This window comes from Canis lupus, chromosome 15 (assembly GCF_003254725.2).
Source record: "Canis lupus dingo isolate Sandy chromosome 15, ASM325472v2, whole genome shotgun sequence".
Lineage (NCBI taxonomy): Eukaryota > Metazoa > Chordata > Mammalia > Carnivora > Canidae > Canis > Canis lupus.
Genome location: NC_064257.1, coordinates 53,220,192 through 53,349,460, shown reverse-complemented (window position 1 = coordinate 53,349,460; position 129,269 = coordinate 53,220,192). Strand labels below are relative to the sequence as shown.

The 129,269-nt window shown below is 38.3% G+C and overlaps 3 protein-coding genes across 10 annotated transcripts; 2 read left to right on the top strand and 1 right to left on the bottom strand.

Moving 5' to 3' along the window:
• Window positions 1–29,657: 29,657 nt before the first annotated feature.
• On the bottom strand, window positions 29,658–91,774 carry GUCY1A1 (guanylate cyclase 1 soluble subunit alpha 1). 8 transcript variants are annotated; one of them, XM_025438815.3, is made up of 10 exons: window positions 90,823–91,129; window positions 67,211–67,440; window positions 58,833–59,200; window positions 55,265–55,326; window positions 51,748–51,806; window positions 49,554–50,263; window positions 47,696–48,181; window positions 43,863–44,006; window positions 40,312–40,466; window positions 29,658–31,489 (listed from the first exon to the last, which is right to left on the bottom strand). In XM_025438815.3, exons 3-10 carry the CDS (start codon window positions 59,085–59,087, stop codon window positions 31,288–31,290), a joined length of 2,073 nt encoding a protein of 690 aa, XP_025294600.1. In that variant the 5' UTR covers window positions 59,088–59,200; window positions 67,211–67,440; window positions 90,823–91,129; the 3' UTR covers window positions 29,658–31,287. The 8 variants fall into 8 exon arrangements, with proteins under 8 accessions (XP_025294600.1, XP_025294601.1, XP_025294603.1 ...); XM_025438816.3 differs by having other exon boundaries at window positions 67,211–67,424; XM_025438818.3 differs by lacking the exon at window positions 90,823–91,129 and adding an exon at window positions 89,383–89,500 and having other exon boundaries at window positions 67,211–67,424.
• Window positions 84,184–93,258, top strand: LOC125752546 (basic proline-rich protein-like). Its single transcript, XM_049094254.1, has 5 exons — window positions 84,184–84,230; window positions 88,628–88,755; window positions 88,974–91,092; window positions 92,107–92,150; window positions 93,194–93,258. The coding sequence occupies exons 1-5, from the start codon at window positions 84,184–84,186 to the stop codon at window positions 93,256–93,258; spliced, it is 2,403 nt and encodes an 800-aa protein (XP_048950211.1).
• Window positions 93,259–102,440: 9,182 nt separating this feature from the next.
• LOC112654731 (ragulator complex protein LAMTOR3-like) lies at window positions 102,441–104,104 on the top strand. Its single transcript, XM_035699282.2, has one exon. It carries the CDS (start codon window positions 103,256–103,258, stop codon window positions 103,532–103,534), a length of 279 nt encoding a protein of 92 aa, XP_035555175.1. The 5' UTR covers window positions 102,441–103,255; the 3' UTR covers window positions 103,535–104,104.
• The last annotated feature ends 25,165 nt before the right edge of the window (window positions 104,105–129,269 follow it).

Genomic DNA, 129,269 nt, shown 5'->3' with positions numbered 1-129,269 from the left:
TAACCCTCCTGCGGGAGGGAGACCGCAGCTGTCGCGGCCCTAACCCAATGCGCTGCGGCCGGGGCGCTGGCTGCAGGGGGAGCCGGAGCTGCGAGGAGTGTGCGCGCGTGTGTGCGCGCGTGTGCATGTGCGTGTGTGTGCATATGTGCGCGCGCGTGTTGCAACCGGACAAGTCCTAAAAAGGCGCACGCCCTCGTGGCCCGCATCCTCCTGCTCCTCCTCGTCGCCTTCCTCCGTGGCTTGACCCCTCAACAGCTCCGGGAACCTGCAAGCTTGACACTTAGGCCCCGCACTTCGGGACTGCGCGAGGGAGGCCCCTGAATCGGTGGCTACCGAGCCTCCTGCCCACCCCGACTGTCCCCGTCGCTGCACTTCCCTGCGAGGTCCACCTGGAGCCTGCTCGCCTGACCTCGCCCCATAGCCGCGAGCCGTGACTCCAGGGGGGCTTGCACCTGTCCAGAAGGGACGCGGGTCCCCCCTTCCCCGAGGTAACAGCCGAACTGGGAGGCAGCCAGCTCAAAATGAGCAACCTTTTAACTAACCTGCCTCCCAGCCTGCATCCTCCGGGCACTTCCGTTAGTGCTCTGAGCCCCACCACCTGGAGAAGGTGAGGGGAACTGGAACTTTCTGTGGATTAAAACTCTGCCCTGAGGGACATGATTGACGAAGGTTAGGTCAAAAGTGAGGAAGGAAAAGCAAGTATTGCTTCTAAGTCTCAAGTGGGCTGAGAAGCCCGGATTCTCTTCTATAATATGAATAGTTTACTGGGACAACAATTGGAAGAGAAAATATCAAAGCCAGAAAACTGTACTGAGGTCTATGCTGAGGCCTAATTGTTAAAGAAATAATGGTCTAGAAAATAAAACAACACATAACTTCTAAAAACACTAATTCTGGCAATGACAAAATGATCGAATAAATTAGATCCGTACAAAGGAACGCTTTATACAATGTATGAAAGGCTAAACCATTATATAGTATTAACTATTAATTTTTAACCATTAAAATAGCCTGTTGCTCTATGCAGCTCTGTAAAGATAGATACATAACGGTACAGAAAAATTTGTTATTAAATAAGCAAATGGCACATGAATGTAATTATCCTTGATTTTTTAATGTTTTTTTTTAATGGTTTTTAATGGTTTCATAGGATAAAATGTTATTTGGATGCTGACAAGACACACACACATTGCTGTAAGCATGACCTTTGGGGAGATGCACAGGAAGTCTCGATATGCCTATTGTCTCTAATTTGAACCGGTGGCTGGAGAGACCGAGACTTTTACATTTTGATTTATGACCTTCCATACCTTTCGATATTTTTCTATGAGGATGTGATAATTCTCTGACTTGTTAAAAAGAACGTTTATTATATCTCAACCTATCTTCTTTTGACCAGCAGTAGATACTTGCGGTGCCTCAGTCTAGGGTGCACTACCTTGGACTTTTCCTAGGAAAAGATAAGGAGAGGAAACAGCTCTCTGATGATGAAAAATGAGAAAAGTTTACCTGGAGAGAGATATGAGAGGAAGTGGAGGATGAGCGACCCTGTCAAATTCTGTTCTCTCTCTCTCTCCAAAATTCAAAATGCCCCCATCATTGCTCTTTCTGTCTGGTAACTTTGTGCACTGGTTCCCCTTCCGTCCAACACTTCTATTTGCGGTTGTAAGTATATTTTATTGTTCTGTTTTCTAATTGTCCCCTATTCACTCGGAGTCCAAAAGATGACCTCTTCACTCCATCTTTGCCAGCTTTTGTTTGGCCCAGAAGATGCTACTACAAAGGATACAGATGTTTAAGGAGACAGTGGGTGCCCACCAGCCAGGGAGGATCCCAAAAGGGGGTCACTCTGTTTCTGCAACCCCCTACCCATTGTTGCTACTGCTGTTCCTTGACCAAGTCGCATAGGAACACAGTCACAAGGAGTCTATGCAGGATTCTTAGCAGCACTGTATTACCCTGGTAGCTACCAGGGGCAGGCCAGCTCCAGATGACCCCCCATTTTAAAGTGGTGTTCTTTTAAATTTTTATTTTATTCATTTTTTTCAGTAAACTCCACCCCCAACATGAGCTCAAACTCACAACCCTGAGATTAAGAGTCTCATGCTTTTGAAAAAATTAATTAATTAATTTAAAAAAAAAAAAAGAGTCTCATGCTTTGCTGACTGAGCCAGCCCGGTGCCCCTGGTATGCAGGCTTTTTCGAGCCTAAGGCAGTTGAGACCCTACAAGCTCAAGAGAAATTTTCCCCTTCCCTTAACTACATAGAAGAATCTAAACTGAGAGTCTTTTTTTCAGAATAAGGGTCACCAACAGAGATAAATTGTATCTGAGTGACCCATCTGTATGGCAGGACAGACACATAGTTATGAAATATCTGCCCTTCTTCTTGTCCTGCGAATTGCATTTCTTCTGTTAAAAAACAAACTTAAACCAAGTAAATTCGAAGATCTAATTGACTTTATTAAATAATTCATGAATCAAGCAGCACCCAATCTAATAAGCAGAGAGGCTGTCCGAGAAATGTTCAAAATGGAAGGTTTTTATAGAAAAACGGTGGGGCGGGGGGGAGGGCAAGAAGGTTATCATTAGCGAAAGAACCAATTGTTCCAGGTGAGGGTGGTTTCTGGGGGTTTGGGGGGAGGGAACCAAGATGTCTCGTGTCTATCACCTCATCTTTCTTTGGGAGAGAGAGAGGACCCAGGTGACATCTTCAGTGGTACAGATGGAAAAATTCTACATTTCTGGAATATACTATAGCTGCAATTACATTATGTTTTGAGCACCAGTTTGGGGACTCCAGGTAAGTAACACCATTTGGGGCCTGTGCCCATCTTTTAAGACTTTCCTCTGAAGTCTCAGACCCCTACGCCCTTCTCCTTGGCTCAGGATGCCACATGTACCTCATTTTGCCTGATAGTCTTTGTAATTTCTCTGTCGGTGTGGATTGCCTGTACATACACAATCGAATTGTATTATCTCCTGTTAATCTGTCAATCCAGGTAGAAGAACATTTGAAGGAGACAGGAATTCTTGCTCTGGGACAGGTGGCATGATGGGAAGGATACTTGGGCTCACCAGACACTGCTTGCCCTGGACCATAGGCTGCAGCTGAGAGGTCCTGGGAAATCTGACGGTCAGCTGGCAGAGGGTGAGATTTCTTACCAAGTCAGCCTCCCAGAATCCATCTGCAGAGTCCGGGGGAGCAAGAGTGGTGAGGATCCTTTTTGTCTCTTCCTACATTTAGATTAGCAGGAGGACATATGGGTGGAAGTCCCTCCCTGGGCTTAGCAACTCTTTGGTTACTGATCCCTTTCCGCCCAGAGATCATCTTTGTTTTCTTTTGTCTGAGTCTTTCATGTTGTTTGTCAAAAAGACTGGAATATGCATGTGAGGTAAAGGCTGTTGCCAATGGACACCATGGAAGCCAAGGCTGCAGAATCGGTGGGCAGGATCGAGCTGTTAGAGCAAGTGCCACTGAACTCAGAGATTCCCATGATAGGATATGTTGGTCACAGATGGGTTCCATGGACACTAGGCCATCTACCACCTTCAAGAAAACTTCCATGCCATCAGTTACGCTTTAAAACAGTCCCCAGCCCCATGGCACATCTCTTCTAGATATTAGTGTGGCTCCAAGAGACCCAGGTCTTAGATCAAGCTGTTAATGTGCATATTCCAGATATGAGTTTTTCTTTCATCCTGTTCTATGTCCTAAGAATTTGGTTTTTTGACCAGTGAGAATATTCTCTTTGGTCTCCACCATTCCAAGGGTGCCCTTACCAGGGTGCACTTTGATGGCCTGTTGAATGGATTGGGGTTTTGAGTCTCTGTCCTGCCTTGCCAGCTTTTCGGGAAGTTTTTCGTGAGAGATACAAACCCAAAGGAACCTTTGTCATCTCAACCTTCACTGTTTGTTTGTCCTGGAAAGTTTCACCTCAGTAGCTCCAGCCTGATGTCACAGATTAATGGGCCTGTGACTGGAGACGTCTCATGTTTCCACCGGAGACCAGAGACACACACCAGCCTTACTACCTATGCAATGAAAGCCTTTGCTTTCTTGGACTAATTTCAAAAGTAAACTTTTGGATCGTGGGGGTTTCATCATGTAGGTCCTCTCTGGGCACTTCTTGTGGCTTTTGTTAAAAGACTAAAAAGTTTATTGGTTTCAGTTGCTATTACTAGATCTTACTTATAAACGGTCACATAGCAGATCCTTTAAATCGGTTACATTAATATATATATGTATTTACATACAGCCAGCAGAAGGTGAGATTTCTTACCACGTCAGCCTCCTGGAATCTGCGGAGTCCAATGAAGCAAGAGTGTATGTGTATATATACATATATATGTACATGTATAAAATATATATTTTATGTATAAAATATATATGTATAATATACATATGTATATGTATAAAATACATACATATATATTTATATAAATAAAATTATAATATTTTATTAAAATAGTATTAAATTATCAATTAATATTATATTAAATTAAAATATTAAATTATGGGATCCCTGGGTGGCACAGCGGTTTGGCGCCTGCCTTTGGCCCAGGGCGCGATCCTGGAGACCCGGGATCGAATCCCACGTCGGGCTCCCGGTGCATGGAGCCTGCTTCTCCCTCTGCCTATGTCTCTGCCTCTCTCTCTCTCTCTCTCTGTGACTATCATAAATAAATAAAAATTTAAAAAAATTTTAAAAATATTAAATTAATAATTCAAATATTATTAAATTATTAATTAATGTTAGGTTATAATATTTTATTAAATATTATAAAATATTTTATTTATATGAAATATATAAGTATTTTTATATATGAAATACTTATATATAAATTTTATATATTATATATAATATTACATATTTTATATATATAAAAAAAGAACTCTCAATTGTCTTATTAGTAGCCTTTAAGGACTCCCTTGACAAAATAAAAAGCAGAAATTAGACTTAAGACAAAAATAAATGTCCACATCCAATGCAAAACCCCCTTCTTAAAATCCAGCCTCATTTCCCTACAAGGTTTACAGAGATCACTCAGGCCTAATCGCTAGGTACAAAGTATACATGTTGCTCATGTAAATACCGAAAGCCAGGAATGACTTTAACAAAAGCACCCAGGTTGGCAATAGGGCTTGCTTTGTGGTGACCTGCCAGGGCTCTTGTAATCAGGCTCTGCCAATTTCAGACGTTATTAGTACGCAATATCCTTTACAGGTGTTTCCTAGACCCCTACTACAAAAGAACTGGTGTCCCCTGGACAGCAGCAGATCTTTTAAATTATAAAGGCCTTTTACCTCTACTTTCAAAAGATTCTACCAAATTTAGAAAGACTATCTGGCTATATTCATAACCTTCCTTCACAGAGGATAGAAGGCCAAAATTTTTCATAGGCCCTCTACAAATGATCAGTGAAAGGCCAATATTCAGGAGCTGATGGAAACCAAGGTTGAATAGTGTACCCAGGGAAAAAAAGGCTTTTGTTAAAATGCATTACACAGACTTTACAAAGACGTAGATCTTTTGGTTCCTCTCTTATTTAAAAATTATCCCTGATATAAAGAAAATAATTTAGTTAAAAAGGCTAGCCTGTCCTTTGATATTTAGGCTGTAATCCAGTTATTTGGGATAGAAACAACTGTTTCTGTCTTACAAATTTCTGCAAAACCTGAAATGCAACTCTAGAGGCAAATTAAGATCATATATCACTAAACCTCACCTATCCCTATCAAAATGTTTGTAGATATTATAAAAGATCAGGATATTGGTACAAAGTTGTTCTGTACTTAAAAGGTAAACAAGGTAAATTTTAAATAGCAATTACCTTGAAAACTCTAGGAAAAAATTTTATTACATTCTTTCTCTGTCCCTTTAAATGACAAATCTTACTATATCTTTGAAATGTAAACATAGCCCACAGTTGCCTGACTCTGAAGAAAGAAAAAAAAAAAAGACAAACTACGGAGTCTAGCACCTCTAATAATGGGCAGATATGTTTCAAATATCCACCTTGCAAAAATCTTGGATAGTCACCCTGTGCCTTTGTGATACGAATTCTCTACTCCCACATTCTCTAGGAACTAAGAGGCATTCTTTGAAATGCAAACTTAAGGGAGAAATTTTTCATCAGGAAAAAAAAATATTTGAAAATTGAGGCTATAACATCCTCTCCACAAGTATTAGTAAAAACAAAAGCTGTAAGGTTTTGTTTGCTTCCTGTTATTTCTAAAATGTATGTCCATGTATATTGTAAACTAAACGTGAGATATTTTTTTCTACCTCCAGAAGGTGTTGCTAAAATTAATTGAAAAAGGGCTCTATTTAATGGATTTGAAAGCAAAATCTTGTAAGGATTGGTATTCCAAAATTCAGAAAGATAAGAGTAACCCAGATGTTTTCAGGTTCACATGATCTGAGAAAGCATTGGTATTAAAGCTAATTTAACATTGTTGGTTTAATTAAGATATATGTGTCTGTCTTTAGCATTATCAGCATTAAACATAAAACTTTTATTTTTTTAAAAGATTTATCCATTTATTTATGATAGACCCAGAGAGAGAGAGAGAGTGGCAGAGACACAGGAGGAGGGAGAAGCAGGCTCCATGCTGGGAGCCCAATGTGGGACTCGATCCCACAACTCCAGGATCGTGCCCTGGGCCAAAGGCAGGTGCTAAACCGCTGAGCCACCCGGGGATCCCTAAACATAAAACTTTTATTCTGCTTGTGTTGACTGGAAGTCAAATATGTCCATGATATTCCTATTGCAAATTTTGTTAGGAAGAAAAGCTTAGAATGGTTGACTGTGTGTAGGGCCTCATGAAGTCTTATTGGTAGTCTAAATATAATTGTTAAGAACAAACTAAATAGATGTAAATAAATGAAAAGATGGGTAAGCTTTGACCAGTGAGAAATAGTTTCCAAAATATTTGGTAATCTAAAACTTTAAAGTTCTGATAAGTTAAATGATGAGTCAAGTTAAATTTATTGAATATCTAGGTCATTTCCAAATAAGATAAAATAATGATGCATTAAGTACTAAACCTGCATTTATCTAATTTTGTCTTATTACAGGAAAACTAAAGTTAAATTTGGATCTTTTCATAAGCAGGCTTTATGCTTTATTGACAGATTGTACTGTGAAAAGTTTCTAAAAATTTTGAAATATATTAATAGATTTGCCAGGCTAAAGAACTCTGTGTAACAGCTCACAGTTGCTCACTACTTAACTCTCACAAGAAATTGAGGTTTCTAAGTATTGCAAAACCTATTCAATGTAATGAAGACTACTGGAAATAATAAGGGAAACAACTTTCTATGCAAGGAAAGTATGATTTGTGATTTCAGTAAGAGAAAGTATGAAGAATAAGAGCATGGTTTTGTTTGGAGAAAAGAAAGTGGTTTTGTCTCAAAGTGAAGCTGGTTATTTGGGCAGGGAGGAGTGAGGACAAAGTCTGAATGTAAACGGGTTGCAGGTTTGTAGAAAGGGAATCTTTTTTTTTAATTTTTTAATTTAAATTCAATTAATTAACATGTAATGTAGTATTGGTTTCAGAGGTAGAGGTCAGTGATTCATCAGTCTTCTTAATACCCAGTGCTCAGTACATCAAGTGCCCTCCTTACTGCCCATCTACTCTGTTACCTCTTCCCCCCACCTACTTGCTCTCCAGTAACCCTCACTTTGTTTCCTATGGTTAAGAGTCTCATCCTTCGTGTCCCTCTGTGATTTCGTCTTGTTTTGGTTTTTTCAAGAGGGAATCTCTAGAGAGGAGTTACATGTGTGGTCAATGCTTGCTAAGATTAAGATAAATTTAAGTAAGCAAATGAGTTTTAATATCAAAAGTACACTAGTGCAGGGGCACCTGGGTGACACAGTCATTTAAGCATCTCACTCTTGGTTTTGGCCCAGTCATGATCTCAGGGTGCAAGCTCAAGCCTCACATTGGGCTCCGCCTTCAGCCCTGCGTCTGCTTGGGTTTCTCTCTCCCTCTCCCTCTGCCCCCACCTCTGTAATATAAATAAATACATTGCTTAAAAAAAAAAAAAAAGGGCATTAGTGCAAAATATTTGTATTTTCTTTGTTAAAAGGACAAACATTTCTTGAATATCGGCTTGCCCTTAATAAAAAAAATAAAAGTTTTTCTTTACCTTTTAAGTTATCTACCTACCTTAAAAAAAAATCCATGTTTTGCCGAAATAATTTGCTGTGTTTATTATATATAATTTATTATTTGTATGCCCTTGATTACATACAAAAACTGTGTTAATATTAAAAGAGCTAAAAAATTTAAAAATTAAAAAAATTAAAAAATAAATAAATAAAAGAGCTAAATTTTGCTCACAATTATGTAACCTTCTGTATTTGCCTTTGATATCTTTTATTGTCACTTTGATTAAATGTATAATTCAATATTGTTTTATAATGTTTCATGTTCATATCTAATCAAATATTCAATCCTTTTGATATTTTTTGACATACTTGCCAAAATGAAATTCTAAAATGAAGACTTTAGATCACAATCTAACCGAAATTTTCCAGTGGGCCCCTGGAAACATTTCCAAACAATGGAAGGCCCTGGGCTGAACCAGTGGGCCCCTGGAAACATTTCCAAACAATGGAAGGCCCCGGGCTGAAGGTGGTGCTAAACCACTGAGCCGCCTGGGCTGCCCTTAGATTCTATTTCTAGAGATATGTAATTAAAATAAGTGTTTTGGGACTCCTGGGTAGCTCAGCAGTTGAGTACCTGCCCCTGGCATGATCCTGGAGACCCAGGATCGAGTCCCACATCAGGCTCCCTGCCTGTAGCCTGCTTCTCCCTCTGCCTACGTCTCTGTCTCTCTCTCTCTCTGTGTCTCTCATGAATAAATAAATAAAATCTTTTTAAAAAATAAAATAAAATAAGTGTTCTAAAAATTGTGTAAAACTCCTAGAAAGCAGGGGCGCCCGGGTGGTTCAGTTGGTTAAACGTGTCCTCCGGCTGAGGTCATGAGTTCAGGGTCCTGGGATGGAGCTTCATACCTGGCTCCCTACTGGAATCTACTTCTCCCTCACCCTCTCCCCCTCTCTCTTCCACTAGTTCTCTTGCCTGCTCTCTCTCTCTCAAAGGAATAAATAAAATCCTTAAAAAAAAAAAAAAAAAAAAAAAAACCTAGAAAGCTGATGATAATAACCAGGTATGTTATTATCTTGAAATGATATGTGTGTGTCACAAAATAATCAGATTTTCTTATCAATTGCATTGTAATGAACTCGAATCAGCTCTTTAAGGATAGCTATTTTTAAGTCTTTTCTCATTTATGGACAGTTAAACTGTTACTCAGATGTTCTTATTAAAAGCTTCCTATGGACCTGTTTCATCTTCAGTGAGACTCATGGGAAGAACTCTGAGTACACGTTTCTGATAGCCTTAAGATCATAAAATTGAACTAGGTTACATTTCTCATTTTACTAGAAAAACTGAATTCAAGCGGAATAAGAATTATTATCATGGGACTTGAATAAACTAAGGAAGATAATTATAAATTTTATAACTTTTTGTTTGTAACATTGTTGACTTTTCAAAAATGCTTTAGTTTTCTTGATTTAAGAAAACTTTTTGTCTTAAGCAAACTGACAGTGATTTGCTAAAATATACTTTTGTGAACAAATTGAAACATTTATGTTGCTTCCTATCTGCCCCCTCCAGAACTCAAAAACTGTTAATATTCTTAAAATTTTAACAGCAAAATATTTATTTGCATAAGTTCAATAGGAATCTGTATCTCTTAGGATACAACTGAACGCATTAGTTTTGCTACCAAAGCTTGGACTGGAATGTGATATTTGAGAGAGTGATTAGTATAATCAGATACGATCAGATTTAGCTTTATGGAACCAATAAAGCCCTTCAGAAATATCAGCCTGGTCTTTTCGAGTTCCCAGAGCCTTGCAAGTGAGTAAGAAGGTCAGTTCCTGGCAAGTGTAAGAAACAATACTTTGAGGACCTTGAGAAGAAAAGAATTCACCCAAATCCACAGGTATTGCAGACATAGTCTGATGGCAAGTATTTGGCTTGGCTTCTGGCCTCAACAGGCTGTTAAGAGTTCAATCTAGAGGATCCTAATGAAAAGTTCCAGTAAAGAAGTTTTTAAAGAATCTATATGGTTCTTGCAGGACTTATGGAAATAGGCCAAGTTTTGTTTTTGTTTTTTTTTTTTTGAAACTAGACTTATCTTGCCAATTAGTGTTAATTTGGCTATCTTTGATAGAAATGAGAGTGATTATAGAGCAAAAATTTGTTTCAGTAGCCCATTTTTGTAGATATTAGATTTTGATACTATTCATTATAAACTGAACTAACTCCTGATTTATTCTAGTGTCCTCCAATACCTGGCTACACCTCTCTAAACTAATATTTGATTTCCCCCCCTCTTTTTGACTTGAAATCATTTGAGAGCTAAAACTACCCTTTTTCCTAAAGCTCTGCAAACTGAGTATAAACAACTAAATGTAAATTTCAGAGAAATTGCTACCATAATACATGTATAGACAATCTTTGTGTCTGTTGCTCTGTGGGCCATGCAACAAGATCCCCAAAGATATTTAAACTACAAATTGGGATAATTGGTCAGATTGCCACTCCCTGCCCTTACTCTATCTGAAGATGCTTGGAGCCTGACATCTAGAAATCTTGACTGGCTACCTTTGAGAACTCAGAAACTGGTTTGTAATTTGATCTAATCATTAACTGTTGTTTTCCTTTCTTTCCACTGAAATACCTCTCATTTAATATCTGACTATTTGAACCACAGGCCTAACTTTGAGAACACAACTGCATCACTGCCTCCTGAAATGAACTTACCTGAACTGACCTATTGTCAGGAATAAAGGACTAGTTCAAGGACATGAAACAGTATACCAGGTCATCTTTCCTAAAGTTTCAGAAGAGGGAACCATAGGGGCCAAGGCAGGCTGCCTCCAGATGAGCCACTTGGCAAGCAGACTATTCGAGCTGAAGGCAATTGAGACTCTAGAGATACCTGAGAAATTTTTACCCTTTCCTTAACTACATAGAAGAATCTAAATTGGGGATTTTTTTTCCCAGATTAAGGGTTAATAGCAGACATAAATGTTATCTGTGTGATACATCTGTATGCCAGGGCAAACGTCTAATTATGAAACATCTGCTCTTCTTGTTACCCTGTCAATCACATTCCTTTCCTTTCAAGTTCCAGACCAATACCCCCCTCTCCTTAGTTCAGGATGACAAATATGCCTCATTTTCCCCACTATATTTGGGATTCCTATGTCTGTGTAGATTCCCTATATGTAAGCTATTAAATTTGATCATCTCCTGTTAATCTGTCTCATGTCAATTTGACTCTTGGTCCAGCTAGAAGGATTCTGGAAGGGGACAGGAATTCTTGCTTCATGATACCCTCCTCTCTGTATACCCCATGCTGAGAAGAAGAATTAGTACTGTAAGAATAGGAGGAGCTTAAGGAATCTCTTAGCCAGCCCTTAAGACAACACTATTTGAAGCTTAGTTCAATTCGTAAAAGATGAATAAATAAAAAGGCAATATATGGCCTTCAGAAATATCAGCTAACATGACTTTCATTTTCAGCTAATAACAATAAATTAGTCACATAAGTTAAATATTAAATGTATTGTAACTGTTGTTTTCAAGGCTTTTCCAGAGATACAAAAATAATAAACCTTAGGTTAGTGGCAAAAAGGAACACATTTTTGGAGGGTGTTTTCGGGTCTGTGCATGTGTTTTTCAAGGTTTTGATGTTTTGCCAGTTTTTTCTACCATGGAATCGGGGCTTCTATTTTTGGATCATTTCGTGGAGCAACATGTTCCTTAATTTCAACAATTCTGATTTGATTTATATTTGTATCCTCCTTAACCTGCGTGGTTCAGAGCCCAATTAATATTTCTTTGTGGAGCCTTTGGTACTTGAGCTATATATGTCTATTCCAAAACAGTTCACAATTCTTAAACACCTCTAGATATTACATTAAAGTGTTGATCTTTTCTAGTCTATGTTCAGTTACATGACTGAGTATTACTGATACAGAAGGAAATAGGAGAGAATGAACCGCTGATTCATTTGTTTGAATACTTCTCTTTTTATCTTTATTGAAAAAAATCAACAAAGAACAGAGTCAGCTCTGAGGACAACATGGTGTAGTAGTTAACTAGATTCTTTAGTCAGACTGCCCCCTCCCCGTGATTTAGTAGTGGTATTAACATTGGACAAGTCACTTTAGTTCTTTAAATACAGTTTCATCACTTATAAAATGGGAAAAATAGTAGGTCAATACACTCCAGTGTTGAGAAGATTAAAAATAGTACCTACTTCACAAGTTTATTGTGAATAGCAAATTGTTAATACAAATGTGATGCTTAAAACAAGAGTGGCAACCATTATGCACTGAGAAACTATCAGCAAATATTATTTTTGAGGTTGTTGCTGTTATTGCTGTTTTTGCAATCAACCATTAACGTGTCTAAACCCCTTAAGCCCCCCTATGGAAATGTAGGCTTAACGAGCCCTGGAGTTAACTGGCATCACCTGGCAATGAATGCATAGCAAAAAGAGCTGAAACATGGCAATTAGAAGATCTAGATCAGCCTTGTCAGTTACTACTTGGCAAGTTAACCTGAGCCCTAATTTCTCCGTTTTACAATGGTGATAATATTGCTTGGCCCACTTTCCTAAACTAGGGTACTAGGAGAATCAAATGCGACATGTTTGAAGGCTTCTCATAAACCTTAAAGAGCAACACTGCTCTGCTACTGATTATATGGCATTAGTAATTGAATAAACCAAAGACTCACGTAAGAAGAACTGAGTGACAAGTGACAACTAGACAATCCCTTGTCTGTGTAGGGGCCAAGGGAGGCTGCCTCTAGATGGGCCACCTGGATGTAAATCTTGTTTTGAGTTAAAAGCAAATAAAACCCAGCAGATTCAGAAAAAAACTTTTTAGCTTCACCCCACATACCCCCCACCAACTGCCTGCAGGTACCAGGAGGAGAACTATTAACAGAGATTTCTTGTTTAAATAAACTACTTATCTGTATCATAGTAGGCAAACTATTTGTTTTGTCTTCCAAACATCTCCTTTCACCTTTCTCCTAATGATCTTTCTCCTCTGTATCCTCAGATTCCTACCCCTTTCCTTAGCTCTTATAAGCCTCATGTTGCCTCACAGTCTTGGAATTTCATGTCTATGTGGATTCCCTATGTGTATGAAATTCAGTTTGATTTTCTCCTGTTAATCTGTCTCATGTCAATTTGATTCTTGTCTAGCTAGAAGGATCTTGAGGGCATAGGAAATTCTTTCTTCCCAACAGTTGTGTCTGTTGACATTCATATTGACATTCTTTTCTTTTTTGTTGAAAATGAAATGGAAATATAACTAAAAGATACAATAATGTTATGCATTTTCTAACAAATACAACATGAATAAAAATAATGAAAAGGAAGTAGATTGTCCATTGATCCACTTATGTGCAGCATGAACTTTTTTTTCTAAATGGGAACTTTATCAGTATCATACGAAGCTAAAATAGCCCATGACAGCACTGGGTGTTATACTATATGTTGGGAAATCAAACTCCAATAAAAAATATACAAAAAGAAAATTAGCCCATGACATTATGATAAAATATTACTCATTTCCATTGACATTTATAGTAAAACAGTTTCATTGAATGTAATCATGAATACGTTCACAAAACAGAAGTATTTAATAAAATGTCATTTAGAATGCATTTTGAAGGATCTTTATGGTTTCTGGTGTACCTATATGATGGCTCCCTGCATGACAAAGAACATCAAACTGGAATACAGAAACAAAAAGTTCTAAACTGGTTTAACGAGATTCATAAAGCTGGTAATGATGTTTCACTTGAGAAGCATCTATACCCTATTGAAAAATTAGAGTGTGAAACAACATTTGCTCTACTAGAATGATTTTAAAGCTGTTTAGTTAAAAAAAAAAAAATCTTGCCTCTAAATAACCTTTGCAGTTTACCAAGTACTTTCACACATATTTTGCCCTTGTCCATGAAGGAGATGGTTTTGATCATTTTAGATGTTGGGACCAAGGCACAGAGGAGTAAGGGACTCGTACAATGATAAAGACCATGGCTCTACTCATTGACCCCATGGTAGATCGTTAGACTCCAAACCTATAGCTCTTTCCTTATGACATCATTCTTTTCCCTTAGCTATCTGGAGAAATCAACAGTTTGTGTTTGTTTATTATAATGCTTGATAGAGTAAAGAGAAATCAAAAGACAAACTATCTGCAATGAGCTATGTAAATTAGAGGGAATTGACATAAACCTCACTTTTCTTATCTTTAAAACAAAGATATTACAGATAGTAACTTTTATATCTTCTATAGCATTTTGGCAAGAATCAAATGAATAGATACATATGAATGCTTTTTATATATAGTACAACTTAATGCACACTGGATTTGCTATTCTTATTATATGATTTTCTGTCTGAATTATGTGAATTATGAATATTCTTGTGAGAAAATACCACAAAGAAGATATGAGAATGGGCTACATAGGACTACTGGCCTTTAGCCCTACTAAGGTAAGCTACTGAACTGTCTAAACCTAGCCCTACTAAGGTAAGCTACTGAACTGTCTAAACCTGTGAAGTAAGGCAATTGTGGAGATGAAATATGATAATGTATGTAAAGGAAATACTACAGCGCTTGACACACAGTAAATACCCACCAAATGTGAATTTACAATTCATTTAAGAAATGTATTCATTAAAATGTAAATAGTCCATTTTAACATGAGGTAAGATAACACTTGAATCTTAAATGACATTATATAGAGACTAGAAGCCAGGATTTCCTGATCCCTGCCTCTATCACTCCAGCCCTACAGACGGAAGCCAAAGTCAGCAGAATAAAGCAGTCTAGAGTCATTCCATTTTGTTATCCTAAGGGAATGAAAATCAAACCACCCAGGGCTCTGTGTTTAAATTTTATCTGCCGAAATAATGTATATTCACTTAACTGAACCCTTTCTTCCTTCCTTCCTTCCTTCCTTCCTTCCTTCCTTCCTTCCTTCCTTCCTTCCTCCTTCCTTCCTTCCTCTCTCCCTTCCTCCCTCTCTCCTTCTCTCTCTTTCTTTTCTTTTCTTTTTTTCTTTTCTTTTCTTCTTTTCTTTTTTTCTTTTCTTTTCTTTTTTCTTTTCTTTCTTTCTTCTTTCTTTCTTTCTTTCTTTCTTTCTTTCTTTCTTTCTTTCTTTCTTCTTTCTTTCTTTCTTTCTTCATCGTTTTCATTTTCAACTCTGCCAAAAGTCTCACACACACACAAAAATAGACCACTAATAAATACCTATCATTTCCAAGACCACTCAGACCTACTTTCTTGGCCTGCTATGGAAATCTGTGGTTTCTCCAGAGTAACTTGGGTAAAGGTGATTTTAGTGAAGTCAAGAGTTGTCTCATATGAAAAGACATGGTACCATAGAGAGAACTGTGAACTGAAAAGGGAGTCCTGAGCTGTAATGTGGCCCTTCCCACATATGTAATATTTGATATGTGTAGTGGGCAGAATCATACCCTCCCCTTCCCACCCTTTCCCTCTCCATAAAATGTCCATGTCCTAATCCCCAAAACCTGTGAATATGTTACCCTATATGACAAAAGGGACTTTGTACACATAATTAAGGATCTTGATATGTGGAGAGTATCTTGGATTCTCTGAATGAACCTAATATAGTCATAAAGGTTCTTATAAGAGAGACAAAAGTATCAAAGTCAGAGAAGATGTGGTGATAGAGGCAGAGGTGAGAGTGATTTGAAGAAGTTGCCATGAGCCAAGGAATGCAGGTGGCCTCTAGATACTGGAATAGACAAGAAAATGGGTTTTCTTTAGAACCACTAGAAGGAATGCTGCCTTGCTGACACCTTGACTTTAGGACTTCTGACCTACAGAACTGCTAGGTAACAACCTTTTGTTTTAAGCCACTAAATTTTTGGTCATTTGTTATAGCAGCAATAAGATACTAATATAGTTTTCTCAGTATCTTTTCTGAACCAAATTCTGAGATCTCTTGAAGACTTTGTTAAGGACCGAATATTTATGTCTCTAAAATCCATATGTGGAAGCCTTTTCTAATTCTTAATGTGACAGTATTAGGGCTCTTGATAGGTGATTAAGTTTAGAGGAGGTCATAAGGGTGAGGGTCCTAAAAGGGGATTAATGTCCTTATAAAAAGAGGAAGTGGCCAGCCATGTGAGGACACAACAAGGAAACAATCATCTGCTAGTCAAGAAGAGGGCCCTTTTCAGGAACTCAGTATGTCAGCAACTTAAGCTTAGACTTCCTAGCCTCTAGAGCTGTGAGAATTAAGCGTCTGATATTGAAGTCACCAGTTTATGGTATTTGTTACAATAGCTCAAGCTGACTAAGGCAGACCTATAAGTTATATTTTTTTCTTTCTTTTTAAATTTTTATTTAAATTCCAGCTAGTTAACATATGGTGTAATATTGGTTTCAGGGGTAGAATTTAGTGATTTATCATTTCTATACAACACCCAGTGGTCATCATAACAAGAGCCCTCCTTAATACCATCCCCCATCTAACCCATCCCCCACTCATCTCCCTCCATCAACTCTCAGTTTGTTCTCTGTTGTTAAGAGTCTCATAGGAGTTTGTTTCCCTCTATCTTTTTTTATAAGTTATATTTCTATGCTAATCCTTCAGAGGTGTCAGTAATTGTAGTAAATTTCCCACTTTATTCTATGCATATCCTATTACTATGTGTATCAATCTCTTATCTTGTTGGCTATGTTGTGTTTCACCGAGAAAAGGACCATACTGATGTAGCTTATATATAATATAGGACCTGGGTGCCCCTCCCATGGTTAGCTGCAGTCTTCTTAGAAGGAACAATATTTCCCCAGAAATAATTGACACAGGAATTGTTGGCTTGTCCATCAAAGTTCTGCACTGCAAGCAAAAGAAACTAGCTGTGGCTGACTTAAACACAAGAGGAAACATATGACCCCTGAGAAATTCACAGAATCACAAAGAAGACTGGAAAAAGTGTGGGAAAAACATAAATTACATGGAATTCTATTCATTTCCTGCATGAAAAGTGATCCAAAAGATATTGATTTGAGTGTACATATGACATAAGTAGGTAGATTTTGGGAAGTTTCCTTTTTACAAGATAGATAGCATTATTTAATAGTTTTGGACTTGGGGAACTAAAATTTATCTTTGCTCTTTGTGCTGGTAGGTGCCTTACAGAATCTACAGTTTCTTTCCCCACCAGTCTTCTCAGAGCCAGAAACCTTCCTTCCACCATTACCAAAATATGTGGTCTGTTTCCCAACACTAGTTAATTTTTCTATTTTTTAACTTGTATTTGAATATCAGGAATATATAGAGGGAGATAGTTCATCCTGAGAGTTGAGAATGGGATTTGAGAAAAAACCAGCAGTGAAACTAGAAGGCTGGGAAAGGAAAAAGGGGAGCAACATATGAAACTAATTATCTTGAGGGTAGGGAGAAATTCTGGAGGAGAAGATGAGTCACATTTCAGGGATGAGTATGTGCATAAAAATCAAAAGATTATTTATCATGGATTACACTAAAGATACTGATTATGCATTTAAGAATAAATGCACTGAAACCCCTGTAAACCAATTGACTGGCTTTTCTTGGTCTAATTCTACCATTTTATCTTCTGGTTCATGGCATCCTTATTACTCCTTGGCACAGATTCTTAGTAACTGTCATTTAGTCTTGGTCCCAGATGTAACCCGATGGTGTATCATCTGGCATTTTAGAGTCTCTCATCATATCCCTAACCTTGAGACTTGGAGAGCTAGGAACAAGCAAGGTAGAAGGAATCCAAAGAAGCTGCATGTTCCTTGCCTCTAGGAATATCATTATGGTCCAGGAAATAGGGGAACTGTGGATTGAAATGCTTACCAAGAAATCCACATGGAATCCAACGATTCTAAAGCAAATGGTCCACATTTAGAGACCCGCTGTCTGGATCCCAGGTAAAGCCTGATGTGTGGCACTTTTGGTCTCCTCCAACTTGGTATCAGGGTTGAAAAATGAATGACACCCAAGGTGCAGGGAACACCTCCAAAAAAACTACAAGAGATTCTTATGCGGGTTGTGTCAGTTGCAAGAAGGTTCTGTACAGACTATTTCCAGCTCTGGTAGTGATGAGCTCCCGTTAGCAGTTGTTCTGCAAGATTCCTGCTCTTAGGGTAAAACTTGTCCTGAAAAAAAAAAAAATTGCCCTCAGTGTGCAATTTGTTGGGTGGGAGGGAACCAGCATGCAAGGACTGATTGGCCAGAGCATCTGATTAAAGGAGACTGAGCCCGTCCCGAATCCCTTCATAGCCCAAACAGTAGCCAAAGTGTAGTGACACCCACTATTTACATAAACAGTCTGTGAGGAAGAGACATTTCCTTGCATTTGCCAGATTATAACAAGACCCGTTATTTGGCTTTCTTTTTAGAGGTGTCCTACCTCCCTCACTTGGGAACCACCCAAGTATATAATAGGGAGGGTTTTTTGTTTGTTTGTTTGTTTGCTCTTCACTCGAATGTGTTTCATCTTTCCCTAGGGATAAAGGGTTCTGGGCCCTGGTCCAGTGGGATCAGCAGATGATGGACAAAATCCAGAGAGCATCATCAACGATTGTCCTGTTCTGGGAGAGGGAAGAGAGGACATCACAGTCTTCCCTTGGAGGCTTAGATGCACTGCCACATTAAGGTTCTACCTTCATTATCACCTACTCTCAGTCCTGCATTGCTCCCAGACCTGAAGTTGGGTATGATTTGTCCAAAAACATTCACTTTCCTGACTATGTGGAACTGCCAGATGACGTGTGGCGCAAAGTACAGAACACTGCCTGGTACTGAGTACATCCTCAATAAATCCTTGTGCCAGGAACTGTGCCCATCACCAAGTGATCAATTTCTTCCCCTTCCTTGCAGTGAGGCTGGCCAGGTCACTTAGCTTAAACTCACACTGTGAGCAGAAGGGGCATGTGTTACCCCCAAGCCTGAACATAACAACTCGCCACACAAACATTCCCATTTCCTTTTCCCATTTGCCCAATGGGTAGCTATGCTCAGGGTATAGCTGAAGATTAGAGGGTCCGTTTGGATCCTGGATGACTAGTGAAGCATCACCCCCCATTATGTAAGAGATAACGGGTTCATGTGGGCTACTAACCTTCTGGGTTTTATTTGTGGGTTAGCCTACCTTAAATAACACAGGACTAGCTGAGGGCTTGCAGACTGGATTGCTCACCCTTGTAATATTTCTGCCTCCTGTACCACATACAGCCTTTACAGGACAGGAAGCTGAGGAAATTCTTTCCCCTATACTCTGTCCATCCTAAAGGGTGTGGGCCTATGCCTTGCCCTTTGTTAAGAATCCAGACTCCAGTTAATAAGACTACTTCTTCTGTAAACGGGAAGCAAAGGTGTAATCTGGGACTTTATCTGGTCTCAAAATCATCAGGCAAGTTTGACATGAGTCATAATATTCAAGTTATTGACACAACAACTCTCTGGGGACTGAACCCAAAAATATGTCTGTACTACTGGACCAGCTCCAGAGTGCAAACTCACCACCCTGTGCCACCTACAATTTGAATAAATACACACAGCTCTCTCCTATCAGAACTGTGAGAGAGCAGCACTAATGTAAATCTCACGTTATAGAAACTGTATTTGTGACAAGTACATAGTTCTGAAGACCATAAATCAAATAGCGTTTAAATGTATCAAGGGTAGCTATTTAATGAAATCCTAATATGAGTTATGAGTTATAAAGGAAAGACTCTTTTGACACGATGAATATTCCATTTTATCATCATTTTCATAAAGCAGGTTTGCTCTTCTAGTAAAATATGCAAGAGCCATAATCTCTAAAGCCCACTGGATTGGATAAGTCATATAAAGTGATGAGACCGTTTGGGTACATTTAAGACAAAAGGTGATATTGGGGACTGCAGTGAGCTAGATATTTTTCCAGCCCAAATGAGGCAGCTTCCACTCAGGGACAGCCTTTCATCGAAAGGATAAATTGTGAGCCAATAATGTTAACTACACTGAAATTCCTTAGTGAGATCTATGATCTAGATTTCTATGGAGAATCATCTAATTTTTAAATTTTGGCACTCTGTCCTAACCTTTTCCTACTTGCGAGCTAACCAGTTAGCCTGAGGCAGTTCCAAGGTTACTGGCAGAAAACATCAGACTCCTGGGACAGTGACTAAGGACTGTATTACTCACAGCAAAGCAATAGCCAGTTTCTAGAGTCCCAGTTCCCACAGGATGATGCAAAATGGGCCAGGAGGCACCTGGGTTATATTATAACATAGGAACCTTGACCTTAGGGAACCCTGAGTCTTTTATCCTGGACTGTAGGCATGCCTCCCTTTGTTCCAGAGGGAGATACTATCTGTAGCTTACAAGGGAGTTAGCTATACAAACATCCTTGAAAAAGGTAGTCAGAGCCTCTGGTCATAAAACATGCATAAATATGAAGGGCCCATGGAAAATTATCTCCCAACATTATTCATTCCTAGTTTCTATGCCATCTTGGCTTTCGGTGAATTTTGTAAGTATAGCACTCTGATTTTTTTTTTTTTTGATTGAAAGAACTGAGTCCAAATATGTTCAATTTGGCTCATATAACATTTAATTATAGCTAGTATCAACAATACCGTGCAGCAGAATGAGGCCACGCTGAAGTACTGACCTCAATCTTGCCCTGGAATCTTAGACCCAAACAGCTGAAAAAGCCCCATTAACCACCAGGTCTAATTTAGAAGGCCGGGTGGCTTTCTCCTTAAGTTTCTTGTTCATGTTAGAGATTGCATAGACTCCACCTTGACCTACAGGAGGAAAGGCTAGGACAATTTTATCATCATCCATAATCCTCAGCTTACTGGTCTGGGTGTGAAGCCTTCGAGGGCCTACGTGGCAACTTTGACTTCAGCTAAAGCTGGGGGAAATTTTATTGCACCATTCTACCCTTATGACTTGCATCACAGGGACAACTGCTTGCAGCATATGCGTGAATAGTCAGTCCTTTATCCCTCCAGGAAGTTTCCCTGAGTAATCAAGAGTGGTCCTACTCTGGGGAGACCTCTGTAGTCCTCTGCAGGTGCCAACTCTTGGCATTGCATTGAACGTTTGAAAGTGTCATATTCCTTCCTTATTACTCCATACCCCTACCCCTACAGTACAATTCACTGTGCTTTCAGAATTAATGCATGAGGAAGACAGTCCCAAGTCACATGTGGTGGCCCTGGAAAGAAGATAGTGGTGTTTACCATTCTCGAGATCTCTCAAGTGGAACCTACTTTAGTCAGGGGGTGCAGGTTGATAATGCCTCCTCTGTTGCTTCCCAGAAAGCTAGTAGACAGTGGGGTTCCCAGTTCAGTTTGAATACATAAGTCTAGTCTTTGTTAATGGAAGCACTGAGTGCAGTTGGCCCAACCTGTCCCATGGATCCATGCCGCCAGCCAGTGGTATTCATTCGATCCACTAAATAACTGAGCAGCAGCTACAGGAATGGAGTGGAAAAGATGGTTTATGTAGGATATACATGTGCTGGAGCCATCCCCTGCTGTGTCTGATAGATTCAGTAAGGTTAAGGGGATGGTAATTAATTCATGTTTAGAGTTGTCTCATAGGAAATGGCAAGCCATTAGTCAGCACAATTTAAGGCATTTAAAACAACTTGGAACCAAATGAAAGCATTTTCTTTTATGAGAAAGGATCCAGGGATGGCTCTGGATGATAAAGATCATTAATATTCCTCCCTCTGCCACATTTCCTGGGGGTCAATGTGTTCACTCACCAGGGGCCAGGGTTATAGCTTCTCCTTCACCATCATGAATCTGGGTCCTATTTTAGTAGCTATAACTTCACCTTTTAAAAATCTTCCCCTAATTTCACCCGGACCATTCATTTGGAAAGGCTAGATGGTGAATGACAAGGGCGTTTTTATTTTATTTTCATTTTTTAAAATATTTTATTTATTTATTCATGTGAGAGACACAGAGAGAGAGAGTGAAAGAGGGTGGCATAGACACAGGCAGAGGGAGAAGCAGGCTCCATGCAGGGAGCCTGACGTGGGACTTGATCCTGGGTTTCCAGGATCAGGCCCTGGGCTGAAGGTGGTGCTAAACTGCTCTGCCACCTGGGCTGCCCCAACAAGGGCATTTTAAAATAAAATTTAGAGAAATTGATTGAGTTCCCCCCTCTCTGGCCTAAGCGAGAACTCAGTAAAAATTATGCTTAATCAAGAAGTCATCCTATGATTTAGAACTATGCTAACCCAACAGGGGAATCCAAGTGGCTAAACCCAAATTAAGTCTGAATTTCTAGGTCCCATGGTGTCTGGGCTGCCAACCCAGAGGCTGGATAGCCATGCTGGCCTCGAATTTCTTTTAGGAACAGAAAGAAAATCATGCCCAAGAAAAGCCAGAGCAAAGTCTTGAATTTTTAAATAAGGTCTATTTAGCAGCTCCTTGTACCTTTCTTTCTGTTCATTACCCAAGAAGCAGCCTAGAAGAGATGATTCTTTCCTTTAGCCTACTGCATTCAGTAATCAAGCTTCCTTATTAAGGTGTGTAAATCAAGGGGAGGTGACGAGAGTAGAGTCAAAAAAGTTTTAGGCAATTTTTGAGAAATTCGTTCTAGTGATCAATAATACAAGTACCAGAGGGTGGTAGGAAGCATGGAGTTGAATAATTTGAGTATCAGCACATTGTTGAGTAGCTCTGGCAATAAAAAGTACACCATTGTTAGACTATAAATGTTCCAAGAATGTCAAAACAATACAGAGCTTATTTTCAAGGGCTGTAATAATATAACTGCAGCAAGCTGATCCAGCTGGAATGCTGCACTGTGATCCAAAAAAGGTGTCGACATTGGTGATGCACCACTGATAGCTTCAAGAAGGGGTCAAAGGGCTGACGCATATTGTTGTGCCTGACCTATGATGGTGAACGCGTTGCTATGTTCACTACAGTGGTGGATCCAGGGTAGGGATGGGAGAAATCTGAATGGTGCAGTTTCAGTTAGTCTCTGGGTTCTATTCCATATCTTTAGAGAACAGGTCCTTATCACAGGCAATTACATGAATGATTCAGCAATTATAATTTGTTTTGACTGTTCATGGCCCCAGGGAGGGGTATCTTTAGTCTGCTGATACGTAGCAGTCCAAAGAGCTAGGACGTTAGCAACTATCCAAGAATAAGTAAAAAATATACTAGGGCACCAGTGGGTTTTAGTTTAGCTGAACCATCAGTGAACCAGGCCCAGACATATAGGAAACCTCTGTGAATCAAGGGATCCATTGAACCAGTAGCTTTGCTGTGTGGCAGCCGAATAGCTCCCCCCACAGTGACAGCTGCCACTTTTCCATGTGAGGCTGAGATGGCGCTGGGGTCAGGCCAGCTGCGTGCTTGATCATCCTGTTTGTACTTACCAGGGGAAGCTTGTGAGCTATTCCCACCTCGTTAATGATTGAGTCTGAGTCAACCTACTCTGAAGTGGAATATCAGGCTGGACACTCTCAAGATCCTGAGGGCTAAGGCTTCCGGTTTTGACAAGAGCCTAGTGGCAAACTAATAGGGGCTTGATAGTAAGAGTCATTTAGTAGCTCTTCTGGGGAGGCGACAAGTCTAAACCTCAAGGAGGGCTTCTGAGGAAGGCCTGTAATCACCAGAACTATCAGAGGAGAGCCTTGTAGCTCCGAGATGTGGTTAAAGTTGCGGGGCACCCAAGTTACTAACATTTACCTACATGCTGCTCTTACTGATGGGGAATTCTTCTGGAATTTAGGAAACAAAGACTTCCCGGCTGCTGCCATCCTTTCTTAACAAAGCATGGTGCATCTAGCATGCTCATTCCCCAAGTGAACTAGCTGAAATTTTAATAATTCACCTGGTTTATGCTCATTGGGCATGCAGATTTTCTTCCTTTGCTCTGAATATAAATGTACCTCCCAGTAACCATTGTCTAAAGAGGACTGGAAACATCTTTTAAGCCAGGACTGATCTTTGCCTCAGTTATGATAATGAGGTAGACTAGAGGCTGGCCCCCTGGCTGGGGAGGAAGTCTTCTCACTTGGAGGACTACAACCAACAACCAAGCCACAGTTTAGGCAACTGGTTTTGAACCTCCTTTCTGATGCTTGACATGCAAATTCCTCCCAAATTCTTCCTCACTAGCAGGCAACAAAATGGAGGAGCATGTATAATCCTGCGGACCATGTATAATCCTCCATATGATCTGGTCACCATACTTGTCACCGGTTCCCATAGACTCTTCCCTCAAAACCTGTTCATCAGCCCGCAGCATCTTTATACTCCCTCTTCCAGGAAACCATCTCTCTGTCAGCATCTCATCCTCATTGCTAAAACTGTCAAAAACTATGAGGAGTGAGCTTTTAGTTCAATTGCAAATTAACAATTTTAACTGCCATAGTTTCATGGAGGCTGGCAGCAGGTTCCTGGGTCAGAGATTAAAGACTTCATTTCTCACAACTATGAAAGCAGACAGAGAGCCTCAGCTGTAATTTGCACTGGTTCCCTGGGCCCCAATTCCACAGGACACTGTGAAGAGAACCAAGCGACCCTGCACACACAATGGGTTGCATTATAGGAAAGAAGCCCTGAGCTTAGGAACACAAATTTTTTTATAATGGTCACTAAATATGCCTGCCCTTTTGCTCAAGGGAGACATCATCTTGATTTTCAAAGGCGGTTTCCTAGACAAACATCCTGAAAAGATAATGTAGACCAAAGGCAATCTGTGCTTGTTTCCCTACCAAATAAAAGGCAGTGATGGAAAGTTGTTTTTCAGCAGAATGTAGCTGAGACAAATTGCCCCCCAGAGCTTGTGCCACTAACCATTACACTTGGATAGCCAGAGTACAGTTTTATTCTTCAGTTTATTTTTTTTTTATTTGATTTTATAGTTATTTGAAAAACTTGGATAGGAGTCTTGTTGAAAATAGGAACTTTACATATCTAAGGAAATTCATTTTGGTTATGTTAGTGCCATATTTGACAGTAACTTTTTGAAAAGGGATAATAGTTGTTGGTCCTGTTTTTCCACACTGTTGTGTTGGAAGTTTCTTACATCTGTAGCAACAAGACCTACATCAGAACAAATGTGTTTGCATGGCTTGGAACAACATTGCTTTTATGTGACTTGACAGTTCACTTTTCTTTTTAAACCGCACTCATTTTAAATTTTAAAAAGTTTTTTTTTTTTATTTAACACTTTCATTACAATAGTTACGTGGCAGCAATATCTAACAAGCTTTTGAGATACAGGATAACTTTTTGAAAGACTTTGCAACTCGGCCAAAAGCAGAACTCAAAATAAATGTGTTATTTAAAAAGACTGTGAAAGTAATAATAAAAGGAGTGTTGTTAGTATCAAGAAGGTTTTCAATGCCAGGTCCAACGGGGGTTCTATTTTACATAGAAGAAAAATGAAAAGTAGTACTTAAATTAGAAAAAAAAAATGTATGTTTACAAAAACTGGAGGAAAATAGGTTGATATGCTGAAAAGAAAATTTTAGTTGCCTATATGTGAAGCTTCATGAATCATTCCACAGATAGAACGAAATAAACTAATTCTCTTTATTCCTCAAAAATCAAAAGTGGTTTCACCTAAAGCAAAAGTCACCAATTTCTCCTAGTTATACATTTATTTCAAATATTATTTACATATTTTCCTCTCTTGATAAAAAGCTCTTAAGTTTGAGGGTTATGTTACCTTCCTGGGGTGTTCTAGGAGTAGAATGCTGGGAACCTCCAAACCTCTGGAGATCAGATAAGTCTTAGGGTACAGGTCATACGCACATTTTAGGAAGGGTGATGGTCTGTGTCTCTCCTCTTTTTCATAGTGTATGTGACTCGGTGAAAATGAAGACCCACTAGGCTATTGCAGCAGTTTCCACTGGGGCTAAGTAAAACAAAACAAAACAAAACAAAACAAAACAAAACAAAACAAAACAAACAAACAAAAAAAAACCCCTAGAATTTTAAATTGTATTCATGCTCATTTAAAAAATAAAATAAGCTTTACCACTATATCATAGTATATCAGATTGGGGACAGCATATTACATTTTTAAATCATAAATCTTAGTAATATTACATTTATGCTTATGTGTTTATAATATATTGTCAATGTACTAAAATATTTTGCTAGTAGTGTGCAGGAATCCAAAGATTGACGAGCATTGCTTTAGATGAGTGAATATCAGGTTGTCATAAGATTTTGCAAGGCATCTTTAATTAACATGTGGGAGGAGGTGAAAGAACAGCACATTCTCAAATACTAATATATTTTTATTCACTTCAACTTTCCAAGACAATTTATTTGGGGAAGAAGGCAGCCTACTGTGACTGAACGCTGCCGAGATGCTGCATATCCCTGCTCCACTGGGCAGCAGTACTCCTGAGGGCATAGAATTCCATGACCACTATCACTATAGCTTTCCAGAAGGCTTCAATTTTACCCCTCTTATTCCCACTGTGTAATACCTTGGATTGTCCAACTTCTGTAGCAACATTTTTTTGTTTCGCTTTGTTTTAATTTTCTCTGAGCCTGCCTCAGAGTTCTCTCCTCAATACAAATGGCTTTGGCAACATTTCAGACTAAACAACCATCTTAGCAGATACCTCACTTAAGGTTTGGACACTATGCATAGTCACTTTTTTCTGCCAAGCACATTTCATCACAATCTGTAAGGTTTATTTGCAATGTAATATTTTGACATTAAATACTAAAAAAATTGAAAGGAAGCACAACCTTATCCAAAATCTTTTACCAGAATATCTGAGAAATCCAAATCTGCCATTTAAATTTTGTCCTGATTTCTGTCCCAGTGTTTAAATCTAAAATATTAACATTTTCCTGAAATAAAGTTCATTATGATGGAGAGGAGTGTGTACTGATATTGATAAAAGAAGCCTGGCTTTCAGAATATCACTTTTTTTCTTTTTGTTTAGTTTATTTCTATTTTTTTAAAATGGGAATCTATGCATTTATGAAGCCTCTGCTATTTTTTTAAAAAATGTTTTATTTATTTATCTATTTATTTATTTTTGCAGATACCATTTGAATAGAAGAAGTGGGCATAGGTAGAGGAATAATGGCTTTGGATGAAAAAGTATGTCGATTTTGTGAGCCAGTTAAAACAGATGCAGGTACGAAAGATTAAGAGCAAAGCTGCTTCAACAGGAAATATATAGATGGCAACAAAATGTAAAACGTTTGAAGTGACTGAAAGTAAGAACACCAAATGAGTGCACATCATCAACCTACTAACAGAAGCACTTAAAAGGAAGCTGCACTTTGTCTAGAATCTGGAAGCAAACGTGCTAACAGCAGAAGGAAACTGAGTGCAACAAAAACTATGAAGGACTAATTACTTCCATAAGCTTAGGCTTTTCAGGACAGGAGTGATTCTTCCTCTGCTCGCGAGAGAACACAAAGATGTCCCAGGCTTTGAGAAGAATCCTAACCACAAAGGTACATTTTAAAACTATAAACTTTGATTAAAGTACATTTTGGTGTTCTCTGCTTAGTAAAGCAGGCAGTCCTTGCTTTTAGCTTGTATTTAGACAAGGAGGTTGCACTTCTCTATGGTCTCTGCAGCACTGAGTTCTTGCTTTGTAGAGGATGGCAAGTCCTTCAACACAGGAATTGTTAACACCCCGGCCTAGCTCTTTCCAGGATCTGCCCTCCCATCTCTCTCACCCATCATATTCCCAATCCTTCCACCCTTCAAATCTGCCTTCATTTAACTTTCCAGGGACAACCATCTAAAGAGTGCACTGACGTGCACAATCAGGCAAAATGTACTTTAAGTTTTATTGTTCCTTAAAGGTTAATGATCTATCCAGCCATCCCGATGAGTGTGTGTGAGAGATTCCTTTTCACTCTTTAATAATGATTTATCCAGGAAAAAAAAAATCCATGCACTTGAAACTACTATAAGAATTCATTAACCCATTCTTTTTGGGACCATTGACTGTCGTTTTAACAGGGACTTGCAAGTTGCTTAAGAGCATTATATAGCCCTAGACTTCATTGGGGCTTTGCATGAAAAGCTCCAGTTGGGCATTTTCCAGCCGGGGAATCTCAGGGAGCCATGTCTATCTCCCAGACACTATGTGGAGTAGACTCTCCCCTTTGTTCACTTCTTTCACTTGCTAGACCCACCACAGAACACCCTGTTCCATCCTATGACTGCTTCTAACATAACCAAAGGACATGCTTGGAAGGGTCTGTCTTGGCATGATTGGCAATATGAGCGAGAAGTCATTTGGCAGAGAGGTTGGTGAAATGTTAAAGCAGTTTTTCTTTCCTTCTGACCAAAGGATCTGAAGGACTAATGACATTTAGAGTAATATGAAATTCCAGTACCAGACGTGCCATCTTTATGTTCACACCTGTGTGTTCATACTCAGGGAATAGCATGAATCATTTTCTTTTGAGATATAAAAGGAACAAGAAGCCACAGATGGAAACAATAAGACTAGAACAAGGGCAGCCCAGGTGGCTCAGCGGTTTAGTGCCGCCTTCAGCCTAGGGTGTGATCCTGGGGTCCCAGGATTGAGTCCCGCATCGGGCTCCCTGCACGGGGCCTGCTTCTCCCTCTGCCTGTGTCTCTGACTCTCTCTCTGTGTGTCTCTCATGAATAAATTAAATAAAATCTTAAAAAAAAAAAAAAAAAGACTATAACAAAAAGAACAGTTCCTGGAATTCGGAGACACAGGCTGATTGGGAAGCACTCTTGGGACCCACATTACTTCTTAGAATAGTTAAACTGGCAACAATATTCAAAACTCTCAGCCCCCAAACCTGTCATAGACCCTCTGTCCATTCTACCCACCATCCTTAATTCTACTCCTAACTTCAGAGCTGCTAGTTTGATCCTTTACTTTTCTTGAAATCTTACCCTTTAGGGTTTCTGTCCCTGGCTACTATCAGTGGTCTGGATTTAAAAATGTCTCCATAATTGCTACCCGGCATCATGGATAAGAGAAAAAAAGTGCTCCTTAATTGTTTTTAGGATCCATGCTGTGAATTTTGAATATATTCTATCATGGAAATGTATGTTCATCTTACTTAAGATCCATAAAGTATTCCATAATTAGTGACCCTTTGTAGGCTGGCCCAGGGCATCTATCACAGAAAATTTAATTTCTTTGTGAAATTACATTTTTGGTAACTTATTATTTAAATAAATTGTCAAACTTATGGAATAGTTATAAGAAAAGTACAAGGAATTCCTGTAGACCTTTTACTCACATTGTTTACATTTTCTTCCATTGGGTGTGTGTGTGTATACAGAGAAAATATTCTTTGAATTTTATTTTATTTATTTATTTTTTAATATATTTTTTTATTGGAGTTCAAGTTGCCAACATTTAATTAACTTACAAACTTGGAACACAAATTCGTACCCAGTTGGGGTCTGTTTAAAAATTTGATAAACACATTTCATTTTATGCTTTCCAATTTCCTTTAATTCGTTTCATTTTTGTTGTAATAAGGGCTCAGTTCTAGAAAGAAATATGTGTAGAAGTCTTTATTTTTCTTTAAAATGCTTTTATTAACTTCATATAATTGTGAGACTATAATTCTATTTTCCCAAGGCCTATAATACTTTTCGATAATAGGATTGGTATTTAACAAGATTCAGTCAGTGCTTCAAGATGTTGGGATATCATTTAGTAAATAAATTGTCGTTGTACCTGTTGTAGTAAATTTTGGATACTAGAGGTCAATCAGTAATGACTTTTCATTCCTGAGATCACCAGGCTAGAGTGTCTATGGCTCTGCTAATACTGATTTAAAAATTATAATGTTCATCTTTCTCCTGCCTTGAAATTGAACTCTTTTTAAAATCAGATCCTTATCCCAAACCAAACTCTGTATGTTATTTAGGTCTTCAGAGAGCTTAGACTAATATCATTAAAAATAAAAGTTCCAGCTCCAGAAAAATGTTTAAGAATTTCCATAATGAAATCACAGCATCGTTTTCTTCACTGATATTAACATTCTTTTTTAAAAAGATCATTGAGATAATTCAACTAGAATAAAAAAAATTCACAGATGTGTACTTAATTAGACAAAAAACTTGATGATTCTTAGGACATATATACACACCAAAGTGTCCAACACAAATATTTAAAAATAAGCTACTAGCAAAAAGAACAAATCTCATTTCCCACTTCTGAACTTAGATTTTCTCATTGGAACTTTGTACAGCTCAGCAAGGCAATGCAGGGTGTCTGCTGAAATAGATCCAAATTTCTGTATGTTTGCGTGTGTTTTAATGTCTTATTTCTGTGCTTTACGGTATATCCCCTGGACTCTTACTTTACTCTCATGTTGCTTCTAATTAAATTAGAATGATGTTATTGCATTTTAATACAGGCTATAAGTCTCTTTTATCCCAAATGTTATGATACAGAAGCAAATGAATATGAATTAAATTGCTAATATGAATTAAAATAGCCTTTAAAAGTGCAGAATAGAAAAATGTCAAAGAAAAGGCAGCATTTATTGATATGACACATCATGTTATGGCAGATATTTTTATAAAACAATCTTGATATTTATAGAAGAACTATTTTATATTCATATTGCATCTAACCCATAATTGCTCATTTTCTTAAAAAAAAGGAAAAGTGCAACAGAAAAAAAATACTCAACCTATTTCATTACATATGCCACCAGTTAAATGAAGAAATGTAATAAAATGCAGAGCTGAAAGATGCAAAGAGCTTATGGTATCAAAGACTATCATTTCTATTTGGAAATTTTTTAAGGCAACACAATCACAAATACACTTTGACAACCATAGCATTCCACCAGGACACAAGACTGCAGGTTACTCCATCAGGTTGCACAGGTCAGGTCACTACAATTACCTGATATATGTACAATGTGTTGAATTTCGAGTACAGGTAACAAGTGATAGTTACAGTAAGAGAAATATCCCCCTAATTTGACTTTTCTTTCCTTTTTTTTCCTCTGAAGGTTTGAAGTGAATACATTTTTGTCATGTTAAGTGGAAGAAAAGTAGATCGTGACTTAGTTCCTGAAATTTTAATACTATTCTTAGTCATTTCAATCTTAAAGTGCTTTCAGAGATTCCACACATGCTCATAGGAGTCAAAACCCAAAGACTAATAATCAGATACATATTTTGTTAATCTATTCCTGAGGCTTTGCCTAAAAAATTGGCATTGCCATCTTCAACATCTTTCTTCTGGAACCACGGTTTTGAATTTGTTGCTGGTTCATAAGCTTCCAGAAAATGACAGATTCCAGGAATTTCACTGGGGAAGTTTGGTGGAAGTTCCTCCCTTGAACGAGGGGTAAACACAAAGCCAGGGCAGTCTTTGAGTAATCTGAAATGATTAAAATCAAAACATTAATATTAAAATCTAATAGTGATATAACTGTCTACACAAGATAAAACAACCCAACTAAATGAATATTCCGGAGAGTACAGATCTTCCTTGACCTATGATGGGGTTACATCTTAATATGTTGAAAATATCATAAATTGAACATACTGTAAGTTGAAAATGCATTCAATACACCTAACCTACAGAACGTTGGCCTAGCGTGCCCTAATGTGCTCAGAACAATTACAGTAGCCTGCAGTTGGCAAAATCCTGTAGCCTACACATTTTTATTATAACACATTTATAATAAAATATTTAATATTTCATGTGATTTCTTCAATGTTTTATTGAAAGTGAAAGAATGGTTGTATGGGTACAGAATGGTTGTGAATGTATCAGTTGTTTAGCCCCTAACTGGGAATAGGAATGTCATGTGGCATAACACTAGCCAGGGAAAAGATCAATATTCGAAGAAAGATCAAAATTCAAACTATGGTTTCTACCAAATGCATATAGTTTTTGCACCATTTTAAAGTTGAAAAATCATTAAGTTGAACCATCAAAAGCTGGAGACCATCTGTAATAAACCAACCATTTTCAGGGTGATTGACAGAAAGATCCTAATTATTTTAATAAGCATCTTCACAGAAGAACAATGAAAAATCAATTCACAATAACAAAAAAACTCTACCAAATAATGTATTTCACTCATATTAGGAAAAGTAATCATAGATATAATCAATAACTCATATAACAGTAAATTCACAGTAGTGGGAAAAATGGAAAATAATCTAAAAGTCTAATTATAGCAAAAAAAAAACCCAAACCCATGAATAAACATAGTGAGTGTTATAGAATAAGGCTTCCTATGTTGAAAAAGAAGACATTGTCCATTTATTGATTCATTTATTTTGTAAATATTTTGAAAAAGTAATCAAGGGCAAGAAGTTGTGAAAGAAAAGTTCTATATAAGATAGATATAGATATAGAAATAAATAATTAATAATGAGAATAACATTTGAATCTCTCAATAGAATTTTTATGAATTCCAAGTAGGTAAGAGTAAAAGAAGATTTAATTGTACAAATTGACACTTTTCTTACTATCTGGTATTGGAAATATTTCTTCTAAATTTATCTGTTTACCATATTTTACTATTTGCTACTAACTACTTGTCCATTATGGTAAACTCATTTTTTTGTGCTTGTTTATTTTTTATTTTTAAAAAAGTTTTTGTTTATATCCCAGCTAGTTAACATACAGTGTTATATTAGGTTCAGGATAATATGGTGATTCAACACTTCCATATAACATCTGGGGCCCTCCTTAATCCCCATCACCTGTTTCACCCATCCTCCACCCACCTCCCCTCTGGTGACCATCAGTGTGTCCTCTGTGATTAAGGGTCTATGTCTTGGTTTGACTGTCTCTCTATTTTTTCTCCCCTTTGCTTGTTTGTTTTGTATCTTAAATTCCACATATGAGTTAAATTCATTTTAAATTCCAATCCTACTGATGAAGTTACTGGCTCCTCTTTCTATTTGCTTCCCTAGCTTTCTGTCAAATGCATACTTAATAAGCATCTTTCTAACTTATTATTCAGGCACATGCATTCAAAATGGAAAATGTTGACAGTTCTGGGCCCTAAACCAAGTTCCACAGAAAACCACTTATTGTATCTGCCCAACCAGATCATGGCCACCTACTCATCAGTTTGTGATATCATGTCTAAATGTAATAGACTGATGGTGTCACATTAGATTTGGTACCATGACATCCTTCTATGTACTCAAGAAACCAACTGAATAGAAATCTAGGTCTCAAAAATGGGAGGCCTTCAGTAGAAAAGAACAGGTGAGCATTCAATGAGCTAATTTTTAAAAACTCATCAATAAATATGTAATCTGCAAAATAATTTATGAAATAATGCTTTAGTCATGATCCGTAAATATTTGGAGCCTCTTATTTACAAAGCATACCATTTGTTAATATATAATGAAAAGTTACAGAATGCCATAGTATTAAAAGTATAAACTTCAAAGTCTGGTAGATCTAGGTTGGAATAGCAGCAAGGATGTCAGTTTTCTAGCCTTTAAGATGGAGTCATAACAGTTCAGGTCCCTTAGGACACTTGTAAAGATTAAATAAATAGATTAAACATGACTGGTTAAGCATCAATTAGCTATTAGTTAACACTCAGCGTATCGGTAACATTTAGGGAGCAGAAGCCTTCATCTACTATTGGTGGGATATAAGTTGGTAAGACCAATTTGGACATCTGATTGATGCTTAGGTAAAGCTGAACTGGATATAGCCTATGATCTGGGAATACCATTTGTAGGTATATTATAGAGATACATGCTTATTCATACTCTAGAATACATATTATATGACATGCACATATAGTGACATGCTAGACCTGGCTTTTGACTGGCTTATGAGAGCCAAACATTCAGAAATTTTATGAGCCAATTAAAACCATCTGTAGCCTGAAACCGACTGTGGTGGGAAGACATACACCATTGAAACTGGTAGATGCTAAAAATCAAAGATTCTCCACCTTACTCCCAATGTTGGTTTATCAGCACACCGCTGCGTTAGGAATAGTTTTTTTTTTTTTTTTTTTAAGGATTTTATTTATTCATGAGAGACATAGAGAGAGAGAGGTGGGGGGGAGAGACACAGGCAGAGGGAGAAGCAGGCTCCATGCAGGGAACCCAACGTGGGACTTGATCCTGGGACTCCAGGATCATGCCCTGGGCCTAAGGTAGATGCTTAACTGCTGAACCACACAGGCATCCCAGGAATAGTTTAAATAAATGAACTGGGTTTACATTTCATAAAAAAAAAAAAAATCTGAAAAACAATATTCAGCAGATTTAAGGCAAATCATGAAAGGACAGGAGCAGGTTGAATGAGAATCTATTTTTCTCTGGTTTTGTTTTACTACCTGGAGGAACCTAAATGAGAGTTACACTCTTGGCCTCTTTCTGCCCACTTTCTTTCCCGGTAAAACGAAGCAGCAAATCTTATTGGTGAGTTTGGGAGAAGCTGCTGGGCGTGCTTTTCTCTTCTCAGTGCCTTTCTGCCTCTCTCTTTGGGAGCCTGCCTGTCTGCAGGAAATGTATGTTGTCAGCTGCCCCCACAAACCCTATAGGGCACAGAGTCCAGCATGTCAGACAACGGGGTGGGAGGACTAGAATATTTTATTTTTGTGTTTTAAAATAGGGATCTGAAACAAAAATGACAAAATGCTGACATTTATTAAATACTAGTATTGGCCGTATGGATGTCATGTTTTCTTTTATGTTCTTTAATCATTTAAATTAATTTATAAAAAATTAATTTATAAAATGCATTTGTAAAATGCATAAAAATAATAAAGGTTTGATAAATGGCAACACATAAAATGATAGGTAATTAAGGTCTTTTTTCTGTTCACATCAACCCAACATTTCCTATTTAAATACGGTATTTACAATCATAACCTTATATTTAAATTTATATAAAATAATCAGTACCTAGAAGTGGCCTTAAAGGATACCATTTGATTTTATTAAGGGGTTTACTCAGGATGACACATCCAGAAAGCTCTATGTTTAGGACTGTACGGCATGCTTTCTGAATACAAATTCTATGCTTTTTAAAGAAACTTACAGATAAACACAATTAGAGTGTCATGGAGTTAGAAATGTTCATGATATCATCTTTAAGGAAAGATCAGAATGCTTTTTTAAAGATTTATTTACTTAATTTGAGAGAGAGAGAGAAAGAGAGAGAGCACGAGCAGAGGGGAGGGGCAGAGGGAGAAGAGAATCTTAAGCAGGATCTGTGCTGAGCAAGGAGCCCAACTCCGGGCTCAATCTCATGACCCTGAGATCACCACCTGGAGAGCATAACCTGAACCGAAAGCAAGAGTCAGACACTTATGCACCACCCAGGTGCTCCCAAAAGATCAGAATCTTTAAGGAAAACAGGTTGCAAAAATAAAACCATTTAGATGAGAGGCTGAAGGAGATAAGACCCAAGAAAAGCAGCAATAGTCTCAGGCAGATGTCCACACATGGTGGGGTTTTTCTTTACTGTCCCTCGACCAGACAGCTTTCTCCCCAGATTGCTGCAACAACTTTCCTATTTTCTGTCATCTTTCTCCTATTCTCTTTCTTCTCTTTGTCCTTCCCCTTATAAAATTCAAGTCCTTCTTCTCTGTTATTATTAGATTCTCAGATCTCTCTTGCAACCAGGGGTTCCTGGGTCTACTTCCCCACCCACTCTGCATAGAATCCATTTTTATCTCCCACCTGCCATTTTTGTCTTTAATGATCCCTGAATCACCACATAAACTTGACTTATTAATCCACTGACCTGAAACTTGGACAATATTTAGTCTTGTCTCAGCTTTCTGCAATTCAGTACGATCAAACAAGAATGAAGAAAATTGTCCCCCAAAATAAAACTCCTCATGACATTGAGAATAAAGGAATGTATAACTGTCATGACATAGAAGCATTCTAAATTACTGATTAAAATTGGAAGTGAAAGGTAAGATCTGAAGTTAAGGATTTTTTTGTGCATGTTGGGTATGTATTCTGTGCCCTAAATTTACAACTATTTCATAAATATATCAAGGAAGCTACAATTGATGTTATTTTACTTTTTGAGAAATGTCACCCCAGAATTCAATGTATTAGCAATAAAATTCTTCAAGGAAATAATTCAGTTTTATATTGGTACAAGGTCTAATGGAGTCTATTGTTTGTCCCAAACTTTGATAGAGCTGAAATTATGTCTTTATTTTACAACCCAATTATTAAATTTCACAAAGCATGGATTTTTGATTGAAATTTAAATTATCTATTCTACTTTAAATTTCCCTATCCTTTGGAAAAAAATAGTTTTTTAAAAGAAAGCATTTTAAAATGTGGTTAAATGTATTTCATATTAAGTGCTTATTTCTTACCTAAATAAAGTATTTTAACTACCACTTGCCCTTTAGATAAGACATAAATATTTCCTATATGAAAGTAAGAGGTAAGTAAATTGAAAAAGGAAAAAAATAAACCATACCATATTTGTCTACAAAAGATTGAAATAAATTTAGCCAGAGCACTGATCTTCAACATCGATCAATGAGCATATAGAAGTATTATAATCACAAATTATCTTTTTGATAATTGGTGGTGACACCATATTGCATGGTGTAAAATCCTGTATGTGTATGTCTCATAGCATTGCCAATATGGCAACTCTAAGGATTTAAGCTATGAGCCTTCTCCTGTTGCTGAAAATCTGTATTAAAGATTTCCTCTGCTGGAAGACTTGGACCATATTTAGTCTCGTCTCAGCTTTCTGCAATTCTGCACGATTGAGATCATCAATTACATGTTGAGAGTAAAATGAGTAGCTGTTATCAATGTCTTCTATTAAGATTCAAGACAACCAGGCTTTGAGATGTGAAACAAAGGAAGATTTTTTTTTTAAGATTTTATTTATTTATTCATGAGAGATACGGAGAGAGAAGCAGAGACACAGGCAGAGGGAGAAGCAGGCTCCATACAGGAGAGCCTGATGTGGGACTCGATCCTGATCCTGAGACTTCCAGGATCATGCCCTGGGCTGAAGGCGGTGCTTTAGGGTTAGCCACCCAGGCTGCCCCAAAGGAAGATTTTGAAAGAGTTTTGTGTTATACTGGTTAAAAACAAAATAGAAGAAACAGAAAATGCACTTTTTCAATGAAAAGTTTTGGTGTTAAGGATAGACATACACCCAAGGATTCCTGAAAGTGCCCATGCGTATACATTGAACACTTAACAAGAACCACTCTTCTGTTATCACAGGATCATTACTCAAATCCTCCAGAGAAGAGAGTCATATCCTCTAAGGATGTGAGTTCTTATCCCTCCCTGGTGCATCTACGAAGACTCTAGGTCTATTAAGAGTCACCGAGGACTTTTCCAATTCTCATGCTATCGTGACTCATTTTTATATCAAAGAGTGGACTGTCAATCAATAAATACTTATAGCTTTTTACTGTGTTCTGGGCACTGATCTGGGAACTGAGGATATAAAATGTATACCACAGGAGGCTGACACTCTACAAGGGGAGGCAGGCAATAAACACTTAAAGAAAACACCATTTCAGATACAGGTACAAGCTAAGAAGATGAAAAAATAAAATAATGTGAGCTGTGAGAGGTGGCAGTTGTTGTTCCTCTAGCTATGGGGGCTAACGGTGTCTCTTTGAAGAGGTGACCTTGACTTAAGGTGTAATGATGAGAAAGAGGAAGACGTAGGATGATCCAGGAAAGAAGTGGAAAGCAGAAGGGCCAATATCCTTGATCCAAGAATGGGTTTAGCAAGTCAAATGAAAAAAAGTAAGTCCAAGGTGGCAGAGTGTCAGTGAGTGAAGGAGAAAGTAGAAGAAAATATAGTGACACAGGCTGGCAGGACATGGATCAAAGAGGACATTTTAGTCTGTGGTAACGTATTTAAATTTTGTTCTGGCTGTATTGGGAAGCCATTGGAGGGGTTTTAATGTAGGAGTGATGAGATCAGATTCATACTTTATTTTTTTAATTTTTATTTATTTATGATAGTCACAGAGAGAGAGAGAGAGACAGAGAGACAGAGACAGAGACAGAGACACAGGCAGAAGGAGAAGCAGGCCCATGCACCGGGAGCCCGACGTGGGACTCGATCCCGGGTCTCCAGGATCACGCCCTGGGCCAAAGGCAGGGGCCAAACCGCTGCGCCACCCAGGGATCCCCACTACTTTATTTTTTTAAAGACTTTATTTATTTACTTGAGACACAGAGAGAGAGAGAGAAAAAAAAAAAAAAAGCAGGGGAAGTGACAGGCAGAGAGGAGAAGCAGGTTCTCCGTTGAGCAGGGAGCCTGATGGGTTTCATCCCAGGACCCTCGGATCATGACCTGAGCTGAAGGCGGATGCTAAACCACCTGAGCCATCAGAAGCCCCGGATTCATAATTTAGAGAGACAATCTGGCTACAGTGTGGTGGATGGACTGTGGGGAGGAGGTGCGCAAGACAGCAAGCAGAAGGGTGAGGGTGATCCTGGGTTGGCTCAGGTGGGACAGAGGTAGGAGGCTTGCCTTGGGGTGTAACACTGAAGGAAGTAAAAAAAGATGTATTCGGGATATAATTTGTAGGTGGATGTGGTAAGCTGTGAAGGGAGAAAGAGGCAATGATCATTCTGAGGTTTATAGTCTAAGTCACTCCGTAGACGGTGGTGCCATTTCAAGGAGATTGATGAACTTAGGTTTGGGGGGAGTGGATTTCCTCAAGCTGCGGTATGTGGGAAATCACTTGTTCTAAGACGATCACGTTAATTTTAATTTGACAATTAGTCATCTGAGTAAAAATACAGAATAGGATACATGGGTCGTTAGCTCAGAGGAGAATTGTGGGATGGGCTAGAGATTAAAAAAGAAAGTGAGTTCAGACTCAGAAGACCATAGGGACAGAGCTCTGGGGACTTGGAAAGTTTGATAGGGAAAGAGTAAAAACACAAGAACTAAGAAGGTGAAGCCCTGGGGTAATGAGAAAAGCAGGTTAGGGGGGTGTCACAAATGTCTAAGGAATAAAATGCTCCAAGGAGGGTGTGCTCAAGCTACTGAGGTGCCATCGAAATGTTGAGGAAGATGAGAAAACTGACCCATGAGTTTAGCAAGAGACACCGATGACCCTAATAAGAACCATTTTGGTGGACTGCAAAGGACACATGTCGATCGGTGTGAGTCAAATGGCCAATTGGAGGTTAAAGAAAAAGAAAAAAAAAAAAAAAAAGGTAGAGACGGTCAGCATAAGCAACTCCTGCAAGGAGTTTTGCTGGAAAAAGGAACAGAAACACGGGGGGTAGCTGAGATACACTTGGCAACAAGGACGATCCTATTTTAAGAGGTTTGATAGTAAAAGATATGTCTGTATTTTGATGGGAGTAATCGTTTCACTAGAGAAATTAATCGTAGAGAGCAAGCAAGTATTTTCAGGAGACAAGTTTTTGAGAAAGCAAGAAGCAGCAGCCCTCCGAGCAAACCTGGAGGGATCGCCTGGAAGGGGAGCGGGGCATCTAGGGCTTTGCCCCGGAATAAGTGCCTAAGACAAGGGCCCTGGGGTGGCTAGGCTGATGGGATCTGCCCCCGGAAGGTGGTGTAGTGCTTATCTGGTTGCATTTTTTTTATTCTTCTTCTGTGAAACATGAAGTGAGGTTATCAATTTAGACTCAGGGCTGGAAAGGAGAGGTTGTGGAGCTTCAAGGGGAAAGAAGATGCTATAAAACACTGGTCTCGGAGAATAGGAAAGATAACCTGCTGGGGATAGTTAGCTTGGTAAGTGAGCTACCCCACATATCTGGAAAACCTTTTGTTATTCAAGAGTTTCCATTATAATTGGATTCTTAAAATGAGATCCAATATATTCCTGTCTGGCATCTGAGGTAAGGGCATCCTGGGGACCGGGCCCTGTAGCCCGTGGGGACCGTACCAAGTCCGGGTGACTAGTGCCTGGACTGTACTGCTGTCAGAAGAGCCATCGAAGCAGGAGAGCATTATAGGTGCTTTGACAAGAATCAGCGTGGGGGAAGACAGGACATGTCAGGGATCACGCCGGGGCCCCATGTGTCCCTGGAGAGCTGTTCTTATGAAGCAGAGTCATGTTTAAAAAGGCGAGGGTCATGAAGTTCTTGCTTTCTTCTTGGTAGGGTTATCTAAGCCAGAGACTGTTAGGGAGGAAAAATCCATGGGAGAAAATGCCAACTACAGATAAACAAGAGTAATAGATTTCAGGCATGCAATGCAAACCGTACCTGTACGTCGTTGGGCTGACGTTAATCTTCCGTGGTATGCTGCAGGACTCGAATTTGTTGGCCAAGGTGACATTGTTTCCAAAAAGACAGTAGCGAGGCATTTTAACGCCAACGACTCCAGCAAACACTGACCCGGAATGCAGTCCAATCCTCATCTGGAAGCCAAAGGTGACACAAGGTCCCCGTCAGGGATAAAACGCTTCCCGCTCAGCAGGACTATACAGACGCCCTTTAAATGATTTTACCCTTTGTTCCCCTCTTCTGCAAAACCTCCTGCCAACCTCCCTTCACTCGCATCCGGCTGAAAATTCCTAATACAAGGTCAGTCCCCCCTCAGCTCCTCTCCACTCTGCATGCACTTGGGTCTGGAAAACAGAGCATCTTTGTTTCAGCCCCCTTCGGGGCACCCCCTTCCGGGCACACCTCGCACGGTCACCAGGGGGACACGACAAAGGGTGGATGGCTGTGGACGTGGACCTGCTCTGTCCATCAAGTCAGACAGACAGACGGAAATTCCTGGCCCCCAGGTGGGGTTTCCCAATGCACTGTCAGGCAGGGGCGAGAGAAGCCAGTTCTTAGAATATACAGAATAAAAAGATCTACGGCAAACACTTTGTCACTGCTCAATGACTAACGTGAAAGGAGAAAGGAATTGTAAGGTTTAAGCGGACGGTGACAGAGGAAGCAGAGATGGAGCTGCTTGGAGCTACATCGTGATGACTTTTGTCATTACGTAATACACTTTTTTTTTTTAATTTGTAAAGATTTTATTTATTTATTCACGAGAGACACACACAGAAAGAGAGGCAGAGACACAGGCAGAGGGAGAAGCAGGCTCCTGCAGGGAGCCTGATGTGGGACTCGATCCCGGGACCCCAGGATTACGTCCTGGGCGGAAGGCAGGTGCTCAACCGCTGGGCCACCCAGGGATCCCCATAATATACTTTTGTTAAACACTCCTGGATGTATGGAAAAACCAGAGCTGGGCCACATCTAGATATAATGTGCGGCCTCTGATATGCTGGGGTGAAAGTTTAGGAATTCTGAAGATTCAAAAAAAAAAAGGGAATTCTGAAGATTGTCAGTGATTTGGAGAACAATTAAAACAATATTTTGAACAGGCATCTTCTATAAGGTCTGAATTCTTGATGTTCTTATGGGATGCCCAAATTCTTAAATTGCCGCTACAATACAGTAAGTTAAAGTGGGGATATTTTATATGACGATCGGACATCGCATGCATTCTTTTCATGTCCTCTGTTCAGTGGACCATTAAAAAAAAAAAGTTTCATTAGATATATGCATTTTAAACAAAGGCCAAGTACTCAACGATTTAATGTTATTCACAATTCAGAAGACTCTAGTTTTGCCTAGTTTTACAACTAATTTTAAATATTTGCTAACAACGTTCTGGAATCATTTGCTTGTAAGATGTGAAATCATGAATTCTGCACAAACAAAAACACACGAGTAAGAATCAGGAGCCCTGCATTCCCAACCAAACTCTACTAACAATGGACAGTCTGACTTTCTGTGAGTCTCTTTATGTCCCGCTCGTTCTTTCTTCATCTATAAAACACAGGATTGGATTAGTTTTAGAGTCCTTTCTTTGTCACAATTTCATTTTCTTTTTTGTCACAATTTCATTTTAATCAGCAAAGCTTAGGTACCTGTTACATCTGGTATTTTCTTCTTTAGGACAATACAGTTTTGCCCATGTACCAACCAATCAGTATGAACAAAAAGCTATCTTCTGTGTCTAAATATGAAACACAGTTTTAGCACATAATTTACATCAGAAAGTTTCTGCTCCTTTTGAGCCCTCTTCTGGTTAAACCAGGTTCTCTCTCTGTACTTAGTTATTTTAGCTTTGTCCATGATAAACTTATCATAAAACTTTTCTCTATTTCATAATCAATCATCAGTTAATCACTCAATCCAAACAGCCCAGACAATGAAAATGCCCCTTGGTTCCTCCCATGCTGCTCTCCCTCCCTCCGTCCCCTTCTCCGGTTCTGAATTTCACTCTCAACAGCCACAGCTTTCTTTCCGGGGAATTTTTCAAATTCACATGCAAATTCACAAATTTCATTTCCAATTCACAAGACAATGATCCAAAGTTTAAGATGCACAATGCGTCCTGAGTGGAAACCTGCTGGGGGAGTCTTCCCTTTGGGGACCCCGTTTGACGCAGCACATGTCTCGTCAGGGACATCTTGGGAAGAGGAAGGAGAGTAACAGGAATCTGATTTCAAATTCACTTTGCACTTACTCTCCCTGCCACATTCGGCCCTCTGGTTTCTATCAATACTCCACCTGCAGCTTTCTAAGCCGAAGTGGGTAGATGTCAGTAAGGAAATCAGCAGTGGTAGATGATTTATACATATGGCATGTTGGAAAAACACGTAGAGTTTGGGGAGGGGGGGAAATAGTTTTTATTCTTTCACTCTGATTTCATTCCATCGGGTAGCAGGGTAAGGAGGAAAAGACTGGGCTCAACATATGGCTTCCATTACGAAGAGAGCCAAGCCTACACTTCTGAGTAGTATAGTTTTGTATTTTACATTTTTTTTTCTTTTTTCTATGATTTTAGAGCATGCCATATAGGATTCTCTGGGACTTCAAAGTCCCATTTCTGAAAATCATCAATAGAGGACTGTCCTATAAAAATGAAGCAGCAGATTCACTATGTGTAGGACGAGTCACGGTGATCTTCTTGTATTCTAGTAAACTAATGCCTGGCATGGTAATTTTATCTTCTCGGCTGCAGTAAGACATTATTCTGAGATAATCTAGAAATGTTAGAGTGTTATGTGCTTTGGAAAATACTGGGTTGGATTAGCAGTCAATTTTCATTATAGTGTCATGACATCCACTGCAGAGGTTGGAAAACTAAAAATTACATTTTCCAAACTCGCTTGCATTTTCCAGATGCATTCTGGTTTGGTGAATCAGATACACTCGCAAGCGATCTGGAAGCCGGGATTTTTGCCGGGACCGCACTTCTGCTGCTTCCAAGTGCAAGCACAACTGTGGAAGCCTTTGGGTGTCCTATGGCATGCTTAGCAGAGGGCCTAGTTTCCAGTCCCTGATTTTGTGAGGGTCACGATGCAGGATTTCCACGAACCTGATTCAAATTATAAGAAGTGCCAATAACAGAGGCAGCAGGTTTCTGAACACAGACGTTTGCCGACTGCAGCTGGGGTGATAGAATTCCAGAACCAGCTTCTTGATCTTGGAAAAAGCAATGGCTCTCAAGAGCTTTGGGAGCCCCCCCCTTTTTTTAATTGGAGTTCAATTTGCCAACATTTAGCATAACACCCAGTGGAGCCCTTCTTTGAAGGTTTCACTTATAGATGGCTTCTTTTGTCCTCTCAGCGATTCTGTAAGCCACTGGATACTCTATCAAAAATTTCTCCCAGCCTCAGTAACTTACAGATTTTGCTCTCCACAACTAAACCCCAACTGATGCTCTATTCTTTGGATAACTAATTAATAAGCATTTACTCTCTTCCCATGACATTTGCTGGACAATACACGGTCTGCCTCACCTTGATAGGTTCTCCATGGGGAGACATGACTTCATCAGAGAGCTCCATCATCTTGAGGGCCATCAGTGCTATCTGGGCGGCATGGGTGTCACTTTCTTTGTGCAATCCCCCAGCCACACAATACGCATCACCAATGGTCTCCACCTACACATAACAGATATTTTCCATATTACAAATACAAGTTCGGAAAAAATATAGTACAACATCATATAGCAGAAGTCTCAGTGTTTGGGCCCTGTGGCAAATCAGAGTCAATCAGATACTCTCAGAAATGGCAAAAGTCATAAGGTTTGGGAGCCTTGCATCAGGCACCTGCTCTGGAGGGCAGTGTGGTTCTGTGAGCACAACATCAGGGAGTGGCTTCTACTCCCAGACTTGCTGCTGACTCAACACATCATTTTACCTTTTTTTTTTTCCCTTCTCCCATCATCTAAATGGCTCTGTAGAGGCAAATGATGTAATGCAAATGATATTTTGTGTTTATAACAAATTGCTTAAAGCTTTTGGAATCACCTGCCGATGTTATATCCTCTTAGCATACAGTGTTTTTTTTTTAAGATTTTATTTATTTATTAATGAAAGAGACAGAGAAAGAGAGGGGCAGAGACACAGGCAGAGGAAGAAGCAGGCTCCATGCAGGGAGCCTGACGTGGGACTCGATCCCGGGTCTCCAGGATCACACCCTGGGCTGAAGGCAGGTGCTAAACTGCTGAGCCACCTGGGCTGCCCGCATACAGTGTTTTGAACAGTCACTGGTCAATCAATGTCATACGAATTTACTAAGAATGTGTGATACAAAACTAAGACATAGTTTTTCAAAAGGATTTGAGGATTCTCAGAGGAACTATAAGTGGGTCTACATGAATATCAATAATAAAGGACACAAATGAAGATGTCAAACAATGGTCCTATTGGAAGGCTATTGAAAATCAAGCTGTTCTATAAATTCCAAGTGTACATCATTGTCATTACTGTTGTTGTAACAGAGGATTTTTATCCGTCTGTGATGCTGATGACAAAGCTACTGGTTAATTTAAATCCACAAATCATCCACCAAATAGTAACCACTGCATTTCTTTTCTCCACTAAATATTTACTATAACTTATTAAATCATATCACTCCTTTTGCCCAAACCTTCTAGTCTGGAGGGATGGAGATGAAAAAGGAAAAAAGAAAGGCAGACAAACCTTCAGTGATTCTCCATTTCCCTCAGAATAAATTTTGAAACTCTTACAATGCCCCTAGAATTCTGACCTTTCTGCTAATCTCAGATTTTATTTCTTCATCCTCTCTCTTGCTCACCTTGTCCCAGTGCCACTGGCCTCCTGTTATCCCTCAAACATACGAAATGTATGTAGCATGTTCCCACTTTGCTATTCCTTTGCCTGGAACAGTCTCCTACAGACAGCCACTTGGTATGTCCCTCCTTTCCTAAAACATCACCACATGAGAAATGCCTGCCGCAACTGTCCTCTATAAATAGCAATCACTCCTTATCTTCTGCACTTCTCCTGTTTAGCTCTATCCGGAATATCACACTAACTGGAATACTATATACTTGCTCATTTGTTCATTTTCCCTCTTTCCCCCAGTAAAATGTTAGCCATCTCAGTTTGTCTGTTTTATTAACTCCTAAATTACAAGTGCCCAATATATTTGCTAAGGAGTGAACCAGGCAGCAGTGCCTCTCTATAAGACTTTCCCCAGCGATATACGAAGTACCTAAAATAATGGCTAACATGTCTCAGGTACCCAATAAGTGTTACTGAATCAGAAGTGATGCCTCACTCCTACTTGGTGTTAGATGACTATTCTCTATGCTGTCATAGCACCTCGTGGGCATGTGTTCAGAATCGAGCATTCACCATGTCATATGGAAATCTGGCATTGGTCGGCCCGCCCTTCTCTCCCCCGACATGAGATCTTTTCACTCATGCTGGCCAATCCTGGATGACAGTAAATATCTGCTAAAACAATCAAAAAACGAGTACTGAATGAATTGAAAAATGAACCAAAGACTAAAGACAACAAGAAAATGAAGTTAAATAAAGTCCTGGTACAAACAGGTCCTGGGGAAAACAAAAAAGCTAGACTGTTTCTTGGAAGCCACCACACTCACAGGCGAGCTTATGATTTCACAATCCATATATCTTACATTTATCTCATGGTTAAGAAGCTTCTTGATTTGTCTCCAGGTATTTTCATGCAAAATCAGAAGGGAAGGGAAGGATGGAAATACAGACAGAGCAGATGATTCACTAGCTAGCTTGGGTTGTGGTTGGATTAACCACGGAACTCTCTGGCTACTAACCACGTGGTAAACAGCACGGATTCTGAATACTTGATTGGAAAAACTGAATTGTTTTAGTTTCAACAAGTTGAAATTTGTAGAATAGGGCTACTGCCCCTGTTAGCAGTGACAGCAGCAGCAGCAGCAAAGGAGAGCGAGCCTTTCTTCGTACAATTCTGAGAGGAGACAGTGTCAAGATAGAAACTATCTACTAATAAATATAATAAATTCCAGAAGAGGCCATCAAGCTTAACCTAAATGAAGCCAATTATTTTATCAGTAAGTATACATGGACCTCTTTTTTTTTTTCCCAAGGGAATTATGACTCTGTCTGGAATTTCCTGCTGGAAATTTTTTAAAGGAAGGTTTTATTTCTAGAATCTAGATTGGAACAAAGCAGAAGCTTATGTATTCCCATACAAAATATTTGTTTCCTCCTCAATAAGGTATTTATTTCATGTTGAGTGAAACTTTAAAATGCCAGATTGCACATGGCAAACTAAAAGGTGATTCAAGCCACATAAATGAGAAGGGTGCTCTATTCTTAATGCCAATGGCTAAAATAATGCAAAAGACTTTAAGTTAGTAAAAAAAAAAAAAAAAAAAAAATGTTTTAATTCTAGGAACACAGAACACAAAACCACCTCATTGTTCTCTCATGGCTAATAAAATTCCATTAAAATAAGGCTAGTACATGTTAGGGATAATTACTGTGCCTCCTCATGCCTGGAATGATGCTTGGTACATGGGAGGCACTCAATAAATCCTGCGGTATCTTGAATAACAGATATTATTTGCCATAATCTTTGGAACAGTCATGTTCATGAAGCTTATGGGACATAATGTATGTTATTCGTGCATATAAACTCTGTAGGTGGATATTACTTTCTCTGTTTTAGAAATGAGAAAGGCTACTTCACTTTCTCAGCTTCCAAAGCCAAGCAGAGAACAAGATTTGAAGACAGGTCTCTCTTTGCACAGATGTCTCTGTCCTTGGCCTTTCTTCAATACTGCCTTAAGTCAGTGTTTTTTTTTTCCTCTTAATCAGCATGCAAAGTATCTCGTTACCTCTGTACTGAGTTAACCTATTTGAAGACAGTTTGTATAACACCATGTTTCTTCTGTACTTTTACTTTTACAAAGGATAACTTTACCCCACGCAGGTCATACTTAAAATTATCTCATGATTAATAATTCAACTCGGTTGCCACAGCCAAGGGTCCTGTTCACTGACTTTTAAATTGAACCAGTTCATGGGTCCTACACCCTATCCTCCACTCAGGCTAGCATCCCCGCATTATAGGCTTATTCTTTGAGAAGACAATGGGGCAGTCCTCTCATAGAATGATTATCTCTCTTTCTGAGCAGATTCAGAGCTATTTCTGGCTAGAGAACACCCACATGATTAATGCACAATGCCTGCTCCCAGGATGCGGCTTGCAGAGAAAGCCTTTCATCGGCATTGTAACTCGGGTCCTAGTGATGATGCTTTTTCCCAGCAACTCTTGCCTGTAAAATGGGCCTTGCCCTCCTCTCCCCTACCTTGTAGACATCCAGCTCCCCACACTGCTGGTCAAAGCGAGTGTAGAGTGCATTGAGCATGGTGATGACCTGCAGCGGCGAGCACTGCGAGCAGATGGCAGTGAACCCCACGATGTCTGAGAAAAGCATGGTGACATTACTGAACTTCTTGGCTTGCACAACCTGCCCTTGCCACAGCTGCTGGGCAACCTCGGAGGGAAATATGGAGCACAGGAGATCCACCGTCTTCTTCTTCTCCTCTTCCAGGGCTTGGTGGGCTTGCTCAAGGGTGGCCTTCAGCTTGCCCAGCCTCTTCTTCAGGCCATCTTGTGCTCTGGCCTGTTCCCCTATCAAGACTACATCCCTCAGTGCATTGTGAATCGGGATATCTGAGAGGTAGAGCCCTCGTCCTGTAAAATCTTCTAATCTGTCCACACAGGGTGACCCCAAGAACAAGATTGCACTGGATTCAACAATGTAGATCATTTGGCCTTTGAGGTCCATGACCTGTGAAGCAAAGGCAAATCAACTGTAAGTTTCCGATACCTTTTTGAGACAAACAGAAAGGCAGACAGTGACAATCCCTTTGTATTTAAATTCTATTTTTTTCTTACTTGCTGAAAAGGAAGAGGACGCTTTCTTGTGGTTTGAATTCCTTGTGCGTTCTAAGATGCACGTGGACGTTTGAAGAGCGGATAGATAGGAGTAACTCTACATAGAGATCAGGATTTTCAGTAAACAATGCAAAAAATCCTTGCTTCAAGGCTTTCTCACTAAGGGGAACGCTGACGCTTCTGCTATTGTATTCTTTCAATAGTAGCAGGCAGTGTAAAGGATCGTGCCAAGGATGCCTCAAGAGACGTGAGGCGGTAGGTGATCATCCTGCTTTACTGAACGAGTGTGAGCAAATATGTGTACGTGTGTTCCCTGCAGCAAAGAGTAGAAATCAACCCAAATGTCCTTCAACAGGGGACTGGCGAAATAGAGGACAACCAAACATTAGGATTCTATGCAGTCATTGTAAAAGGGAAATCAACCTACACCTCATGACATGCAAGAATGCCCAAAACGTGTTGTTTAGTGAAAAAAAGGGAGTTGCAAGTAGCATTTTGTTTTGTTTCACACAGAAAAATGTATCTCACTGTTTTTTTATTTTTTTGGCTGTAATGAACATCTTTCCATAGTACCTATTTTGAACCTTTAGCTCCACTGCTTTTATGATAAAAAGTGGCAAAACTGTTTTCATTGTGGGAACAACCTGCAAATCTCCTGGAATCATGCATGTTCCAAAGTTATATGCATCATAAGCTTCAACGTTAGCTTTGCTCATACCATCAACTATGATTTTGCAAACTCTTTCCTTGGACTAAAAGATTACCCAGATTCTCTACCATGAGGACAACCCCACTCCCCAACATTCTCTAACAGTTAACAAAGTTACTGATTTTCCATGTCTACTAAATATATTGATTTAAAAATCCATCTAGTGGTCTCCTATAAGAAACAAGTAGTTTTTGTATGTTTGTTGCAAGATAATGCCTCTTGTTACTCCCAACTGCCAGCTATTTGATGATGACTGAAAACATATTTTTATATAAATATTTACCTAATTCCATTTATAAAAATGCTCTGAAAGAATTTTAAAAGGTAGATCGCACTCAGTAAATATTTGGGAAGTAATGAATCAAGTAAGCAAGCAAATGAATGCAGAAAGGATTTTGCTTTAAATTGATTTTTGCCTTAAAATGGTGTCAGACTTGTTTTAAACATGTTTTATCAAAATGTCTCAAGAGATGCATGTATTTTTACCTTTTCATTTCTAGTCCTTAACCAAGAAATGATTTATTTCCTGTTCAAAGTGCCATGACATTTTCCTTACCCTGGAAGATTTCTTCACAGAGTTGTCCCATCTCCTCACTCGGACAACAAACTGCATGTTCAGCATAGTCATGATTCCACTAAACGTCTGGTTGATCTTCGGAGTCAGAACTTCAAAGTACTCTTCAAAATGAGGCTTTCCTTGAAAGTCTCTCCTGTTCATCAGCCTTCGAATGCCATTGCCAAACTGCAGAATGGTCATGTCTTTGTCAAACATGAAATGAAAAGGAAAAGTCTTACAGAAGAGGGAAGCCGGAATCACCAGCGAGGACTGGGGTTTGCCTGGGGACAGGGATGGTTTGGTGCTTTTGACATGAAGGGAGTACAACAAATAGGGTTGATTGACGAACTCGCTGCAATCATTTCGGAAGCAGGGGGGCAGTAGTGACACTTCCACTTCGGTTTCGTACAATATGTGAGCAGCTGCCTTAATGATGCCCGGAAGAATCAGGGACGTGATTCTCTTAGGGAAAAAATAGTAAACATTTAAGAAATCATGATCTTTATCCAGGCACAGAATGGAAGCATCTTCAAACCGGCCTCTCTTTTCTGCTTCTTGGCAGTGGCTGCTCTGTTTCAAAAGGGTGCTGAAGCTATTTAAAAAATCTTTGAGGGTTCCTCCAACCGCACCCAAGATGTGTTCATCTTCCTCATAACATATTTTAAAAAGTTCTTCACCGAGAGATTCTTTGACGATTTCCACTGGAACTCCTGAAAGCAAATAATACATTTTCCACATTATCAAATACATCGTCCTGGAGGGCTGTACTGTTACTACTATTTTTAACACTGAGTTGATGATTTAGTTCCCTTTACGTCTGGTAACAAGAGTTCCAACTACAACAGACCATCTACGTTCAAATTATCTACACAGACTAGTTTCTACAATTCTTGTAACTCCAAATAAAAATTCCCAATCACTTAATCACGAAAGAATGATACATTAAGCATAGCACACAATTTTTAATCTTCCTTAGGAGATTCTTCTTACAAAAGAACAATCAGTATTACAGAATCAAGTTAATTTCAGAAAAAAGCTCTCCCATCATTCTGCTAATGACAAACCAGTACATCTTGATAAAGGAGTACTGTCTCACTTGGAGGTCCTCCATCAGTAGGAATATCAGACAAGAATTTATTTATTTATTATTTATTTATTTATTATTTATTTATTTATTTATATTTTTTTTAGGAATGAATTTAAAGTCACTGGTTATGAAACTCCATTTTGTCATTTTCTCTAGAGTTGATGTAAAGTGATTTATAATTTTTTTAAAGCAACACAGCATTCTTGTTGTTTAATGTTACCTAAATGAATATTTGTTTGGAATATATTTACTTCCTGTAACTTCTCCTGCCCTAATCTCCTTTATTCTTTAAATTCTGTGTATCATCTCTTTTTTCCTCATCTGTAATTTGGAAAAACAATAGTGCCCTTTTCATAGCACTGTGGTGATGTGTAGAGACTATATTTAGAACAGTGCCTGGCTCCAAGGAAAGGCTCAGCATGTCAGCCATCGCCATCATCATCATCATCAAATTCTTAATATTGTGTACTTTTAGAAAGATTTAACCCATTGGGCCATGTCCTCCAACATTGAAAAGGATAGTACGACAAAGTTACCCATCCACTTGCCTCTCTCAAATTATTATTTTTTTCTCAAATTATTAATATGAGAACACTGTTAGTCCTTTTTCCCAGGATTGTTTCCAATCTTTAAAAAAATTCTTTATTTTACATTGTTAAATAAAATTTTTCATGCATAAATGAGGAATAATTAGTTATGTTCAAGACCAAAGCATGTAAATGTCTATGAGTCAGCTTCCCATGCGGCCTTATCTATGTGTCAGCAAATAAACATTATAAAGAAGAGGAAATGTTTTCGGTCAAACAAAAATACACAGCAATGAAAAGAATTATTCTTTATGTTAACACAATACATAATGCTGAATACTTCACACTGGAAGTCACCAAAAAATAAATATGAATATTTTAGGAGAAAAGATTAGTTCTACTGAAAATATTAGTTCTATTAGTTCTGCTATTTTCTATTAGTAGAAAATATTTACTGTTCTATTAGTAGAAAATTAATTTTTACTTTTCTATTAGTAGAAAGTATTAGTTTACAGGTAAAATATTAGTTCTGTAAATATAATTACTCCCTAATTAGATATTCTTAAAACAATTCTATTACCTGCTGCAATTGCTTGGTCTGTAATTATTTTTTCCAAGTCTTCTCTTTCCAAAGATTTCCTGAAAACATGTCAACATCTTAAATTATAAACTGACAAATGAATGCTACAACTTCAGATCAGAACATATAGACATGATGACAAAATAATTTGACCTACCTTTTCTGTGGAGGCAAACCTTGATTTATCAAGTTTAGAGGAGAGGAACAAGGACACATGCAACCCAAAACAATGTTGGAAAACCTCAAATCATACCTGATTTGGAGTGTTTCATCATTTTTTGAAGCATATTTACCTTTTCAGTTAACTTTTCCTAGGCTAGTAATATAGAGGTTTACACTGGCAGAGAACCAGAAGTATGAAATGGCCAACTAGGGGGATGGGAAGAAATCTGCCCCGGATTTTTCTGATAACACAATCAAGAAGAAAATTTTACATACTGATGGATTTCACGTTTTAAGTTTCACTATCTTCTTTCCTAAAGCAAATATGTAGTATATCTTGCTTCTGAGTTTAAGGCTCTATATATTTAACTCTCAGGCACTATTACATTGAACTATGTTTATAAAAATTAGTAACTAAAGAAATCTATTCTTTATTCAATCACACTGCATTGGTTTTTACAGAACAGAAGTTGATAATATAATAGCATACATTTTGATTAATGAAAAGTCTTAGTAATTTCGACTGGATGACTCATTTATTGATTTACATTTACCTAATTGTTTTTTGATGGTTTCGGATAGTGACGACTTCTTATGACCAAACTGGCCAAATCACTAATCCACGTGAAAAGACACCTAAGCTTCTATTTGTAGGTCAGTTTGTCATTAGATAAACCAATTTTACAAACAGGCAAAAATCTAAATTTTAAACAAATTTCAGTAAAACACAATATATATAGAAAAGTTTCAAAGTAAGTATTTTTAAGAAGGAAAACTGCTCAGTCCACTATTTTATCACATAAAGGCATGCTGCTTATAATTGTACAAAGTGCTAGGTAGAAATACTTTCTTATCTAAATTGGTTGAGGATCACTACATAATTTTATATCTAGTTTGAATCTAGATGAATCTAGATATCCCCATACCTCTTGTAATATATTACTTTATATGAATCATCTTCAGATTTGCTTATTTTTTAAGCAATTTCTGTTTTTTCTTTTTTTTTCCTAAAGAATGAGAGAATTTCTGCTCAGAGAACCCAGTTCTGCCAATTTTTTGCACCCATGATATGAGATGTGAACAAAACTTAGTCCCAACAGCACATAATACTACTACTGTCAACTGCTGTTGTACATACTGTTATGTATAAGGGTGTAAATATATTTATTATGTTTGTAAAATTCATCCTGTACAATTGCAGATCAAGGTTGCTCTTCTGTGATATACAAGATATTATGTTTTAAAGACCTTCTTGGAATACAATTAGAGAGTTTAGTATTTTGATGTACTAAGACCCATTTTAAGTTTAATATTTTACCTTTGCAAAAACTTTAATTAAAGATGTTATTTTAAAAAGAAAAAATAACAAACAGCACATAAAACAATTAAAAATAAGTCTCCTATCTTTATCTTTTTTTTTTAAAAGGACTAAGCTTGCATATATGCCAGCAAATGTGTGTGTGCTTGTACACACACACATCAGCCATGCACAAATATGATGATATGATCCAAAGATCCCAGGAAAAGAAACAAAGCAAAAGCTCTCTGAGAAGCCAACCCAGAGAGATATCACAATGGCTGCATTAAAATTCATTCACTTAAAAGGTGGGGAGCAAGGGGCTCCAGTCTTCAGTTAAGGACAGTTTATTGTTTTAATACATGGATTTTTTGCTTCTCAAATATAAGATAATAAACAGTCCAAAAAAAAAAAAGAGTTATGGTCAGTGGTTGGTAAGCTGAGAGCAGTAGAAATGGCAGCTGACCTTCCAAAATGAGATGGGGAAAAAAGGAAACAAAAAATTATATCCAAGAAACTAAAAAAGCAAAGCAGAGGGAAGCCATTTAGCATATCAGCAGGCAGTCATGAGAAGAAGGTTTGTCATCTTATTTCAACAACTGAATAATTATCATTAAGACAATTTAAAAGTATGATCAGCTCTTTAAGAAATCAAGGAAGTGGTAAAAAAAGTTTTAGATTTCCAAATAAAATGATTTTTATTTTTTTTATTTTTTTAGTTTGAGGTATTTTTAAAGAGATACCCCACTGGGAATACATCCTAACTGAACCCGTGCAACTAGTTTAGGAACATTTCAGAACACAAAGCCCTGAGAATAAATTTGGAGCCAACTGGCTGCCAAGGACTTGAGCAGACAGACACAGTAGCATAGCTAGGGTGACTTGTGGCTATCTTATCAGCTTCGCTGAGAATTAAGGTCAGAGGCATTCTGGAATGCTTTCTGTATCACTCATGTAAATAAAGCTTCTGTCAGACGCATAGATTCACACTTTCTCCTTCTGGACCCCTGCTGATCCCTTCTTGGCTTGCGGGCTGCCTGGAGTCTGGGACCAGTTAGTCAACTGGGAAAATTAAGGACAGATAATCAGCTCATGAGAAATAGACTGATGAATGGATTTATAAAATATTCCCGCAATGGTACTGGTTTGCAAAGCTACAATGTTCATTTCTGCAAATTTGAACACAAGTATTTATCCTATTATTTACACATGAAATAATCCTTGCAACTTCAAGGAATCAAAACCAAGGCCAATCACATTATCTGCCAGCAGTAAATGTGCCAAGATATATTTGAAAAACTATATAAAGCAGATTTTTAAACAAAAACTTCTATATTAACCCTTTACAAAAAGCTTTCTTTAAAAAATGTTCAAAAGACAGGGTGCAAGAACAAAAGTCTAACTGGAACTGATACTCAGCTAGTGCCCACAAATATAACCAAACTGGTTATGAAAATACGGAAACACTTCCCTTGGGATTGATAAACAGCTGTTGCCTCAAGGTTCCTGAGTCAACCCCTTCCTTTTAGCCACCCCCCAACTTTGATTCTTCAATTTCCTCCCGATGCAGCAACTGGAAGTTTAAGCTGTGGGAGGCGGGGGTGGGGGTGGGCACTGGGACCCTGCTCCACCTTTAGGAAGTATCCTGTAGGCAAGGAGCCTGTGCCTATCATCTGGGGTCCCTGCCTTACCTGTTAAGTATTGACAGTACCTCTTAGTTGGAAAGACTAGGCCTGATGGCTTGTTAAAAAGCAGCAGTACACGGCGACATGGTTAAAATCATGGGCTCCAAGAAACCCAGGCTTGAAACTCAGTTGTGCCTTTGCATAAACAGCTGTCAAATCCTAAATATTTTACATGAACCTGGGCTTAGTGATGTATTCAATGTGAAAAATAAATGCACCTACTTTCAGATTAGTAGCAGTTAAAGCACTCAGTCCAGTTCTCACATACCACAGTGATTCGAAACGTGTCGATGCAGACACTAAGTGGTGGCTATTTGCAGGGGTGTCAGTAAGTGTAATGGGAGGTTCACACAACTAAAGTGGTTCAATTTACCTGCTTTCTTTTATTTTGTGTTTTGCCAATGTTCTCTGAAGTGCAAGGTTCAGCCGCTCCAACTAAAAAATGAAAAGAAATGTTTTAAGCATTCCCTTAAATCATAATTCATTTGAAGATACATATTTTTAAGATTTGTCCTGAAAGTTTCTATCGAGCAGAAACATGATTACTTTAATAGTGAGCGTGGTGAATTTATGCTTCGGAAACGGAGACTGATTTTCTAGACGTTTCTCCAATCTGGGAAGAAACAATGAGCTTTGGCTAATTTGAGTTTGGATGTGGGCTGTGGCTCACAGGCTTTTTGCCCTTTGTGGGTGGTCTCGCTGACAGCCACAAAACAAGCTGAGTTGAGGTCCAAATAGAAGACTCCAGTTTGGTAGTGCCAGGTCTTCCACGAAGGAATGGTGGGCACCACTTCCTCTGGGTCAGGAAATCCTCTTGGATGTGTTGCCAATACTTCAGTGTGAGCGGGGCTCAAGCCAAGCAAATTCCTGTTCTCACACCCAGCCCCCCACTGACTTTCTCAACTACAAATGCGGATTTATGTTTCATATTTCATTTACATGTCCTGGCCTAGAAAAGTCTGGAGCTATCTGTCTTTCCCTTTTCCCTAATCCCTTAAATCCAAGCTTTCACCAATGTCCGTTGATCACTGATTTCAAACAAATCTTGCATTTACCTTAACTTGTACTAATTTCCTTTCTTTAAACCAATTGTTTTCATCAAATACTTACACTTTTACTCTCTTCTATTGATTTCTGAGTATTTCATGAGTTTTTCCACATTCTAAGTTATTTGTATGTAATCCTTGATGCTTCAGAAATACTTGATTATCTATTAATCTCTCTTAATCGCGTGTTTTCTCTAGTTGGTAAGTGGGATGTAGAGCGTTGGTTAGCAGTGCTGCCAATGTTTTGCATTCCATATAAAAACCATATGTATCTATACGTGTATTTATGTAATTGTTGATTCTTTCTGTAGTTTGTCCAGAGGAAAGTGAAGAATTTTCTGGTTATGCTCCAAGTTGGGAAATTCCTTTTTCCCTAACAACTATTTATATCCCTCTTACAGTTTCCACTGGTCAAGTGAGGCAGCAGAGTTAAGCAAAATAGAACAAGCTTCTGTTTTAATAAAATGAGTTATGGGAAGGACTTTCAGTTTTAAAGTGCATATAGAGCTCAGGGGGAAAAATCTAGAATTTATTGAAAAAAAAAACAGAAATGAAAAGTTTGCATCGGATGAGCAATAACATAACACCTTTTCAGGCCCTTCTATTCTGCTACTCTGGAATGACAGCTCCCTATTCTAAATCTGCTAAGGATATTTACCCCCTCCTCTGCCAGAAAAAACCCAAACAAACCCAAAACACCACGATTGCATAGTTAAATTTAATTATCTAAAACAAGAACTATAATGTTGTCAAATGCTGTTTTGAGCCTCTCCTTTAGGTTGCTGATAGGATTAAAACTAAACAGTAGGCTAAGCATTAAATCTGTCTACATAAAAAAGAATCAATTAAAAAAAAGCTGTATTTGATCAAAGACACGCTGATGTTTGGACAGTTGATGAAATAATCTACACTGAATACCATACAGTCCAAAAACATCTGGTAGTGGGACATTTACTGTCATGAGGCAAATGGCCTCAGTTGTCAGAGTTCTACCTTTTATCCCTAGAGGTCCTATAGCTTTGCCTTCCCTGCTACGTGACGCTGTAGTCAAATTTTGATGGTTATTCCTGTGAGTTCACAAACAACACAGATTATTCTAAATAAAGAACCAGAGAAAAGGTAAAATGTCATTTAGAGTTGGTATTCAGAGTGTTTTAAAAAGAGATTCCAACATGTGTCTGACTTCAATGGCAGGAATTCAAAATTTATCAAACAAAATAATGAAGCCAACATGGTAATGACAGGACCCAGGGAAAATATGGAAGCTCTCCAGCCTTCCCATCCTCACCATCTGTTCATCTCTGTGCATCTCACTCTGTTCTTGGAAATGAGTCTCAACCACTTCCCAGACGATGATGCCAACCAACTCCCTGAGAAGGATGACATCGCTCATCCTAGCCAAAGCTGGCTGTCTAGTAACTTGGGTGGGGTGAGAATAAGGAAATATTTCCATTTCAAAGACCATTAACCAAAGTACTATTGTGCTAATACTGTATTTGAAGTAAGTTCCTCCAACTTTCTGCTGATTCTAATTTCTCCATCTTCAAGATTCAATGCTAGTCTCTTCTTTCTCAGTCGTTCTAGTCATTCTGTTGACAGCAGTACTTGTTCTTCCCTTTGAAAGTTGTGCGACTGTAAAAGTCAAGTCGTTTAACAAGTTGTCCCAGGTCCTTCCTGGGAATGAAACAAGATGACCTCTGAAGTTCCTTTAAGTTTCAAAACTCAGTAGCCTGTGGTTCTTCAGCGCTCCACCCAAAGCAGAGGGGTGGTATTGGGTTAACAGAAAATTTTCAGTGATTATAGCTGGAGTCGGATTAGATCAATGTGCTATCTCCCAGATTAAGTGAGTTCATATAAAACTGTGAACACTGCCAGAGGGTGGAAGACATCATGAAGACTTTTCAGTTGCTCTTCTCTTTAGCCCTGCAGGAGGAGAGGAACTCTCCACATATCCCTGCATTCCTAAGATATGTGACCTCATTAGGGACGTGTCTGTCTCCAGGGATGTCTTATAGGTGGATTAACAGAAGGTGCTCCAGATTTTGAAGTGGCACGAGGCTAGGCAGTTCACAGAGCTGTATCAAGAAGTGCCCAAGCTAGGGGCACCTCGGTGGCTAAGTGGTTGAGTGTCTGCCTTTGGCTTAGGTCGTGATCCCGGGGTCCTGGGATCGAGTCTGACATTAGGCTCCCAGCAGGGAGCCTGCTTCTTCCTCTGCCTAAGTCTCTGCCTCTCTCTGTCTCTCATGAATAAATAAATAAAATCTTTAAAAAAAAAATGAAGAAGAAGAAGTGTCCGGAGCTAATTTGCAAGCACTGGGCCATGACCTTGACTCAAGGAAGCAGGTCAAGCCTGGCTTGTGCAGAGACTTCAGACACAGAGCTGGAGGTGGAACCGGAGATTTTCCCACCTCCACAAATGGGCAGGGAACATATAACGCTCTTTGGAATTAGAAGAAAATGGATAGAAAAGAAGTCATTCTTCAAGGAATTTAATTTTAAGATAATAGCTAACAACTACCTAAGGCACTTAAGGGATGGCAAGGGCCATGGATTATTTCAGACCATGCTCATTAAAACTCTAGGGAGTAGGTACTGTTATTACTACCATTTTACAATAAGGAAGTGAGGATAAGAGGGGCTAAGCAGTTGCTCAAAGTCATAAAGTTCATCAGAGTGCAGGACCCTTTAAAAGAATTCAAGATCTTAAACGTTTTAAGATTAAACATAATTTAAGAACATGATCATTTTCAAGGAGTGTGTTTATATGTTTCCAGGAAACAGTCTACATCTATTATAGCCTTGAAAGTGAGAAAGCACGCGTTTACATTTTCCTTTAAAAATACTCGTTTACAATTTTCAAAATATCAGTAAAATCTCAAAAGGGCAAGCACTCACCTCAGGAAAGATCAGTTTGCAAATACTCTCTGCTAAAGTGTGAAGATAGACTCGGCTCCTACTGGTCTTTCTTTGAGGAAGACTTCTTTGTACATTCTTCTCAGGGACATCCTGACAGATGGGCAGAGTTGCTTTGCCACTTTCTGAGGTTCCCGCTACCTCTTCTCCTGGCTCTTTGGGAACCTGCCCAGGTGCCAGTAAGGACAAAGGGCACTCCCCTGTGATCTTGAGATCCTTCAGCTTCGTGCAGAACATGGTGTTAGTGGCCTCTCGCCCTGCTGTGGATCACCTCCGGGAAAGCTGTTCTTCTTATGCGGAGTGACAAATGGAAGCCACTAGCAGATCAAGAATACGGGTGACTGGAGTGTCTATGGGTAGTAGGAAGTCAGAACAGAAAGAGAAGTGATTTTGTATACTTACGAAAACAGAAAAAGACAGGTGTCAAAAGGCAAAGACCTCATATTCATATATCATTTCCAAGTAGACAGAAAATTCTGGTGGACATGTCAGTTACAGAATGGATGAAATATTTGGTAAAGATCTTTAATGTGTGTATATTAGTAAAATACTTGGTTTTAGTATTTTTCAAATGGAACAGAGCTGCATTCCACATGTCCCTACCACAAACTACTGATTTCCATTTTTATAGCCCACTTGGTCTACTTTGATTCCAAAAGAGTGAAACTTTATGGTTTTATGATAAAAGCCAAGTATTAGGGCAGCCCAGGTGGTGCAGCGGTTTAGTGCCGCCTGCTGCCCAGGGCGTGATCCTGGAAACCCGGGATCGAGTCCCACGTCGGGCTCCCTGCATGGAGCCTGCTTCTCCCTCTGCCTGTGTCTCTGCCTCTCTCTTTCTGTGTCTCTATGAATAAATAAAATAAAAAAAATCTTTAAAAAAAATAAAAGCCAAGTATAAATCTATGTCTTAGTGCTAGTCTTACTACATTCTCATTATGCTCCTCTTTCCAAAAAATCAGGATAGCAGAAACCAGTGTCTCCCAATATGGAAAAAAAAAATATATTTAGTGCTACTCAAGTATATGTTTATGGATCTAAAATGCTGAATTTTAGATGAAAAAAAAGATTAATTGAAATGTTAATTCAAAAAGAAGATGCTTGTTTCTATAAATAGCAAAGGAATTTTGAAATATCATCAAAATGAAAAACAAATAATATTTTTTTCAAAGAACTGATCCCTAAGATCATGCCATTGGATTTGCAGGGGTCTCTGGATCTGAGTCTAGATGACACTGGAGTACACCAAGAAAGTCTCTCTCCCAGAGGCCCGCTGAAAACATATGTGCGGCTATTCCAGCATGTTTCCCTTGTAATTTTGTTTGTATTGATGTTGTGACTGTGAATCTCCACACACAATCCACAACCAAATAACTAGTTATCTGTCACTGAAACCGTCTGGTTAGTAATGCAGCTTGTCAGCCATACTAATGGTCTTGATTAACTGGGTTCACCAACTGCTTCCATTCTTTGAAACACACAGACACACACACACACACACACACACACACACACAGAGTGAAAAGGAGTGCAAAAAGAGCCCAAGCTTACTTACTTCCTATGATGCAAGGTGCTGGGGAGTCTGTGTTTACAGTTAAGCCTCACACAAACCATATGACACATTATTGTTATTCTCACGGCGCCAGAGGCTCAACAGTTGAGGTTATTTTCTTTCATTTGACATGCCAGAAAGTGACAGCTAGGCTTCAAATCTAGGTCCATGTCACACCAGGGCCAATGTATTTTCTATGAACCTAAACTCCTAGACCAGTTTCTACGTAATCAGGCTTAGGTCATAAACTAGGATTCATTTAAAGATATGGTTTACATATTTATATTAAAAAACAAACAATAACATAATTCTCCTGCTCACAGGCTGGTAGCAGCTGAATCATCCAGGATAAAGCCTTATACTTCAGTCTTTAGAACTGGAGATCAATTATTCCTTTTCTTTTCTGTGTGCCTCAATACTCTTAATATGTTCTTAATGTGTGTAAGTAACAGCTTGTAATTTGTCGCAGATAAGTTCTCTAATAAGTTTAGGACAATGGACAATTCATTTGCTGAACTGGGACAAATAAGGAAGCTACATTTGTCATCTGATGGCCCTTGGGTGTGTCGTAGGTTATTAGGTATGGGGGAAAGATTATGGATGCTGACAGGCCAATAGAAGCTGCCAGTACTCTCTGTGAAAGCCCTACCCCAAATCTGTGATCATATGTAATTTATGAATCTGCAAGAAGATACAAGGAAGAGCCTATCTATTCACGAACAGAAAACACTTTCTGCCAGAATAGAATAGGGAGCTCTCTCAGCAGGCTACTGAGTGACCCAAAGTAATCTGGTGATAGAGAAAATGGTTACTTGGAGTCTGAAAGACCTAAAAATCCAAGGTACTCAACCACCTTTAAGATTCAATTCTGGGGTGGGGGGGATCCCTGGTTGGCTCAGGGGTTGAGCGCCTGCCTTCAGCCCAGGGCGTGATCCTGGAGTCCCGGGATCAAGTCCCGCGTTGGGCTCCCTGCATGGAGCCTGCTTCCCCCTCTGCCTGTGTCTCTGCCTCTCTCTCTCTCTCTCTCTGTGTCTCTCATGAATAAATATTTAAAAAGAAAAAAGATTCAATTCTGAGAAAATATATGTTTCTCATTCTTTACTACATTCGAATGTAGCTATTACTATGCACTAACTCCCGTCCTCATACATGCTTTAGATCAGTGGACAGTGGGCCTTTCTGTAAAGGGCCAGAGAGAGATAATTTCAGTTTTGTGGGTTTCTATCAATGACTTAACGCCTGCCATTTCAGCATGAAAGCAACCACAGCTGATATACGAAGGAATGGTATGGATGTGTTCCAATACAACTGAATTTGCAAAAACAGGCTGTGGACTTGGCCCTCAGATGGGTCCTATCCATTTGGATCCAGCCATAGCTTGCTGACCTCTGGTTATAGAAAGCTGAGCAGGTTAACTGAAGCATTTTAAGCCAAATATAATTCTGCCTATAGGACCGGAGCTACTTCCTCATCTCCTCTACCCACCCCACCCTCAAAATATAGCAGCCTTTGTGCATCTGTTTTGTTCAACTTGAAAGTAAAAAAAAAAAAGACAGCATAGTAGATAATATTAAATAACCATAAAAATTATAATACCATTATTGTACATAATTTTTAGGAAGAAAAGCTATATTAACTGAATGCCATGATTTCAATTATATCAAGATACGACCTTAATAACTAGAAGAAGAAAGTATTCCAAAAAAAGGAAAGCAAAAAAATAAATTAGAAGATTCTAGATTGGATCCGATGAAGGTATAGAACTGCTCCCTGAAATAAATTATTCTGGTACATATTAGAATTTTAGTTTGGGACTTAGGAGTTTGACAAAATACAGTTTATGATAACGTCTCCCATTAACTTTAGGCTTTTCATTAATGTTGGATTTCAACCCTTGTCCCTAAACCCAATACTTTGATTCCCTGCCTCCTATGCAATCTCAGAAGGATAAAACGGACCAGTCAACCTTGAAATTCTCTCTTCTCTGGGTTGCACAGCACTGTAATTTCCAGAAAATGTGTCTAACACTGTTTTTTACTAAGTAAAAACAGCAACAGGAAACAACTTGTACTTAGTTTAAGATCAGTTAAGTGTTTAATCTCATTAAATCACATATATATAAACAAGCTAATTAGCATTCTTCATCTGCTCAACCGATGAAATTACATTACGAAACAGATGTACTCAACGCTGATACCTTGGAAACCTGTTTGCCTTGTGTCTGCCTGCTAGGAATACAGAAAATGTTCTTCAACTAAACCAGTGATGATTTTTAGGTGTAACCTTAGCAGTGACTCTGGAAATGGTTTGGTCAGTGGCTGAACACAGTAGATAGCCGGTTGTAGAAATGAGAGTAACACAGTAAAGGAAAAACAAATTAATTAAAGTAATGAACTTGGTGACAAGGCCTTGGCAAGCAGTGGGATATATGTTCTCAGAAACTCAGAGAGGTATTTGCCATCTTCAAGGTTGATGATTAAACAGCTTCCAGATACACTGAATGCCCTCTCCCTTTTAGTAGTAAGTGATTAACTCCGTTATGGTGGGAATAATGACCCAGCTTTTGGCCTCATATTAATAACCAGGATGCATGATTGTTCAGGTAAAGAGGCTATCCATCATTTAAACTCTAGAGTTACACACAAAAATCTTGTTTCCTACTTATAAAAAGACCAGAGAGAGGGATGCCTGGGTGGCTCAGTGGTTGAGCGTCTGCCTTTGACCCAGGCCCTGATCCTGGAGTCCTGGGATCAAGTCCCACATCAGGCTCCCTGCAGGGAGCCTGCTTCTCCCTCTGCCTGTGTCTCTGCCTCTCTCTCTGTGTCTCTCATGAATAAATAAATAAAATCTTTTTAAAAAAAATTAAAAGACTAGAGAGAAAATAACCCATAAGGACTCTGCCACAGAAAGCCTCTTTTACAACAGCAAGTCTTAAAGAGCAGATTTCAAATTAGAAATTGGGGTGTGTGGGAGGAGCCTAAGAACGAAGTCTCCATAGTAAAAGCAAACAGTTACATCCACTGTCCAATATTGGGCCTAGGACCTAGCCCTGCCAAAATCTGTGGTTAAAGAGATATATGTGTTTTAAGATCAAATTCCAAAGTCTAAATTTTTAAGAGTAGCTGAAAGGAGAAGAGAATTTGGAAACACAAAATGCCTTAGTGAGGACAAAGTTTGCATACAGTAGCACAAACTCATCACCATTTTCATAAACTGGTGTCAAGCTTAATTTTCAGGCAGACCAGAAATCTAAAGCTTTTATTCTTCAAAAATTGAAAAAAAATCAAATAAAACTCCATAAACCAGCCTTTTACGGTGTGTTTCTTTTCCTTTTGCAGTGGGAAATATTTATAGAACTTTCCTCTGTGATATATCAGGAAAGCAGGACAAAGTACTAGAAAAACTGGTATGAATGTCCAAGTCACTCCAGTACTAAGTTAAAAAATAAAAGCAAGCAAATATCAGATTCTTTTATCTCCTCATGCTTCCCTAGCTTTAGCATTATCTCTGCTAGGTATGGGGGATGATTATGGATGCGGACAGGCCAGTAGAACCTGCCACTACTCTCTGTTACTTATAGTCCTACCCCAAATCTGTGATATGTAATTTATGAATCATACATCTTGAAAGATCAAGCCTTGGGTGCTGTGTTCATTTCCTTAAGAAATATTTATTCCTAAGTCTACAACTCCCTGGCTTTTGCTTCCACTGTGTTACTGACACTTTCCTTGCTCAATTCAGTGACAATTTCTGAAAAGTTAAAGCTCATGAACCTTTTGGGTTTTAACATACTTGATGAATTCACCATGCCATTTGCATTTTCTTTTTCATAATCTCCACTGCCACTGATTCTTTGATACTTCTACTGCATTTACTCCTCATTCTGCTCAATAGGTATTTGTGGATGGTCTACTTTGTGTTAGGCATTCTTTTAGATGCAGAATAAAGGACATTGCCTGGCCTCTTGGAGTTTACATCTGGCAGGGGAACTATTTCAGACACTTCAGTGCTATATGTGATGCATGCTACAGAAAGGGGAAGTGCACAGCAAGTGCTCTGAGTGTGCAAACCAGGGATCCAGACCCTGTCCCAGGAGGAAGAGACATCTGAGCTGAGATGTGACCCTGAACTGGGTCAAGAAAGTTCCAAACGGAACAGCATTGCTTGGAGGCCAAGACAGATCTGGTCATGTTCTAGGAACCAAGATAATTCCAGCATGGCTAGAGCATGGGGTCAGGGAGAGCAAGGTGGTAGGGAAGGGAGCTGAGACAGGCAGAGGCCAGGATTGTGGAGGGCTCTCCAAACCTTGTTAAACAAAGAAAACTATTCTAAGAGCAACCACCTAAAAGACTAAGAAGGAAGAATGTGAATAGATTGGATTGTATTTTTAAAAGATTATTTGGAGTGGAGAATGAGGAATGTGTCAGAGTTGGACAGGAGGCTGATCTGGGTTGGACTAAAATAATGACCTTAGGATGAAAAAGTGGATCAATTCCAGAAGTATTTCAGCTAGAGAATCTATAGCCCTTGGCTACTGACTGGATATGAGGGCTGAAGGAGAGCAAGGACATATTCCTCCAACTGTACTTCTCGATACCATAGCCAAGAAAGGAGTCCAGGGCCCGTGGAGAGCAACCAAGAGTCCATAATCCATTTCCCATGACTTTGGTTATTCAATCATAACTGAGCCCAGATTTTGGGTTTTCACTATTACATAACACCTTGTGGGAGTCAGAGTGCTCCAACTTTCCTGCTAAAATCTCCTTTTGGAAAGTAATTTCTCCTTCAAAAGCCCAGACGTGGGAAAGCGGACTCCAGTTTATGTTACAAAACAGAGCATTCACCTTCCAACACTGCATGTGCATGTACGCATAAGGTGTCTCCAGTGATCTGTGAGAGTGAAGGCTACTTACCTTGAATTTTTGTTACCGGAGAGCCCATACTGTCAACCTTTCCGAAACAAAGAAGTGAGCTCTAAGGGCAACAGCAACCTCAGTTGTGTGACCAAAATACTAGAAATTCCCCCTCACCTGATGTCAACTGCCTCACCAAAGCTACAGTAGCCATGCAACTTATGTTTTATAATAATTATAATAATAGTTATATCTAGTACTGATAATTATAATTTAATAAACTGTATTCTCTCTCTTTACAATTTATTTATTTGAGAGAGAGAGAGAGAGTGTGTGTGTGTATATGTGAGGGTGGGTCAGAGAGAGAGAGAAGTATACTCTACTGAGCATGGAGTCCCACATGGGGCTTGATTCCAGGACCCCGAGATTACAACCTGAGCCAAAATCAACAGTCGACACTCAATTGACTGAGCCACCCAGGTGCCCCAAATTGTATTACTGCTTTATTAAAAATAAGGTGGGTGTGACTCACAATCTGTTTTCACTGGAATTGGGAGCAATTCTCTAATATCTGTAAAGTAACACCAGAGTTTAGTATAGTCTGTAGTAGGGAGATTTTAACTCTAACAATTAGCATTATGTGATTCTCAATTTTTATATCCAAATGTTTACATCCAAATGTTTTATACCTAAAGAGCAAAACCTTTGGGAGGATAAATCCTAAATCTCTATGTTCAGGACTTTCTAGTGTGATTATCACTGAAATTTGAATACATGCACTTAGTATGTCTTCAGGTTAAATACCATTACCACTTACGGTAGGTCATGTAGGTCATGTGGAAATCAGATAAATATTTCAATATTTTGTCCCTGAAATACATAAAACAATTTCCTGCAGCTATTTCTGTAATTCCCATCATTGTTCTATGACTAAAATAGCTCCTTAGAGACTTAGTCATTTAAAAATATATTTACTGAAAATATAACAATTATTATGGAAGAAGCTAAATGAGAAATGGAGTTCCCTTTTACATCATAAAAATTCTTTTTGTTTCTATCAATTTTCATATAAATACTGTGTATTTCTGTGATGTGAACTGGCTCTTACGTAGTCCTAAAGAGGGCATAATGTCCGTATAAAGTAGCAGCCATGCTGGATTTCCAACCACCTCGTGGTCTTCCTCCTACCTCAGTCTGACCACTGTCCCATCTTGGAAGTACTTATTAGACCTTTCCTCTATTTTTCCCCTTGTCTCCATAACTCAGCAGGCTCAGCACTTTCTTATAATTTATTCAGCTTTCCCCCTAATATCAGACCTATCATTAATTGCAGTATTCCTTAGAATGCAATCAGTCTTTTTACCTAAATTTGTATAATTTTTATGATTGTTGTTGCTTTTGTTGGTGCTCATAGGGTTTACTGGTTTCACTCTAACACATTTTCTTCCCACAAGCCCTTTTATTTTTAGTGCAGTTTTGCAGCATATGAGGTTTTTCAGGAACACATATATCGTATTATTCTAGAAATGCCTGTATGCTCAACAATGTTTGATTTAACTTTGCAAGGAAGATGAAAAGCTAAGTTAATTACCTAGAAAAAAACACTCAATAAGTTCACATTCTTGAAGAGTCTACAGATTCCATTATGATATGATACAGGTAGTATAGCCTGATGAAACTTTTAAAATGAAAACAGGTCCATGAGGATTAAACAATTGGGCTGATTGACAAATTTAATTTAAGTGGCACAATAAAATTACTGACCATCCAACATCTAGACTTCTCCATTTTCTCTCTCTCTTTTTTCTTTAGTTTTGGCCAGTCAGGAAGACCTGGAAACACATCTTTGATTTCACATTCATGCATACATACACATACACACTTAACTTCCCCTCTTGTCTCTTGTGCAATGATGACTTTTTTTAAGTGTCTGAGATTATATATTAATATCCATATACCTGAAGATGATGATCATGAGAGAGACTTCATGATTGGAGAGGTAAGTTCACACAGATGTCAGTGCCATGCACAGTTGTGCCCTAAAGTGGTAGACTGAGTGTAGAAGCGACTGAGTTCAGGCTCTAGGACCAGGTGGTCTGTGTCTGCTTCTTGCCTCTACCATGGACCAGTTCTGTGACCTTAAGTTCTGAACTTCACCGCCACATTCTCCATCTGGAAAATAGGGATGCTGACAGCAACTATCTCATAAATGTGTTGTGAAAGTAAACAAATTTATGAAAGTAAACAAATTGACAAATGCAAAGCACTTACAAAAGTACCTGGCGCCCAAGATGTAATGATTAATGTTGACTATCACAATTCCTACTTGGCAGGAGCACAATGCTACACAAGTTTGTTAATGTCACTGAGTTCCTGTTATCTCAACTGTGAAATGGTAAAATGGTGATGGAACAGGGATGTATGAAGGATTAGAGAAAAATCTATGCAAAGGTATTGTGCAAGAGAATCATGCTCAATGAAGTCACAAAATCAAAGATTGACAAATTTATTCCATTTCCTCCGAAAGATCCACTAACATTTTATACCTATGACACCTTTCCTATTAGCGCTCAAAACCAGTTTAAGGGAACTTGTAATTCTCAATTTTTATACCTAAAGATTGATATACTCTCCAAATTTGGAAAACATTCTCTACCTGAAGAACATTAATGCATACCAAGAAAATAGTATCTTTGTCCAAAATTAGTGTTTATTTTATTGAATTACAAAATAATAGAGTTTACAGCATGGCCCAGAAGAGTAATATTCTAATATGGTTTTATTTTATATAATTCCACTAGCTAATAAGTTGCATGCCAAATTTCTTTAATAAAATATTAGAATAAAAATTGGACTGTGCTAGATTTTAAACCCGTTTTTCCACTCATGAAACCAAACCTGTGATATAAATCAAGCAAATCTTACATCGCTGAAGTACATACTATATTCTACAAACCCACATTATTCCCAATGCGGAAAACGTTTTAAACAAAATAAACCTGTAATGACCAAACTGACATAGAAATTCTGCGGTATTTGATTTTCTTTTCCTAGAATGCTAGGTTGACAAATGATTAGTATTGTTATACAAACAATCTTGCCTCCAATCACTGCTTTCATAAACTAACTATCTCAATATTGATTCAAGGCTAACTCTTTTATGTGCTTACCTTCTCAATGTGTACTTATTTTGTAGAAAGGTTTAAGAGATGGGTAGGATGTTAATTTTAGGGTATTTGTGAAATCAAGTGAAGTCAGCCAGAGTCTTATTAAAATAGGAGATACCATGGTTTCTAAGAAGAGTAAAATGGATTCTGGTTTAGATTGTCACACCTGTGGAGAACTTGAATTAACATTTTAATAATGAGGAGATATCAAAGTGGCCTCATCTTTTAATTTTAAGATTTTATTTATTTACTCATGAGAGACACAGAGAGAGGCAGAGGAATAGACAGAGGGAGAAGCAGGCTCCCCGTGGGGAGCCTGACGTGGGACTCGATCCCAGGACCCCAGGATCACAACCTGAGCTGAAAGCAGACACTCAACCACTGAGCCACCCAGGCCTCCCGACCATTAGTGATTAACTAACTCAACCTTCAAACTCTCTCCTCTCTCTAGAGGTCAGGCTGGGACACAGAATTCTAATCCTCTCCTCATGTGGTTGGTTCCCCTGGCAACCAGGCCCCATCCCAAAGCTACCCAGGAGCCTTATCACTTTGGAGATTCCTTAGGTTTTAGCAGTTGTGTGCCAGGAAACAACAGGCAGACGCCAAATATATATTTCTTATTCTGTCACAGTATGGCTGTGTTCCAATGAAACTTTATTTATGGACACTGAAATTTGAATCTCATAGAGTGTACATGTATTGTGAAGTTTTCTTCTTTGGATTTAGTCAACCATTTATTAAGATAAAGACCATTCTTAGCTCTAGGACAGAACAAGAACAGGCATCAGGTTGGATTTCACCACCGTTCGTCAACCCCTGTTTTAAAAGGTCCTAAGACGGGCACCTGGGTGGCTCAGTCAGTTGAGCATCTGACTCTTGATTTCAGCTCAGGTCATGATCTCAGGGTTATGAGACTGAGCCCCCATCAGGCTCCGAGTGGCATGGAGCCTGCTTAAAGTTTTCTCTGTCCACCCTGCCCCGACCCACTCATGCACACTCTCTTTCTCTGAAGAAAGCAGAGTGGGGAGGGTTCCTGAGAGTCCATTGTTTTCCTGAGTGGTAGTTTAGCTTTATCTGACCTTCCCATTCCTGGCCCAGTCTAGGCATCTCCTTCACTGCCTGCACCTCTACTATTGGTATATTTGTTTCTGTTCTCTTTTTTGATCTTTGTTGACAGACAGTATTTACAAGTCTTAAGTTTTCATGGCTTTAAAGTTTGGAGCCCATTTTCTCAACATCTTGAGAAAAGTTTCAAGGGCTGGGTTAGAAGACTCATGAAGGTCACTATTGTGTCTTCTTCCAGAATCTTCTTTCAAATATGACACGTTAAAGCCCAGATAATTCTATTTTCCTCTACCACCGGGTGAGTTTTGTTCCAGTCAGATCACCCTTTCCTTCCCATCAAAGTTGAGGCCACTTCAGGGCACCTGGGTGGCTCAGTGGTTGAGTGTCTATCTACCTTCAGCTCAGGTCGTGATCTAGGTTCGCATCAGGCTTCCCACAGAGAGCCTGCTTCTCCTTCTGCCTATGTTTCTGCCTCTCTCTCAGTGTCTCCCATGAATAAATAAATAAAATCTTTTAAATAATTCACTAATGGTCAACGATTTCATCAAGCATGCCTACCTAATGAAGCCTCCATAAAAAATCCTAACCAAAGGGGTTTTGGCGAGCTTTTGGTATGGTGAACACATGGAGGTGCTAGATGGGTAACACACCTGGGGAAGGCAAGTGAAGGTTGTATTTTGAAAAAGACCTTCCTCTTCTACAATTCACCCTGAGATCCCCCCCTGGACACTCTAGGAATGATGTTTCTCTGAGAGTTCCTGGGGATATGATGGGCAGTCAGGGGCCTTCTTGAGTTTTCAGTTCAACAGCAGAGCTTTTCTGACTCGTGAGACAGAAAATGACCTTTTGTCACCAACAGTGGGATCCAGATCCCCGATGGTCATGCTGGAACTGGGCCAGCAAAAGAAACACAGCAGAGTCCAGCACAAATTCCATTCCTTCTGAACTTTTACATAATGATTAAATTAAAAGAAATCATTACCAGAAGTAAATTTTGGCTTCTGAACACGTCCTTTGCAGGTATATATTTGGATACGCACAAAGCTACATGTTGAGAAAGGCTGAGTTCATTCCCATTAAATTCCAAACCACAACCATATTATTTTAATGCCTTTTTATATCTAATTGATTCAAAATGGGAAAAGTTAAAAGAAACTTTCCTGATCGTACTAAACTCCAGGCAATTTTTCTTCTCCATTTCAGTATCTCTTACATGAAAGTGAACATAAAGATGGCATTTACATAATAGAGGCTTAGAACTAGAAAAGATGTTAGAGACCATGTATTGTAACCCTTCCTGCTTACAGATAACAGAACAGAGGTCAGATTTCAATGACTTGGCCCAAATCTCAAAGTTATTAAGGTGTAGAGGTCAGTTGGGAACTCAGACAGATGGACTACAAGCCCAGAATTTACTCCACTATCCAGCTGACCTTTGAAAAACATGAATTCGAACTGCACTGGTCCACTTACACACTGATTCCCCCCCCCCCCAATAAATACAGTACAGTATTGTCCATATATTTTCCTTATGATTTCCTTAATAAGATTTTCTTTTCTGTAACTTATGCTATTGTAAAAATGCGCTATATAATACATATGCCGCACAGAATATATGTTAATTGGCTTGATGCTATTGGTAAGGCTTCCAGTCAACAGTAGGCTACGAGTACCTAAGTTTAAGGTCAAAAATCATGTGGATTTTCAACTGTGCAGGGGTCAGTGTCCCTAGCCCCACATTGTTCAAGTATCAACTATACTTTTATCGCCCCCTCAAGTGAAATGCAGAAAAGCTCCCCTTTTGTGAATCCCCAGGAATTGCAAGGACTGCTTTGTGAAAAATTTAACACTTAGTAATATTAGTTTTCAATTTTTTAAATTTATTTTTAACAGTAATTTTAATTCAAATTCCACCCTTAATAATTTGAGAGTTAAAAATACTTCAGCTCAGTCCAATCAGGAGTTTGCATTTCATCTATACATCATATTATTATTAATAATATTAGTTGATTAATATTAATACGTATCATAAGATTGCTTTGGCTGTCTTAGTTTCTACAATATCTCCCCAGACTCTTTTTCATGATTTTCTTATCACCATTTGAAGTTTGTCAGGAAGCTATCTTAAGTCCTTTTTCAATTCTCTAAAAATATTTTCTGAATAACCTTACTTATGATCCAATCTTTGCCACTTAATTGAAAGTAGGTATGGGGGCACCTGGGTGGCTCAGTGGGTTGAGCATCCGACTTTTGTTTTCAGCTCAGGTCCTAATCTCAGGGTTGTGATATCGAGCCCCACATCAGCTCCTCACTCAGCACAGAGCCTGCTTGAGGCTCCCTCCTCCCCCCACTGCTTTCTTGCTCTCTAAAATAAATAAATAAATAAATAAATAAAATCTTAAAAAAAGTCAGTATCTTTCCAGACTTAATCTAACCAGCCAATGTAGATCACAATATATTCAACTTTGGACTTCCAATGAGTTATTTTATGCTGTAATTAAATGACAGAGTAACTGAGTAGGAGTCATCTTTATAAACATGGAAGGAGTTAGATAGCTTAAATCTTTATTATCAAATTCACTCATTTTTTTTTCTTTTTATTTTCACTGGATCCTGTGTATGCACAGACACAAATACATATATACATATATTATATGTATATTATGTATATATTATATACATATAAATGGCTTACAACTTGAGAAAATGTTTCAAAAAGTTTTCCTATATGTTTGCCTTTTCTATTTCATTATTCTGTATTTACCATCTGATTTATTTTTATTACTTTTCTTTTTTTATTTATTGTTTACCTTTTTTGAAAGGGAGAAGTCTTGTTATAGATGGAAATTTATGAAGTTTACTGAATTGCGAGAAAGAACCCAATAATGCTTAGGTAATTACCTATGCTCTTTTCTACTTCTCTGTTAAATTAGCTAAACAAAAAAATATACATGTTTCCTGTAGTTCATTGCTTTATCAGAAGCACTGAGTACAAAACATCATATATTATTTGGTATTCAATAAATACGAACTAATGTCAATAAAACATACTAATATAGGGCCATTCTTATAAATAACATAAAAGACAAAACTCAGGCAAAAAAAAAGTATAAAATAGAAGTAAAATGAAGTCTATAAAATTTATTGCTTCTTGAAAACAAGTTTTATAATGAAGTATTAATAAATCAACATAATTCAATCAATACTAAGTTTCTGAATAAAGATAAAATTTTCTTTAATTTTCTTCAAAGTCTAGTATGGGTGATATATTTTTTCTTAAATGGCTAATAGAAAGTGGAGAACAGGTAGAGATAGAAAATTAATGATGTTTATAAGAAACATTGCTTTTAGGCAGTGGCAGCACAAAGATAATCAGGGAAAGCTTCTTGGAATGCATGGAATTGGATCTTGCATTTGAAAATGACTAGGGTTTGGCCATAAAGTCATTAGCAAAAACTCCTGCCAGAGAAGGAGAGCAGTTAGTGAACATGAGGACTGAAGGAAGTTGTGGGAAGGAGCAGGAAAGCATGGGTGCTAGAGATATTATAAAATTAAAGTTGGCATCACATGGCAAATGACTAGATCTGAGGAACAAGATGACATTGAGGTTTTTTGTCTGGAAAGATAATGGTGCCATTAATAGAAAGAGGTAACAGAAGTCAGCTTGAGAGAAGGGATGTTGAATTTAATTTTATACACATGGATCTTGAACTGTTAGCCAAGAGTCTAGGTAGAGATGTACTTGAAAATTGGAATTTTTAATTAAGGATAAGAGACATGAGTGTGTGGTCCTCACACTGAAGAAGCTCTGAAAATTGACTTTAATTCAAACTGTTTCATGGCAAAGGGCCGCAAGTGAAGAGAGAAAATAGCCAAAATCATTACTCTGGGTGAATATTCATATTTAAGGGTTAGAGAAGGATTTTTAATGACTCAAATGGAGAAGCAGCAATCAGAAAACTATAATGAGAATGGAAACAGAAGAGGACACATGTTCAAAAAGAAGTGTATTTTACAAGTCTGTAGAGGGTAAGGGGGTCTATTAGTCAGCTCAATCTGACATAACAAAATACCATAGACTGGGTAGCTTAGACTATAAACATCCATTTTTTTTCACAGTTGTAGAAGCTGAAAGTCCAAGAGCAGGTGCCAGCATGGTTGGGTTTGGTAAAAGCTCTCTTCCTGGTTTCTAGATGGCTACTTTCTCACCATATCCTAACATGGTGTAAAGAGAAAGAGACAGCGGAAGTTCTCTGCTGTCTCTTCTTTTAAGGGCACTAATAGCATCATGAGGGTCTCACCTTTATGACCTCATCTATACCCAATTATATCCCAAGGGCCCTCACCTCCGAATATGTTGGGGATGTTTAGAGCTTCAACATGTGAATTTTGGTGGGGACACAACTCAGTCCATAGGAGGAGGGCTGAGAAAATATCATCTGACTTTTAGATTAAAAAGACATTTATTGGAGCACCTGGGTGGCTCAGTGGTTGAGTGTCTGCCTTCAGCTCAGGTCATGATCTTGGAGTCCTAGGATAGAGTTCCACATCAGGCTCCCTGTAGAGGAGCCTGCTTTTCCTTCTGCCTATGTGTGTGTCTCTCTGTGTGTCTCTCATGAATAAATAAATAAATTTTTAAAAAAAATGTATAACTTTAATGAGACACATTTCAATAAAAATAGTAGAGCAAAAGTGAAAAATAAGGAACTATGGTGAGAAAATACTACAATGTGATTGATTATGGATTACATTGAGAAACAGCAAGTTTGAAAAAAGGATTTTGAGAATGAGAAATCTCTTGTTCTTTCTTTATTTACAGTGGTAGTTTTCTGTAAATAGAAATGCTTAGCCACATCTATATCAAGTTAGCTTAAAGTAAAAGTACAGAGTCTTCACTTCTAATTAGGTGGTAGAAAATCACAAGAGACTCCTACTCCAGCCGCAATAATGAGAACTAGCTAAATAAACTACATAATTAAGTTTAAAAAAAACCTATCAGGGGGTGTTTATAAAAAAAACACAGTTCAAGTCACACCCAAAATTAAAGACTTAACACTTCCTACTATGGTCAGAAACAAAGCAAAGATGCCTTTCCTCAACACATCTAATCAATGGTACTGAAGTTATCCTAGTCATTGCGATAAGAAAGAGAAATAAAACACATATTAGAATAAGAAATGAGACCATGCCTATGTGTTGTATGTATACATAATTGTTCATGTAGAAATTCCCAAGGGATCTACCAAATAAGCATATTGCAAGTCTAGTTCCAGACAATGGCAATAAAGCAAAATTGCAACAAAGTGAGTCAAGTGAATTTTTTGGCTTCCCAGTGCACATAAAAGTTATGTTTACACCATTACTATAATCTATTAAGTGTACGATAGCATTATGTCCAAAAATATGTACATACCTTAATGAAAAGTACTTTATTTTTCAAAAAGATTTATTTATTTATTTTAAAGGAAGGGGGAGGGCAAGGATGAGAAGGGGCAGAAGGAGAGGGAGAAAGAGAATCCCGAACAGACTCCCTGCTGAGTGCAGAGCCAGATCCAGCGCCCCATCCCACCACCATGAGGGTCATGGCCTGAGGCGAAATCAAAGGTGCCCCTGAAAAGTACTTTTTTTTTTTTTTTTTTGAAAAGTACTTTTTGCTAAAAAATGCTAACCATCATCTGAGCTTTCAGTGACTTAAAATCACTAATCACAGATCACCATAACAAATTTAATAATGAAAAACTTGAAATATGGTGATCATTACCAAAATGTGACACAGAGACACAAAGTGAGCAAATGCTGTTGGAAAAATGACACTGGGAGACTTGCTGGATTCAGAGTTGTGACAAACTTTCAATTTGTAAAAACACAGTATCTGTGAAGCACAATAAAATGAATGGTGCCAGTAACAACTAGAAGTGAATTAAGCAAGGTTGCAGATACAACCATGGACGTATGTATGTATGCCAATCTACAAAAATCTATTGTAATTTCTGTACTAATAGTAAACTCCTGGGAAATAATATTTTTAAAAATCCATATATAATAACATCAATAAATATGAAATACTTAGGAATAAATCTAACCAAGGGTTTGTAAGACCTCTGTACTGAAAACTACAAACACTGGTAAGATAAAATAAGGAAGGCCAAAGAAATGCAGAGGTATATCATACTTAATACTGTTAATGTACCAATTTTTTCCTAAATAATCTATAGATTCAAAGCAATTCTAATTAAAATCCCAGCTGTCACGTTAGTAGATATTGATAAAATGATACTAAGATTTAGGGGAAGAGAGAATATCAATACTAAAGAGGAAAAACAACACCAAAAGATTTATACACCTTATTTTAAAAGTTATTGCAAAGATAAAGTAATCGAAAGAGTTTGATATTGGTCTGAAAGGAGTAACACAGGGATCAATGGACTAGCGAGTCCCAAAACAGATCCAGAGTTGTGTGTTCAATTATACAAACAACATTATCAAGGTAATTCAGTGAGGAAAAAAAAAGTTTTTTCAATACATGATGTTGGAACCACTGGATATGCATATGGAAAAAAAATGAACATTGATCCATATCTCACCACTATATACAAAAGTTAATTCTATATGGATCACAGCCATAAATGTAGATGTTAAAATGATAATACTTGTAGAAGAAAACAGGAGAAAATCCTTATGATCTTGTATGAAGCAAAGATGTTTAAATAGAAAAAACAAATCATGAAACATCAAAGAAAATGACAAATTAGACTTCATTAAAATTCCAAATCTTTTACTCTTCAAAAGATGCCATTAAATAAACAGAAAGATAAGTCACACACTGGGAGAAAACATTTGCCACACATATATCAGCAAAAGTAATTAAATCCAGAATATATGATGTTTTACTGCTAAATAAGAAAGCAAACAATTTAATTAAAAAATGGGCAAGAGATCTGAACAGATGCTTCACTAAAAAAGATATATAAATACTCCATTAATAGCTCTTCCTATAGTCAATAATATTAATTATGAGGCAAAAACCCACTGGAAAGTCTAAGATTTAAGTTTGACAGCGCCAAGACTTAGCAATAATGTGGGATAACTGGAATTTTTTATATGCAGCTGGTGGGAATCCAAAAAGGAACAAGCACTTTGTAAAACAGTTTGGTCATTTCTTAAAATGTTAAACATGCCTTTTCATACCACCCAGTGATTCCAATTCTAAGTATTTACCCAAAAAGAAAGGTAAACATGTATTCAAATAAAGACTTGAATGCAAATGTTCACAGCAGGGTTTTTTTCATAATAGTCAACACCTGGAAACAATTCAAATGTCTCTGATCATGTGAACAAATAAAAAAAGATGTTGCAGAGCCACACATGTAAAGGACTATCACTCAGCTGATACATGCAACAAGGAAGATAAATCTCAAACCGTGTGAATGAGACTCCACATACAGGATTACATTACTTCCACATAAAATCTAGATATTGCAAATAAATCTGTAAGTAGAGAAAGAAAGCAGATCATGATTGTCTGGGGGACAAAGGAAGAGGGAGGAATTGATCAGCAAAAGACACAAGAAAACTTTTAAGGGGTGATGGGAATCTTTTTTACGTTGGTTATGGTGGTGGTGGTTTCACAGGTATATACATGTGTCAAATCATATCCAGCTGTGTATTTTATATATGTGAGATTTATTGTACATAAGTTGCACACTGTCTAAGTTGTTCTTAAAAACAAAACAAAACTAAGTGGATAACTCAAAGAAACTTAAATAGATTCCAAAAGGAAAAAAAAAAACAGACCTTAGGAGAGATGAGTCATGGCTCTTTTCATCCCAGATGAAGTGGTGGAAGGTTAGAGTCTCCCCCAGGTAGGTATTAAGAAAACTGGGTAAATCTTTATCAAGCTTTTAACTGCTGCAAGATAGATTAGAATCCAGAGATGCCTCACAATTTATATTGACTCAGTCTTCCACACTTGCAGCTTAGTATGTATGTGTGGTTGTGTAAACAGAGAGTATCCATTGAGAAATGGAAAGCAAAGAAAATGCAACAATTGGAAATCCTAAAAATGAAAAACACAGTGCCACCAATAAAGAATTCCATTTAGTTGACCTAACATCAGAGGAAAGGATCGATGAACTTCAAGTCAGGTTAATAGAAATAACTCCAAGAGAATCACAAAGAGAATAAACAGCAAAGATGTAGAAGGGCACCTTAAATCTATAGAACAATTTGAAAGGTCTAACATAACATGTACTTAGAGTCCCAGAAAGGAAAATAAGAGAGAGAGGATACAAGAAGAAGAAATATTTGAAATGTCTGGGAATAGTCCATATTTGACAGTAGCATTAACTCACAGATCCATGAAGTTCAGCAAATCCTCATGTATGATAAACCCAAAGAAAATCACACCTAAGCATTTTGTTACCAAATTTCTGGAATTCAAAGATAAAAAGAAAAAGAATAGCCAGGGAGTCATGGAAACTAGCAAATAATGAAATTAAAAAAAAAATTAAGGACCGAAGAAACAAATAAATGTTTCCCTTAAGTTATATATCCAACAAAATATTCTTCAAGAGTTAGTACATATGAAGAAAAGAGGTGCCTACCCATAACAATCATAACAACTTTAGACTGGTGGAAAATTTAAAGATATTTTGTTTTAATTTAACTGAATTTCTATCATAATTCTTTCAATGACATTAATTATCTCCTGTTTCATGCATTCTATTTGGAAGTTCACAGGTCTTTGAAACCTAACCCCTGAGTTTAAGTTGACTAATGTGTAAGCAAGCAAGTATGATATGGATGTATGCAAAATCACTTGCGAACCACAAGAAAAACTTTTATATGGCCAGGAAAGGTGCTAAGACATAGTATTTAAGAGGATGGATGTTGCCTAGCTACGAACACTGGGTCCACCACTGAATGAAGATATGATTCTAAGGCAAAGAACTTTAATGGTCTTGACTCCATTTCCTCATCTATACATTAAGTGATAGACTAGATCATTTCTCAAGGGGCTCAAGAAAGCTTTAATTTTAATTGTTTTAACAATGCCTGGAATATAATATGTGCTTAATAAATGCTGACTCCTAGTTTCTGAAATCAGATATAAAGTCATTCTAGCACCTGTATGCTACATCGCTCATGGCTTGGTTGAACTAAAAGCAGTAATACTCAAAGTGTCATCTGCAATTTCTGGGGGATGCCCCGGGGCTCTTTAAAGGATATGTAACTTCACAATTTTCATAACGCTACTGAGCTACGGTGTGCCCTTTCCATTCCCAGTCTCTCAAAGGTATAGACACGACACCTAACAATGTCATCATTTTATCAGCTAATGGGATGTGTGCTTGCATAGAACTTCCTAAGGTCGGAGATTTGTGTAAAAACATATGCATGTTCAGGGATTAATCCAGTTCAGAACTTCTGAGCTTTTCCCAGAAATCATTGGTTTTACTTGCTAGCATCTCTGTAACCCCATCATTGTTCAATAAATCATAATTTTGAAATTCCCCAGTTCTTCTTACACCTCTATGTAAATACAAAAAGCAACTACACTTTGCTGTTTTATTTTGCAGTTGTATTAGTGTATGTTTTCTAAATTGTAAATTTTTACCTAAGCTGCTATTTTAGTAAATTCTAAAATATTTATTCCAATTTAAAGAAAAATTTATTTGTATTTTTCATATATTTAAGGATGTATTCTTGGCTTGAAAAGATGAGACTGGAAGACTTTCTCAGCCTACAGCTGGACCATCTACATCTGCCGTGGTGAACTCGACAGCTTCCCAATACTTGCAAATCTTTCCAGATGAGATTTATGGTGATGATAAATTGTAAAGTGTGTCAATGCTTGTTAGACCCGGCAAAGCTCAGTGAACCAGTATTTTCTAAAGACCATGATGTCACAAAATCATGCATTAATAAAGGTTCCATCCATTCATTGAATATAGATTGTAATGGTTTCACGTCCCATATTGCAAGTAACCTTTAAGCTATGATCATGTTCCAAATTTGCAAATTGTTGTATCAACAAAATTTACCATTATTTGAAAACACTATTAAATCACTCCTCCCTTTTCAACTGCATATCAGAGTAAGGCTCGAATATTTTTCATATATTTCTACTAAAACAACCTGAATATGTTAAATGTTAAAAAAAAAAAATATTAATTTTGAGGCACCTGGGTGGCTCAGTTGGTTAAGTTCCTGACTCTTGCTTTCCACTCAGGTCATGATCTGCAGGAATGGATCCCTGTGTTGGTCTCACACTCAAGGAAGAACCTGCTTAAGATTCTCTCTCTCCCTATCCCTCTGCCCCTTCCCTCACTTGCATTCTTCCCCTCTCTCTAAAATAAATAAAATCTTTAAAAGAAAGATAAAAATATCACTTTTTATTTCAAACAATTACATAATGATTGTGGGTTCTTTTACCAAATGCATGGGTAGTACTATAAATAATATGCTTTAGGTTTGTATCTCACAAATCATTTGGGTAGTGCCACTTTGCTCTTCCACAGCATTTACCTTAATGTCACACTAATTCTGTATCCACCAATGTATCCTTGTCTCTGATACTGGGCAAGACTATGTATTTCCTTTTCAGAGTCTGTATACTGCTCTAGACCCCGTCACAACATGCTTTTTCCAGGACCTTTCTTTATAATTACTCTACCTAACCTTGCCTTAAAATCTTCCCCCTTTCTTCTATCTGAATTCCTCAATTTATCCATTTAACCAGTCATTCATTCATTCATTTGTTCATACATCCTAGAGATATTTATTAATCACCTATTACCACTTTCTAAGAGATGAGGATTCAGGAACCTAAAACCCAAAAGAAATGAAAACAAACCAGCACTAGACCCTTAGGGAATGCTTCATGTAGGGAATGGGGTATGGACAGACTCGAAGCACAAAAATTCAGTTAAAGTGTGGTTTCTTACACATCTGATGGGAACACAGGAAATCTGCATCCAAACCTGACATGGTACATTGGCAAAAGCTTCCTCAAAAACAGACTTTAAGCTGCATCTTCTCGAATAAGTAAGAAATCACAAGGCATAGAAAACAAGAAAGGTATTCCAAGGAGCAGAAAAATATGTGCAAAAGACAATGATAGAAACAAAAAAAGAGCCTGGTGATCCATTACAGTAAAGACTATACAGTAAAGACAATATGTCCACAACACAGGAATCCACGTAGGAGCATGATCAAGACCTTGAACTGCAGAGGTAGACAGTAAGGCCAGCAGAACACCCGCTTGAAATTACCAACATTGCATGATCTCTACACCACTTACACTGGTTTTTAGCACATGGCATGCAGCACATTCTTGTATTCATACAATGTCCAGTGATTATTTATCAAGGACAGTCAATGTAAAGAAACATAGCCAAACACCATTTTACAGCGTGTAAAATAGACTATGACAACATACAGCTACCAATTTCCACTACCTACTGAAACAGTTCCAACACGAAGATAAAAATAATTAAGCCAGTGTTACTCTGGTTTGATTTAGATAGATCATCAAGGCCACAACAGGCTGGTGAGGAAAATGTTCTAACCACCCCCAGTGAAGATAGGGAACAAAAGTATGAAGAAACAACTTTTTTTCAGGCCTTCTTTACTGTGTTTAACCTTCTTCTTCCTGTGTGAGCACCACTGTGTCACCCAACGTACCCTACTTACCCTACTTGTATCTACCTTTCCCATTTATGGCCCACACACTAGGTCTTTCAGTTTTCTTTTTCTCTTAACTTTTAAAAGTCTGCAGTCCAGGAAACCATGCTCTTGCCTGAAGGTAGAAGTCAATATAATCAATGTGACTTTTGCTACTGGGCGAACAAGATTATCCTACTCTTCTCAGTTAAACAGTTATTCCAGGGCCCCCTAGAGATAAAATCCAAAGGACTGCATCAATCCCCAGGATAGGACCAGTGGGGGGAAAAATAAACTTTTGTGGTAGATGGCCTATGATACCTTTCATATATAACCTTCTTGCCCTTGGCTAAGCCATCAGATGAGTTGCAAGTCTAAATCGGAATAAATTCGTATAGCTTCAAAGGGTGGCAAAGAAAGAAAAAATGAAGAAAGATAGCAAATTCACTTAGGCTAATTTGCTAGCTACCCAAGGAACAGATTCTCTCAAGAAATATCAGCTCTCCTATATACCACTGCTGATTTTTTTTTTTTAAGTTTAAGACAGCACAACAAGAGCTTAAGAATTACTCGAAGCCAGTCCCTACAGAAGAGAACCAAAGATAGATGCATGGCGGATTAAATTGTTATTTGGGGTAGAGATGGACAAAGAGGAATGTTAATTACAATCAGTGACTGTGAATATTTTAAAACATTTAAAAAAAGGAATTTTACCCGAAGAATCTTCACTGGGAAAGGGGCCTGTTGCTAATCACATTTACAAATGAATGCTAATCCACTGTAAGAATATCTTGTTTTAAATACTGACACATCAAGTATTGACAATGTTAATGTGTTTATCCAAACCTCTTCCATGTTACAGTTGTCATCCTCTACATACTCCACTCTTTGTGCTTTTTTTTTTTTTTAAGATTTTATTCATGAGCGACACACACACACAGAGAGAGAGAGAGAGAGAGAGGGGCAGAGACACAGGCAGAGGGAGAAGCAGGCTCCATGCAGGGACCCCGATGTGGGACTTGATCCCCGGGTCTCCAGGGTCACGCCCTGGGCCAAAGGCAGGCGCTAAACCACTGAGCCACCCAGGGATCCCCTCTTTGTGCTATCTTGATTAAACTGTATGCTCACAAATATACGACATAAAAGTTTATATGATACCAATGGAACATTGAAATCACTTGCCCCATGTGTTATTAACTTAATTATATAAACCATGGAACATTTAAATACTTACAAAAGAGAGTATCTGAAATTGCAAAATGACTGAAACTTGAGAACAGTTAGCAGCTAATAACCTCAATATCCTACATATAAAATTAGGCTAGTAAAATAACAAAACTTCTCTAATAAAACACACAGCATTAAAGTTACAGGAGCTTCTCAAGCTCACAGAGGGAAGCACCTGATCCACGGTAAGGAGCCAAATCACTCCCTCATTAAATTTAGAAATGCGTATCAAGTTTTGAATAGTTTGAATTGATTTACGAAGGTCTAAGTAAAAGTCACGCATGTGCCGTATCTTGTCCCCAAACTCAAACATCAAGATGGTTCTTCATTACCTAATAAAGCCAAAACTCAGCCTGGCATCCCAGTCCTTTGTAATCCAATCTCACTTTACCTTAAATCTTTTTATAAATATGCCCCATTATAGCCTCATCACTCCAAGCAGGCCCGTATCATAGCACACATTTTTACTGAGTGCTTGGGATCCATGGGACACTTCTATTAGGTGTCAGTGAATGGAATGAGCACTGGACAGATATGGTACCTCCTGCCACCAAACAGGAGTGTAATGAATGCTGAAAACAGACAATTGAGCAAGCAATGATACGGTAATATAAGAATATGACGGGGAAGCACAGGGCATTGAATGGAATCATAACAAAGCACTCAACACAGACTGGGAAGGCCAGAAGTTTCTGAAAAGGAGAGCCTAGTTTGAGATTTAAATGTTGAGGAGTTATTGGTCTCTCAAAAATTGAGCAAATGGAAAAGAAATGTAGAAATGGAGGGAGAGGTCATAGTATTTTCCACAAAGGAATACTTCAAGGTTGTGCTTGAGAAGACCTGGTGTCACTCCTTCTCCCTCCACAGCCCAGTTCCACATGGGCATGCAAACACATGGACCCACACACGCACCCCCCACGCTTACCCCACTCAGCCGCTTCCTGCTCTGTGCCTTTCCTATCTTCTGCCCAGAACACTCTTCCCACTCTTCTCTATATTTAAATCCTACAGGTCCTGCAAAGTCCCACATCAGTCCTCTTTTAAAATCTCAACGAAGAGTCAGGTCTTCCCCAGAGAGCCTTCAGGATGTCCATCCTGCAAAACTCTCTCCTTTAGGTTCTTCAGCCCTTACTAGAAAGGCACCACTCATGTTAAGCTCATTGTTAAGTGCTGATGTGTGTAATGCTGAGACTATTTCTGGGCTCTGTTATCTCTACACGCAGACTGTAAATTCCCTCGAGTCAGGGACTGTGTCATAAACTTTGCTTGTATGTCACTCGGCGACAAGCATAATCCATAATAAAGCATAATCCATAATAAAGCTTACTGGGAGAAGTACAAAAAGTTGAGCCTCTGAGAAGAGTGCCGTAAAATATAAAACAAGCAGAAGCTTTCAAAAATTACAAATTAAAAAAAAAAGTTCTTTTAATTCTTCTAGTTTATCTTTGAGATAAAGTGGAGACAATGGCATTTATATTGGGTATAGGAACTTGCAGGGGAGGTGACGAAATGCAGATGATGGCATGGGACTGGTCAAGCAGAATTATTCTATTTTTGTTTTGTTTCAAATCCGTTCCTCAAGAAAATAATATTCACACTGCCACAAGTAAGACAAAAGTCAAAGTAACAAATTTAAGGCCCAAGGTATAAAATGGTGTTAAATATTCTAAATGAGTTTTAATCCATTCATATAAAGAAACTGCATTACAAAGTACTGGAAGCAATTGTAGATGAAAAAAGGGAATAGTTAAAATCATCTTTTAAAATATTACAATGAAGAGAAGGGTTGATAGAGAACAAAGAGCGTGATGATAGTCATTCCAGGCATGATTCCCAAGAGATTCTTAAAACTATGGTAAGTGAGTATTCAAAAATGTGAGGCGTTACCTATAAGCTAGTGAAGGGTGTCAAGGAGCATATCATTATCTAAAAGTAATAACTTGGTATCTATTCTGCAGAAAGTGGAAATGCATTTTAGCAAGGAATCTGAGCAGTCTGTCACAGTATACCCCTGGGCCACACAAGGGGATGTAAACTCCAAAGAAAGAGAGTTACTTGATGTTATTTATAACCGATTGGACATCCCCAATAAAGAGGACTAGTAATTCGTAGAGTAATGTAAAGCAAGAGGAAGGTGTTTAGGATCATGCCAGACGTCTTTCCAGTTCAGCATTTTACAGTTACTTGGATAAAGATATTAATTGTATCCTAACCAAATTTATTAATGCTGCCAAATCGGGAAGAATGGCTAATCTTTATCAAGGAATCAGAATCCAAAAATACCTTGACCTTCTGGAACAATAGGCTAACTAAAGGTAAAGATTAAATTTAACTGCAGTATTTTTAAAAACCCCAACTTAAGCAGTCAAATGTACAACTGGGGAGAAGCATACCTGCAGAAGAGTATGGATAAAAGGATGCATGATTAAACAGTATAGTGTGGCTGCACAGAAAAGGTGGGGGAAAGCCGGGTTAGATTTTAGGATGATTTACTATACAGTATCCAGAGGAGATAACCAATGGCATCAGTCCACTCATCTATGCTCTAGGCAGCACACCTTAAGAAAAACACCAGTGCATCCAAAAGAGAAATTCCCTCATGATAATGGGACTTCCAAGGCATGCCAATTAAGGATGAGTTGAAGGAACTGGATAGTACCAATAGAGACACAGAGTTGTCATATATAAAAGCATTTTGTATAAGTACCCCAAGAGGTAATAATCAGGGTACGAACATTACAGAGGTAAATAATACCGTTCAATCTAAGAAAAGAATACTTATGCTCAGGATGGGTCAAATAAAGAACGCCTCCTAAGTTCCAGATGAATCTTGATAAATGGTTTGCCTAAACTGATCTTAATATTCTCTGTGAATATGGAAGTAAGGTCATCTGCTAAGAACGAAAAGAGTAGAGATAATATGGACGGGCTGAAAAACCTGGATAAATCTGGAACAAGGGCTATGGAGAATTTGATATGGAATTATCCAAGAGAGGATAAAATAACTTCCTAGTGCTATTAACCATCTCTTAAGCTGAACTCAGAATGAATCTGATTCTGGTAGGTCTAATGGCAAGAGATCCAAAGTCTAGAGCAGAGCTGACATTGCTGTTCAAGATGAGTGTGGTAAGTAAAGAGAGGAAAAAATGAGAAAATTGAGGGTGGCCAACGAACAAAAATGAGAAAGAAGGATGTTGGGTAGTGAGTGGAACTAGCAGAGGGATAAGAGGCTGTGGAAAGAAAGAGTATAAAATTCACAGCGTTCTGTTCTGCTGGGGCAATCCTGAGGGATGAGAAGGCCCAAGTGGGTAAATAACAGCAGATTCCCAAAGGGAGGTCAAGCAGGTTAGGGTCCTGTGACCGCCAAACCCACAGATGTTGAATGAAGCCCTGAACAGTGACAGCTAATGAAAAACCTCCATTATTTTAGATTCCCAAGGAAAGTAGAATGTCCAGGAGGTCAAAAAGCACTGATAACAGGGACAGGGTAACACAAGTGAAGGTTGTAAATTTTAAAAGACAAAGGGAAATTGGACAACGGTGAAAGAAATAACAGTTTACAAGCAGTTCTGAACGGCACATGAGAGAAGAGCACAGCAGTGTCTCTGGGTGATCCAGATCGTAATATTCCATAAAGCATCAGTACAAAACAAATATTTTTTTAAAAATTGTATTCTTGAACAGACCAATTTACAGCATCAAAGCATTAAAAAAACCCATAATTCAATAATTACAAAGACAGCACAATTAACCTTATTAGACACCTACTATGTGCCAGGCACTGTGATTCCAGTGACAACTATCCTGAAACAGATCTGAGTTTAGTAGACAACACAGACAGCTGTACGGGTATTTTTAATGTGATGCCACACAGAGAAAGGAGATATGTAGATAGGTCAGACCTGGAAAATAATTCAAGATTAAGAAGGTCTTGGTTTGTTTTTTTGTTTTGTTTTGTTTTTTTGTTTTTTTGGTCTGCCCAACTTCCTTTCCCCAGGGTGTTCACTCTCAAAGCTATTGTCTTTGGTTGGCTTTTTGCTAATTCCTACTGTGGTGAGTAGGAGGAGAAGGTATGTGAGTTAATTAAACTGAGTTGCCTTTGATTTTCTGAAAGGGAGGGTTCATTTTATAAAACAAGCATTAATTGCCAGAAAGCATTTCGGGTGTGATATGAGTCACTACAAGCAGTGAAAATCACATTTTTGTGGCAAGGGGTATCATGCCCCAGAGACCCGTAAATTCCCTTAAGTTTTAAATGGTAATCATTCTTTCTTAGTCTGGGCTGAGGAGGGAGTTTACCTACAGCTCTTCACTCCTTGCAAATAATTCTGTTCATGCTCTAGAGCCCTCATGACTATAGGAAGACAAAACCTGTTGTCCTGAACCCAGGAGAGAGAGAGAAAAAAAAAAATGAAATAGGTCAGACACTTCTAAACTGTTTGAGAGAAATAAAATAAGCAAATGTGATTCAGGACAGCCAAAATATTATTCTGACCCCGAGTAAGTCCACTAGTCTATGGACAACCAAATTTGTTCATATATAGACCTAAAAATTGTCAAAAGCGCTTCCTGTATCGGGTCAAGGTAGAGATACTCAAAAGTATTCCATAGGCACCTAGTAAATACTTACTGAATAAATCCAGATGGTCTAGACACTAAAACTGTAATTATTGATATTTTACAAAGAATAGTATCTCTTTCTACAAATATGCAGAAAAGTAACTAGTAGTATGTAAGACAAGCAGCTTCAGTGAATACCTATAACTAAATGGTATACAAATCAATGCCATAAAAGTTATGTATCACAGCAAAGAAAAACTAAGCAACTTGCTGGCAAATTTGACAAATAGAAAATATTCTGATTAATTTCCTCTAAAAAATGTTCCCATCAGAAACATACATTTTGGTTTATTCAAATACTGCTTTAGCTTTCTACTTCTCTTTACCTGGAGAAATTAATTCTTAAGGCTAATTTGATTTCTAGCTAGAAATTTTGGGAGGTATCAATATTATTATTTAGAAAATCCATATTCTCCCTCTTACAATTATTATTAATTCTTAGCAAATGTAATCTACAAATGTAAATACGGGATTTAATTTCCCTGATACGGTTCCTGACAAAATTCAAGGTTATCCAGGCTTAATTTATTAAAAAAAAAAAAAAGTAATATTAACTGAAGATTTAAGTCTTTTTGTTTGAAAAATATCTAGACAAAAACAGTTGACATTTAGGCACAAGAGTATTTTATTGGCATATTCATAATAGAAATAACTTAATTTTAGTTATGACTCCTTTAGTTTTTAGTGCGATCTTAAAAGTTTTACAAAAGAAATGCCTTAAAATAAGATTGTTTTATAAACCATAGTTATAAGAGATACAAGGAATAAAGTTTTTGAGGTTTACTACTTTTTCCCCCTTCAGTGTTGCCAGATGTAAGTCAAATACATTTACATCTTCTACATTCTTTATTTTTTTTTAATTTTTAATTTTTTTCTTCTATATTCTTTAAATGACAGAAAACTATCTTAGATATATTATACCTGGACATCTAAAAGGAGAGCCTTTAAGGGATTATTTATATCCATATACTTTGAAACACCACCACAAGTATAAGTACTTTATATTTCTATCAGGTTTCAAGTAGAGAAAAATACAATTTTTTTTTTTAATTTTCTGTGTCATGCCAGAAAGAGATCTCACAGTACTAGAAGAAACAGAATGTACCTACCTATTCATGACAAATTTTTACTAACTAAAGTTCACCTACCTAAGTTTCCTGATACATTTAAAACCATTCAAGTGGACCTATTTTATAGGAAATGTTTAATTATTGTAACATGAGTTACTCTAGAATCTTGCCTACTATTTTAAGTCTGCAGGCTTTAGGTGGAAAGCCTATTGTTTTGACCAGAAAAATTGTTTTGACCAGAAAAAGTAAAGTTTAAGTATTTTAACTGTGGTTATTCTTCTTTCGGGTCAAACGTCCCTTTGGATAGCTGAGGACTCTGGACCATTGCCCCAAAAATGCAGGGACTCAAATGTTTAAATACAGCATCAGGGGCTTCATGGCCCCTTGCAGCAGATTCACACTCACTTGTCCAGTAACTGAGCAGAACACAGACAATCTCACGTGAAGAGTAATAAAGCTTAGTCAGCTTTTCGACAACTTAAAACCTGCGTTGGAATTTTAGATTTTCATGTTGTGCTATTTTTACTGTCACTGATTTTTAACACTCTTCTAACACCTGAAGTGACCACTCCCGAGGAGAAAATAGAGCCGTTTTAGGAAGAGCAACAGATTTCCTCCACACTGTGGACCGGGATCTAAAACTCTCCACCACCAAGCGCCTCCCTCAACCCTTGTGTCCCTTACCGGAGGGTGAGCGAGGCCCCAAGACCAGGTCGCCAAGGAGGTGCGCACCCGGGGCCACCGGCGGGGGGCACCGCTCTTGACAAATACTGAAAATACATCTGTGTGTGGCCTGTTGTATTTAAAACTCAGACGGGTTTTCAATAACCAGGTGCCTCTGGCCGGTTACCACTGAGGGAGAGGGTCAGCCTGGCCTCCTTCAACGGTGCAAACTGCACCCGCTGCAGCCAATGCAAATGCAGCCTCGGGGAAGCAGCGTGAGCAGCAGCCAGACGCGCACAGCCTGCGGTCGCGGGGGCACGAGGCCGCGGCGGCCACCGGGGTGACCCCGGACCCCGGACCCCGACACCCTCCCCGGCCTCCCGGGCCCCCGACCCCTCCCCGGGACCCCCCGGCTCCCCGCCCTCCCGGTCTCCCCTGGCCCCCGATCACCGCCCCCGGTCCCCCCGAACCCCCCGGCATCCCGCCCCCCCCCCCGGCATCCCGGGCCCCCCGCATCCCGGCCGCCCCTCTGCATCCCCCCGGTCTCCCCGGACCCCCGGATCCCGGTGCCCCGGCATCCCGGGCAGAAATTCGGCGGCCAGATCAGACCAGGCGCGCACACGCACACGCACACGCACACGCGCGCACACTTACTCTTCGCCCCAGCGCCGAGCAGCCCCGCTGGAAGTTAGCTGGCTGCCCCCGCCGCCCCCGCCGCCCCCGCCGCCGCCCCGGCTGTGCGCTCCCTCCCAGCCGAGCGGCTCCCAGCGCAGCAGCCCGCGGGGGAAGCGGCCGCAACGCCGCCGCGCGGCCTGGAGCCCCCGCCGCCCCGCCGCCCCGGCCGTGGGAGAGCAGCGCCCCCCCTGCGCCCCGAGGCCCCGGCCGGGGAGAGCAGCCCCCCCCCGAGCACCCCGAGGTCCCGGCCGGGGAGAACAGCCCCACCCCGAGCACCCCGAGGTCCCGGCCGGGGAGAGCAGCCCCACCCCGTGCACCCCGAGGTCCCGGCCGTGGGAGAGCAGCGCCCCCCCGCGTGTCGACCCCCCCGCGTGCGCCCCGAGGCCCCGGCGCCCGGGCCGTGGGAGAGCAGCGCCCCCCCCCCCCCCGCGTGCACCCGGAGGCCCCGGCGCCCGGGCCGTGGGAGAGCAACGCCCCCCCGCGTGCGCCCCCCGAGTGCACCCCGAGGCCCCGGCGCCCCGCAGTGGGAGAGCAGCGCCCCCCCGTGCCCCCCCGCGTGCGCCCCGAGGTCCCGGCGCCCGGCCGTGGGAGAGCAGCGCCCCCCCGAGTGCACCCGAGGCCCCGGCGCCCGGCCGTGGGAGAGCAGCGCCCCCCCGAGTGCACCCCGAGGCCCCGGCGCCCGGCCGTGGGAGAGCAGCGCCCCCCCGAGTGCACCCCGAGGCCCCGGCGCCGGGCCGTGAGAGCAGCGCCCCCCCGAGTGCACCCCGAGGCCCCGGCGCCCGGCCGTGGGAGAGCAGCGCCCCCCCGAGTGCACCCCGAGGCCCCGGCGCCGGGCCGTGAGAGCAGCGCCCCCCGTCGGCGCCCCCCTCGGGCCCCGCGCTCCCCTGCGCGCCGAGTCGGCCCCGGGCGCCGTGTCCTGCGCTCCGCCGTCCCTCCGCGCGTGGGCACCGGGCCGGGCCCCGGGGGCAGAGCAGCCGCAGCGCCGCAGGCCCCGGCGAGGGGAAGGGGACGAGCCCAGGCCGGGCGCCCGGGGACAGGGGCGGCCCCTCGGGGCGCGCAGGGTCCGCTCCCTCGCCGGCCTCCCGCACCCCGCGGCGGCGTTTCCGGGCCTGGGGGCGCCCCCGACCCCCCGCTGGGAACGCGGGAGAGCGGGCGCGGGGGACGCGAGGCGGGGGGCGGGGGCGCACCTGTCGGGCCCCGGCGCCGCGGCACCGCCCCGGGCTCGCTCGCGTCCACGCTCCACAGGCGGCCCCGGCCGCGACGTGCCCAGGGCAGCGGGCTCCCCGCTCGGCTCGCGCGCCCCGAGAGCCGGCGCCCCGGCCCCTCTGCGGCTCCCTCCCCGAGGCCCCCGAGGCCCCGGAGCCCCCTCCCCGGCCCTGCACCGAAGGACGGAGAAACAAAGTGGAGACCAGAACGCACCATGGTGAGGTCCCGCGGCTCCGGTCCCGCCGACGCTGGCCGCGCTCCCCGCCCCCGGTCCCCCCGCAGGTGGCGGCGGCCGGCGGCGGCTCCCGCTCTGCTCCTCGGCCTTTTGCCTCCGGTTTGGCGCAGCCCAAGTGTCGGAAAACCGCAAGAAACCTGCTTCGGAAAATCAGCTCAGGGTTGGAGTCCCACCCACTACGCCCAGACTAGGGCAGGGGACGGAGTCCGGTCCTCCCCAGCCGCCCCGTCGCCAGCCCAGCAGTTACTGTGCGGAGACCGAGACGAAGGGACAGGGACAAAGGAAGAGAAACCAAAAAAAAAAAAAAAAAAAAAAAAAGGGAGGGAACTCAGGGAAAATTTGGCTCACTTAAAAAAAAAAAAAAAAAAAAAAATCTCCGCTATGCACTGGTCCAGAAAAACTGTCGTTTTCAGTAGTTAAAACCTCCAACATTTCTGCTGAGAAGTTAATACCGCACAGCCGTTTTTTTTTGTCCTGGTTTATAGGTTTAAAACCAATCTAAGGCTTTGCAAATGTAATTCTTCGGTTGCAGAGCTTATACCGTCTTCCCAGTAAAGTCCCCACTCTGCTTGGTTCAATGCATTTAATTATATTGGTTATGTGTGTGTGTGTGTATGTGTGTGTGTGTGTGTGTGTGTTTGTGAGAGAGAGAGTATTCTAGGACAGAAAAATAAGTTCTGATTTTGAGTCAGTTTTCCGATTTAAAAAAAAAAACCCATTAGGCTATTTCATTTTGAATTCATAATTAATCCTGATTATTCTGTGACCCTTCTTCAAACCCGGGAACTCTGAAGCCAAGCATTCATGATTATCTGCAGTTCTTGTATTTCTCCCCAACCCAGCATATAATTTGGTCCCATGTTAGACTCACCACATATGCAGAATTTTCTCCCAGTCTTGCCTACTGCGTTCTCCTCTTGACAAACATTGTGCAAATAAGCAAAGGACGGGGTGGGGATGGGGGTGGGGGTGGGGTGGGGGTTGGATACATTTAAATGTGAAAAGGTATATTTAAGTGAACTTGGCCCTAGTTATCAGGCAAAAGTTCAGAGCTATACATATGCATTTTTTTTGGTTCCACCTTCTCTGAAACCTTCTCCTCTACTCCCAGTCCATGATAATGTCTCAATCAGGAGGGCTTTTGTCCTCAGAGCTCAAAGAACTTAAGACATAGAATAAAAAATAAAAATACTTACCCAGTGTTGCACTGTGCAGTCAAATTGCAGTAGGTGACTATGTCAGCCTTGTGTGATTGTCTCAAGTGACCTCGAGGAGGAATCAAGAACAGGAAACACTGGAAAACCAGGTGAGTAGAGTCATGCAAGCAATATTTTTAAACAATCAGATATGATAGGAACATAATGTGTTAAGATGACCTAAGGGCCTTTCTTGTGTTTCTGTAGGAAGCAGAAAACCTTAATTTTTACAACGTACTATATTTACAACTATATTACATTTTACACCTGTATATATATATATATATATATATATATATATATGATGGCAAGTATTTAGGGAAATACTTGTAAGCACATATGTAGGTACTCTTTCCCTTTTGTATCTATAATCCCCTGTAGCTCACAAGCTTCGAAACAGTTCTGTGGAGCAATGTGAAATACTATGTCCCAGTCCTCAGGGAGATCATGAATAAGGCGTTGACTAACCTACCAGGAGGTTGGCCTTCTTTCAGTGGACATCACAATTGAAAGAGGAGAGGATCTCCTACTATTTTTTTTAAATAAATTCAATGATATGAAAGCTCAGAGGAAGAAGAGATACATTCTGATAGGGGAAATACTTCATAATGGAGCAGCATTAGAGTTAGGCCTTAAAAATGTGGTCATTATGAAAAGATGAAATAGAGGAGATTTTTCTTTGTTTGGTTTTGTTTTCAGGCAGAGGGAAATGTGTGAGCAAGGGCATGGCGTTGAAAAGGCATGAAGACCAATATTCAAGAAACAGACTGATGCCATGAATTAGAAATATGAACTAAATGAGAAACAAAGAAAGTCTAGGAAGATAAAGTGGAAAGATTAGTTGGGGCCAAGTGGCCCCATTGGCCTATCTTCCAGTTGCATGCACTGTAGGCTTATATGAAAACTGTGGTTTTGTTGTGTGTGTGTGTGTGTGTGTGTTTTTACTAGCGTTACTCTCGGTATTCCTTTCATCCTGGAACATGACTTGTTTAACCCATTCCTTTCTGCCTTCACCATCCTCATAGCCCATATCACACCCAAATCCTTCACAAGTACTACATTTAACCTCAGGAATCTCTGCCAGGGGCTACTGGGTAAACTCCCAGCTAAGGAGTGTGTGTAATCTCCTTCTCCCATCCTTTGTGTTGGTCAGGCAATGCGGTATGTGGGAAAAGCAACCAATCTCAGGTACTAGCGATGGTGAAACACGTGTTCTGAAGCACGTGGATGTTTGTTGCACCCTGAAAAAGTGCTAAGAGTTCCTGATGTTAGGGAAGTAATCTTTGCAGCCTAAGTGGGATTCAGTAAAATTACTGTTGAGTGGATTAATGAGTAGATGAGTATTTCGTCATCTGCTGGATCCATATCCTGTCTTATAGATAATGTGTATGTTAAAACCTATTTGCCTCCACTTTATTGAGAACAGGAAAGTTGTCATGACAACTCAATAAAAAATGTTAACATGGACTAGTATTTGGTTTAAGGCGATCCTTGGTGATCTTGTCAGCTTTGGCAGAAAAGCTTAAATTTTTCTTCTCAAAATGCTTGTCTTCTTCTGCGTCTACAACTGGCAATAGCACAAAAGCATTCAAATGTGTATTCTTCTCACGTTCAGAAATGACAATGGCAACCAGAGAAGTGATCTGACTCTTAGCTACTCAGAGTGTGGTCCGCTTATCAGCAGGATCATCGTGACCTGTCTTCCTGCTGGAAATAAAAAGTTATGAACCTCACTCCAAACCTACACAATCAGAATATTCCTTTAATTAAATCTTCAGTTGGTTCCTAGGTATGTTAAAGTTTGAGAAGCCCTGATCTAATATCAATGCATTAAGTATGCTAGATGTGGAAACGGGTTGTATGAATCTGTCTAAACCTAGGGATTTTTAGAACCAGCATATCCTTTTTTTTTTTTTTCTGTGATATTACCACCAAATCAGTTTATATAAAGTCATGGGACTAACTGATTCATTTCTCTTGGCTTCTTGGTCTAGTTCATAAACCAAACATGAATTCATAAACCGAAGGAAATGGAGAGAGAAATAAGGATGGGGGCAATGCAGCAGGAGGAAAGACATGAGAAACATTGACCATTATTGTGTACTCTCTTGATATGTCGGGGACAGAACGTCACTTTATTTTTTAGCAAATGGACAAACCACTTGACTCTACTGTTTATCAAAGCAGGGTAACTTGTCAAACACAAGAAAGATAACTTCATTATCTTTTTCCTCTTTATGACTCCTTTTCCCTCCTTTCCTTCTTAAGATGATTTACTTTCAATTTGTTTTAAATACAGCTGGTTAGATAAACTTTACATTGCTAACTTGTCCTTGCTGGGACCGTGTTTCGTGGTCCAAACTGTCTCTTTTAGAGTGTGAAATTTCAGTTAGGAAGGACCGACCATGTAAGGTTAGAGTCCTTAAATTTCAGGTAGCAGTTTGGACTCTAAGGATTCTAATGATGACAGAAATGTTCACTCTGTTTTCTCAAACCAGTGGTGTTTGTTATCAGTAAATAGAGCAGTATACAGAATAATGTGCCCTCCCTGCCTTCAGATGCCCTGAAAAAATATGACTGTTATGCTCCGAGGCACATGGCTAGGGGAAATTAAGGTTGCACCGAGAATGAAGATTGGTAATCAACTGACTTAGAGATAGGGAGGTTATCCCCGATAATACACGTGGGCGCACTGTAATCCCAAGGGTGGTTGGTTATAAATGAAAACTGGAGGCAAGAGAGTCAGGGTCAGAGTCAGAGTGATGCAACGTGAGAAAGCCTTGACCAGCAGTTGCTGGCTTGGACGATGCAAAGGGGTTATTACCAAGGCATGAGTGCAGCCTCTAGAAACTGGGTAAGGCTACAAAACCTAGGCTCCCTGAGAGCCTCCAGAAAAGAAGCAGCTTTGCCAAGGCTTTGATTTTAATCCGGTGAGACTCACTTCAGAGTCTCAATTTGTGTTAAGTAGCTAGGTTTGTGGTTGTTTGTAACAGCAGCAATGGGAAAGGAATGCAGATTTTGGTACTGGAGCGTGAGGTGCTAGTGTAATAAATACCTAGAAATGTGAAAGTAGCTTTGAAATGGGGCAGTGGCAAAGCCTGGAAGAATTTTGTGGGGCATGATTTTTCAAAAGCCTAGGTTGCTTTGAATGTGCTGTTAGTGAACAGATGTATGTTAACTCAGCAGGCGAGAACTCCACAATGTGATAGAGAACTGGAAGCATGGTAGACAGATCCTGTATCATTCTAGAGAATACGGAACACGTCATAATCTGACTGCTGGTTGAATTAGGAAGTTGAAGATGCTGCCAGTGAGGACATAGCTGGAAATGAGGAATATGTTACAGGAAACTGGAGGAAAGGCTATGTGGAAGGGAATTTGGCTGAATTACAGTCTGCAGGTACCAGAAAGGAGGAATTTGGATGGTTAGTGGAGGAGATTTCTAAGCAAAGTGTTGGAAGGCATGGCTTGGGTTTTCCTTGCTGCTTATTATAAAATGTGAAAGGAAAGAGAAATGGAAAGAACCATTAAACAAAGTGGAACCAGGATTGGCGATTTAGGAAATCTTCAGTTTATCTAGACTTTGAAAGATGCTGTGCCACCCTTTTCCAGGTAGACGTAATGTCCCTATACTTGGATGACTTGGAGAGAGGTTTTCTTTATTGATTCTCATATTTGAAAAATCTGCTGAACATACCGATAGGGGAGATCCCCCTATTTTAATTTCATGTCCTAAAGTCCTAGTCGTATTGACTCTTTTACCTCTATATCATTACGCAATACCAGTAGTATTCCATGAATTGTGTTTCAAAAGGAGGCCAGAGCGGTAGTGGTAGACCTCGATATGTTTACTGCTGTCGACTTCAGAAAATTGAAAAGAAAACATAGGGTGGAGACATTGACGTGGAAGTCCTTAAGATGAATGGGTTACTGGATACTGCAAAAAAGAGACTTGCAAAACTTACTCAAAGATATTTATTGAGTGTAACTCTACCCAATAAAAAAATATTTCCTATGAGTAAAAACTGACACATTGAAAAGGAACAGCTCAGCCACACAAAGATATGATGTCTATAAAAACAACAGGAAAAGTCCACAGCTAAGGTTAATCTCTCATTCCAACTTAGTTCAAAACACACTTAGTTTTCAATATTGCTACTTCCACTGTAGCTTAGTCCCTACCCTCTACCCTGCTTTTACAAGATTTTTAAAGACCTTCCAAAATAATTGACCATATAAAGCCAGATTCTGTTTTCTGAGTATTTTATCTTTCTATTTTTTTTTAAATAGGAAAACTAATGCCAGCTTCCAACAAAGGTTATTTGGAGTTTGTAATAGCCCCAAATTGGAAACAACTCAAATATCCAGCAACAGATGGGTGGATGAGCAAATCATGGTATATTTGTATAATGGAATACCACTCAGCAATAGAAAAGAAGAAGCTGCTAATACATGAAATCACAAGGACGAATCTCAAAAACATTGTGCTGGGGGGGAGAAAGAAGACATAAAATTGTACATATTGCATGATTCCATTTATATGCAATTCAAGAAAGGGCAAAGCTCGTCTGTAATGACTAAGAGAAGCTTTGCAGTTGCCTGGAGCCAGGGTGGAAGCACGCCAGCAAAAGGGGCTCAAGTAAAGTTTTGGTGATAAAAATGTTCTATATCGTGATTGTGGTGGTGGTTATGAGGGTATATACAAGTATCAAAACTCATCGAACTACACACTTAAAATTAGTGTTTTTTATTCTATCTAAATTTATCTCAATGAAGTTGATTTGAAAACAACATCGGCCACAACCAAAGTCATTGAAACAAGGATGAATGACTTCCAGGATTCTAACATTTTAATTGTCAAGAAGAATCATAATAGTTGGCATGGTAGGATGTTAAATATGTGCCAAACACAGTTCTAACCACTACGTGCATTAGGTCATCCTTTCCTTCCAGTAATCCTTTGAGGTAAGCATTATTATTATATTTACTTAACACAGGAAAAAATTGAGGCATAGAAAGATTAAATAACTTTCCTAAAAGCACAGAGTTAACAAGTTGCAAAAGCAGGTTTCAGACTCGGGCCATCTGGCTCATAAGCCTGAGGTATGAATCACTCTGGTTATCCTGAAAAGAGCTTCTTAATTATGTGAAATAAAGAGTCCTAGTTCAGACACATTAAATCAGACTGTTTGAGTACTGGTAGGTCCCAGAAACCTGCATTTTAACAAGCACCTGTAGTCCATTCTGATGGTTGACTATGAAGACCAAATATTTCAAGGTAGTAAAGTTGTCTTACTGTGAATTCCTTGGACGGGTACCTATTCCTGACACAATTATGTAATAGGTTTGGGTTTTCAACACTTGCCCTTCGAGCTGTTTATATATTCTCTTAAATTCTTTGCTTGACATTAGTTTAAGCTGCCAAGTAAGGAACGGAGAGCATGAGTTTGGATAGCTTTATTTTTAATAGAATGGTTAACTAAATAGTAGTATGTAATTATGTATTTATAGAAAGGAAAAGAGAGATGAGAGGGAAGGAAGGAAGGAAGGAAGGAAGGAAGGAAGGAAGGAAGGAAGGAAGGAAGGAAGGAAGGGAGGGAGGAAAGGACAAAGCTAGGCAGATTACTGAAGAGGTAGGCAAAACATTGGAAGTATATTCAATAAAGCAATTTACAGAAGAAACTATTAAGGAAGATACACTCAAGTCATTTTCTACCAATTCTTCAAACGTCATAAAGGTTGAGTTGTTCCTGCTTCCTTTCATGGCAGGTCATGTTGAAAAGTAACCACTGATTAAACAAATGCCTTATACAAAGGGTTGGAAATTCTTTACCACTTTTTATCTCTAGGTATCAAATGTATAAGAGACCCCAGGGCTCCCTCCTTGGGAGCTTCCACCACAGGAGGACAATACTATTTCAGGGGGTTCCTGTAGAGCTGGGTTAAAATAAGAGTGTGCAAGTATCACAGTTTAAACAGAATATTACGTGTAAAGGAAAGCATTTAGTCAAAATGATAATTTTTATATGCAAATATAAATATAAAAATATCTAGCTACCCTTACATTTTAAGAGGAGCATTCCCAGGCAACATGACCTACTCATCTGTAGAGAAGAGAGCCTTCTGCACGCAAAGACATGTTTGTAATTTTTCAAATAATGGTCAATGAAATGAAGAGGATTCTTTAGTCAGTAAAGCATCCTCTCTCCCTTTAAATATCATAACACAGAAAACCTTGTCTGCTTCCTCTGTTACTCTTTCATAACTTAAAGGTGCAAAATATGGTGTGAGAATAATCATGTGCCTCTCACTAAGCAGCCCAGCGGGAGCATGGCCTGGTGGTTTTCCCTAGTCTAACACAGGACACTCACCAACTGGTGATGTGTGCCTACTAATGAGCTAATGAGTGTGCAGCAGAAACATCTAATGAATGGGTATCAATTTTGCTTTTCATTTTCGATTTATTTCCGAAGCCAAGATATTTTCTTTAAGCTCTGCTTTTAAGAGTGTTTCACGTATGCTTCTCCTTCTGGGAGAACTGAAGCACATAGATTTCAAAACTGGGAAAAGCAGCCAGAGAGACTGAGTTGCTCTTAAATGATAATCTCTCCAGACAGGGCCAAAAGGTATATCCTGTGCCATGCGTTAAAAAAAAGAAACTGATTTAAGTTTCAAAGTAAAGAGAATTCTGTTTTGACATTTAAAAAATAGGCAAACTATGCATAGGCAGACTGGTTAAAGTCTCGTTTTGTGAACGTGACAGTTATGGCAGCTTTTATGATTATAAAATAATTTGTTTAAATGGTTGGTGATATTACCGAAGGGCAATCGTGCCTTACCAAATCTCTTTCTTCTCACTTTTTAAAATATTCTATTTTGGTCTGATTATACAAGTAATGCAAGTAATAAAAGAGGCCTCCCCTTTCCTACACCATAGCAGATGTACAGAGAAACCCTTCCCGTGACAGCACACTTGACGATGCCCAAGAAAAAGTTAAACATGATTTTAAGGCTTAACTAGGCTGGATGTCTGGAAAGGGTAACACAAGCTGAAACCAGACGCAGTGAGAAAGAAAGACTTCCCTAGTAGGCAAGCACAGTAGTTGGCAATTGCTTTGAGGTCATGTGCCTACTCACGGTGGGGCCAGAGCTTGGGTTATTGGGCAACATGTTTGGGGGACCTAGACCCCAAAATGAAACACAACTAGGAAATGATAACACAGGAAATAGAAATCTTGGAGGCGGTGTTTTCACAGGGTAAATTCTCTCATTAGATACTGACTCAGATTGGAGTACGGGGTAGAAACCAGGTCTCCCCTAAGTATTCCTGGTGTCAGAAACTTCTATAGTTTGGGATTGGAAATTAATACAAACTAAATGGCTTGAAAATCTCCAGGCAGACCATTTATTTTAAAGTGGACGTACATTGGGAATGCTGCAGGAGCCTGGCAGGAGCAAGTGTCGATCCTCACTGGTGGAATTCCCTTAAAGAGAGTCTTCGGATAATTTCTACAGATAAAGTCCCAGGAAAAATGAGCACATAATAAGGAAGTCCCCAAATACGTGAAGAATGCAACCACAAATGACAGAAAAAACTCAAAAACTTAGAAGTCAGACAGACCTACAAGGACTACAACAATAGAAATTATTCAAAAAGAATATAAAATAAGTATGTTTAATATATTTTGTAAAATAAAAGACATTCATTGCATAAGAAAGGAACCAGAATATAAAACTTGACCAGTTTGAAATTAGAACCAAAAGGAACTTCCAGAAATAAAACTCTAATGATCGAAAATAACTATTCTGTTGGAAGAGTTAAATAGCACATTAGATAAAAATGAAGAGAATATTAATAAGCTAAAAAATAGATCTAAAGAAATAACCACAATTTAGAAAGGGAGTTGGATGAAAATATGAAAGACAGGTGAAGATTTATGAAGGATATTACCAAGAAGGAGTCAAGAATTAGTAGGAAGGGGATTTTTTTTTTAAAGATTTTATTTATTTATTCATGAGAGACACAGAGAGAAAGAGAGAGAGAGAGAGAGGCAGAGACACAGGCAGAGGGAGAAGCAGGCTCCACGCAGGGAGCCGGATGTGGAACTCGATTCTGGGACCCCAGGACCACGCCCTGGGCCAAAGGCAGGCGCCAAACCACTGAACCACTCAGGGATCCGGAAGGGGATATTAAAAGGGACACCTGCTAAGGTTTTCCAGAATGTAATCCAATCACCCACACTCTTCTTAGTACAATTCAAAAAGGATAAATGCAATTTTTAAAAAATCTGCTCATAAAACATTGATGAAATAACCAAACCAAAGGTAAAGAGATCTCCAAAGTGACAAGAAAAATTCAGATCACCTACAATGGAATGACAATTAGTTTGACTCTCAATTGTGCTAGCTTCTTAATAGAAACAATTGAAGGTAGAAGAAAATAGACTCTTACTTTCAAGGCACTAGAACTGTATATTCAATAAAATTGTCTTGGGAGAACTGGCAGGCAGGGTGAGAAGAGGGTGATTTTACAACCATCGTCTTATAAATGAAAGAATTTCTAAAGGTGTACTCCATTTAAAAACTTATTTATTTGTTTGCTTTTAAATAGGCTTTATGGTAGGCATGGAACCCAACAGGGGGCTTGAAATCACCACCCTGAGATCAAGACCTGAGCTGAGGTCTAGACTATAATTGACTGTCACCCAGGTGCCCCAGTTATACCCCGTTTTTAATAGAATTTTTTTTTTTTGAAAACACAGTATTTCCAGTCAGATGATCTGAAAGGAAGACAGAAGAAAGGGCAAAAGAAAAATAGTAAACATGAAATATGTTTAAGGTATATGAACAAAGGAATTGATTGCTAAATTCTATTTTAAGAACTTCCTTTTATCAAAGACACTATAAAGAGAGTAAAGAGACAAGATATAAAGAAACTGAAGTTATTTGCAACACATACTTAAAAATGGATGAATAATTTTATAAATAGATGGATTTGTTCACATATCTTATATCTTTCTGTATTCATTCTCAGGAATTTGGGTCCTAGAAAATGAGTTACTTTATACTTAGCAATGTCACTTGCCAGATCATTTCATAAGTTTTAATAAATTTATAATATGAAATTTGTATAAAGGATATTCCTCTGCTTGCTTTAATTTTATTTTAATATTTTAAATTGTTTTGCTATTATTTTAATTAGAGATTTATGTTAAACATTTTCATGAAAAGCGAATTTCAAATTATATTAGCTTTATAAATTATTTTTAAATATCTTACCTATCTATCTAATATTAAATATCTATCCTATTTGGTCATTATCACTACCACTATCTCTTATTTTTTGAAATGTCAGTTTATACTCTTTGCCCTTGGTTAAAGTATTAGTGCTTTTTTTTCCCCTAATTCACTTGAAGGAGTTGCTTGTATATTTAAAATATTCATCTGAGGGATACCTTGGTGGCTCAGTGGTTTAGCACCACCTTCGGCCCAGGGTGTGATCCTGGAGATCCCGGATGGAGTCTCACATCGGACTCCCTGCATGGAGCCTGCTTCTCCCTCTGCACGTGTCTCTGCCTCTCTCTGTGTCTCTTATGAATAAATAAATAAAATCTTTAAAAATTAAAATATTCTTCTGAAATATCAGAATTACCAACCCTTAAATTGAATTCTTCTTGATTAAAATTACAGGCAACTATGGGGGATTTAATGATAAGTCAAGAGACAGAATGTTGTCCAGGACTGGCTGATTTTTTTTACCCCTTTCAACTTAGTTATAAAACTTCTGGTGACTATAGTAGGACAATGAAGGAAGAACACAGCTGGAAAACTAGTCAAAAAGGACAAGGACTTATTTAAAATTAAATATGCATGCTCTGTTTCTTCTTACTGTAATTAGAGCCAGCCTTTTTTTCTCTGTTTACTGACACTCAGGAAAAATGAAAAACATTTTCTCAGATTCATTCATTCACTAAAATATTTTTATTGAGTAGCAATCACACAACAGGTACCGCTCTAAAAACTGGAGACTCGACAGTGTGATAAAGAAGGATCCTTGTTGTCATGGCACTTTTACCATGATGGGCAATTTAAAAAGATTAACTAAGGCATGGGGGTGGCTCAGTTGGTTAAGTGCCCAATTCTTGATTTCAGCTTAGGCCATGATCTCAGGGTCGTGAGACGGAGTGGGCTCCTCACTGGGGATGGAGCCTGCTTAAGATTCTCTCTCTCTCCCTCTCCCACTGCCCCTCCCCACCCAAGAAAGGGAGAGAGGAAAAGAAAAAAATATATTTAGGGTGTCAGATGGTGATTTGTATAATTAAGCAGAGAAGGATGATGGAGGTGAGGTGGTGAGGAGGAGGTTCAACTGTTTATTCAACCACTAAGATTTTTTTTCCTTTTATATCTCAGCTATCAGATATTTAAGTTCTATTATGACCACTATATCCAAATCTTTGTCTTCAGGAAGACAGAAATCACTTTTTGCATTTCGAGCAGAGAGGTGCTAAGAGAAATATTGGAATATCTCAAGGAGAAATGTACAGATCAGAGGAAGATACCACTGATGATGTTAACTGCCTTTAGTGTGCGGGTGGCTGAGCCAAATCTCATGAGTCACTTTGTCAGTTCAGGTGCCAGCTGTTGCCAGAGGGAAATAGCACTTCTCTTTTTCTCTGCTATCTAAAGCTCACAAATTCAAACTAAATCCTATTGGTGAGGGACTCTGGGAACTATAGTTTCCATGCTCCCACTTGCATTCCAAGAATACATGAAGGGGCAGGGCTGATGCTCAATTGATAAGACTCTGGTATAACAACAGAGTTTGAAATAAATTCTTGCAAATATTGTATAAGTGTATTTTTGTCCAATTAGCCCATACAATATATTTGCTGTAGGATATTGAATCTACTATGCTAAGGTGTAAATAAGCCCACCAATTTTGAGTTAATTAGCCAGAATTTCAGAGCACAGAGATAGTATTAGAAAAAGAGCCTCTGACTCATGTCACTGGGCCTGAGAGGCATAGGAAGTGCTTCCTGGAGCACAGAGGAGATGCAAATCATGTGAGGTTGGCTTTCGGAGGAGACTATCTTTGAAAATGTCCCTGGATTTACAGGTTAGAGAACATGACAGCTCAGAAAACCAGGTGTGGAAACTGAACCTGGGGAGAAAGGGGATCATCATGGCAAATGACCTAAATTGATTCCTGCATAAAATGTTGCCAGGGGTTGAAGGGCGCCACACTATTGTGTCAGATAAAGGCAGAGTGCCTAGTATTAAAGTGGTCAATGATAATGCTCCAGAGCACACCTTGCAACCTGGTTTCTTATCAGTTTTGCGTTTGCATCAGACCAGGGGAGCAAACTTGAATTTTCAAAAAAATAAAAGTAATATCTGCTACTATAACACCTATCAGGTGATTCAGTTTGATTGTTTACCTTTGGTGGGGAGTTTCATAGCTAACGGCAATGCCAGTACAGGACTGTCAGTCTAGAAAAGGAACTTGCTCCATTATTTGAAGAATTGAGACAAGTTGTGGAAATTTCTTAATCTGACAGTGATTTTGATGTACACCCTATTGTCAGTATAATAGACACAATATCAATCCAATAATCTTTAGATCACAATAATATTTGTATCCATGTATTCAAGAATGGGCCCCTTTTCCACCTTACACTAAAGAATCTATAGATATAATTTACAGACAGATTGTTATTTTTTCTTGTATAGAGTCTTTCCTTATTTAGAGAGCTGAGGATACCACAGAAATGGTACATTACGGATACCATGAAGTTAGCCCAAATATGCATGAGACTCTATTCAGTGGGTCAGAATCAAAATAGTGCTTTGATCCACTTGAGCCTTTAAATGCTCCTTATTATATAATATCCCCTGGAGTGCGGAATGGAAGCAGACCCTTCTTATTGCAAATAACAATAATGAGGGCATATTTTTCTTTATATTGTTTTATCTCTCTGTATTGAATGTAAGGAAGATAAAATGGCTTAGTAAAAGTAATAGACTCAGTACAACCATGGAAGGCAGGAAGGAAGGAAGGAAGGAAGGAAGGAAGGAAGGAAGGAAGGAAGGGAGGGAGGGAGGAAGGGAGGAAAGAGAAGAAGAGAAGAAAAACAAGAAGAAGAAGAAGAAGAAGAAGAAGAAGAAGAAGAAGAAGAAGAAGAAAAAGAAAGAAGAAAGAAGAACGAAAGAAAAGAAAGAAGAAAGAAAGAAAGAAAGAAGAAAGAAGAAAGAAAAGAAAGAAAGAAAAGAAAGAAAGAAGAAAGAAAGAAAGAAAGAAAAGAAAGAAAGAAGAAAGAAAGAAAGAAAGAAAGAAAGAAAGAAAGAAAGAAAGAAAGAAAGAAAGAAAGAAAGAAAGAAAAGCTCAGAGAACATTGTAGAGATGTGGAGTCGAGGCTGAGAGGAAAGATGACTGTATTGCCATGTCCTTTATGAGATGTTTGGTGTATCAAGAAAGTTTAAAGCATCAAGGGCAATACTCATTAATTTCACATATTGAAACATTCTACCATTTCAGGAGATAAACTAATGCCATTAAAGATAATTAATTAATTAATTAAGTCTTTCACTTGATTCAACAATATGTCAATAGTTGTTTATTAACCTAACTTGGGAATTATCATTTTTTTTAAAGATTCTATTTATTTATTCATGAGAGAGAGAGAGAGAGAGAGGCAGAGACACAGGCAGAGGGAGAACCAACGTGGGACTCGATCCCGGGTCTCCAGGATCACGCCCTGGGCCGAAGGCAGGCTCTAAACCACTGAGCAACCTGATCTGCCCCGGGAATTATTATTATTGTTTTTTAAAGGGATCTAATTGTGGCCCTCCAGGAGTTCACAGTTTAAAAATAAAGGAAAATTAAAAAATAATTGCACTACAGGAATACAAATGCTATTATAGAAATGCTTAGAGGGTACTTTAAGAACCCATGAAGGGTCATGAACCATTTCAAAGAGTCGATTATGTTTGAATTAGAATTTGGGGCTGTCCAGTAATTTTCTAAGAAGATTAGTGGAAGTGTAAATTATTATTCTAATTATACAGACGAGAAATTGAAGCTCAGAGAGATTAAGTAACTTTGTAAAGTCATACGGTATCTAACATAGTGTCTGACACAGAATAGGGACTCCTAATATCAATATTCATTGAATGGATGGAAGGATGAAGGGTGATTTAGTGTCCAGCAAAATGAGGATGCAGATATTATTGTATTTACTGAAGATTTCTAGGGTTTATATTTTCAAATTTCAGAAAATGCTTAGAGCTTGATTCAGTTTCTTTTTTAAAGATTCATGATGGGGATGCCTGGGTGGCTCAGCGGTTGCACATCTGCCTTTGGCTCAGGTCCTAATCCTTAGGTCCTGGGATCAAGTCCCACATCCCTCTGCCTGTGAGGAGCCTGCTTCTCCCTCTGCCTGTGTCTCTGCCTCTTTCTCCGTGTTGCTCATGAATAAATAAATACAATCTTTAAAACAAAAGATTCATGATGTATTTTTTTTTAAAAAAGACAAAATTCTTAATGTGACAATAACCTAGCAAATGATACCAACAATAAGATAAAGAACAAAGAAATTGAACTTGCTTAAAGGGCATATGTAATTATGTTAAATGATCATAACAAAGGAAATCAAGAGGTCAAGGGAAAATCTTTTAAGAAAATTCACAACCATATTCATATACATTTTAATTATGGTTTTATATAATTCAACAAATACTATTAATAATCCCAGATGCATTCTATCTACTTTCCCCATAAATTTGTAATCTAAGATAGAGATCGAATAGGTAGGAACCAACTTAGACTATTGCTTTTACAGAATCATTATTTTAGCCTATTGGCCATGGAAAGGAAATAGCTGGTGCCTGGGCACTTTGATGAGTTATCAAGTAAAATTAATTATTTTAATCATAGTGGAACAGCAAGAGCATTTTTTTATCCTATTGCCTATATCTTTTTCTTCTACAAATAATGACTATTTTCTTTTTTAAAAAGATTTATTTATTTATTCATGAGAGAGAAAGAGGCAGAGACATAGGCAGAGGGAAAAGCAGGTCCCTCGAGGGGAGCCCGATGTGGGGCTCCATCCCCAGACCTGGGATCATGCCCTGAGCCAAAGGCAGACGCTCAACTACTGAGCTACCTGTGTCCCAATAATGGCTATTTTCTTTTTGGTGTTAAAAATGGGTAAGTTAAAGTAACTAGAAATTTTATATGTTAAAGAACAATTGTTGCTAGATAGAAAAACATAATAGTAGTAGTAAAATTGTTATGTCTTAATTTTCCCTTCTTAATGTAAAGTGAAATTGATGCATTCAATAGAATTATTTTTAAGATCATTAAAACCATCAGCTGGAATGTGGAAATAACTTATAATGCAAGATAATTTGACATATTTGGTAATAAACTTCGACTGACATTTCTGTATGGAAAATGAGTAAAATAGGCAGTTATAATTAGCAAATAAAAAATCTTGGCTATATTAAATTATTCAAAAATCAGAACTGGTGATGGGCCTTAGGTTGCCAGGATGACTTGTCTAAATAGAGGCATTTATGAGAATGAAAAGAGTACTAACAATTATTATGTTGAGATGGTAGACATAAAACAAGAATTTTCCTGGGCCAATTATCCCTATCTCCTTCCTCCATCAATAGGATGTGTCCTATTGATGTGCCCCCCCATCCCCTTCAACATGATGGGATTATCCAAGGATACATTTTACTGAACACAAACCCTCTGCTCATGTTAACTCATATGCTCTTCTAGACTTTCAGATGTTGCAAATTTGGAACATTGTTTTAATTTTCCATCTCTCCGGTCTTATTATGGAGGGTTCTCTCATCTCCCATCCCACTCAGATGTCTTCCTCCATCTCGACAATGTCAAACATCATGTACCAGTTAGCCATATTATTCTTGCCTATGGTTTTAGCCGTCAGATGAAGTAAGGAAATTAGCAGCAGCTACATGTACTGCATAAATGTGGCTCATAGAGATTTGGGGCATTGTGGTAAATGGATCTGAGGAAAAGGAAGACAGAGGAACAATGGTCTCTGGAGAATGGGATTTTCTGTGACCCACAGTTGTGGGTCAGGGAGAGTGAGAAAAATTGAAAGGAGTTTGGAATATTTTTTGTAATATTAAGGAAGAAAAGGTATCAATATTAGTTACTTTTATAGATACCAGAAAAACAATAAAGGAGAAAGTGAAAACTAATATGGCTTTGTGGTTATGCAAATGAAACAGGTAATTTAATCTGATGCCAGGACTTCCTTTCAGTTTTGGTAAATCACAATGCAGTAGATTAACTGTTGACATATTATTAATATTATTATTTTACTAATTTGATTGTAACTTTTATCTTCTGTTACTTCAGTAAAAAGAATACTGTAATTTGGAATGCTGCTGGTCTCCGACTTTCATTAATTTCCAGTAAGTTATTGGTGTTTTACATTGAGCCACTCAGTTAACTTTTCAAAAATTTAAAATTATCCTTGTGAGCTCTTATTTATAACTATTTCATGGTTAGCGACTTGACATAGGGCAGAAACATCAATTTTTTTCATGAGACTATTAGCAAAGTATAAGCTTTTCAGCACATAGTGTTTTTCATTTTCCTTCGGGGTGAGATGAGGGTGTGGTTGAGCCATCTCTGTAGCTTCTTCTGGTTACAAGGTTTTTGTCGTATGAGTATTGTGAAGACATTTGAAGAGTTGGGATAAAAATCAGAAAAACTACATTCTTTCTCATTTCTCTCATATGTGTTAGAAATAGGCGTGCAAAAATCTAAAGAAGACATCTTCCATTAAGCAGAAAATAAACATCAGAACTTCAAGTGCATGTAATTTAATCATGGGTAAAATTAGGTTGGCAAGAGAGGGTAAAGCTTCAAAAACAGACATCTTTAACAGAAGTAAAATAGTAACTGATGCTAATTCTATGAGAACATGTAAAGCAAAGTGCTGGATGAATATTGTCTAGAAAATATTTTTGGCTAGAAAATATTTGTATACCTGTGTTTTGGCCTTTTTTTGGCTAGAAAATATTTATATACCTGTGTTCATATAACAAGTATAATTTATGTCTATCTGCATTTTATGTCCAAAAGCTGTTTTATTTTAATTGTATTCCCTAAAAGAGGCGAAGAATAGTGCTATTATATGAACTATCTGTTTTAATACTTTCAAGAAAATTGAGAAATAATTTTGAGAATATGATTTTTTTCTGTAGAAAACTTTACTTGTTCACTTAGCTGTAAACTATGTTTGTCTTAAGAAGGGCATTTCGCTCACCAACTCTATGACAATTATATACTGATTATTAACTCATCACTCCTTTTAATTAACTCAACCAACATAAAAAGGTGGTGCAGTGTCCTTTACAAATAGGAAATACTTAACAGTAATTCTCCTTGAGAATTGAAAAGTGAGTTTTGGAAGAAAATAAATGTGATGCTATTTGATGAATATTATAACAGAGTATGGGATCTCAAATTCCCATGACACTTTGGAACCATGATTTGGGGACAGTTAAGGGTGATGGAATAAAACTTGCTTTGTAATTCAATCTTTTTTTCAAGTGTAGATAATTCTTCCTCCACCAGGTTTTCTTTCAATAGGGCAGGATAACACTTTGAGGTTTTGGCGGGGAGTTTTTCTGTGGTTGTCTTTAAGATTTCATTTATTTATTTGACAGAGAGCACAAGCAGCGGGAGCAGCAGAGGGAGACTGGAGAAGCAGGCTGCCTGCTGAGCCTTTTTCCTAATCAATGTGGGGCTTGATCTCAGGACTCTGGGCACCTGACCGGAGCTGAAGGCAGACGCTTAACCAACTGGCACCCCAGGATAACACTTTGTACACCTTCTCTATTCTCTTTCAGAGAGGAAGGAGCAGTTCAAATAACAGTGATTATTATGACCATTAGATAATTCAAGAAGAGGCATGTTTTAAACTTTCTATAACAATCCAAAACTGCAGTAAACATCACCCTGAATTAGTAAAACATTAACATCAGATTCTTAGTCTAAATTTTCTCATCTGTCTTCCACTATAAACTTTATTTTTAGAACTTGCTTTATTTAATCTTGGTTTTATTCCATAACTAAGTGGAATGAAACATTCTAAGGCAATACAATTTCCTATACCTGATTCTCTAAAAAATTATTTAAATTTCCTGGTAAATTGAATAGTTGTACAAAGCACTAAGGTGCCCCCTTCCCCTGTCTTAACAGAAATTCAGTGAAAAAAATAAAAGTATTTATATAAATGTCTATTTTTATTGTGGGCATTTTGAGTGAGTGCTTGGCAGAGTGTATTTTTGTGACAATAAAACAATTATCGGGATGCTTTAACTCTTTTCTTAGGTCATAAGCCATGAATTTCACCATATTGAGAGGCAAAGTTTATTCATCATAACACAAGAATCCAGAAGCTTTGACTATCTAGAAAACAAAATTAATTCACTCCAATCCCCAACATTAATCTTAATCAACTAAGCAGTGTTGAATCACTATATTGTACACACAAAACTAATATAACACTCCATATTAACTATACCAGAATTAAAATTCTTAAAAAATTTTAAAAGTGAAAATAAATAAATTTCATCAAATGAGCATTCGCCTGAAGATAATTTGAAATCTCCTTTAGAACTGGAGGGTATTATGCTGAGTGAAATAAGTCAATCAGAGAAAGACAAACATTATATGGTCTTATTCATTTGGGGAATATAAAAAATAGTGAAAGGGAATAAAGTGGAAAGGAGAAAAAATGAGTGGGAAACGTCAGAAAGGGAGACAGAACATGAAAGACTCCTAACTCTGGGAAACGAACTAGGGGTGGTGGAAGGGGAGGTGGGCGGGGGGTGGGGGTGACTGGGTGGCGGGCACTGAGGTGGGTACTTGACTGACGGGATGAGCACTGGGTGTTATTCTATATGTTGGCAAATTGAACGCCAATAAAAAATAAATTTATTAAAGAACTTACTCCCGTTTTAGATATTAAAAAGAGAACAAGGTAACTATCATTGATGTTAGTTCTTTTATTATTCATTTTATTATTATTCAACTACATTCATATTCCTGCAACCTAAAGATGGGGCTATAGAATCCTAAATCTGTAGACCATCTTTTCCTGCATCCCTCTTCTGAGAATCACCACATGAATTAGTTTCTTGAGCTACTATAACACAGGATCACAAACCTGGAAGCTTATAACAACAGAAATTTCTTCTCCCACTGTTCAAGAGGCCAAGAGTTTGAAGTCAAAGTGTTGGTGGGGAGGCTCTGAGGGAAAACCCCTTTCATGCCTCTGAGTTTCTCCTTACTGAGAAGGAGCAATGCTTGACTTTCCTTGGCTTGCTGCTGCATCCCTTCAACCTCCGTCTGCATCTTCATGACTTCTCCCTCTGTGTCTCCATGTCTTCTTTTCCGTCACTGATAACGATATTTGTCTTTGGATCTAGGGCTCATCCTACTCCAGGAAATTCTTTTTTTTTTTTTTAATAATAAATTTATTTTTTATTGGTGTTCAATTTGCCAACATACAGAATAACACCCAGTGCTCATCCCATCAAGTGCCCCCCTCAGTGCCCGCCACACAGTCACCCCCACTCCCCGCCCTCCTCCCCTTCCACCACCCCTACTTCGTTTTCCAGAGTTAGGAGTCTTCCATTTTCTGTCTCCCTTTCTGATATTTCCCACTTATTTTTTCTTACTCCAGGAAGTTCTTATATTGAGATCCATATCTTATTTACATCTGCAAAGACCCTGATTCCAAATAAGGTCACATTCTGCGGTTGCAGGTAGACCTGTCTTTGGGGGTCTATGCTTCAACCCACTACGCCAGAGTTATCAACAATTGGACAGTTTTCATGTAAACTCTAGTTTGCATGAAGTTTTGGTTGAGGGATTTTGGAACTGTCGTGTCATAAATACAAGAAACCAGGAATTAAAAAAATGTGACATCTAACTGTACCCCATTCATCTCTAAGATTCTGTAATTGTGGTAATAGTTACATTATGCCATTTGCAGTATTGATGGTCTTATAAAATTATCACTTCGTTTTGTGCTGTATACAAACAATAGAAATAAAATCTACTCTTTATCTTTTCCTTTTCGGTGGATTTAGTTTATTATTCTAATGGAAAGATCAATGTCATTCTAAGAGATACTCTCACAGAATACCATAATTTTAAAGAAATGAATCAGCTTCGAATAAACAAGGGTCATAACATTTAAAATGAGGAAAGACCAATATTTACCAAAAATCAATATACTAATTATTACAATATATTTCATATAAAATATATACTCAAAGTGAAAAACGGGTAATAACTTTAAAGAAATTATATTAAAATGTAAAAAATAATTATGGTGATGTCAAATCTCAGGCCTGAGCTTTATTTTGCAGCACATTTTGGTTTTTGGATTATTTAAAAATAGATAATTTTCTTATAGATTTGTTTTGGGAATAAAATTATTACTTTAAAAATCCCTAAAATTCTAATTAGCCAGGGAAATCTTGGCAAAGGAATTTATCTGGAGCAAAGTTGAGTTTATTCTAAAGCTTCCATTTATATTGATATGTTTCCTCATGTGTCAACAGAGGTCCATATCTATCTCTATTTATAATATGTATTAATATATATTTTTGCCACATTTGCTGATCTTTAAATAGTATAAACAAATCAACTACTGATGCTGTGCTCACCATAGACTGATTGATATTTCTTATTCGAACCACTTGTTATACAAAAAAAAAAAAAAAAAAACACAAAAACAGAAAAAACACTTGTTATAAATCTCCTTTCTGGACTCACAGCTCACTCTTGTGTGTGTGTCTCTGCCTGTCTGTCTCTCGCTGGCTTCCCACCCCTAATCATCTCCATACACTATATATAAAACTTATTGCATGTAATTATGTAATTCAGTATGTTGATATAGATGACTTTCTATGCTAATATAACTCCATTAACTATGTACATACATATACATATATATGTTTGTGTGACTAATTAACATTTTCTCCAATAAAATATTAAACTTCACTAAAGCTTTGCCAGAACGGTTTTTAGCCACTTTTTTCTTAAAGTGTATTTCTGCAATTATCTTTGAAGTAACCTTTTAATTTTTTCCCCGGTTACAGTAGTTTTCTTAATCGTTCTTGTTTAAAAGCATATTCCCTTAATGTATTACCAGAGAGTCAGATTGATGATTTATTTCTTTCACATTGTTTTTTCTTAGGCTGCTAGCATTTTTCTGTGCACTTAAATGGCAGTCATGGTCAGAATAGTTGATTTTATAATCTGAGTTGTGGTAAAGTGGTCATTTGTGTGAAAGTGAATTTTTGAACCTTCTCTTGTTCAACTTTTAAGTACTTATATTAACCCTTTTAAATATTGGGCAACTTTATATGCTAATGAAACATTAAATTTGATGAAAAAGTCAAAAGCTGGCTACACATTGCTTTTGATTGTTTTAATATCTTTTGTTATATATGAAAGCATTTCAACTTAAATTCTAATTATCTTTATAGGGATAATTAGTTTTCAAGGGCGTCTCTAGACAAGAGCGCTTTCTACTAAAGCGAAAATTCTCTCATGCAGTAAACCATAATCCAAAATCATCATCCAAGAGCACAGAGCCTGTGAACTTTTTTATTGGAAGTAATACCAATAGATGCTGGCTCGCCCTCTGTCAGGGGTGCTGGGTTGTGCTGGAAAGGTACTTAGGAAAGGTGACATCTAATTGTACCCCATCCATCTCTGAGATTCTGTAGCTGTGATAATATATTTTGGCTATGTCAGCGTTTCAATATCACCTTGAGATTCAATAGAACATTCATTTATTTATTATTTAATAATAATGCAACATAAATTTATTGGAGAAAAAACGATCAATATAGAGAAACTTAAAAATTAAAATCTCATGTAACATTCACCATTCAGAACAAACCTGTGTAATATTTTGGCAGATATATTCTCACTATGTTATTCATTCATATGCCTACCATAAAACTTCAAATAATGTGGAAATCAAACCATATTTTCCTTCTTAAAATGAGATTATATTCTTCTTACTATTAATTTCTCTAAATATTTCTAAACATTCATGAGTAATTCCTGTGGATAAATTCCCAGAAATATAACTGTTAGATCAAAGATTGTTACTGTTTTTAGCCACAGTTGTTTTTTAAACAACTTACACATTTTGAAAGAACGATTTTTTTTGTAGCATCAGCAATAGTCTTCATAGGGCATTTGAAGCACAATTATTATGTATACTTAATGTTGCCATTATAAGTATATAATTTATTATTGAGGCAAAATTTTGGAATAAAACCAAAGCAAGAAGTCTCTGGACAACTCTTGTTCAGGACCCATGCTGTGTAAAGTGCCACAATATGTTTCTGCGTATGCCATCAGAAGGCACAGGGAATGGAACAAGTTCAAGGCCTATGGGGTTTCAGTATTCTTGGAACAAAATATAGTCTGTGCAATGCTCTTGGAACACTTATAAGATGACATATGATAACTAAAAAAGAAATAAAGCAGATTTGGAAAACTCTCTGGACATACTCATTTCCTTAATCTGAATCGTGCCATTTTAAAACCATGTCTAGTTTTCTAAAAATTTGTAATCTTTATTTCGTTTTGACTTTCCTGACATGTACAAATCAAAAAAAAAAAAAAAAAAAAAAGTAAAAGATAAGCCCAGGGTTGTCTTGACACCATTTTGCCTAAAAAATAGTGAATCTACACTGGCTTTTGTCAGTTGGAGCTAGGACAGAATTAAGCTGTAAGGCCTTAAATTTTCCATTGTATGTAATGGATGATCTCTCCTAGGCATCTAGAATGATACTAGTTATATAACATTCATTGGAGAATTGGGCTTACTTACACGGAATACTGGTGAGGAAAGGCTGTCCTACGAGATTCGAGTGCCTGCGTGATCCAAGCACAGGACTAAGGCACTAGAACAGCATGGCCACATGGAGATGATGAGGTCACGATGTCAGCACTGCTGGATGCCATACATCGAGGGGAGGGTGAGTAGGGAGCAAGCAGGCTCTGGAAGCCTGGCCTGATTTTCACCAAAGGAACTGGTATTATTTCTACTTGCACAATGGCTTGCCCCTGTGCTTGTCCCAGCCCAGTATAAAGAATATCCTTAATTATGGGATGGAGAGACATGATCTGTGAAAAGGTCAAGTAGCATGTCTTGTTTATCCCTAGGGCTGGGGCACAGCAAGGGTGCACCATCAGAACTCAGTAAATCTGGTGCAGAGGACAATAAACTGTCAGATAACTTAATTCTGCAGTTTCCATGAACCGAGCCTCTGTTTCTCCATATATAAACTAGAGAACATGATTCAAAAGATTGCCTCAAGGATAAAATCAAATAACGCTGGTAAAGATATTTTTGTGAACTTTAGAACTCTGAATAAGGAATGTATTAGAAAACAGCTTCCAGTGGGGCCACTTCTCAAAAAAGAGAGTAACTTAACATTTTATTAGTCTGGCTAAATTGCAGTACACATTTCCACACTGACATGCTATTGTATAATTGAGTACAAGTAATCTGTACCATTAAAATGTAATTTTTCCCATGAGATTCAAAAATATTATTTTAATTCTAAATGGAAAAAAAATGAATCCCATAAAAACCTTATTTTCCAAGAATAGCTTTGTTCCAAATAGGTTGTCCTCAGTTGGCTTAAGCAATCTAAAGTTGACCGGTTTTATGCTATTGGAAGAATTTTGAATTGGATTTATGACAAATTGGTAGTCATATTGATATATGAAAGCTGGCATTTTTTATGTAAAGGGAATATCACTATTGCAAAAGAATAACTTCAGAGATTATATATATTACTAGATCCAAATAGTGTCTTCCACAGACCCTCTCAAATTCAGTTTTTAAAAAGTAAGTAATTTTGTTTTCAGAGTAATAAATGCCTTTATCTCATATATTTAATTTTTACTGAAGACTTAAACAAAGAAGACATTTATGTTTAGCAACATTATCTAATCCATACTTGTTCAGCTAAGCATTGTGATCTTTTATGAAAATTTTAACATTTTAGAATTTGAATGTGATAATTTTTTAAAGAATTTTTTCAGAACAGGTTTAGGCTCACAGAAAAGTTGAAAAGAAGGTACAGAGATTTTATCTTTTTTTAAAAAAATGATTTATTTATTTATCTGAGAGAGTGAGCAAGCAGGGGAAGGGACAGAGTAGGAGGAAGAGAATCTCAAGCATACTCCCCACTGTGTGCAGAACCTGACCTGGGGCTTGATTCAGGACCCTGGGATCATGACCTGAGCCAAAATCAAGAGTCCAATGCTTAGCTGACTGAAGCGCCCGGGCACCCCCAGAGATTTTCATATACCCTTTGGGCCTACAGATGCATAGCCTCCCCATTATCAGCATCCTCCACCACGGTGGTACATTTGTTATAACTGATCAACCAATACTGACACACAATCTGCAAAGTCCACAGTTTTACTGGGGTTCACTCTTGGTGTTGCATATTCCATGGATTTGGACACATATGTAATGACATGTTTTTGTTATTATAGTATCATACAGGGTATTTTCACTGCCTCTTTGCTATGCCTTGATAGATAATTTAAATTATTGGACAGTTATTTTAAAGAGATACATCAGGGATGCCTGGGTGACTCAGTCAGTTGGGTGTCAGATTACTGATTTCAGCTCAGGTCATAATCTTGGGGTCCTGAGTTTGTGCCCGGTATCAGGCTGGGTGTGGAACCTGTTTGAGAGTCTCTCTCTTTCTTCTTCTGCCTCTCCTTCCCTCTCTATTTCTAAAAAAAAAAAAAAAAAAAAAAAAGCCCATCAGTACCATTCTTTTGTTTGACATCTGAAAATGCATCATGTCAGTTTCCAACAGCTATTGTTGAGAATGGAATAATAGAGTTTTGAAGCAAGAAGAACTAAAATTTTAAGCACTTAAAAATTCTATACCCTTTTGCACTTTTCATATACCTGTTCATATTTGGAAAGTGTAAAAATTGGTTCATAACAGCTCTCACTAAAAATCCAAGAATATCCAAGTGTATTCTACTAGGTTAATGTAAAAAATAAGTTGCGCACATATGTTGTAAATAGATCATAAGGATTTTACTGAGCTTAATTATACACAAGATTTGAGGCACTGCATTATGCGTAGGTGAGATTTTATTCCAATGATATTTTAAATTCTATTCCTGAAACTCTGTATGAGGCATTTTAACAGCACAATCTCTAAGGTTAAACTGGATGAATAAATCCTATATTCAAATTTATTGTTATGTTATTTATTCGAATGGGAAATGTAATTAAACATCATTGTTGCAAACGGTACAAGGTATCTTGATCATGCACAACTTACAGACTCTTTTTTTTTTTTTGCAGTAGGTGGAGATTAGCCATTTTTTCACGACCATATCACAGGTCATAATGAAAACAAATCTCAGGCCACCTGGGTGGCTCAGTGGTTGACCATCTGCCTTCCGCTTAGGTTGTGATCCCCTGGGGTCCTGGGATCTATCGCCACCACCCCCATCAGGGTCCCCACAGGAAATCTACTTCTCCTTCTGCCTATGTTTCCACCTCTCTCTCTCTGTGTCTCTCATGAATAAATAAATAACAAATCTTTAAAGAAATATCATAAAAATTCTGCTACACAAATATTTATTTAAAAACATTTATTAGGGATCCCTGGGTGGCGCAGCGGTTTGGCGCCTGCCTTTGGCCCAGGGCGCGATCCTGGAGACCCGGGATCGAATCCCACGTCGGGCTCCCGGTGCATGGAGCCTGCTTCTCCCTCTGCCTATGTCTCTGCCTCTCTCTCTCTCTCTCTCTCTCTCTGTGACTATCATAAAAACAAACAAACAAAAAAACAAAAACAAAACAACAACAACAACAAAAAAAACATTTATTAGCTAACAAGCACAAAAACAATATCATCAACTGGCATATAAGCTTGATTGATCCCAATATTCTTTTTTCCTAGGATATACTACCTTGCATGATAGTTTCATTAGTTTTACAAATGCTTCCCTAGGGGCATTTGTAGAAATATTCTATACGTAGAATTCTCTTACTCTTATAGTTGGCATCAGGCAACCAGAACACTACTCATAATAGACATAAAGTTATTTAGAAATGAAGCCTAGGAGAATCCAGGGTTTGCTCAGACAAGAGTGGAAAATGTCTATATAATATTTCAGGCAGTTCACTTATCTTGCATATTACTGACTTTGACAATGAAAATCCATTTCTAGCATTACTTCCTACCTGAAAAGCAGGACCTAGGAAGTAGGAAGAGCACAAGTACAAGTTTATTCAGGAGTGTCCCACTTGACTTGTGGCTGATTTTGTTTATACTTATAATCCCTTTGTCACAACTGGATTAGCATCAGTATAGATTTCTCATTTTTAAAAGTGCAGTACTATTATTAATAGTTGCATTACAATAATCAGGAATAGATTTTACAGACTTTCTTTTGGGCTTACAACTCCTGCTATGCGCCCTATATAGTATTGAGTGCTCTGCTGCAATAGAAAGACTTTTCACTTTAACAGGTGGTAATCAAAAAGACAGTGATAATCCATCTTCCTTTTCAGATGCAATATAACTGGCATTTTTTGTATTAAAGAACACATAAAGGGCACCAGCTGGTAAAGACTCATGCCCAGACTAGAAATTGCTACTTTGAAAAGGATTGAAGGTGATTTTATAAGGAACTAAATATAGTAATTTTGTAAGGAACTGAATGTAGTATTCAATATATTGAATAGCTAAATTCTTTAAAAATTACCCAGGAACATGATAATAGAAGCAGAGTTGGACACGAAATTGACTAAACTTTGTGAATATATAACAATTATATATATATATATAAATATAAAATATAACAATTATATTTATATCTTATATTGATTATGCTTTTCCTTAAGTAAACTTTTTATTTGAGGGCAGTTTTAGATTTATAAGAAAAATAGCAAAAATAGTATAGAGTCCTGATATACTCACATCAAATTTTCCCTATTATTAAATCCCATATCAATATGATACATTTGATATAGTTGATTAATATTGATACATTCTTGGGACATCTGGGTGGTTCAATAAGTAAAATATCCAACTCTTGATTTGGACTCAGTCATGATCTCAGGGTTGTCAGATGGAGTCCTGTGTGGGACTCTGTAAGGGGCATGGAGCCTGCTTAAGATTCTCTCCCTCTCCCTCTGCCTCCATCCACCTCCTCCGTCCCTCTTAAAAAGGTATATATATATATACATCTATCATATATATCATCTATCATCTATGATTCATAGATTCTTGTTATCTAAGACTTGTAAATTATTAGACGTTTCTTGGCTTTTAGCTGTCTTTTTTTTCCTGTTCCAGCATACTGCATTATATTTAATAATGTCTCCTTAGGTTCTTCTTGGCTGTGACCATTTCTCACTTTTTTTTTTTTTTTTTTTTTTTAAGTGACCTTGACAGTTTTGACAAGTACTGGCTGGGTAATTTGTAGGATGTTCCTCAGGTGGGATTTGTCTGATGTGTTTCTCATGGTTAGATTGGGGTTATATGTTTTTGGAAGGAAAAATCCCAGGGGCAGAGTGCCTTTGTCATCACATTATACCAAGTGTACATACTGTCAACATGACGTCACTGTTGATAATAATCTTGATCACCTGGATGAGGTAGAGTTTGTCAGGATTCTCCATTTGAAGTTACTCATTTTACACCCTCTCTTGCCAGAGAGTGTGGAAGGAACATTGCTGCTCACACTTAAGGTAGTGGAGAATTATGCTGAAATTTTTGAGGCTGGAGTGTCCACATAGGTTACTTGAAATTTTTCTATAGGACAGATTTATCTCTTCTCCATGTATTCATTCATTCAGTCGATTGTGAATATCAATGTGGACTCAGATATCTAAGTTATATTTAGAGTTGTAATCCAATGCTGCTTTATTTAATTTCTCAAGTTTTTCTGGCTTTGGCCATCGGGAACTCTTTCAGAAGACTCCTTTGTCTTCTGACATACATCTATTGTTTTGTTTTCTGAGTTCCTTTTTTAAATTTTCTGACAGTACAAGATGCTACAAGCTAATGCTGTAATGCTATATATTTCGTGCCCCAGTCCTAGATTTGGTCATCCCCAAGGAAATTTGATTTCTTTTATGATATGATTTTAATGATATTAAGAACCAAGATCTGGTATTAGGTCTGCTCATTGATCATAGGGTGTTAACTGTTTTTAGACTTCTCAGCTTACATAGCATGGAAATATGTGTGTGCATACTAACCACTGTCTGTAGTCATATTTATTAATATTTCCATATGTAACCATCTGTATCCATATTAAGCTAAATGTAAATTCATATTGATATCTCTGACTCATCAGTTACCATGTGGATTGTTCTCGTCTCTTGCCCTGGCTTAGCTGTAACTTTCCACTTAATAGTGAGAAAGCTGGCTTCCTGCATCTGCCCATCCATTTGCTTTATTGCTTAGTTCCACTATAGGTATATAGCAGAATCAGAATTCTTAAACTTCATCCCAATAGCAAACAACTTTTCCAACTAGAATATAATGTGTGTAGTTTTTTTGCCTCTTCTTACAGTCTCCACTCGTTTCCAGATTTACTTAGGTCAGTGGCTGTTTCCTTGAGTCCATTCAGTGAGGTCTTTTCATATATTTGTAACATGGTTAAATTATTTAGTCACTTTGTGCAGTCCATCCTGGGATTCCTCATCCTCCTAAATGAATTTGTTATACTTTTCATGCATTAAGGTTCACTTTTTTGCTGTACATTTCCAAATACACGGGAAAATTTGAAATGCAAATTTGAAAATGCATAATGTCATGTATTTACCATTACCATATCATACAGAATAACTCTAAAAAATTCCCCTATACTTTACCTATTCAACCCTCCCCTGGAAACTACTGTGTTTTTATCATTTCTAGAATTTTACTCTGTGTAGAATGTCATGTAATTAGAATCGTACAATATGTAGCCTTTTCAGACTGACTTGTTTAATTTAGCTGTATGCACTTAAGATTTATCCATTCCTTTTTTGACTTGATAATCATTAATTTTATTTCTGATTAATGTTCCATTATATGAATGGACAGTCTGTCCATTTTGATTGTTTCCAGTTTTTAGTAATCATAAAAGTAGCTATGAGCATTCATATGAAGTTCTTTGGGAAAGGATAAGTTTTCATTTCAGTTGATTAAAAACCTAGGAAGACAATTACTAAAGCCCATGGTAAGACTGCTTACCTCTGTAAGACACTGCTCAACTGCCTTCTAAAGAGGCTGTCCCATTAGGAATTCCAGCTAGCTCTTCATTCTCACCAGCAACTGGTATTGTGAGATTTTTGGATTTTAGTCATCATAATGTGTTTCATAGTATCCTGTTGATTTAACTTGCAATTCCCTCATAACAAATAATATTTAGCACTTTTTCATGTTATTATTTGCCTCCTGCATATCTTCTTTGGTAAGGTGTCAATATGGACATTTTACTCATTTAAAAATTTGGTTGTTTTTTTACTATTGAGTTTTAAGAGTTCTTGTAGACTCAGGCATAATCTTTTATCAGATATGTGATTTGCAAAAATTTTCTTCTGGTTTATGATTCATCTTTTCATAGTATTTTTCAAAGAGCAAAAACATTTTCCTAAATGGACTTTATTTAAAAGTTTCATATTTATAGAAAACTTCAGAAGTTAGTTCCCATATACCCTACATTCAGTGTCCTTTATTATTGACATCTTACATTAATATGGTACTTTTGGTACAATTAATAAGCCAACAATGATAAATTATTATTAACTAAATTTCATAGTATATGCATCAGTTTTTATGTGATAGTCTGCTTTTGTTCCCTGCCCCCTCCCCCACTTCCCGAATCCCCTCCAGCATGCTCCGTTTCCATATTATACACTACTATGTCTTTTTCTCTCTTGTAACATCTATCTAGCCTTTTTTTTTAAAGATTTTATTTATTTATTTATTTATTCATGAGAGACACACAGAGAGAGGCAGAGGCACAGGCAGAGGGAGAAGCAGGCTCCATGCAGGGAGCCCGAGTTGGGACTCAATCCGGGCTCTCAAGGATCATGCCCTGGGCTGAAGGAGGTGCTAAACCACTGGGCCACCTGGGCTGCCCTGTTTCCTACTTTCAAGTTCATTGTTATCTGCACTAATTTTTGATATCTTTTTTCCACAACTTGATTTTAGACTAAAATTGCCCTTCTTTCACTAGTTTCTAAGGTAGAGAGTTAGTTATTTTACATCATTCTTCTTTTCTAATACATGAATCTTGTACTTTAAATTCCCCTCTAAGTATGTTTTCACTGCTTCTACAAATTTTGATAGTTGAATTTTCACTTTCATTTAACTCAAAATATTTTCAAATGTTACTTGAGACTTCTTTGACCCATCCTGTTCAGAAATGTGTTGTTTAATTTCCAAACATTGGGGAATCTCCAGCTATCTGTCCGTTAATGATTTTTAGTTCAATTTTTTTGTGATCTGAGAAAATATATCATATGACTTGTATTCTTTTAAATTTGTTAATATGTGTTCTGTGGCCAAGAATGTGGCTTATCTTGGCAAATGGTCCACATGGGCTTAAGAAGAATGTGTCATCTGTTATTGTTGGATGAATTATTCACAAACGTAAATAAGATCAAATTAGTTAGTGGTACTACTTAGGTCAGTCTTAACCTTATTGATTTTCTGCCTGCTTAATCTATTGATTAATAGGTGAGAGATGTCAAACTCTCTAACAATAGTAGTGGACTAGTCCATTTATCTTTTTGGTTCCATCAGTTTTACCTATTTTGATGCTCTGATTTTTTGTACATTCACCTTTAGGATTGCTATGCTTTCTTGGAGAATTATTGTCAAAAATCACTCTAGATCCCTGATAATTTTTCTTATGCTGAAGTCCACCTGGTCTGAGATTCATTCACACAGCTACTATAGCTTCCTTTTGATTAGTGTTAAAATGCCATATTTTTCTCCATTGCTATAGTTTTAGCTTTTCTGTTTATATTTAAAGTGGGTTTCTTGTAGAGAACATAAAATTGAGTTTTTTAAGAGATCTATTCATAAAATTACTGTCTTTTAATTACTGTATTTATACAATTTGACATGTTTATTGGTATAGTTGCCATCCATCCATCATGTCTGCAGTTGTTTTCTATTCATTACATTTGTTCATTGTTTCTCTTCCCTTCCTGCTTTCTGTGTTCTCTGTTTTTATCTATTTTATTTATTTTTTAAGATTTTATTTATTTATTCATGATAGACATAGAAAGAGACGGGGGAGGGGGCAGAGACACAGGCGGAAGGAGAAGCAGAAGCAGGCTCCATGCAGGGAGGCCGACGTGGGACTCGATCCCAGGACTCCAGGATCACGCCCTGGGCTGAAGGCAGGCACTAACCCGCTGAGCCACTCAGGGATCCCCTGTTCTCTGTTTTTAAAGAGCATTTTACATGATTCTGTTTTATCTACCTTAGCATATCAGTTACACTCATTTAAAAAAAATTAAGGATTGCTCTAGACTTTCCAATATATATTTTTTAACTACTCTAAGTCATCCTTCAGCTAATACTAGACTGCTCCACATGTAGTGTAGGTAATTTATAACAGGATATTCCCAATTCCTGCTCCCATCCCTATGACGTTGATGTCATTCATAGCATTTATCCGTATGCTATAACTACTCAATATACTTTTACAATTGTTACTTTAAAGAAACCATCATCTTTTAAATAAATTGAACTAAGAAAAAGAAAAAAATACCATTATTCTTTTCCCAACACTTTATTTGTGTGCATCCAGGTTTCTGACCTGTATCATTCTCTTTCTCTCTGAAGAACTTTACACATTTCTTATACAGGTCTGTTGACAAGAAGTGTCTTCAGTTTTTGTTTGTTTGAGAAAGTCTTTATTTCTCTTTCACTTATAATTTTGCTGGATATATAATTCCAGGTGGGTGAATATTTTTCACTTAATACTGTAAATATTTGACTCTACTTTCTTCTTGTGTGTTTCTGATGAGAAGTCCAGTATGATTCTTATCTTTATTCTTTTACAGTTAATATCCCCCCCAACCTCTCTCCAGTTTCTTTGAAGATTTTCTCTTTGTTTTTGTGTTTTGTAGCTTGAATATTGTATGCACTGGTGTCAGTATTTTGGTATTTATCCTGCTTGATGTTCTCTAAAATTCCTGCATCCATGATTTGCTGTCCTTAGTTTTAGAAAGTTCTCAACGATTATTATTTCAAATGTTTCTCCTGTTCTCTCTTTCTTCCCCTTCCAGTATTCCAATTATGTTGTATCTTTGGAAGTTTTCCCATTGTCCTGAATTGTCTGTTCACATTTTCATTCTTTTTATTTTTGCATTTCAGTTTGTAAAGATTCCATTAACCTATCTTCAAGTTCCCTGATTCTTTCTTGTCTCAGTCCTATTCTATAATCAGTGCAAGTCGTTCTTCATTTGCGTTATCCTATTTTTTATTTGTATTATTTTCTTTTGATTTTTTTATTAAGAGTTTCCATCTCTGTTTATATTACTCATCTATTCTTGCATATTGTCCACTTTTTCTATTAGGGCCCCTAACATATTAATTTTGATTATTTTAAATTCCTGTTCTAATGATTCCAACATCGGTGTCACATCTAAGTCTACTTCTGATGCTTGACTTGTTTTTTTAGACTGTAGGGTTTTTCATTGGTTTGCTTTTATTGTTGTTGTTTTCTTTGCCTTTTGACATGACTTGTAATTCTTGGAAAAATCTGTGCATAATATATTGGGTAATAGTAATTGAAGAAAATAGGTCTTTAGTGTGAAAATTTATGTCATGATAGGCACTGGACTCTGATTGATGTTTGCTTTAGCTCTGGATGCCAGAGACTTCAAATTCCTTTAGTTTAATTGTTTTTGATCTTCCCTCTTGACTCTGGGCTTCCCTAAGTATACCTCCTTCGCAATTTCAGCTATGAACCACTATTGTACAAAAGCTCTGTCGTTTTGGTGGTGAGATATGGAAAATGGAAAATTCTCTATAATCTTATGATTGAATCCCAGTCTTTAGGAAGTTTCCCCAGAGGGTTGCATGTGCTCCTTCCTTAGGTAATGCAGAAGGTTGGGATGTGAAGAATTCCCTTCTCCCAGTTAAGACATGGTTTTGTAAAACCTTTTCCTTAGAGAATGGGCTTTTTTAATGGAAAAGGCAGTGGGCATATTTCACAATGACTGCTGTCTTTTCCTTCTACCATTTTTCTTCAATTTTCACTATGAGAACCTAGAGAGATTTATGGAGGTAAAATCCACAAGTAAGGGACCCTTCTAAGACTGTGGCCTCCAGGATTTTCTCATTCTCATGCCAGACTATTCTCAACCTTCAGTAATTAATCAAAAAATCATTTTGATATTCCTCCCAGTTATATCTCTAGTGTCTTCTGCTGTTGGTAAGCAGATCTGAGCTGTGGTCCTCTTGATTTTCCTATCTCTTCAGATTTTGGGACTGTGGTTTGACTTACCACCTCAGTGTTCTGGTAGGTCTAAAAAAGTACTTGATGTTCAGTTTTTTTTTTTTTGTAAAAATGAGGGTGACAACTTCCTAGCTCTACATGTCAGAGCTGAAACTGAAATTTTAGCTTATATTATATTCAAAGTAATCAATAATTTTGAAAATGGACATAATTAAAATTATATATATCCACAATATACTAACACTGTCCTAAAGCTAAAGAATAAACATTTCAAAAGTTATATAATGTTAATTACTTTTAGCATCTTCTTGCACACTCAAAAATATTTGATTTGGAGTATGAATTATGTGGGGATGTTCGAGCACCTACAGTTATAAAGTCCTGTACAAGTGTTTGACTATAATGCCTTTCATTTTGTCTACGAAGACTCATTACCAGATTTAAATATTTGGTAAACATAAAATCGCCCTGCATTAGCAGAACATGGTGTAGACTTGTCAATAACTAAAATATCTACATTACGTACAAACAGCAAATACTCTCATCGAGTTGCTAAGAATGTTTAACATCTATTTCTTTAGATGGAGCAAATTTATTTCTGTGATGAGGGATTTTCTTGGACTTGTTATTAAGTTACTTTTATTCAGAGGTGGGAATAGATGTTAGCAATAATAACTTTCTTAGAAGTTATGGAAAAGGAAACATCCGACTTCCTCTGTTTATAACAGAAATTTCCTATGCCTCACATTAGAAAAGCCTGTGGCTCAGAGGTTTTTCTCTTTCTCAGAAGAAAATTTTTATAACTGCCAAGTTAGATGCATCAAAAGAAAAGCAAAGATGAAAAAGTGGACACTAAAGATTTTTCCCTTAAGCCTTACTCCTGAAAAAGCAAAGATAATTTTCCTTTCGATATTCAAAACGATGCTAGAAGTACTATAGAATATAACTAAAACATCTGATTTGAGTAGTCTATGTTGACATCCAGAAATGAAGGATACCACAGAAGCAGCCACAACAAAGGAGTGTATCAAAGATAACATTTTCAAATTGGTTTAAGGATATATTCTTATTTATTAAATAAAGCCTAGACTAAATGCACATTAACAAAGTACAGTGGTGAGCAAAGCAGTTTAATATTTTTCTACTGCTCCATACTTAGTGAGATGGGAAACAATAGCCAAATATATCATTAAAAACAACCTAAAAGCTATGAAAAAAAAAAGAACAGGGAAGGGGGAATCTGATTTTCTCAGATGGGAAGTAGAGATACGGTCAGGGAACCTCCCAGAGGGAGTGTAGTTGAAGATGAGATATAAAGTGTGTTTGGGAATATAGTCGAGTGTTGGCGAAGGAATAGTGTTCCCGGCAGAAGGAGCAGGATATGCAAGAGCCCTTAGGATAGGAAATGTAACTCGTTGGAAGAATGAAAGGGAGATGAGTGTAGCTGGCGTGGAAACAGCAGAAGAAAGAAATCATGGCTTTGGCTATGTGTAAAAACAACTTCTGACTTTGATTTGAGTTTAAAAGCACAGTGGTCCAGGGGTGCCTGGGTGGCTCAGTGGGTTAAGGGTCTGACATTGGTTTTGGCTCAGGTCATGATCTCAGGGTCAAGACATCAAGCCCTTGTCAGGCTCTGTGCTCAGCAGGGCGTCTGCTGGAAATTCTCTCTCTCCCCCTCCCCATCACTCTCTCTTTTACACATAAAGAAACAAATCTTTAAAAAATATAAATATAAAATAAAAATATATAAATAAAAATGTGGTGTTCCAGGGAGGAGTTAGAGATCACATTCCCTTATCTCCATATCCACTTTGGACCCATGCTGCTCTCTAGTCTTTTATAAATTTGTATTTCTTCCCAGAAGGTATCACCACCTGCAGGATGCAGGTAAATTTGACTCTGTTGCAAGGAAGCCCCAACCTCAGCCCCTTGTAGACTGTTCCACGGAGATTTCTCCTTATATTCCAGAGATGAGAGAAGCCACGAGTGGTATTGGCAATCTTATGGGTCTTTACTCTGCCCCTCTTTGCTGTTCTAACTTCCTCTCATGTGTGAAGTCTCCCTTTCTACGTCCAAACTATAAATAAAAGTTGAGCATGCTTCTTTTCTGTTTTGCTCATTTATGTATTTAGGATTCAGGATACCATAGTGCAGTATTTTGTTTACATTTGACTGCATTACTTGACTATGAACTGTTTGAAAGAGGACTATGTCATATTTATTAAAAACTAATATATATATATTTTTAAATTTTTATTTATTTATGATAGTCACACAGAGAGAGAGAGAGAGAGAGGCAGAGACATAGGCAGAGGGAGAAGCAGGCTCCATGCACCGGGAGCCCGATGTGGGACTCGATCCTGGGTCTCCAGGATCGCACCCTGGGCCAAAGGCAGGCGCCAAACCGCTGCGCCACCCAGGGATCCCCAAAAACTAATATCTATTAATTCAAGAGATGAGTAAAATAAAGCTTATGTAGTTACTAAAGAATTAGAATTTTGACTTTGAATTCATTCGCTTTAAAGCTCTACTTAGGATGAATGGCCTAGTTAGCAGGGAGTCTTCCCTTGCAATAATCATGGAAAGGTGGTCAAAAGGGGCATTGGGTCAGATCAGAAACAGCTGCCAATGCAAATCTGATGCTCTTGACTCTGGATCTTAACTTTTTTTTTTAGGTTTTGTTCTGTGGGTTTTTTTTCTTTCTTTCTTTTTTTAACTTTCTTATTCTCAAACAAAAGTCCGAACTTCCCTTGACTAGTCTGTATTTGTGAGTCCAATTCATTTTTCAGAGTGGACCTCCTCTTAGTCTCCCCAACACAAACAATGACATGCACCGTGCCCCACATTCCCATGGGTCAGCCTCTCTTAAGGACTATTTTACAGACAGGAGGGGGGCACTGGTTAGATGGAGTGTAGGGGTGCTTACTATGATGTCATTCCTCACCTGCTACTCCAGAAAACACTTTGAGATGCAAATGACAGTGCCATTGTTGTAGGGATAAACTTGAATCTACTTTATTTTTCAAGCAAATCTTGCACATAACTTGAGGATTTTGCTGAAATTAGTAGAATTTTGAATACAATTCCCTACTGATCTTAACAAACCATAATTTAGAACTTCTAATTCATTTAATTCAGATGCTTTGAATGGAACAGAGTGAATTTCCTCTTAGCAAACTTAGGACTAATCTTGACATAAAGGTGAGAATCATAACAACAAAACCATTAATCAAAACATTACTATCAAGACATTTGCAGGCTCACAGGGCTGCCGAAGACTGTCTAAGTTGTATACTGCAGAGCTTTGGGAGCACCAGTCACACATACCATTCAAATGTGCAGTTTAACTCATAGCTGTACATATAGTCTCTGTAGGCCTTCCCAGGGTGTTATGTGATATGTCATTCCCAAATTCCTGATTTGCCAATATTGGATTCCAGAAGGTTCCAAGCCCATTTATTAGATTAGTTTCCTATAATTTATCGATAAGAATATCATTTGAGAAGAAATCAGATTATTGACTATGATCTACTCAAATATATCTGTGAACATATTAAACTCTTGACTTAAATTTCAAATAGTTCTTTGTTCAAATGATTGCCATATACTGACATTTTGCTAGTTCTATTGTTATCTAATAAAATCTTTACAGCATGTCATGGTTAGTTTAGAATATCTCAAATTATTGTTTTCTGGTTCTGAGAGAGGGAATATACATTTTCTCTGGCCAGTATGTTTGAATCATGGAAATTGGACCTGTTAGGTTTTCTGGGCTTATCAATGTCACACAAGTTTAGCGTATGTCATTTTAATTCTCATTTGAGGTATGTGGTTATTCAAGAGACATTGAAAATGCTATGATCCAGCCCATGAATTGTGAATTTTCTAGGATGGCAAAATCTTTTCTCTAATAGAATCTATAAGATTCTTTCTACTCAATTGCTTTATAACAGGTGACTTATTCAACTAATTTTGTCAACAAACAAGTGGATGGATCAATCCTGCTCAAGTTTTTTTTTTGAACAGTCTGATTATTTGACTTGCAGTTCCACAAAACTGTTTGCTCCTTGAAAACAGGAACTGTATCTTACTATCTTTGTATCTCTAAATCTGGTGGAAGAAGAGATATGTGTTAGGTGTTTGAAGTTTTGAGTATATGTGAGAATAGAAAATAGACATATTTTCAAGAAATATTGCTAATAAAAATTACTTAATATTGAGTGAGTTGATATATCAGTCCAACTATTCAAGATACTTAAGTCATGATTTATATAAATAATCTAAATGTACTTTAATGACTATACTACCACAATTATACCATATGCATGATAAAAAATCAAGTATCAATTTATGATAATTATATAATAATAATTTTTATATAACTATTCTTTGATAAGCAGCCATAAAAGATTTTTATAACAGGATTTATTAAGTTGATTCAAAGTGAATTTTAAATGAGGACTCTCTACGAAGAGATATATCAAGTCTTGGTACAAAGCTGATATATTAAGATGTGAACTACATTTCTAAGATTTCACATCATAATGCTGTAGACAATGAGACATTATTGTATTTTTTTTTCATACCAGTTGGAAATGTGTTTCATGCTGTCAACCAAGAACTGTGCATTATAATAAAGTTCCCAAAGGCTTTGGCCAAGAGCAATATA

What these genes read in the sequence shown, in the direction of transcription:
- LOC125752546 (XM_049094254.1), top strand. Translation starts at nt 84,184, where the DNA reads ATGATAGTCATTCCAGGCATGATTCCCAAGAGATTCTTAAAACTATG. An exon ending in AAGAGATTCTTAAAACTATG is followed by an intron (nt 84,231 to 88,627) that starts GTAAGTGAGTAT and finishes TAACACCTGAAG; the next exon opens with TGACCACTCCCGAGGAGAAA. An exon ending in TCGCCAGCCCAGCAGTTACT is followed by an intron (nt 91,093 to 92,106) that starts GTGCGGAGACCG and finishes GATTGTCTCAAG; the next exon opens with TGACCTCGAGGAGGAATCAA.
- GUCY1A1 (XM_025438823.3), bottom strand. Translation starts at nt 59,087, where the DNA reads ATGTTCTGCACGAAGCTGAAGGATCTCAAGATCACAGGGGAGTGCCCT. An exon ending in GCAAACTGATCTTTCCTGAG is followed by an intron (nt 55,327 to 58,832) that starts GTGAGTGCTTGC and finishes TTCATTTTTTAG; the next exon opens with TTGGAGCGGCTGAACCTTGC. An exon ending in GGGAGCTGGATGTCTACAAG is followed by an intron (nt 44,007 to 47,695) that starts GTAGGGGAGAGG and finishes TGTTATGTGTAG; the next exon opens with GTGGAGACCATTGGTGATGC.
- LOC112654731 (XM_035699282.2), top strand. Translation starts at nt 103,256, where the DNA reads ATGTTGCCAGGGGTTGAAGGGCGCCACACTATTGTGTCAGATAAAGGC.